General features: G+C 41.3%; 1 protein-coding gene across 1 annotated transcript; it reads right to left on the bottom strand.

The window, feature by feature from the left end:
- Window positions 1–16954: 16954 nt before the first annotated feature.
- Window positions 16955–109149, bottom strand: TAF1B (TATA-box binding protein associated factor, RNA polymerase I subunit B). Its single transcript, XM_003272721.4, has 15 exons — window positions 109084–109149; window positions 107324–107422; window positions 103161–103248; window positions 100992–101089; window positions 98239–98334; window positions 84190–84343; window positions 76626–76779; window positions 69806–69905; window positions 47277–47424; window positions 41376–41553; window positions 40732–40778; window positions 38609–38699; window positions 33054–33124; window positions 32344–32566; window positions 16955–17559 (listed from the first exon to the last, which is right to left on the bottom strand). The coding sequence occupies exons 1-15, from the start codon at window positions 109099–109101 to the stop codon at window positions 17358–17360; spliced, it is 1767 nt and encodes a 588-aa protein (XP_003272769.1). The 5' UTR covers window positions 109102–109149; the 3' UTR covers window positions 16955–17357.
- Between the last annotated feature and the right edge of the window lie 24775 nt (window positions 109150–133924).

The following is a 133924-nucleotide window of genomic DNA, read 5'->3' as shown; positions in this document are numbered from 1 at the left end:
GGCTGCGCGCCCGGCTCGCGGCCATACGCGCCTGCCCTGACTGGAGAGGGAGCGCTGCGGCTGCGGCGCGCACCCGCCAACCTCCGCGCGCACCGAGAGCGCCCCCGCTCGCGCCCCGCCGCCGCCTCCGCCGCCCCCGGCCATCCCCTCCGCGACAAGCCCTGGCCGTGGAGCCGCCTCCTTCTTCGCTCACTCAGGCCTCCGCGCCCCGTGCCCACATTGCCTGCTGTTCCGGCCCCAGCGCCCCGCGCTTCCACTGCGCTCGCCCAGCGGGGGCGCCTCTGCCGGTCCCCGCGCACCCCGGTCGCGCGTCTCACCTCTCGGTTCTCGCAGGCTGTCACACCCGAGTCCCTTGGCTTCCCCCGAGAGCCGTCTCCGGAATGTCCCTTCTCCTGGCCCACCGCGGCCGCGTGCTTTTAGGATTTCTTGCCATCGCGGCTCCCGCGGTCCCCTCGGCGGCAGTCCCTGGGGCTCGGCGATGTCTGTGCCCCGCAGCCTCCCGGGCGCCACTTCCCCGCGCGGCCGCCCCACGCTGCCCGTGCAGTCGCGCGTCCCGGGCCGACCCCGGGCACCACTCCACCGCGACGGCCCCCACTTGTCCTTCCCGGGCTGCCGTCTTTCCCAGGGTCTGCTCACTGAGTCCCCACATGCCCAGCGTCGGACCTGACCCTAGGACAGGCGCGGCCCCAGACGTCGGGGACAGGGCAGTCAACAGAACAGACACAACTCCTCGCCTTCCTAGTTGGGGTAACGGGCAATACAAAAAAAAGTAAATGGTGTGGCTGGTTGGAAGGCAAGGTAAAGCAGGCAGGCCCTGGGAAGGCGGGGAGGAGCCAGGCTTTCAGGCTTGAAAGAGATGAGGGGCCACGAAGGTGGGACTGTGCCTGAGGCAGGGACCCTGGTGTGTTCTGTGACCCTTGAGGGGACCCGGGTGGCTGGAGGGGCACAGGGAGCCAGGAGCTGCGGTCAGAGATAGTGGGCGCAGGGGAGCGGATTGAGCAGGGCCTTGCCGGCTTCCGTAAGGACTGTGGCTTTTCCTCTGGGCTAGGTGGGGATGCATTGGAGGGGCTTGGAGCAGGGTAGTGACAGGATCTCACATTTTAAAATAGTTCTCTACTGCTGCGTGATGGGGACCAGGTAGGAGGAGGCCATTGCCATGATGCAGGCCGAGGGCAATAGGGTGAGGTGATGGGAAGTGGCCGAATTCTGGATATGCTTTGAAGGTGGGACCAACAGGATTGTCTGAAAATTGGATATGGGGTGTGAGAGAAAGAGAGAATCAAGGATAACCACAGCGTTTCCAGCTGGGCAACTGGGGGAATGATTCGCCATCCCCTGGGATACGGAAGACCTGGGGCATAGAAGATTTGGGGGAGAACAAGAGTCCGTTTTGGACGTGCTAAGCTCAAGATGTATGGGAGATCCAAATCCATGAATCAGGTGGGCTTCTGGGTGCGAGGCTGGAGTGCAGGGGAGAAGTCTGGGCTGAAGCTCACATCTGGGCGCCGCCCACGCCTAGAGGCCATTTAAAGCCATGAGAAGACAGGAAGGAAAGAGGATGGGACCCATGCTGGATCCAGGAGCCTCCGACACAGAAAGGCTGGGAAGAAAAGCCAGTGGAGGAGACAGAAGACGGGGACACCGAGGTCGGAAGCAATGGAAGCGTGGAAGCCAAGGGAAGGAGGTGAAGTGAGGAGCAGGATGAGGTCACAGGGCCCTCCTGCAGCCAGCAGCCTCCTCTGTGCCCTGGTCCAAGGCCTTCAGGGACCCGAATCGGCAGCCTCACTTGAGACCGCCCTTCGCAGTTTCTGTCCTCTGACCCCGGGCCCAGCACTGGATCCATGCAGCCTGTTGTTTGTTCTTATCACTAGTTTCCTGTTTAAATCAATTATTATTTTTTTCTTTTTCTTTTTTTTTTTTTTTTTTTTTTTTGAGGCGGAATCTCCCTCTGTTGCCTAGGCTGGAGTGCAGTGCCGTGATCTCAGCTCACTGCAACCTCTGCCTCCTGGGTTCAAGCTATTCTGCCTCAGCCTCCCAAGTAGCTGGGATCACAGGCGCCCACCACCACGCTCGGCTAATTTTTGTATTTTTAGTAGAGATGGGGTTTCACTAAGTTGGCCAGGCAGGTCTCAAACTCCTGACCTCAGGCGATCTGCCCACCTCGGCCTCTGCAAGTGCTGGGATTACAGGCATGAGCCACCTCGCCCTGCCAAATCAATTATATTTTCTAAGCAAGCTAATTTAAGAAAAATACTAGTCAGTAACAGCACAGGTGGTCCCAAATAGAGTACAAGTCATCAGGGTGGTGCCAAAGTGAATGACTTGGGAACAGTGTCCCTCTACCTGCCTTTCTTCATTTTCCTCTGATCCGGCTCCACACTGCCACTGGAGTGACCTTTATAAAACACAGGTTTCTTGTCACTCAGTTATACTCACCATAAAGTCCACACTCCTGAGCTCAGCCTCCCCTTGGCAGTCCAGGACTTCCCTTGCTGCTCACTCCCAAGCACCCTCCCCCCATTCCCTGCTCCTCCCCTCCATGCGTAGCCCACTCCACTCAACTTCCAGACTGGCTCATTTCCTCCGGGTGGCCTTCCCAACCCTCTAGGCTGCACAAGGGGTCCTGTGGGATCCACAGCGTCTTCTGCATTGCCCATCACCATGTTTGTCATATGGGCTTTCCTGTTTGTGTCTGTCTCCACCAAGTGTGAGCTTTTCCAGAGAGGGCAGGGATTGTACCACCTTCATTTTTATGTTCCTGGTGCCTGGTGTATACATAGAAAATATCCACCAAATGTCTACTGAATGGATCCAGTCCTCTGCAGGCATGCATTCTGCCCTCAGTCCCCTCCCTTCTGTAGTGTAGCTGGGGCTCTTTTAAATGACGCCCCCCTGTTGCAGAAGATGAAAGCCCTTGAGCCTAATACATGGTAGGCACAAAATAAATAGGGGATGAATGAAGAAATATCAAATCATAAAGCCAAAAACAAGAACAGGAAGAGCCTGAGGTTATTAGACCATAGCTGTAGTAATTAAAAACATTGGGTCTATTTTGTCAATTTGAATATGGGATTGTTTAGTTTGTCTCTAATAGCTCTCTGAAACAGAAATGAAAATCTCTATCTATGACCTGTTGCCATGAACCCTGTTTATTTCATTTTATTTTATCTGAGACAGGGTCTCGCTGTGTTACTTAGGCTGGAGTGCAGTGGCACCATCACAGCTCACTGCAGCCTTGACTTCCCAGGCTCAAGTCATTCTCCCACCTAAGCCTCCTGAGTAGCTGGGGCTACATGTGCACACCCCCACACCTGGCTAGTGTGTGTGTGTGTGTTTGTGTGTGTTTTGTAGAGACAGGATCTCACCATGTTGCCCAGGCTGGTCTCGAACTCCTGGGCTCAAAGATCCTCCCACCTCAGCCTCCCAAAGCGCTGGGATTACAGGTGTGAGCCACCACGCCTGGCCTACCCTCTTCATTTTTAAGTTCTTTACTATTTGTTTAAATTATAAAAGTAATACATGCACATAGTTTTTTAAGGAAAAAAAAAAAAAAAAAGCCGGGCGTGGTGGCTCACACCAGTAATCCCAGTGCTTTGGGAGGCCGATGTGGGTGGATCACCTGAGGTCAGGGGTTTGAGACCAGCCTGGCCAACATGGTGAAACCCCATCTCTAACAAAAATACAAAAATTAGCTGGGCATGGTGGTGGCCACCTGTATTCCCAGCTACTCGGGAGGCTGAGGCAGGAGAATCGCTTGACCCCAGGAGGCGGAGGTTGCAGTGAGCCAAGATCGTGCCACTGCACTCCAGCCTGGGCAACAGAACAAGACTCCATCTCAAAAAGAAAAAAAGATAGAAAGGGATTAGGAACGGGACAAAGAAAGGGAGAAAGGAAGAAACTGAAGCTCTGCAGAAGGATGCAGAATGCAGTCCCTGGCCTCCTCCATCCCCAGCCCCTCGTCCTCGAGATAACCACTATGAACAATTTGTGTTTATCTTTCCAGATATCTTCTGTCTGTACAAGCACTCACATGGTTTATTTTCTTAGACAAATGGGGTTCAGACTGCACAATCTTCCACAGCTTGCTTGTTTTTCCTTTCCATGTTTAAACATTTTCCACATCAGCACATAGAAATCTAGTTCACTTTAAAAAATGGCTGTATAGTGTTTCTTTGAATGGCTATATGATAACTTGAATGTATTGGTGAGCAATTAGGGTTTTTTCCCCTAGCTTTTCTTAATTATAAACATTCACAACAACACATTCCTCTAACTACATTTTTGCACACTTGATCAGGTATTGCCATAGGATAAATTCCTAGAATCGGAGTTACTGAGAAAAGGGAATGCACAGCTGCCATTTGGTTTTTTGTTTGTTTTCTGAGGTGGAGTTTGGCTCTTGTTGCCCAGGCTGGAATGCAGTGGTGCAATCTCTGCTCACTGCAACCTCCACATCCCGGGTTCAAGTGATTCTCAGGCCTCAGCCTCCAGAGTAGCTGGGATTACAGGTACCTGCCACCACACCCGGCTAATTTTTGTATTATTAGTAGAGATGGGGTTTTGCCGTGTTAGCCAGGCTGGTCTCGCACTCCTGACCTCAGGTGATCCACCCATCTCGGCCTCCCAAAGCGCTGGGATTACAGGCGTGAGCCGCCGCCACCGTACCTGGCCTGCAGCTGCCGTTTTCCTGGCTCTTGCCGGATTGTTTTCCAAAAGGCTGCTCTTGTTTAGATTCCTACCACGAATATCAGACTGCCTGCCGTGCCGCACATACACAACCATGGGCACCATCTAAGTTTGCTTGGCCAGACTATTAGATGAAAAATGGGATCTCATTGTTTTGATTTGCTTTTTTTTTAAGTTATGAGTGAGGTTTTTCATCTTTTTATTTGTTTGGCAATAATCTTTTTAAGCTCAAAGGTAGTGTTTTTTCAAAGAAAGAGGATCTTTGAAGGTATCTTCCCAAGAGTAGAGAACTAATTTGGGACCCCCACTCCCACTGGAGGCCATATGGTACGATACTAATAGGCTCATGGGTGCGTTGAGTGGGGTTGGGAGGTGGATAGTAGATTTAGAGTTACAAGACTGGGGTTCTAGTCCAGGTTCTTCTATTGACCAGCAGGGTGATCTCAGTAGAGTCACTGCACCCCTGTCACAGAGTTCTCTGAGCACGTCCTGAATCTCAGGCGCCTGGCATTGCCTGTGCTTTTCCTCTCTCCCTTGCCACCCAAGTTACATCTTTAGTGGCCAACCTCAAATGCCAGCTCTTCTAGGAACCCTTCCCATCCCAGTAGGAGGACTCCCCAAGCACCTCCGCTGTCCTTCGTGAAGCCACTCATCACAAGTGGCTCTGCCTTTACTTGACTCAGTTCTGCACAATTCCGAGGGAGAAACTGAAGCAGATACAGATTCACATGCCAGGGCTGCCTCTGATTTTTATTTTTAGTCTACTTCGCTGCCAGCCCTTGCTTTTCTTATCCGTAAAACATGGAAAATACATCAAGAGACGTGGAGTTAACTATGAATAAAGTACTTAAAGACTCACACAACGGCTGGCAGACAGACGCTGGCAGATGGCGTTCATCTTCTTTAAAGACTAGGCAGCAGGAACCCTGTCCAATTCCTCCACATCCTTGTTGGTTGGCATGTTACCTAATCCATCTGTGTGATTCCCCACATTCAGGGACTTCAACCCTGATGAAACAGCCCATATTGAAGGGACATCTCAGGGGGCTGAAAGATGATGGCAGAGCCTTCACCCTGACATCCAAGCACCTGTACCCCCAGTTCACCAGAACCTGGGGTCTCAAGGTCGTGCCAGTGCGAGATGAAAGTCTTTCCACTCTGGAGAAACTGGTGTGGGAGGCAGGGAGTGTAAAATCTCCACCCTCACCACTAGCTCTGTGACAAAGTTTTTTACCCTCTGAGCCGCACTTTCCTCAGCTGTGGGATATGGGATATTCCTATCACCAAAGGTTGTGTTTGTTTTGGTTTAAGAAAAGTATCTCAGACAATGCCAGGCACATTTCAGGAACTCGATCGATATTAAACTTTCCACCTCCCCATTTTCCCTCACTGTAGCATCAGCTGCTTAAGAGACAAAAACTATATCTCATATTTTTAAAATGTCCTCATCATCTGGCATAGAGACGAGCATATGGTAGATGATCAACAATTACTGTTGTTATTCAGGATGATAATGACATGTACCTTCTTTCGGCAGAATTCAGTGCTCAATGTGGTCACATACCTGAGCTCCTTTGATTCTTAAAACAACCCTTTGAAGTAGGCAGGGTTCTACCCATCTTGTAGATGGAGAAACAAAGTCCAGAGAGATCAAATAATGTATTTAAGTCTCATAGTCAATAAGTTTGGGACTAGAACCCAGATATCTTGTTTCCAAATCCCATATTTTCCTTCTAGTGGTGGTACTGCCAATGGGTGGGTGTTTCTGCATGAGATTTTGGGTTCAGCCCGCAGCACTCATTACAGAGCACCTGGACACATGTGGCAGCCATGGCAGGTGCTAGTGACAGTGTCTGGCTCGGAAGATGGCATTTGATTACTCCCTAAGTTAATTCTCAAACTTAGAGAACACACTGACTCTGTGGATTAGCTCTTGGTTGTTTGGCATCCACAGGCTCCGTTTTCCTGAGTCTTCTGTGACACTGTCTCGAGCGTGCTTGCTTATGAAGGTTTGACACCCGTCCCCACCATACCTGCCTGCCACTGCCAGGATGACTAGAGTCTCAGGTGAGTCTTGTCAAATACTTGGGACTTGACCCAGACCCAGTCACCAAGAAGCCAGCAGCCAGCTCTCCCTGTTTCAGAATGTAGGCAGAAGAAGCTATGTCATGTTGGGTGTCACCCACTTGTTGGCAGCTAGAAGAACCTAGGTCTCTCACATTCTTTTCCTGTGGCTCAATGTAGATTGATCATTCCAAGGAAGGCTCAATAGTTGCAACACAGTTACCAAAAAGCCCTGGGCTCAAGCGCCCTGGCCTTAACCTCCAGTGAACCTCTCTTGCCTCTGACTGACACCGAGCGGGGCAGAGCCGTTAGGCTCAATGCCATTTCAAGCAAACACCCCAGACAGGGGAGCTGAGAGGCCGCGGTGAGGCTTGCTGGCTCACAGGTGCATATTTCACTCTTTGACGAAAGGGTTATTAATGATCAAACATCTCTATTTTAAAATAATGTCCATTTAAAATTGTTGGAGCTGCTGGGCGTGGTGGCTCACGCCTGTAATCCCAGCACTTAGGGAGGCCAAGGCAGGTGGTTCACCCGAGGTCAGGAGTTCAAGACCATCCAGCCTGATCAACATGGTGAAACCCCGTCTCTACTAAAAATACAAAAATTAGCCGGGCATGGTGGTGCATGCCTGTAATCCCAGCTACTTGGGAGGCTGAGGCAGGAGAATCACTTGAACCTGAGAAGCGGAGGTTGCAGTGAGCCGAGATTGCGCCATTGCACTCCAGCCTGGGCGACAAGAGTGAAACTCCATCTTAAAAAAAAAAAAAAATTGTTGGAGCATCTCACCACATTTTAGTACAAGAGAGATTTATCTTTGCTTTACAGGTAGGGAAAAAGCAAAGAGGGATTAAATCATCCAGCCAAAATTGACATTTTATTAACTGTGTTTTTACAGTAATCCCTCCCTAGCTGCCAGCTCCCTTACTTGAAGTCTGAGCCTTTTGCAACCCACGTTGATATGTCTTTTCTAAACCATGATACTACTGATTTCAATATCTGTACTTTTGAGTTGATTCTCATAGTATTAATATAGTCACTGGTTTTAACATTAATTTTAACTTAAAGGTTTTGTTTTAATCTGCTGTGACCAAATCTGGAATCACTATAGCTGTAAATAAGTAGATTTATCTAGTATGTTAAATGAACAAATGTAAAATGTTCAATACAGCACAGGAGCTTTCAAATAAGTGGGCATCACTGTTGGTGATGATTAGAAAAAGGAAGAGCTAGAGGTTGAAAAAAGGTAAAGGGAAAAATCAGGAGAATTTTTTTTTTCCCAAGACAGAGTCTAGCTCTGTCGCCCAGGCTGGAGTACAGTGGCACGATCTTGGCTCACTGCAACCTCGCCTCCTGGGTTCAAGCAATTCTCCTGCCTCAGCCTCCCAAGTAGCTGGGATTACAGGCGCCTGCCACCACCCCCAGCTGATTTTTGTATTTTTAGTAGAGACGGGGTTTCACTGTGTTGGCCAGGCTTGTCTTGAACCCCTGACCTCAGGTGATCTGCCGGCCTTGACCTCCCAAAGTTGCTGGGATTACAAGCGTGAACCACCGTGCCTGGCCAAATTAGAAGAATTTTGTGATAAGCATCAGAGGGACAAGAAGGGAAGCAGGTCTTGGAGTTTTGGGATTGCTCTTCAGGAGTGGCAGAGACTTGTGTGTGTTTGGCCTGAAATTATCATGGGCACAACCGTGCTCTCCTGGTTTAGAACTGGGGAGCTCCTTGAGCATTATTTACTTAGGTATTGTGGTCCTTTTAATAAATGTTCCTCAAGGCATCATAAAACCTCAAGTTACTCTGCTCTGGGGCCATTATGGGGATCAGCAGATGGCAGGCACTAACTCTGATATGAAATTAGAGAGCTGTTCGTGTAGATGGAGGACCAGGCAAAATGCAAAAGCCAAATCTTAATATGCATAGGATTCTTAATAAAGCTAAATAAATGTAGTCATTGCATTGAAAATGCAGAGAAGAGCAAACCTGAAAAGTTTCTGATGAGCTGGTAAGTGGAAATCAATTGTATAAAACTCGTAATTACAAACTAGATGTGGAACATTTCCTAGATATGCTTCTTTGGCATGTGGCCTCTATTATCGTTGTGATATTTTTCCCGTAAGATCTCAAGTTTCTTAATCTTAAAATCTACCAAGCCATCAGGTTGGGGAGGGAGCGCTAACCAGAGTGCCTACCTGCCCTGTGGGTGCTGGCGTCTGTGTGCACAGCAAGCTCGTGGGCCAGCACAAGACTCCATCTAGAGACCCGGGCACGTGGCACAGACGGTGCATGCCCTTACGGAGGTCTGAGCTCTGTGCTCGGAAACCATGAACTCTGCTTGGGGTGCTGAGGTGGGGAGGGTTGAAGGGAGATGGCATTGAGCAAGAGTCCTAAAGGAAGAAGAGAGAGAAGGACATTTCTGATAGAGCATAGAGCACAGGCAAAGGCCTCAGGGTGTGAGAGGCCATGGCTTGCCTGAGATCGAGGGCGCAAGGCAGGCGGGGGATGGGAAAACTGTTGGGGCCAAGCTCTGATGGCTCAACCAGAACACACTGTCTTGCCTCTAGGCAACAGGAGCCGCAGGAAGATGCTGCATCTCACTGGCAGAGGGGCAATGTGTGTTGGAGTGGAGAGAGCTTTGCAGCCCCTGGGAGAACACGGGGAGTGCCAGAGCTGGCCAGTGACCTTCGAAGGAGGGCGGAGTCCAGAGGTGCTTGGTGGTAGAAAGTCAGCGAAGTGAGGATGAGATTTGGAGGTGACAGGGAGGGAGGGGCTGGAGATTTATGACTTGGCGCAATTAGGTGGACGGGGCTGTCACTGAGTCAGGGAAGGCAGAGGAAGAACAGCTTTGGGGTGGAGGCATGGAGGAGGGGTGGTGAGGATATATGCTAGTTGTAAATGCTCTAGTTTTCTTCCGAGCAGCTTTTGGGCTCCTTAGATTCCAAACTGACATCACCAGGGGTTGAGTCTTGGTGAGGCAGCACAGTAGGCTGGCCAAGCCCACAGACTTCAGCCAACAGCCTGGAATCAGAGCCCGGCTCCATGCTTGCCAACACGGCCCTGAGCATGTAACTGAACCTCTCTGTGTCTCCACGTCCTCCTTTGTACAATATTACAGGACCATAGGGCTGCTAAAAGTATGGATAAAAGAGTCCATACATGTGAAGTGCCTGGCCCACTCTAAGCACTATATAAATATTTGATATGGCCACAGGAATGCCAGGGGCGAAACTTAGGCCCATTTCCTCCTTCTGTCTTCAAATAACTTCAGTTTGACTCAAAACCAACATTTGTAGGCAGACAAGTGAGCCCATTCACAGAATGGTGAAATCACTGAATAGTGAAAACAGTACAGCAGTAGCTGATCAGAAAGTGGGAAGCTTTTTGTAATTTTCCCCTTTCTCCTCACTACTTTCATCAAAGCATTTACTGAATATCTGTTGGATTTAGGGTTCTGTAGGAGCCGTGTCTCATGAAAGCCTGTCTAGTTAGTAAACCAGGACACACATAAGCAGGCTATGATAATGTCAAAAATAGGCTGTGCTGTAGGTGCGGAGGAACTGAAGAAAGTGAGAATGATCTGAGGGGTGCAGGAGCCTGGGTCCCTACCCTTCCTGGGCAGCAGCGGGAGATGGGAGGGCGTGATAGAGCTGGGTTCTAAGAGGCCATTCCACAGCTCTGACCCTCGGGCTGTGGTGAGGAGGGGCAGGAGAAACCAACATTCCTGACTTTACTACCTGATTCCCATTCCACATGAGGGCCGTGGGCTGCACTTAGCACAGGGGCAATTGCAACAAAACAAAACCACAGCAAAAAACAAAACCAGTTTTAGAGCGGAAGAGCTGACCCTGCAAACTGCTGTGGCAGGATGGACAGTGGAGGGGGAAGAGGCACAGAGCCCACCTCCCTACCCCCGGGGGCTCTGAGGCCCGAGCAGGTGACCGCTTGGGACCAGAGGAACCTTTCCAGGGAGATTTTTATTCTGGTGTCAATTGCTAAGGAGAGAAAGGTAAAAATATTCATGTTTTACAACATTTTCTTATCCTCGAACATGGCAAAGAATACATTTTTTTCCTACTTTAAACCTTGGGGGGGGGGGGTTTCAAAATTCAGAGACCACCGTTTTCATTGTAGGTAATGTTTAACTTACTTACTTAATTTAAATTAATGTGGACAACAATGGTGACAAAAGGCAACTGCGTTTAAGTGGTATTCTAACTAAAAATTCCTTTGGGAGTGTCTGCAAGTCACCCAGTTCAACGCAAATATCCATAAAACATGTACTAATTGTCCCAGAAGGGAATGATTGTTTCAGAAGGGCAGAAGGCCAACTGAGCTGAAATACCAGGTTCTTAATTTATAAAGTCAATAAAAGCACTCTTTTGTAAGCTCTCTGAAGTCATAGCATATTATCAGGTAAGTCTGGCACTAAAGCCCTTTATGCTTAAATACTTCACAAGGGCACAAAACAAGGGAACATACACTTAGAGCTGCTTGAATTCGTTTTGTGAGAGACTTAATACTGTGTGAATTTACTCAGCTTTCAGGAACATAGAGGCATTTTAATTTTTTTTAAAAGTCACCAGCTACATACTCAAGATAAAAACACACACTCTTAACTATCTGCAGTTTACAATAATCCACAGAACTTTTACGGCAGGCATACTTTGGAAACTCTATTCAAGGTCTTGCTGAAGATTCAGGAAATCATGCTTCTTTCTTATTTAAACAATATGTCTTCTCGTGTGAATAGAGGGATGAATTAATACTCCTTTTTTTTTTCTAGGTGGCTTTGCGCCAATGGAGGGAAAAAGAAAGATAACAAAGAACTAGACACTGTGGGTGAACTCCCGGCCTCCTGCTGCGAGGCGCCTGAGGACCCTGGGCTCTCCCTCCTCGGTTTGGGCTTCAGACGGTGGCTCCACTTCTGGGTGGCAGTGACAGGCAGACCTGGTGAGAGCCCAGAGAGAAATGCTACCCTGCAGGGAGATAAGGTCATCAACCTGCCACCATTGGTATATTCCCATAATAATGTCCACTGGTCCCAGTCGAGAGGCACCCACTCCTTTTCCTCTTAAGTCTAACACAGGAGTCTCAAGCTGCCTAAGGAAACCCATTTTTGGGAAGAAGATTAAAAACAAACAAACAAACAAACAACAAAACTGTGCTCCAAATGTATATAACCCTGTAGATTAATGAATATTTGGGCCAAAGTTCTGTATTCTCATAGGCAAAGACTCTCATAGTATTAATATATTCACTGATTTTAACATTATTTTTAACTTAAAGGTTTTGTTTTAATCTGCTATGACCAAATCTTGGATCACTATAGCTGTAAATGAGTAGATTTATCTAGACATGTTAAATGAACAAACGTAAAATGTTCAATACAGCACAGGTGCTTAATAAGTGGGCTTCAGAGCCATATTTTTCCGACATGTTCTGATGATCCAAGTTTGATACTTAAGACAGTTAAAAACAAGAAATTTAACTTAGTTTCAGCACATGTATGGTATATATATTTGTATGGCTATGAGCTTAGGCTGGTCACAGACACAAGACAATTGAAGCACTTTTTTCCACAGGTATCGACCGCATTCTGTTTCACTCCCTTATAAGCATTTGATTTGGCACTTACAGGTATTACAGTAGTTACTAAATCTGAGACCATGTGGAATCTTAGTTTTATTTCCCTTTAGGGTAGTTGCCTAAATCATAAAATTATGCTTCACTGTAGTGGTAAGAAATCTAATTTATTTATTTATTTATAAGATGGAGTCTCATTCTGTTGCCCAGGCTAGAGTGCAGTGGCACGATCTCGGCTGTCTGCAACCTCTGCCTCCCGGGTTCAAGCGATTCTCCTGCCTCAGCCTCCCAAGTAGCTGGGATTACAGACACCTGCCACAACACTCAGCAAATTTTTGTATTTTTAGTAGAGATGGGGTTTCACCATGTTGGCCAGGCTGATCTTGAATTCCTGACCTCAAGTGATGCACCCATCTTGGCCTCCCAAATTGCTGAGATAACAGGCGTGAGCCACCCTGTGCCCACACCTGGCCAAGGAATAATATAATTTTTTTTTTAAAAACATAGAATGTGTTCATGAAAGAGATTCCACCCAAATCAACACATAAATCACTCTAGTGGCAAAGTAGTTTATTATGTTTCCTTAAAAGAGATTAAGACTCGACTCCTCTCCCAGCCGGGGCAGCCTGGGAACTGAGTGCCTCCCTCCAGTGGCCCCCAGAGCCTCCCAGCGCCATGTCCATCTCTCTTCCTCTTGGCATCCATTGTGGCACTCAGCCCACCTCTGCCTCATTTCATGATTGTGTGCTTTTGTAGTTTAGAAACAGCTGAGGCAAGCATTTAGGTAGAGGCCTCAAGCAGACAACCTACAGGGTGCTCTGTGTCAGTGCAGGTGCCTGGGCAGAGGAGCTGCGGCGCGGCTGCAGAGGTGGCCCTGGGGGTGGCGGGGACCTCTGCTATCAGGAGGATGTGGAAGGCCACTGTGGGGCAGCCCTGCAGGGGACGGAGGGCTTTTGGGACCATGGGAACTGAGAGGAGCCGTTAGGAGGGGGTCACGGGCTGCAAGTTCCACAGTGGGGCCCTGTTGTCCCAGTCGGCAGAAGCACCAGTGACTGTCCCACCCTGGAGCCTGGAGCAAACCAGAGGACTTGTTAAAACAGATTGTTGGACCCACACTGCGTTTCTGGATTGGGAGTCAGGAGTAGGCCTGAGAATGTGCATTTCTAACAAGTGCCCAGGTAATGCTGATGTCACTGGTCCAGGGACCACACTTTGAGAACCAATGTGATAAATAATCAAGAAATGTCTTTTGAATCAAATTTACTAAAATATTCATAAACCTTTCTCCACCCGAAGGATGCGAATGAAAGGGAGACATAGAGACTGTCAAAGCTATAGGCAGTCTGCAGGTGATTTTTTTTTTTTTAAACGTGGTTTGGAATCTGGAGTCTGAGACCTGGATCCAAATCTCACCACAGCTTTGTGCTGGCTGAGCACCCTGGGAAGGAAGGTTACTTCACAGAGGAACCCCTAGCTCCACACCTATTATCTAAGGACGATTGCATGGCCCCCAGAGCAGTGGGGACTGAATTTCGTATGGCAGGACCTCATCTGAATATACAGTAGGTGCTCAATACGTGCTATTACCCTCTTCCCTTTTTGGCAGTAGACAGATAAGCTTTTTCTATGACTGATATTATTTTTAGATGTGAAAACACTGACTCCTAGAGAGTAATATTTCATCACTAGCCTTCAATGGTAATTCATACAATTTGAAATGCATGGAAAGTCGTATTTTTCACTTCCTTCTCCTCTCTTGTTAATCTTATCTCATATTCATGGGTGGCCCAAAACTTTTCATAGCTTTGAGTGCTCTGTCGCAATATTTTTAAGTACATGGAACTTGTTAGCAACTTCGATTTTTTTATTCAAATGAAGTGTCATAACACTTCAAATCATGTCAATTCCATGACACTCATCTTCAAAAAAGATCTTTCAGTTCAAATCTTAGAAAGCAAGTTTTTAAATTATAGAAGATACGCTTCTTAGATCCTCCTCCAAATCCTGCTCCTCGGTAGGGTTATTGTTTTCAACAGTTTGTTCCTTTTTCACAGCTAAATAGTGTTTCATTGTATGGATATACCATCATGTTTTTATCCATTCACCTGCTGATGGCTGTTTGGGTTGTTTTCCCTTTCTTTTGCTATTCCAAATAAAGTTGCTATGAATATTTCTATACAAGTCTTTGTGTGGAAACGTGCTTTTATTTTTCTTGGGTGGATACCTAGTAGTGGAATGGCTGGATCACATGGTAGGTCTAATTTTCACTTTTAAAAAACTACCAGACCAGGCTGGGCACAGTGGCTCACATCTGTAATTCCAGCACTTTGGGAGACAGAGGTGGGAGGATCACTTGAGGTCAGGAGTTCAAGACCAGCCTGAGCAGCACAGCAAGACCCTATCATCTTTACAAAAAAATGTCTATTGAATCAAATTTACTAAATATTCACAAACTTTTCTCCACCATAAGGATGTGAATGAAGGGGACACAGAGACTGTTAAAGCTATAGGCAGTCTGCAGGTGATTTTTTTTTTTAAATGTGGTTTGGAATCTGGAGTTGGAGACCTGGCCCCAAATCTCACCACAGCTTTGTGCTGGCTGAGTACCCTGTATATAATTTAAATCATTGTATAAGTCTCATTATAAAAAGTTACAAAAATTAGGCCAGGCACGGTGGCTTATGCCTGTAATCCCAGCACTTTGGGAGGCCGAGGTGGGTGGATCATGAGGTCAGGAGATAAGAGACCATCCTGGCTAACATGGTGAAACCCCGTCTCTACTAAAAATTCAAAAATTAGCCGGTGTGGTGGTGGGCTCCTGTAGTCCCAGCTACTCGGGAGGCTGAGGCAGGAGAATGGCGTGAAGCCGGGAGGCAGAGCTTGCAGTGAGCCGAGATCGCACCACTGCACTCCAGCCTGAGCGAAAGAGCAAGACTCTGTCTCAAAAAAAAAAAAAAAAAGTTACAAAAATTAAAAAATATTAAAAGTTGTAGTCAGCCAGGCGTGGTGGCTCATACCTATAATCCCAGCACTTTGGGAGGCTGAGGCGGGAGGATCACTTGAGCCGAGAATTTCAAGACTAGCCTAGGCAACACAGTGAGACCTCTGTCTCTACGAAAAATAAAAAATTTAGCTGGATATGATGGCACATGCCTGTGGCCTCAGCTACTTAGCCTCAGGAGGAGCATTTGAGCCGGGGAGTCAAAGCTGCAGTGAGCCAAGGTCACACCACTGCACTCCAGCCTGGGCGACACAGTGAGACCCTGTCTCAAAAAAAAAAAAAAAAAAAAGAAAAGAAAAAAGAAAACCTTACAATAAGTGAAACAAGTAGAGTAACAAAATATATTCAATTCAAAATGAGCTCTCTAACCACTGCCCACATCCCCACTACAGTGTACTCATCAGAGTAGTCAGTGATACTTTTATGATATACATTGGATCACATCCTTCTTTTGTTTAAAAATTTCCAGTGGCTTCCTGTGACATTTGAGATAAAAGTCAACCATGGTAAGGTCATCCTTACCATGACCTCAGAGCAACCTCTACCATCCCATCTGCCCATCTGCTCTCCCTCTCTCCTTTAACCACAGTGCTCCAGCCACTCTGGACACCTTGCCAGTCCTTGACTGCATCCAGCATGCCCCTGCTCAGAGCCTCTGCACGTCTTTCCTCTGCCTGGGCTGACCTCCCCCTGGATGGCCGCATGGCTGCTCATGCTACCGTGTTCCAGGCAAGTTGGTCTCTGCTCGAACGCCACTACCCCAGAGGATCCTCCCTCAGCCACCCTTTATAAAATGGCCTACCTTGCCATTTATCTTTTCCTGCTTTTTCTTCATTGTACTTAATTCCCCCCAAAATTATATCTATTTTTACTATCAGCTTCCACCCAGTTGGAACCTACGATCTTTAAAGGTGGGGGTCTTGTTCAGTGCTGTATCCCCAGTGCTCAGAATATGCCTGAGTTGCTATCTGTTGCATGCATAAATGAACTCAGAACAAGGATGCCTGATTTTCCAATGTCCATACCAGGTTTTATACATCTTTATAATCTTTGCCAATCCAATATGTGGGCAACAGTATTCCTTTCAATTTGTATTTCTTGAGTATAAGTGAGGTCGAGTATCCTATCATGTTTTTTGGCTTGGCCTTCAGAAAACTAATTTTTCTCTTTTTGTTTTTTTTTTTTTTGAGACGGAGCCTCGCTCTGTCACCCAGGCTGGAGTGCAGTGGCGCAATCTCGGCTCATTGCAAGCTCCACCTCCCGGGTTCACGCCATTCTCCTGCCTCAGCCGCCCGAGTAGCTGGGACTACAGGCACCCGCCACCGTGCCCGGCTAATTTTTTGTATTTTTTTTTTTTAGTAGAGACAGGGTTTCACCATGTTAGCCAGGATGGCCTCGATCTCCTGACCTCATGATCTGCCCGTCTCGGCCTCCCAAAGTGCTGGGATTACAAGCGTGAGCCACCGCGCCCGGACAGAAAACTAATTTTTCATATTCCTTACTCAGTTTGCTTTTTTCCTTTGCTTTGCAAGAGCTATTGATACATTAAAGAAATTATTCCTTTGTCCACCATATGCTGCAAAAATTGACTTTGCCATTCCAAGATCATCAAAGCATTCATATTTGTTTTCTACTAATACTTTTATATTTTTACATATGAAAGATTATGTTTAGATCTTTGATCCATCTGGGATTTACTCTGGGGTATAAAGAATAAGGAAGGGATCTAGTTTCAAAAATAAATTTAGCTTTAAAATACAATGAGTATACATTTCTGCATACAATTATACAATTTACTATTGTTTTAACTTTCTCTTAGAATATTCATACTCTGAAAAATAAAATGAAAGCTCACTTGCTTTACAATATACATTTTTCTAAGCGCACTTGATATATATGTAAATATGTGTCAGAGTCTATACATATATATGCAGTATTTTCCACAATTCTCTGGAATGTTACATTAAAATCTGACGTTACTATCACTATTAAAATATTTTTCCGGAAAGTTTCTATTTCATTTTCTCAATGTCGTCTCACTTTCTTGGATTTTGATTTCTTTTTTGTTACACTGTATTTTTTCTCAAAAAGTTTCTTCTCAACCAAGCTCACTTCTTCATGGAGAAGGGAAGTCTTTATTCTGAGCAGGAAGGAGAAGAGACTTAGTATAAACTGATAACTCAGAGAATAATTTGATTCTTCGTAAGTTGTCACGTGTGTACAATAGCTAGAAGGGAAAAAGAAAAAAGAATTTCTCTTTAGATGGTAACCAAGAAATGCACACACTAACCCCTGAACATCCCCCCAAATAACTTAGCAAATATATATGGTTAGGCTTAAAACAGGACCCTGAGCTGGAAGGAGACTTAGAAGAATTTGTTAACTCCTTAACTGCACAAAGGAAAACATGTTCACACTGTCCATGGCCACCACACAAGGGCCACATGTGGTGCTAGGAGCTGGTCCTTCAACTCTCTGCTCAAAGTTTCTTCACTCCAGACGGGCCACCACTCCACCTTCTTACCATGGTCAAGGCAAACAAAAGCACACAGGGAGAGATTCTGAACATATTTCTAAAACAAACTAAACAAATAATCCCCGACTTCCACCCAAAATAAGACACTAGACTTTATAATGTAGCTTGCAATACTATATGTATTGTGAAAGAAGAGTTTACCAAGCCATTTCCATTATTTTAAAATAGTAAAGGCTTCCGTTACAAGATGGCTGAACAGGAACAGTTCTGGTCTGCAGCTCCCAGCATGATCGATGCAGAAGATGGGCAATTTCTGCATTTCCAACTGAGGTACCTGGTTCATCTCATTGGGACTGGTTGGACAGTGGGTGCAGCACATGGAGGGCAAGCCAAAGCAGGGCGGGGCATCGCCTCACCTGGGAAGGGATTTCCCTTTCCTAGCCAAGGGAAGCCGTGACAGACTGTACCTGGAAAATTGGGACGCTCTCGCCCAAATACTGTGCTTTTTCAACGGTCTTAGCAAACGGCACACCAGGAGATTATATCCCAAGCCTGGCTCAGCTGGTCCCTCGCCCACAGAGCCTTGCTCACTGCTAGTGCAGCAGTCTGAGATCAACCTGGGAGGCAGCAGCCTGGCAGGGGGAGGGGCATCCGCCATTGCTGAGGCTTAAGTAGGTAAACAAAGTGGCCAGGAAGCTTGAACTGGGCAGAGCCCACTGCAGCTCAGCAAGGCCTGCTGCCTCTGTAAACTCCACCTCTGGGGGCAGTGCATAGCTGAACAAAAGGCAGCAGAAACTTCTGCAGACTTAAATGTCCCTGTCTGACAGCTCTGAAGAAAGCAGTGGTTCTCCCAGCATGGTGTTTGAGCTCTGAGAACAGACAGACTGCCTCCTCAGGTGGGTCCTTGACCCCTGTGTAGCCTAACTGGGAGACACCTCCCAGTAGGGGCCGACTGACACCTCATACAGGTAGGTGCCCCCTGGGACAAAGCTTCCAGAGGAAGGATCAGGCAGCCATATTTGCTGCTCTGGCAATATTTGCTGCTCTGCAATATTTGCTGTTCTGCAGCCTCCACTGGTGATACCCAGGCAAACAGGGTCTGGAGTGGACCTCCAGCAAACTCCAACAGACCTGCAGCTCAGGGACCTGACTGTTAGAAGGAAAACTAACAAACAGAAAGGAGTAGCATCAACATCAACAAAAAGGACATCCACACCAAAACCTCATCTGTAGGTCACCAACATCAAAGACCAAAGGTAAATAAAACCACAAAGGTGGGGAGAAACCAGAGCAGAAAAGCTGAAAATTCTAAAAACTGGAGCACTTCTTCTCCTCCAAAGGATTACAGCTCCTCGCCAGCAACGGAACAAAGCTGGATGGAGAATGACTTTGATGAGCTGACAGAAGTAGGCTTCAGAAGGTCGGTAATAAACTTTTCTGAGCTAAAGGAAGATGTTCGAACCCATCGCAGGGAAGCTAAAAACCTTGAAAAAAGATTAGATGAATGGCTAACTAGCATAAACAGTGTAGAGAAGACCTTAAATGACCAGATGGAGCTGAAAATCATGGCACGAGAACTACGTGACGCATGCACAAGCTTCAAAAGCCAATTCGATCAAGTGCAAGAAAGGGTATCAGTGATGAAGATCAAATTAATGAAATAAAGTGAGAAGAGAAGTTTAGAGAAAAAAAGAGTAAAAAGAAACAAAGCCTCCAAGAAATATGGGACTATGTGAAAAGACCAAATCTACATTTGATTAGTGTACCTGAAAGTGACAGGGAGAATGGAACGAAGTTGGAAAACACTCTGCAGGATATTATCCAGGAGAACTTCCCCAACCTAGCAAGGCAGGCCAACATTCAACTTCAGGAAATACAGAGAACACCACAAAGATACTCCTCGAGAAGAGCAACCCCAAGACACAAAATTGTCAGATTCACCAAAGTTGAAATGAAGGAAAAAATGTTAAGGGCAGTCAGAGAGAAAGGTTGGGTTACCCACAAAGGGAAGCCCATCACACTAATAGTAGATCTCTCAGCAGAAACTCTACAAGCCAGAAGACAGTGGGGGCCAATATTCAACATTCTTAAAGAATTTTCAACCCAGAATTTCATATCCAGCCAAACTAAGCTTCGTAAGTGAAGGAGAAATAAAATCCTTTACAGACAAGCAAATGCTGAGAGATTTTGTCACCACCAGGCCTGCCCTACAAGAGCTCCTGAAGGAAGCACTAAACATGGAAAGGAACAACTGGTACCAGCCACTGCAAAAACATGCCAAATTGTAAAGACCATCAATGCTAGGAAGAAACTGCATCAACTAATAGGCAAAATAACCAGCTAACATCATAATGGCAGGATCAAATTCACACATAACAATATTAACCTTAAATGTAAATGGGCTAAATGCCCCAATTAAAAGATAAAGACTGGCAAATTGGTTAAAGAGTCAAGACCCATCAGTGTGCTGTGTTCAGGAGACCCATCTCACGTGCAGAGACACACATGGGCTCAAAAAAAAGGGATGGAGGAAGATCTATCAAGCAAATGGAAGGCAAAAATAGCATGGGTTGCAATCCTAGTCTCTGATAAAACAGACTTTAAACCAACAAAGATCAAAAGAGACAAAGAAGGCCATTACATAATGGTAAAGGGATCAATTCAACAAGAAGAGCTAACTATCCTAAATATATATACCCAATACAGGAGCACCCAGATTCATAAAGCAAGTCCTTAGTGACCTACAAAGACTTAGACAATAATAATGGGAGACTTTAACACCCCACTGTCAATATTAGATTAACAAGACAGAAGGTTAACAAGGATAGATATCCAGGACTTGTACTCAGCTCTGCACCAAGTGGACCCAATAGACATCTACAGAACTCTCCACCCCAAATCAACAGAATATACATTCTTCTCAGCACCACATCGCACTTACTCCAAAATTGACCACATAGTTGGAAGTAAAGCACTCCTCAGCAAATGTAAAAGAACAGAAATGAAAACAAACTGTCTCTCAGACCACAGTGCAATCAAATTAGAACTCAGGATTAAGAAACTCACTCAAAACCGCACAACTACTTGGAAATTGAACAACCTGCTCCTGAATGACTACTGGGTAAATAACGAAATGAAGGCAGAAATAAAGATGTTCTTTGAAACCAATGAGAACAAAGACACAACATACCTGAATCTCTGGGACACATTTAAAGCAGTGTGTAGAGGTAAGTTTACAGTACTAAATGCCCACAAGAGAAAGCAGGAAAGACCTAAAATCGACATCTTAACATCACAATTAAAAGAATTAGAGAAGCAAGAGCAAACAAATTCAAAAGCTAGCAGAAGGCAAGACATAACTAAGATCAGAGCAGAACTGAAGGAGATAAAGACACAAAAAAACCCTTAAAAAAATCAATGAATCCGGGAGCTGGTTTTTTGAAAAGATGAGCAAAATTGATAGACCACTAACAAGACTAATAAAGAAGAAAAGAGAAGAATCAAATAGATGCAGTGATAAAGGGGATATCACCACCGATCCCACAGAAATACAAACTACCATCAGAGAATACTATAAACAACTCTATGCAAATAAACTAGAAAATCTAGAAGAAATGGATAAATTCCTAGACACATACACCCTTCCAAGACTAAACCAGGAAGAAGTTGAATCTCTGAATAGACCAATTAACAGGCTCTGAAATTGAGGCAATAATTAATAGCTTACCAACCAAAAAAAGTCCAGGACCAGACAGATTCACAGCTGAATTCTACCACAGGTACAAAGAGGAGCTGGTACCATTCCTTCTGAAACTATTCCAATCAATAGAAAAAGAGGGAATCCTCTCTAACTCATTTTTATGAGGCCAGCATCATCCTGATACCAAAGCCTGGCAGAGACACAACGAAAAAAGAGAATTTTAGATCAATATCCTTGTGGAACATCGATGCAAAAATCCTCAATTAAAATACTGGCAAACCGAATCCAGCAGCACATCAAAAAGCTTATCCACCACGATCAAGTTGGCTTCATCCCTGGGATGCAAGGCTGGTTCAACATACGCAAATCAATAAACGTAATCCATCACATAAACAGAACCAAAGGCCAGGCATGGTGGCTCATGCCTGTAAACCCAGCACTTTGGGAGGCTGACGTGGGTGGATCATGAGGTCAGGAGATCGAGATCATCCTGGCTAACATGGTGAAACTCCGTCTCTACTAAAAATACAAAAAATTAGCAGGGTGTGGTGGTGGGCGCCTGTAGTCCCAGCTACTCAGGAGGCTGAGGCCGGAGAATGGCGTGAACCCGGGAGGTGGAGGCTGCAGTCAGCCGAGATCATGCCACTGCACTACAGCCTGGGCGACAGAGCGAGACTCCATCTCAAAAAAAACAAAAAACAAACAAAAACAAAAACAACAACAACAACGTCAAAAAACAGAACCAATGACAAAACCATATGATTATCTCAACAGATGCAGAAAAGGCCTTCGACAAAATTCAACAGCCCTTCATGCTAAAAACTCCGAATAAACTAGGTACTGATGGAACATATCTCAAAACAATAAGAGATATTTATGAGAAACCCACAGCCAATATCATACCGAATGGGCAAAAACTGGAAGCATTCCCTTTGAAAACTGGCACAAGACAGGGATGCCCTCTCTCATCACTCTTATTCAACATAGTGTTGGAAGTTCTGGCCAGGGCAATCAGGCAGGAGAAAGAAATAAAAGGTATTCAATTAGGAAAAGAGGAAGTCAAATTGTCCCTGTTTGCAGATGACATGATTACATATTCAGAAAACCCCATCATCTCAGCCCAAAATCTCCTTAAGCTGATAAGCAACTTCAGCAAAGTCTCAGGATACAAAATCAATGTGCAAAAATCACAAGCACTCCTTTACACCAATAGCAGACAAACAGAGAGCTAAATCATGAGTGAACTTCCATTCACAATTGCTACAAAAAGAATAAAACACCTAGGAATCCAACTTACAAGAGATGTGAAGGACCTCTTCAAGGAGAACTACAAACCACTGCTCAACGAAATAAAAGAGGACACAAACAAATGGAAGAACATTCCATGGTCATGTATAGGAACAATCAATATCGTGAAAATGGCCATGCTGCTTAAGGTAATTTATAGATTCAATGCCATCCCCATCAAGCCGCCAATGACTTTCTTCACAGAATTGGAAAAAATTAAAGTTCATATGGAACCAAAAAAGAGCCCGCATTGCCAAAACAATCCTAAGCAAAAAGAACAAAGCTGGAGGCATTACACTACCTGACTTCAAATTATACTACAAGGCTACAGGAACCAAAACAGCATGGTACTGGTACCAAAACAGACATACAGACCAATGGAACAAAACAGAGCCCTCAGAAATAACACCACACATCTACAACCATCTGATCTTTGACAAACCTGACAAAAACAAGAAATGGGGAAAGGATTCCCTATTTAATAAACGGTGCTGGAAAAACTGGCTATCCATATGTAGAAAGCTGAAACTGGATTCCTTCCTTACACCTTATACAAAAATTAATTCAAGATGGGTTAAAGACTTAAATGTTAGACCTAAAACCATAAAAACCCTAGAAGAAAGCCTAGGCAATACCATTCAGGACATAGAGGCATGGGCAAGGACTTCATGTCTAAAACACGAAAAGCAATAGCAATGAAAGCCAAAATAGACAAATGAGATCTAATTAAACTAATGAGCTGCACAGCAAAAGAAACTACCATCAGAGTGAACAACCTACAGAATGGGAGAAAATTTTTTCAATCTACCTATCTGACAAAGGGCTAATATCCAGAATCTACAAAGAACTTAAACAAATTTACAAGAAAAAAAACAACCCCATCAAAAAGTGAGCAAAGGATATGAACAGACACTTCTCAAAAGAAGGCATTTATGCAGCCAAGAGACACATGAAAAAATGCTCATCATCACTGGTCATCAGAGAAATGCAAATCAAAACCACAATGAGATACCACCTCACACCAGTTAGAATGGCAATCATTAAAAAGTCAGGAAACAACAGGTGCTGGAGAGGATGTGAAAAAACAGGAACGCTTTTACACTGTTGGTGGGAGTGTAAACTAGTTCAACCATTGTGAAAGTCAGTGTGGCAATTCCTCAAGGATCTAGAACTAGAAATACCGTTTGACCCAGTGACCCCCTTACTGAGTGTATACCCATAGGATTATAAATCATGCTATTATAGAGACATACACACACGTATGTTTGCTGCGGCACTATTCACAATAGCAAAGACTTGGAACCAACCCAAATGTCCATCAATGATAGACTGGATTAAGAAAATGTGGCACATATACACCATGGAATACTATGCAGCTATAAAAAAGGATGAGTTCATGTCCTTTGCAGGGACATGGATGAGGCTAGAAACCATCATTCTGAGCAAACTATCACAAGGACAGAAAACCAAACACCATATGTTCTCACTCATAAGTGGGAATTGAACAACGAGAACACTTGGACACAGGGCAGGGAACATCACACACTGGGGCCTGTCGTGGGGTGGGGGGCAGGGGGAGCAACGACATTAGGAGAAATACCTAAATGACCAGTTGATGGGTACAGCAAACCAACATGGCACATGTATCTATGTAACAAACCTGTACGTTATGCACATGTACCCTAGAACTTAAAGTATATAAAAAAATAAGTTAAACCTGAATCTGATCAAATCTCTAATGCTAACTGCCAATCTCTTTTTTTTTTTTTGAGACAGAATCTCACCCTGCTGACTGCAACCTCCGCCTCCCAGGTTCAAGCGATTCTCCTGCTCAGCCTCCCAAGTAGCTGGGACTACAGTCATGCACCACCATGCCCAGCTAATTTTTGTATTTTTAGTAGAGATGGGGTTTCACCATGTTGGCCAGTCTGGTCTCAAACTCCTGACCCCAGGTGATCCACCCACCTCGGCCTCCCACAGTGTTCAGATTACAGGCATGAGCCATTGTGCCCGGCCATAACTGCCAATCTCAAACTAACTACGTCAACATATAGGCTATCCAGGGATAGAAGAAGAGGTTAGATGGCATCATATGGCACTGTCTATATGCAAAATCTGGACTACAAGAAATTGTATGGGACACATGACCAGGATTACTCAATAAGTACATTGTAAGAAGAAAAAAGAGAGAGAGATAAAGAGGGGGGGCCTTAAGAACTGAAACACTTACGAGCCATGTCAACCACTTGCAATATATGGGCCTGATTTGGATTCTGAGTTAAACTCGTTTAAAAAATTACATGACAATTGGGAAAATCTAATCACTGACTGCATATTGGATAATATTAAGAAATTACTATTCATTTTTTATATCTGATTAATGGTATTACAGTTTTACTTTAAAAAATATGATGTTTCAGATCTGCTTCCAAATAATGGGGGGCAGAGGGGTAGAGTAAGCTGGAGCCTGGGTGAAGCAAGTCTTGCCATGTCACAGTTGCTGAGGTTGAGTGACAGAGGCGGGGGGGTTCTTTATACTACTCTACTTCTGAGTATACCAGAAATTTCCCATTATAAACTTTAAAAAGCAAGTAAATAAATAACATATAGAAGCTATAAACATTGAGATATTATGACTTACATAACATATATGGCCCTAAATTCCTGAATGTCTATGTTTGCACCATAAAACTCTGCCACTTGGTTGGGCACAGTGGTTCATGCCTATAATCCCAGCACTTTAGAAGGCCGAGGCGGGCGGATCATGAGGTCAGGAGTTCGAGACCAGCCTGACTAACATGATGAAACCCCGTCTCTACTAAAAATACAAAAATTAGCCAGGGGTGGTAGCGCATGTCTGTAGCAGGAGCCACTTGGGAGGCTGAGGCACAAGAATCGCTTGAACCCGGGGAGATCGGAGTGAGCCAAGATTGTGTCACTGCACTCCAGCCTGTGCGACAGAACGAGCTTCTGTCTCAAAAAACAAACAAACAAACACCCCAAAACAAAAAAACCCAAAACCAATCAACCAACCAAACAAAACCCTCTGCCACCCATCAGCTGTGACTATGGATAACTACTCTTGGTTCTCTCATCTGTAAAATGGAAAAAAATAACAGTACTTACACTTTTTTTTTTTTTTTTTTTGAGATGGAGTCTCACTCTGTCACCCAGGCTGGAGTGCAGTGATGCGATCTCAGCTCACTGCAACTTCCGTCTCCCAGGTTCAAGCGATTCTTGTGCCTTAGTCTCCCAAGTAGCTGGGTCCCAGGTTCAAGCAATTCTTGTGCCTTAGTCTCCCAAGTAGCTGGGAGGTGTGCCCCTCCACACCAGGCTAATTTTTGTATTTTTAGTAGAGATGGTGATTCGCCATGTTGGCCAGGCTGGTCATGAATTCCTGACCTCAACTGATCTGCCCACCTCAGCCTCCCAAAGTGCTGGGATTACAGGCGTGAGCCACTGTGCCCGGCTTAGAGATATGTATTTTTAAGAGACAGGGTCTCACTATGCCCAGGCTGGAGTGCTGTGGCTATACACAGTCACAGTCATTGCACATCACAGACTCAAACTCCTGGCCTCAAGTGATTCTCCCACCTCAGACTTTCAAGTCGCCGGGACTACAGACATGTGCCACCACACCTGCCTAAGCTAAGCATATGACATATTTGAGTACTTTTTATTTATTTATTTTTGAGACTGAGTCTCGCTCTGTCACCAGGCTGGAGTGCAGTGCTGCAATCTCGGCTGACGGCAACCTCCAACTCCCGAGTTCAAGTGATTGCCCTGCCTCAGCCTCCTGAGTAGCTGGGACTACAGGCATGCACCACCACGCCCAGCTAATTTTTTGTATTTTAGTAGAGACGGGGTTTCACCATGTTGGCCAGGATGGTCTCGATCTCCTGACCTCGTAATCCACCCACCTCGGCCTCCCAAAGTGCTGGGATTACAGGTGTGAGCCACCCTGCCCGGCCTGAGTACTGTTTTTTCACTAAAGTTTAAAAAAATAGTCAAAAATAATTTTTTAAAAATTAAAATCACATTTTTGTGGGGCAGCCAAAGCACCTCCATTTCCTGTGGAATACAACTAAAGACCACTGCTCTGCCTCATCTGTGGGACTCCCAGGGAGGTCACGGCCACCACCTACAAGAAGTCAGGTCTTCTGACCTAGCCAACTGTTACAACAATTGGAGGAATAGTAAGGGCATTTCAATTCATTGAAATTGTTAACTCTGCCTCAGCTAGGAAGAATAAACAGCCTCCCATACCTGAAGTACTCTTGTGGCCTTTCTCTGCTTAGTTCCCAAGCTCTGAGTGTTCTCACAATTTTACAGCAAATGTTTTGTTTCTTCTGAACCCTCAGAAATGGGTCCTTCTGCCTAACAAAATTCTCTACATAGCTAAATATTTGCTCTCATAAGCATCACTTTTCATTGTAACCATTTTCAATGGTTGTCTTAGAGCATATTCAGCATATTTTAGCCTTTACAATGATATTATTACAGTTGCCTGTTTTTATTGTAGAAACATTAGAAAACATGCTAATAAAACCCACCACGAAGGCACACAGCCTTCGTGTCTTGGGATACGTGCTGTGCTGAAGCAGGGATGTGGTCCCCTTATTTAGTGGCATGGAGCCATGAACTTCAGGCTCTGCGACTGGAGCTGTCTGCTTTGGATTCTGATGCTGGCTCCCCTATTGTTGTCAAAGGGTGTCATTTATGTTTGCCGTCAAGATGCCTATCAGCAGAGAGCTTCTCGGACCTCTCCTTTTGTTTCTTTGATGATGAGGAGTTTGGAAATCAGACAACTCAGCCTAAGGGCAGAATCAGGGGCTCTGAGCGAGGGGTTAAGGGGCTCTCTGAGAAAAAAGGCTGAGTTTTAGTCACGGTCTCTGTGGCATTTTTACTGCCCAGCTGAAGCCTTTTTTGCTTCCTCTGCAGTTCTGGGCTCTGGTCTTGAACAGGTAAGGTTGACAGATAAGTTTGGTGCCTAAAGTCATGGTATCACTGAAACTTCATACAGTTAGAATTCAGTTTTATACTTCATGCAGAGAAAAAAATCTCAGCAGTTGCATTGCTGACTATACTAAACTCAATGTAAAACTCACTGCATTATACTGCAGTATTAAATCTGAGATAATCCACAATCCACCCTCATGCCCTGTGAAAAAGCACAAAGGTAGGGATCACGACATAAGCTGCTCAGGACCAACTCTGCAGCTGGAGGAGGCAGGGCGTGGCACACCATGTCTTCACTTGGAGTTGTGGGCAAGCATTCTTCACTGGGGACTACAACTCTTTCTTCTCTTCAGGATAAAATCTGAAAATCATTGACATGACCAATGCAAAGTAATCGATTACCTCAGACATGCAGCTGACCCTGGGTTGGGGTTCTGGCCTTTCCCTGTGGCTGCTATTAAGCAGTGCCACTCTTAAATCAATTTTTTTTTTTTTTTTTTTTTGAGACAGAGTTTCGCTCTTGTTGCCCAGGCTGGAGTGCAATGGCGTGATCTTGGCTCACTGCAACCTCCACCTCCTGGGTTCAAGTGATTGTCCTGCCTCAGCCTGCCAAGTAGCTGGGATTATAGGCATGTGCCACCACATCCGGCTAATTTTGTATTTTTAGTAGAGACGGGGGTTTCTCCATGTTGGTCAGGCTGGTCTCGAACTCCAGACCTCAGGTGATCTGCCCGCCTTGGCCTCCCAAAGTGCTGGGATTACAGGTGTGAGCCACCATGCCCGGCCAACATTGCCACTCCTTAATCATTGTAGATGCAGCTCAACTTTTTTTTAAAGCAGCAAATCTTAATATAGACAACTTCATTTTATCATCTCCCACTGTATTTTCTACAGTTCAATGATCTTTGATTGATACCAACTTAAGAAATAATTTTTTTTTTTTTTTGAGATGGAGTCTCGCTCTGTCGCCCAGGCTAGAGTGCAGTGGTGTGCGCTCAGCTCACTGCAACCAATGCCTCCCGGCTTCAAGTGATTCTCATGCCTCAGCCTCCTGAGTAGATTATAGATGTGCACCACCACACCCGGCTAATTTTGTATTTTTTTTTTTTTTTTTTTTTTTTTTTTGAGACGGAGTCTTGCTCTGTCCCCCAGGCTGGAGTGCAGTGGCGCGATCTCGGCTCACTGCAAGCTCCGCCTCCCGGGGTTCACGCCATTCTCCTGCCTCAGCCTCCCGAGTAGCTGGGACTACAGGCGCCCGCCAACACGCCCGGCTAATTTTTTGTATTTTTAGTAGAGACGGGGTTTCACCCTGTTAGCTAATTTTGTATTTTTAGTAGAGGCAGGGTTTTGCCATGTTGGCTAGGTTCGTCTCGAACTCCTGGCCTCAAGTGATCCGCCTGCCTTAGCCTCCGTAAGTGCTAGGATTACAGGTGGAGCCACCAAGCCCAGACCAGGAAACAACATTCGTTAACAGAAAATTAACTCTGTTTAAAATAATAATGGTCATACTTATGTTTGATTGAGTACTTATTGTGTGACACACATCAAATACCTCATTCAATTCTCACAAGAACTTGGGGCAGGCCCTATTTTCCATTCATTCATTCAATAAATACTTGGTGGGCACCTAGTCTGTGCTAGGCCCTGGTCTAGCCGCTGGGATTTTTCATTAAATAAAACAGAGTCCTTACATTCTAGTAGTCCTTACATTCTCAAGGCCCTTACATTCTAGTGTGGGGAGATGGATGAATAAGCAAAATAAATATATAATAATATATTCCATTAAATAGTGATGAAAACTACAAAGAAAAATGAAATAGGCCAGGGGACACAGAATAATGAGGGGTGTTGGGGGAATGACTGGAGCTATTTTAGGCAGGATGGCTAAGAAAAACCTCTCCAAGGAAGTGAAATTTGAGCAAAACCCTGAAAGAAGTGAGCCCATGTGGACACATGGGGGAAAAAGCATTCTAGGCAGGAGGCACAGCAGGTACAAAGGCCCATGTGGGGAGTGTCTGGTAAGTTCAAGGAGCAGCTGGGAGGTCACTCTGAACACAGGGTGACAGCAGGGAGGTCAGGGGACAGCAAAGGGAAGGTCAAGAGGGCTGTGGTGGCTCCACAATGTTTTTTGGGTCTTCCTTTCAATGAGATGGGAGCCACTGAAGGTTTTGAGAAGAGGAAAAGATCAGTATTATCCCCACATTTACAACTGGGTCAGCACAGTTGTAGAGAAGTGAGTAACTTTCCTACAATTAGCAAGTGGCAGACTTAGGATAGAAACAGCCCGATTCTATGATTCTATAGCAAGGCCTCTTAGCTACTAGAAAATTTCCTCTTGGGCAATTTCTATGTCAATATGGGGATGAGATTACTTTAAATATAGTCACAATGAGAAAAGCCTTTATGCTTTTATTTTTCACACGTTAATTACTGAAAACTTTAGTGAGGGAATATTAGTCTAGTCTTTTTATTTTTAACAGGAAGACATTGAAAGATAAAGTAACTTAAGAGTCACAGAACTATTTTATTGAATGGCCTTTTTGCTATTATTATATAAAACAGAAGTAAAAGTTAAAATAGGCAAGGAGGAAAAAAATTTATGGCATAGCCTGAATCTCTTTAGTTTTTCTCTTCAACTTTATTAGAAAAAATTTCAATCATGCAGCAAAGTTGAAAGAATTTTATAGTAAACAACCTGTATACCCCACTGATTATCTCTGTAATTTTTAATCCATATACTCCTCTCTACAGCTATTAAGACACTACAGAAGGAAAGTGGGGAAAACATACTCTTATTAAAAAAGTCTTCTCTTCAAGTGGACTTGGAAAACAAACTTCCTGAGTTACCTTTCTATCTATCTAGGACTTAGGATAATGACTTATTTTTTTCAAGTACTCAAAAAATACTTTTGGAGTTGATTTTCAGTACAATTAAAGAAAAACGAATGTGCTCTGGGGAGTAATATGTTCTTCACTATCTGAGGAAAATTGCCTGAGGAAATTTTCTGAGTCATATGAAAATAGATGGCTGGGCACAGTGGCTCACACCTGTAATCCCAGCACTTTGGGAGGCTGGGGCAGGAGGACTGCTTGAGCTCAGGCATTTGAGACCAACCTGGGCAGCACAGGGAGACCCTCGTCTCTGCAAAAAATAAAAAATTAGCTGGGTGTGGTGGTGCACACCTGTAGTTCCAGCTACTTGGAAGGCTGAGGTGGGAGGATTGCTCAAGCCCAGGAAGTTGAGGCTGCGGTGAGCCATTATCGTGCCACTGCACTCCAGCCTGGGTGACACAGCAAGACCTCATAAATTACTTAAACAAGAATTTACACTGTATTATTCCAATATCTACCTTTCATAGGGAATATATAACTCTTCTGAAAAAATAAAGCAAAAATAAGAAGGCAGCCTATTACTAAGCCGGAAGTCTAAGAGCCAGTATGCCAGAGAGCCGATCATTAATTAAACCTGATGAAGTCAAAAGCCTGTGTCTTACTATTTAGACACACAAGTTTTCCACTATGTCCTACACCAATTCCTCTCCTTAATGCAGCTTCCCATCTTTAGTCCTACTTTATCCAGACCCAATAACGATAAAAGCGCGTGTTGTTTTCTAGACTTCACATGCCCACACTCGACAGATATGAGGACAGAACATAAAACATGAAATCAAGGGGACAATGTTGAATGAAGATCAGAGTATTTCACTGGCCCAGTATCTCCCTGCAGATTTTTTATTAGTTGTAAGGGGAAACATAGCAACTACACTGTGGAAGAACCACACAGCACCTTGACTGGGTGATCACTATTAACACCTGAGGGGCAAATGGATCCCCCCAGTCTCCAGACGCCATACCCTGAGAAATGATACCCTGAGGAGGACACAGCACTTGTTTTGGCCAGAGATGCAGAACCTGAATCTAAACATGAGGAACCATCACAACCATACTCAGAAACATTGTGTAACATCACTGACATTTCTAAAAAATACAGGCCAATGTCATGAAAGACAAAGAAAGGCTGAGGGACAATCAGATTAAAGGAGACCAAAGAGAGAAAATCAATCAATGCCATACCTATTCCTGAACTTGATCCTGCTATAAAAGGACACTGGGGATCTAATGAGAAAATTGGAATATGGACTGTGGGTGAGATAAAGGTATCGTATCAATATTGTTTCCTGAGTTTGATAACTGTACTGTGGTCACTTAAGAGAATATCCTTATTTTTAGGAAATACTTAAGGAAGTATTAAGAGGTAGAAAGACATGATAAAGGTAACTGACTCAGAGAAGTGACATGTACTAAAAAATACAGCACATTCTCCTGATCAGCATTTACAGCCACTTCTATTGCCTGCCTGCCACACTGCAGGTTAATTTAGCTAGAGGGGATAGTTTGTGCTAATTGCCCTGTATCCTCTTTCTTGATTTTTACCAGCTTTCCTAGAACTCTTACACAAGACTCAATGTATAATTCTGATTTTCGTGACTTTAAGCTCACCAGCTTCTAATTCCAACAAAAAACCTATCTGGCTCTTATACAGTCAACTACTTCAATTATATGTGACTTTTTCTAAAAGCATTGATTACCATCTGCAGAATTTCTGTGTACTAAGCCAATATAATGAATTCTTAGTTAGCAGTGATTGGCCTTTCTCTTTCAGGACTCCCTGAAGGCTGTGTCCATGGAAACACGTTCTATCAGTGTCTTCTTCAGTCCAGTTGAACTGAAAACTTGAAGGGCTTTTTTTTCCAGCAGTTGCTGTTGAATCAACCAGTGTGCTAAATTGTTTCTGTAGATTCACCACCATTTCTGGAAATGGAGAAAAAAAAGGAAACAAAATAACAAGTAATGTTAAATCACAAATAAAGCCTGGAATTTACTTGATAGGAATGTACCAATATTGGTTCCTTAGTTTTGGCAGATGTACCACGGTAATGTAACAGGATAACGTTAAGGGAAAATGAAACTGGATGAGATGCATGGGGGAAACCCTACTTCAAAAAGAATGTACAGTCTAAAAGGAATTCTATAAGCAAAGAATTCCCAAAATCGTAACAATTTAGGATTTTAGATTTTGGCAGGAACTGAGGCTCTGTTTTGAAGAATGGCAAGTTCCTGAAGTAGATTCCTGCAGAGATTTCTTGCAGAGCATGATGCTCCTTTGGATGTACACGTGCCCTGGAACATTTGTTTAAAAAAAGTAAAAAACTTAAGCATTCAACATTTCAAGTCCAGATATTTAATTTTTCTACAACTGTGTTGCTACTTCATATTAACAAGACAAAATTTGACTTACCTCTTTTTTTATATGCTACTGGTTTGTCGACAAATGAGTAGTAGAGTGGCTTTTCACTTTTCCACAGGTACCTGTACAAGGTAAAGAAACAGCTGGAGCAGGATGGAGATGAAACGGACATAAACACATTGCCTGAAGCACTATCTGAGATTTCTGATATTTCGTGATAGTTCTGGCTTAGAATGGCCTATTGGCACATGTCTATATTGTCTATTGAACTGAGGCCCTAGAAGGAACCACTGACCAAGAGCCCAGGCCAAGAGAATGGTGTGCTCCTCTCAAAAGCCACCCAGATGCTGTGACATCTTGAAGATGCTATTAATTATACAAGAAACATAGAAACGGTTTCCTTCACCATAAATTTCCCCTGCTGCTCATTCTCATAAAGTGAAGCCACCTCAGAAATGACTGTTCCTCATTGCCTTTGTCCCAATGCCTTTTTACTGAGAGTTGTTAGTAGTACTTCTGATTCTGATAACTTACACAGAGTGAACAGTAAATGCGTCTCTCTGGCACCTAATGCCAGGAAATCTGTTCTATTCCTGGTGTAAAGGAGAGGAAAAGACTGGATTCCAGGATGACACAGTCCCAGTAGTCCCTGTCCCGACTCAGCCTATTCTTGCCAAGGGAAGGGCGGCCAGGGAGTTTCCACTGTAAAATGGGGATCCTGGATTGCTCTGGCTCTTGGGGTTTCCTCCAGGACAAACACTAAGAGCCATCTAAGGTTCCTACAGATTAGGGTGATCAGTTCCAGAATCCAAAAGGAAGTGACATGTTCTATTTCTGGTTCTAGTGGCTGTTGCTAAACTTTGCCAAGCAGACACTGCTGCTCTGGAACAAAGACAACAATATTTATTCTTAGTCTCATTTTCATTATTTCTGTGTTCCCTAGAGCAGAGGACTTTCACAACTTATAATAATTTTAAAAATCCACCTTCTTCTTGATCCCAGGCCGTTTTCTTATTTTGAAAGACACTGTGGCAACAAGAAAGAGTATTGAATCAGAAGACCTGGCTCCACCACTTTCTGGTGGTATGACCTTGAATGACAAATTATGGAGGTTCTCAAAGGCAGAGACTGTCTCAGCCATCCTTAGGCCCCTAGTGTTGTTAGGGAGTGGTAGATAGTAGGAACTCACTTAAACATTTGTTGAAGAATAATTGGATGAATAAATGAACAAAGAAATGAATTTAGCATCTCTAAACTTATCCTCTACTTTCACAGGGTTATTCTGAGAATCAGATAACGTATGTACTGGTTCTTTAAATCCTATACAATAATTAGAATTATTATTTAGTACTTGACAAAGTGCCTCGCTAGTACATACTCAAGAAATATCTGTGAACTTTCCAGAAAAACAGATTAAAAATAGGAAGCCAGAAATACAAATATTTTTAAAATCTGTAGTACCTATAATAATTTCTCACCATTTATTTTTAATACTAGGAAGTAATACGTATATAAAAGCACACATTTTTAACAATATTTTAGTAATATCATTTAGCAAATAATCATTTTAACCGATTTAAGAACTGAGTTTTTCAAGAATTTTAAAAAATACTTGATCAAGTCAGTAAAATCATGACTATACATAAAACAGACGTTGACTTTTTATTTTGAATTTCTGCAATGATATTAAATGTTAAGAACAGAAAGGAGTCGGGTGCAGTGACTCATGCCTGTAATCCCAGCAGTTTGGGAGGCCGAAGCGGGAGGATCACCTGAGGTTGGGAGTTTGAGACCAGCCTGACCAACATGGAGAAACCCCGTCTCTTTAGTAAATACAAAATTAGTCGGGCATGGTGGCACATGCCTGTAATCTCAGCTACCTGGGAGGCTGAGGCAGAACTGCTTGAACCCGGGAGGCGGAAGTTGCGGTGAGCCAAGATCGTGTCATTGCACTCCAGCACTCCAGCCTGGGCAACAAGAGCAAAAATCCATCTCAAAAAAAAAAAAAAAAAAAAAAAGAAAAAAAGGACATTTTTCTAATCATTAGGTAGCAGTAGAGATGTAATTAATGTTATACAGGAGACGGTTTCCTGAAAATCATGTGAAACTAAACTTTAGTGAACCATACATACCACATTTAAAATATATCAGAGAGTTTGTCATTTAATGTTATGGTAAATGAGTTAGTGATTCTTTAAAATATATTTTTTTGCTATTAATTTTCTTAAATAATAAAATCTCAAAGGATAAAGAAGTTCCCTAAACAGTCTAATCCCAATCCCTGGGCACACTCACTGCTAAACATTCCTTGTGAATACCTAATCTAAATAGAAGTTTCTTATGCGTTTACAGTAAATGCCTATACAAGTGGCAATCATGCCACAGATCAAGAAAGCACTATGATGTCCTTGGGGTGATACACCCCAAGAATGGGAAAGGTGATCCAAAATAAAAATACTCTGTTTAGATACCTGAAATGAAAGCTTCTTCCAAAATTGACTTTACCTTGCCTGCCTTTTCTCATTACATAAAACTACAAAAAGAGACACATCACAAACCATGTTTTCCAGCTAGATGTTATCCATATACTTCTCTCTTGTCTGTCTGCATGTTTCCTCGTTTTTAAAAATTAAGCTATAATTTACATTCAGTAAAATTTACTCTTTTCAGTGTAGTTCTGCTAGCACTGACAAACACATACAGTGTTGCATGTGTGTACTCATCACAATTACTATGCAGGACAGTTCCATTACTCCAAAATATCTCCCACATCCCTTGACAGTCAACCCTTGATCTCAGGCAACTACTGGTCTGTTTTTCTGTCCTTATAGTTTAGCTTTTTCCAGAATGTCATATAAATGGAATCATAGCATAAGTAACCTTTTGAGTCTTTCACGTAGCATAATGCATTTAAGATTCACTCATATTGCTGGATGCATCAGAAGTCTGTACTGCTAAATGGTATTCCACTGTACGGATATAACAGTTTAGCCAGTCACCAGTTGAAGAACATGTGGTTTGTTGCTAGTTTTTGGCAATTATGAATGAAACCATTAGAAACATTCCTATGCAGATTTTTGTGTGAGCTTGTTTCCATTTCACTAGGGTAAATATCTAGGAGTGAAAAACACTGGATAACATAATAAATGTATGTTTAACTTTGAGAAACTGCCAACTTTTCAAACTAGCTGCACCATTTTGAATTCCCACACTTGGAATGATCAGTTTTTGTTTTTGTTTTGTTTTGAACCATTCTAATTGGTATATAATGATATGTCATTGTCGTTTTAATTTGCATTTCCCTATTAATGATGTTAAACATCTTTTCGCATGTCATCTTGATATCATCTTTGATAAAACGTCTTTTCAAATATTTTGCCCATTTAAAAAAATGGAGTTTTTTTCTTATTGCCTAAGAATTCTTTATATACTCTAGATACAAATCTTTTAATGGATATGTGATTTGCATTTAATTTCTCCTAGTCTGTAGCTTCTTATTCTTTTAAGTTCTTTTGTGGAGCAGAGGTTCTTACTTCTGATGAAATCCAATTTACCCATTTTTTTTCCTCTTATAGATCATGCTTTTGGTGTCACATGTAAGAAATTTCTGCCTAACCCAAAAGGGAAGGCAAAAATTAGCAGTGAACTCAAATTAAAACCACAATGAGATATCACTATACACCAATTAGGGCATAGGGATTTTCTGCACAGGCTTAAATTTTTCTCCATGTTCTTCTTAACATCTTCTATAACAGCTAGAAGTCATCAAAGTAGCCTCTTATGCTGTTTCAGGTTTTCAACTATTGTTTATTAGTGGTTTTCATAATCTCATGCATAGGAACCCCTGCTTAGATACAGAAAATGTTTTCATAATTTTCATCTGACAACATGGATGATAATATTCAGAGAAACAAAGAGAAAAATTAGAAATTTATGTCAACATGGGGGTAGGGAAGGGTGAAACCGACAGGTGACCATCACACACCGGAGCTCTGTGCCTGAGCAGCAGTTGGTAGTGCTTCGCATATTACTCAGCAGTGACTCACATTGCACGTGTGTGTCAGCCCTCAGCACATACTCTAGGAAGAAGGACCTTGGAAAGGGGTCCCCTCGACAGCCTCCACCTTTGGGCCCGGTACCTCCCTGGAAAGTGCCATTTTATAACCAGACTTACTTTCTTTGGCTGATAAATTATTCCCTAAAGTAGCTAAAAGCCGGTAAGTCTTAAATGTGCAACTGATACAACACTGCAATAATGAACTGGGCCTCCAAGAGCTATGTTTAAAGTGTAGGCTGGTGTCTGGCTTGGGGTAAGGAAAGCCCTGTCACCACTGAGACACCAGGGTGGAATGGCCCCTAGGCACCCAGTCCTCAGGATCCATCAGGACTAACCCCAGCTAGCACCACAGAAAGGAAGGCTGATTCTCCAAGATGACCTAAGACACATAACAAACTCTTATTGCTGCTGCTATTCTTGTGCCCACTGAGAGCCACTGACTGAAGAGCCACTCCTTCTCTGATGAGGAGGAGGGGGGCCTGGTTTCCTGGGAATCCATGGGCTGTTGGGATAAATTGACCTCCACCCCTCTTTTTCATTGTGCATCAATCCTGCCTACTGAGAGGGAACCTGTCACACTTCCCTGCTTTGGAAAGGATCATCTCCACAGTGCCTTTTCCACCCCAAGAGTCTGTTTTTCTATTTAAAAGCCGTCTGAAATTTAGAGGAAAAATAATCTAGTTCTACTTTCATACTGGAAAATTGGGTCTTAATTACAGTATATAAGTGGGCATTATTATGTCTATTTTACTGATGAAGAAATAGGGGCTGAACAAATTCTCATTTCAACTAATTTGGGGAACCCTGACTTTTCTCAAAGGATATAAAATTACTGAGTTGAATTAGTATTACTGTAAATTTACATTAAATACAGAGATGTCACCCTTTTCTTCAAAGCCTCAAAGAGACTCAGACTCAACAAAAGGTTAAGTAACTGGCCCATGGGCACACAGCTAGCTTGTAATGCAGACAGGATTCAAACTTAGCACTGCTTATGCTCTCTCTACTCTACCACAATGAGCCCACATCAGAATGACAGTTCAAAGAAAGGCAGTGACACTGGCTGAATCAAATGGACGTGCTTTTTGCTTTCCTGTGTTTTAATTTTCACAGGGATCTTTGTTTTGGGGGAACATTCCAATTACATATGTTGCAAGGTAACATTTGTAATCTTTCTAATATTGGGAAGCACAGATGAGAAATGACTAAATTTGAGAAAGGGAAAGAGGGAGGAGTATTAGAAATACAGGCAAGTCTCATGCAAATTATAAAAAGTTAAATTATAAAAAGTATACTGTGGTATCCTGCATTGGATCATGGAACAGAAAGAGGACATTAATAAAAACACTGGTGAAATCCACATAAAATCTAAACTTTGATTAATAGTAATGTAAAAAAGAGAAAAGTTAATTAGAGTGTAGGGCTAATATTTCCAGAAAAAAAAGTCCCAATGCAGATCGGTGTATACTGATGAAGCTTCAGCTTTCAAATGTAAAGTAACAGACACAGAAGTAAAGCAGGTGCATCTAAATCAGAAAAGAGAACATACTTGGCCCTTGCTTCTTCCCATTTTTGTTTTTTCTCATCAAAAGCTTTCTTCATAATTTGGTACCACTTTCTGAAATCAAACCATGGCTTATCTGAAAGAAATAAAATCCAAGATTATTAACCAAATAAACCACACTATAATAATACACATTGCTCATTTGAGTTTCATTAATTGACATAGCTAAACATTTATATACTAGCTCTTGGAATCTATGGATGGAGTCATTGTCTCTCTACTCTAACAGGACTCTCCTGAGGAATCTGTCAATCCCTCCTCCAAGATCCTACCTATATTGTAGCCCCAACTAAATTATACTGAAATCATCTTTTTACATGTCTGCTTTTCCTAGACTTGACTATTACCTCCTTGAGAACAGAACACATATTTTGTTTGCCACTACAAAGAAGGCCTGCTCCTCCTCTCAAACCCAACACCCAGCACAGTGCCTGGCACACGGTGGTGTTCCAATATGATGAATAAATGTATAAAGGAACAAATGATGGATAAATGTGTAAAATGGTACTATAGTAGCTGAACCCAGACTTCCAGTTTCACCAGCTCCTATTCCCATTCTTCATAATCTGAATTCAAAGAATCTAGAGACAAGTAAGAAAGTGGACTGCATTGGACAGTTGGTGTGAGTGTGTGATCAAGATGTAAACGTCAGAGAGACAACAGAACTGAATGCAGTAAAGTATAAAAACTCACTCCTCACTCTTTCATTCCATATAGGGATTATTCTCCATCATTTGCTGGCCAAGGCAGTCTTTCCATGCCTAACTAAAAATCTTTTCAACTGATCAATATAATAATTGTTTAATCCAATATGACCTTGTAGACCATACAGCCACAGAGGAGAGGAAACTACCGAAAGAATTATAAGAATAGAGGAAAACTATAGTAATCAATAGAACTCATGGTTCTTTGACCTGGAGTAAATCACAACTTTTCTAAACCTCAATCTCCCCATCAACAATGCTGGGGGCAGGGGACGGTGATTAGCACACAGAGCAGAGAGAAATGACAGTGATCTTTGCCCTGCCGACAGCATGGATTTATTTTGAGGCTTACAGGGAGACAGGTCAAAGTGCTCTGTTTATTGTACATGTCTACATAGTAAATTATCACCTTTTAGCATTAGAGGGGATATTAGAAGACAGCTAGTTCAACCTTTCACTCTACATAGAAGCCAAAATCAGCAATGTACAGAAAGTAGTATTTTATTTTGCACATATTCTGGAAAGAACACCCAAACTGATTGCTTCCAATAAATTCAAGCCTCTAAAACCAATGAACATAAATCCTAATGAGAACATTAAGAAACTGGAATTGAATTTAATAATTCACATATTCACCACACTTCACTGAGTTGCTCTTAGGCTAGTCACTATGTTAGGCACTAAAGATACAGTAAAAGAAAAAAAAAAGATATGATCCCTCCCTCCAGAAGCTCACACTTCACTTGTCTGTATATCACTTATAAAATACTTATTAGATGCCAGATACTCTTCTAAGCACTTTACAAATATTGGCAATCTAATAGTGACAGATGTACTTAGGCCATTAGTTACACCTCAATGCACTAAACATCTAGAAGAAGTCTGAACAAGAGTGACTGTGGCAGGAGTTATTAGTTCTGATTTGGGAAGAGGTGAAGCATTGTGAAGTGGGTAGGTGTGAAGACCAGACAGAAGAGTGGTGTTTATGCTGCATCTTCAAGAATAAAGAGGCATTTGCCAGGGACTGAACAGGAGTTGGGATAAGAAGGAAAGAGCATTTGAAATAGAGGGACCAGCAAAAGCAAAGGCTGAAAGCATCAGAATAGACAGGATGGTCACAAAGCTTCCTATATATTCATGATCTAGCATGGCTGGTGAGTAGAAGTTGGGAATACAAAGCAGGCTGGTCTTACATATAATACGGACTCACTGATATTTTTTAGTATCCTAGAGATACAAGTAGGTAATTATGAAAAAACAATACTGGTACAATATACAATTTGTATACATGTGTTTGTTTATGTGTATATGTATATTTTTCAAAGTTGTTTGCCTACGTTTATTCCATCTTTTAATCTATCATCTATAACCACTTTGAATTTGAATGATAAAAAATTAAAATACCTTTTTTGTTCTTTTCATTATGTTTTTCAGCAAGATTAGACAAAGACCTGGAGATAACAATAAACAAATCAATTTATTTAGAAGTCATGTATTTGGAAAGATAAATTCTGAATTCTTCTGAGAGAAAAGTATAGAACAGTATTTGAAATTGATACCAAGTTTTAATGGAGAAGCCAACACTGAAACAGAGGAGGAGACACTATAAATACTGTCACTCTTTGTTGGCATCTGGGAGGGGTGACATATTAAGATTCCTTTACTTTCTAAAATAATCTTTGAGAACACATATTGCCAGGAGCCTAAAGGGATATAGATAGAGATTTATGAAGATACTTTAAAACTAGGAAATCAGTGGAGCAATGAGGAACATTGCTACCTAAAGAATAACAGGTATAAAACATGATCAAACAACTGACAACCAGCTGAGTCAAAGTACTGTGTAAGAAATAATTGTGACTACTAGTCAAGGTTCTGTAACAATTGAGAGTCTCCATTTTTTGAGATAACATAGAATTAGGTAAATACAGTACAAATTTTTTCTTTAGCTCTTTTTTTAAAGTGTCTTCATGACATTTAAAGCTTCCTTAAAAAACTAAGATCAGCACCATAAAATGTTACTTGTCATAAAATTGATGTACACTTACCACTCTAAATTGTCATCCAATAGAAAGAGCAGTTTCAATACCACCACAATGATAGCTACAGCTTGTACATCGTACTTAACAGTTTTTGCCATTTTAGCTATAGGATCAAATGTCAGAAAATCCACTTCTCCCATTCCAGTCATTTTTACCACGTGGCAAGTTAAGCTATGCATTTCATCTGAAGAACAAAACAGTAAAATGTAAAGTAAATTATTTGGCAACTAGACCATCCCCAATGTATATATCCATAAAATAACCTTTATCTTAAAACATGACACTATGCAAGAACTCAGAGACACACATTTTGTGAATAAAACATCAAAACATGGCATCCGTACAGAAAAATGAATGGTAGAATCTTAAAACGGCGTATCATTCCCTATTCCGACTTCCTAAAACATCTACAATTTCTAGGACACATCCTGGCATCTGGCAGCCACATACCAGTTGTTTCATCCACGTCTCTTGTCTGTGTTTCTACAGCAGTGTTTGCTCACCTAAAACTAACTCCCTTTAAGACCAAAAGCTTCTCTAGCAATGGATGTGCACTGGCTGGCATCCTGGCTAGCACAATGGAAGCCCTCAACAACTGTTTAACTAGATATATTGCTTTCCTAAAGAAATTACATGTTCAGCATAGACTACACCTATTACTCAAGACTGAATAATGTGGGACTTGGAACCAGAAGACCTAGGACCTATATTTAAGCTTTCCAATCATTAGTTTTGTGACTCTTGGATCAGAGTCACTTAGCCTCAGTTTCTTCACTTGTAAAATGGGTTATAATGAGAATAAATTGAGGTTATGCTCAAGTGAATAGACTTTGAAAACTAAACAAAAAATTTCTGTACTTCCCAATCTAAGTATGTAAGCTGTGACCACACCCTACTCTAATCAGTTTCAAGTATGATAGCCATTTTTTATAAGAGATAATGAGCTTGCATGGAACTGAACTGAATCTCCTACATGCATTCAGTTACCATGTCCTGTTAATTCCATTCTCTCAATGTGGCATACGGTACCATGGTTGAGAAGAGACTACGGAACCAAACTGCTGGGACTACAGTCCCTGCTCCATCACTTACTAGCTCTGTGACCGTGGACATGTTATACAACCTTTATATGCCTCAGTTTTTAAACAGTCTATCTAAAATAGGAATAAGAATAGTAACTGCTTCATAGCTATTGTGAAGACTGAATTAATGAATACACCTAAGGCACTTGGATCAGTGCTGACTGCTTTCCAATCCATCCCCTTTCTTCCCTTCACTGTTGCTCCTTAGGCCACCCTTATAACTGCTCTCCCTTTCTATAGTCTTACTCTCCTGTGGCCCAATCATCGTATTCCCCTGCTCTCATGAACTCACTAAAGCTTTCAGCTCCCAGACTAATCTCCATAGTTCCCCCAAACAAGCCATATTCTCACTTGCCTCTCTGCTTTGCACAGCTACTTTTGCCCCTTTGCCTAGAAAGCCAGTTTCTTTCCCCCATTCCTCATCTTAGGCTCTGCCTGGCTGACGCTCACTCATCTTAGAGAACTTAGTTACACCAGTGACTTCCTCTAGGAACAGACATGGTACCACAGCCTCCTGTGACTGGCCCTCTTCTGAGTGCTAAAGCAGATGTCCTGACATGTACCCTTCTACTGCACACAGTTAAGGGTTTATCTTTCTGTTTCCCTCTTAAACTTGAGGGTGACTCAATCTTGTTTTATTTGTCTTCCTAACTGCTACAACCCACACATAATTCATACTAATTACATGTTTATGATAAAGAATAAATAAAACACAAAATTAATTTCTTTCTTGAAACATTTAAGTAAAAAAATTTGGTTGATTAAAAAATGCTTTGTTAACATAGAAACAGAACACATATAACAATGATAATTCAAAATATCGCATCAAAGTATTTTTATGTCTCCAGATTCTGACAGCTTGGCTCAAGTTTTCACTTGGCTTTTATTCTTCCAACAAACATTTATTGAGCAACTAGTGTGCTCTGGGTACTTAAGACACAGACACAGTCCTTTTCCTCAAGTCCTTTTCCTAATGATAATACAGTATGGTACAGGCTATGACAAAGATGGGATGGTGCTTTCAGGAAATGCAAATAGTCCAACAAGGCTTTAGTGTTGAATGTGAAGAGGCTGGCACGGCCAGACAGTGCAGGTCTTTGTGAGGCAGAGAATTTGGACTATTATACTATTAAGATAATTTCAATTTACAGGTTTCACCTGAATTTACTCCTGGGTTCATTCAGATGCAAAAAGATTAGGAGACAGAAAATTAAGCTCAATTCAACAGGCATTTACTGAGTGTCCACTAGGTACAAGACACTGTGCATTACTATAATGGAGGAAATTAGAGAAATGAATGATAGGACTCTTGCACTCAAACATGTACACTTCAAACACAGAAAAAATTAATTTTAAAATACATTCACTAAAATTTTAACCATTATCTATATTGGGTTGTAGAAGCTATAGTCTCTTCTCAGATAATTTAAAAATCAAAACCATATTAGTATTATTATTCTAAAAAATGACATTTCTTGAAATATTTCTCTTCTTTTAAAATTAATATCTTGGCCAGGCGTGGTGGCTCATGCCTGTAATCCCAGCACTTTGGGAGGCCAAGGTGGGCAGATCACCTGAGGTCAGGAGATCCAGACCATCCTGGCTAACACAGTGAAACCCTGTCTCTACTAAAGATACAAAAAATTGGCCTGGCGTGGTGGTGGGCGCCTGTAGTCCCAGCTACACTGGAGGCTGAGGCAGGAGAATGGCGTGAACCCAGGAAGTGGAGCTTGCAGTGAGTGGAGATCACGCCACTGCACTCTAGCCTGGGTGACAGAGTGAGACTTCGTCTCAAAAAAAAAAAAAAAAATTAAGATCTTGAACTGCTCCCCTTATGCCAAAAGTACAGACTAATAAAAACAGCAACTGGAAGAAATAATGAGAATGGTAGCAAGGGCAGTATAGGTCTTGGAAGGGAGCAGAGGGTGGGAAGACCACAGGCTTTGGAAGGGGAAGACTGGGTTGTAGGAATCTACTCTGCCATCTACCAGCTGGGTGTCCCTGAACCGCCCTAAGTCTCATCTGTCAAGGGGAAGCCTGCTTGCCCTCCCTTTCCACCTTCACAAAGGAGATAATTTATATATGGGCACTTTGGAAACTTCAGAAATTACATATATGAAACAGAAATTACATAAATGATCACGAACGCCGTCAGAAACTCTATCCAGCAGGCTTGTGGGTGACAATGGGAGGAACCGCAGTAGAGGGTGGAGAGTGCATCTGAGCTCATTCATGGCCATCAAAGGGGCAGTGCTTACTCAGGCAGCGTGTGTGTGACATACTTGCCCAAACCTTTCCCTGAGCCCCAGAGGCTACCTGGTCACCTTTAAAGGCGTTGAGGAGGGGCAGCTATTGTCCCAGCAAGTTTAAAACCACTTTTAGCTTTCTGGGAACCCTAAACCCTCTCTTTGTAAAAGTACCACATACATATATCTCTTCTTTTTGATCAATGGCACCACACAACTGATGGCATTACCAGGAGCAATATTTGTAATTACAAATGGCATATTCTGGAAATACTCTTATAATCTTATGTATGGGTGGTTTGCAAACCAACTGTAAACATTTTAGAATCTACATCCTAAGGTATAGGGACTATCATAACTTAATTTGTAGATCTATTTTTTGTTTAAAAAAAAAATAGGCCAGGCTTGGTGGCTTATGCCTGTAATCCCAGCACTTTGGGAGGTCAAGGCAGGAAGATGGCTTGAGCCTGGAGGTTCAAGACCAGCCTGGGGAACATGGCAAGACCTCGTCTCTATTAAAAATAATAACAATAAAAAAAACTAGCCAGGTATGGTGGTGTGTGCCTGTAGTCTCAGCTACTCGGGAGGCTGAGGTGGGAGGATCACTTAAGCCCAGGAGTTCAAGGTTGTAATAAGCTACGATCACGCCACTGCACTTCAGCCTGGTCAACAGAGCAAGATCTTGTCTTCAAGAAAAAAGAAAAAGCTTATTGCACTCCCCGTGCCCACTAATAAGTAATACAACTCAATATAGGATATTTGTAAGATACATAAAGGTAGGAGAAGAAAAAAATAACATGTGTTACCCTAACGTAGAAATAGCCACTTTAACATTTTGGTATATTTACTTCTAATCTTTCCACGAATGTCTTCATTTTCTACAGCTGTGGTTATGTTATACATAATTTTGTAATTTGGCTTGTTTGACTTTTTATTATAACAAACATTTTCCATGCTTTTATGAACTCTTCATAAACATTATTTTAAAAGCTACATACCTAATGTTCCACTGAATGTACACAACACTGTTTACATAACCCTTCCCTTTCTTTTGGATATTTAAGTTGTTTCTGATTTTTCAATATTATAAATAAAGAGACTAATGACATTTATGTGTAATTTTTTTCTATATTTCACATTATTTCTATTGAACAGACTGTGAGAAGTGAAATTTTTCTACCTCCATTTTTTATAATACTGCCTCCAAAAAGTCACTTAATAAATATCAAATGACAATAATGTCTCTCTGCATATTATAACGGATTTATTTCTACTCCTTACAGGAAATGTTAGGCAAGAAATACAGTTAAACTATTATATCAGCCAGAAAACCTATCATCCCCTCTCTGTCCAATAATAAACACGTGAGATAGATGATTGCTTGCTATTAACCAGGCTGCATCAGTTATATTTTGATAATCCCTGGTATTCCTTCCATAACCCAGTATTCTCTCTATAAACTCAGGATTTAGAACATAAGACAGCATACAGGAACTTTCCGCACTTGAGAGACCCATCAAAGAAGCAGAAAGAAAAAAAAATCCAAAATAGTAATTCTGATCTATACAACATATCCAAATGCAGAAATAAGATCTTCCAAATTCTGGAATCTTAAATAATTACTGATTTCTGGAATCTCAATAAGAGCCATGTTCCTTAGCTTTAAAAATGTTACATTTGAAAAATTTAAATTATTTTTGTTCCTGTTTTAAAAAAGATTTTTAAATTATGACAATACTTACATTTATATACATGTTACTACATATTTCTACTCATATTTATAGTTACTGTACATACAATTTTGTATATTGCTTTTTTCACATAACACATGTATTTTACTCTCCTATTAACAATACATTCAATCACATTTTTTACATTGCTTCAGCAATGGTATGGTCACACCATGTTTGTATTTTCTCTTAAGAATATAAGTCCAAAATTTCTCACATTTCTAGTCTAACAAGAAATTCAGGACTGGATTCCACCAGCAGATTCCATTGAGGTTGCCTGTGTGTTGGTATACTATGAACCAGGTATAGTGAGGCTCTTTTTACATTCTATGTTTCACTGCCTTAAAGAGTTCAATATGATCTGACCAGATTTTGATCTCCATTTGTTTTATGCACTGGATATATTATCAAACAACAAAAATGTTACCATAGATTAGCTTCTAGGATTTTTTTAAAAATTAGAATTCATTATGTAATAATAATGCCTCATGCAAATTAAAAAGTGCCATTTTGGGATGGGGGACAGGTCATTAAAAACATATACTGAAACATTTGGTACTTTACTTGCACTTAGCAAACTTACCATAAAAATCAAACATATTCTCTCAAGCATAAATCCCTCACACCAAAACAGAACTCTCATTTCTGAAAACTCTATTTCTGAATATTGACCCTTTAATGATTTTAAAAGGTCTGAATTATTTTAAGAAAGGATTCTGACATTAAGTTTCATGTTACCATGGACCTTTTCAGGTGGTTCTAATAGTCTGTGATTTGAAAAGATTCTATACTCTGCTTATTATAACTTTACTAGTTAAAGTGTCCCCACAATATATGCCACACACTTACCAGGGAGGTTGACTTCCATCAAGTATTTCATACACAGTATGTTGGGATGAAGATAGCAGTCTTCAGTTATGTCTGGAAAACGAGGCAAATCTAAAAATGTGCCAACTTCTATTGTTTTTTTATAGATATCCTCGTAGTCAGGCCAAGACTGAAATAAAAGAGAGACCATCGTAGTTGCGATTTCTGCAACAAAAATTATTTTTAAAAGTATGTTCTGATTTAGAATGGCTATTATTAAAAAGTAAAAAAATAACAGATGCTAGCTAGTGAAGTTGTGCAGAAAAAGGAACACTTATGCACTGCTGGCAGGAATGTAAATTAGTTCAGCCACTGTAGAAAGCAGTTTGGAGATTTCTCAAATAACTTAAAACAGAGCTGCCATTCAAGCCAGCAAACCTATTACTGGATATACACCCAAAGGAATATAAGTCATTGACACATGCATGTGTGTGTTCATCACAGCACTATTTACAATAGCGAAGACATGGAATCAACCTAAATGCCTACCAACAGTGGACCAGATGAAGAAATTGTCGTCTATATACACCATGGAATATTACACAGCCCTAAGAACAAGATCATGTCCTTTGCAGTGACATGGATGGAGCTGGAGGCCATTATCCTAAGCAAATTAATGCAGTAACAAAAATCCAAATACTGCATTTCTCACTTATAAGTGGGAGCTAAACACTGAGTACACATGGACACAAAGAAGGGAACAACAGACACAAGGGCCTACTTCAGGGTGGAGGGTGAGGATCAAAAAACTACCTTTACCGTGCTTATTACCTGGGTGACAAAATAATCTGTACACCAAACCCCCACGACACGCAATTTACCCATGTAACAAACCTGCATGTGTGCCCCTTGAACCTAAAATCAAAGTTGGAAAGAAAAAAAAAAATTTCTGATTTAGCAAGTAATATGTTCCAAGACAGAGTATTTGGAATGCTCAAGAAAGAAAAACAAACAGGTAAAACTAATATGCACTCACTGAATAAAATTTGGAATTTGGAGAAAAGCATGAAGGGAGAAAACCCCCATAAATCCTTAATATTTTAACTCAGCAATTTTAAATCATAAATACTAAATGTTAAAAGCCACTAAAATTCTATTTGGCTCTTAAAACTCTTACTGGGTTTTCCCATGATATGGTAAAATCACTGCTTCTTGCCTTAGAAGAATCTGGAGAAAGGATGAAAGCTACAACCCAGAGTTATAATGTTGTCATGACTGCTCTGATACACAACTTCCCTCTCACCTTTCCCACCTGCACTCTCTCATTACTCTTCAAATTCATAGCTAACAAATGCGGCTCACTGTTACATAATATTCAGGTGTTTCCATATGGGAGTAACGCCAGGCTTTAAGTCTAGTAGTTAAAAATCCACAATTCAACTTTATACTAAACTCGCACATATAAAAGTATGTAAGATTCTCTTACAAAGTTCAGAAAAGCTATGAACAAACATGAACATATTAATTCTGTCTAGCACTTACTTTAAGAACTCAAAGTTTTTGCATATACCATTTGCATTTTTGCAATTTATAAACATTCCTAATATTAATACTGCATGTAATTTTTCACTTACTCATCTATTCACATAAAAAATTTAGTTTAGAGTGGCCAGGTATGGTGGCCCACGCCTGTAATCCTAGCACTTTGGGAGGCCAAGCTGGGCGGATCATGAGGTCAGGAGATTGAGACCATCCTGGCTAACACGGTGAAACCCCATCTGTACTAAAAATACAAAAAATGAACTGGGCATGGTGGCGGGCGCCTGTAGTCCCAGCTACTTGGGAGGCTGAGGCAGGAGAATGGTGTGAACCCAGGAGGCGGAGCTTACAGTGAGCCGAGATCGCACCACTGCACTCCAGCCTGGGTGACAGAGCCAGACTCCGTCTCAAAAAAAAAAAAAATAAATAAAATTTAGTTCAGAGCCTGTTCTATGCAAGGAATTGTGCAAAGTACTTTGGGAAATAAAACATGAATAAGATAATCTCAAAAATAAAAAGATGAGTAAGACAATCTCCTTAAGGAGTTGACAATCGAGAAAGGAGATAAGGCTTGGATACATAACTATAGTACAACACACATGCGCATGTGGGATTTCAGAAAACTAACATTTCTGATATGGTAGAACACTATTAAAATTGAGCCTAATACAAAAATTCTGAAAATCCATTTTGCAGTATCTATTAAAGTTGAGCATATGTACCTCCTAGGTCAAGGGAATTCTACTCCTAGCTATGTATATCCAGCAGAAATGTGTACACATGCCCATAAAAGACATGTACTAGGATGTTCATAACAACACTATTTGTGAAAACTCTAAGCTGGAAATTACTCAAATGTCCATAAATTACTTATCCAGAATAGATAAGTGAATTGTGATATAATCTCACAATGGAACAGTATTCAGTAAGTGAATGTGCTACATGCAACAATGAATCAATCTTCAAAACATAATGTTCAAAGAAAAAAGCCAGATGCAAAAGAGAATGATTCCATTTACATAAAATATAAAACTCAGTAACTCTGTCCCCAGCTTCTGTACTGTCAGAAGTCAGGATTTGATTACTCTAAGGGTGGGCAGGACATGACTGGAAGGGAGCACCCAGCAGAGCTCCTGGGGCGCTAGTAACGCTTCTCCATGAAGCTGGGTGCTGTGACTGTGTTCAGGTTGTGAAAATTCATCACACTGTATATACATTTATGATGTGTAGAATTTCCTATGTGTCTATTTTACCTCAATAAAAAGTAAAAAAGAAATGCTTCATACATCACCTTTGTGAGAGAAATCATTGCTCAAATACAAAGGTGGAAAGACCTTAATGGTACAGGGGTATATGCTTATACAGAGACAATTATACTGTTAATTTTTAGAATTTATAACTATGCTTAATTTTACTTTGCCTGAAGCTAAAATCTTCTCTGTATTATATTTATTTTGGTACAACTATTTCAATAGCTAAACTCTTACATTTCCTTAGGAAAAATGCCTTCAGTTTATGTTATATTATCAACATATGATTGATCTGTAGCTCAAGAATACAAAGTAATTTTCTGTTAATCCAAAGTAGCAATGTGGCATTTTAAGGTTTTTTTTTTTAATGTTGATAGTTATTCTACTTGTACACTAAAATACTATTAATTGTATTTTAATCTGTGAATTTTAAAGAGAGAGAAGAAAAACCTAAGTTCTCAGCGACCTTTGAAAAGAAAGTATCTTCCTTTTTATTTATAAAATTCATTAATTCAGACCTCTGGTTCATTCTGCACAGAATTTGAAGCATCTTTTCAAGCTGAGACAATTTAACATTACTAATAAGAGTTATGGCAATCTTAATCCTTTTAAATAATGCAGGTAAGAGATGCAATTAAGTACTTTTATCTGCAAACAAAACACTAGAGCAGTAAATGTTCCCCTTAGAAAAAAAATCATCTACAAAATGATTTAATGGATGATAAATTCATGACAAGTATGTGTAAGGTCATTAATGAAAAGCAATTTGGTAGGCTAAAAGGATTTAGCATATTTTCAAAACTTCCACACTAAAAGCTGATACATGAAACTCAACATCTGGTGACAAAGAGGCCACTATTCTTTCAAATATGAATTGAGGAGAAAATAATTATTAAGTGTGCATATCTGCCTATTTATCCTATAGATTAGATTCCAGATTCTGCTAGTCTCAATTCAGTATTATAGATTCTTAAAATTTCTTTTATTTTTAAACAGAACTAACTTTTCCTTTTTGAGTAACGCTCAAAATATTTTTTTAAAGGTGGCTAACGGGTTTTCAATCCTATCCCATTTTCTTTTAACCATTGTCTCATTGTTATGCATTTAGGTCACTTCCCATTTTTAAACTAGTATAAATAATGCCATGATGAATATGTTAGCAACATTTCAATTTGATTATAAAAATAACACATCAACATTATAGAAAATTAAGGAAATATAAAATTCTATATTAAAAGATAATAAAAATCTCCGACAACTTAGGGAAACCCTCTGTTAGGATCTGGGTGGACTTTTCTCTCAGCTCATTTGGGCACATCCATATTTATAACACTGGGATTTAAATTCAACAGCCTATTTGACATCTCTACTTGGATTATCTCTCTAGTATGTCAAACTTATATATCCCAACATCTTCCACATCCCTAAATTTTAACCCCTCCAGCAGTGTTCCTTACCCAGTCGCAAAAAGCAACATTTAGGAACATCCTTGACACCTCCCTTTCCTCACACACCACGTTCATTCCATTGCACAGACTGTTTACTCCATCTCCAAGCCTGGTCTTCAGTGACAGTCTTTCTCATCACTTTAACAACTCTACCCCAGACCCAACCTATCAAAAACCTCCTGACAGCCCTATATCTGCTTCTAGCTCTTTGCAACTGGGAGCCAGGGTAAGATTTTATTTTATTTTATTATTTTATTTTTTTTGAGACAGGGGCTCACTCTATTGCCCAGGCTGGAGTGCTGTGGCATGATCACAGCTCACTACAGCCTTGACCTCCTGGCCTCAGCCTTCTGGGTAGGCTGGGACTACAGGCATGCGCCACCACACCCAGCTAATTTTTTGTATTTTTTGTAGAGATGGAGTTTTGTCATATTGCCCAGGCTGGTCTTGAACTCCTAGGGTCAAGCAATCTGCCTGCCTTGGCCTCCCAAAGTGTTGGGATTACAGGCATGAGCCACTGCACCCAGCCCAGGGTAAGATTATAAAATGAAAATCTGGTATGTCATTCCCCTACTAAAATCCCTCCAATAGTTTACACTGCTCTTAGGCTAAGCTCCTGCCTGTCTGAGAGCTTTTGTACAAACTGGATTAGGAATATAGTTTCGTCTCCTGAATTTTGACCTAACATTATGTTTTGTGAGAATTTTCTAATGCCACAAGACAGCCTGTGAGAACATCATTTTGAGTGACTGGAAAACATTCTTCTTTATGAATCCATCATTTCCTTATTACTGGATATTTATGTTAGATATACATATCATGCATCATATTAAGCAGCTAAGAAAACGTGCTTTGATAGGCTGTTTTATGATTTAGGAAAATTCCCATAGTACAATACTCAATTTTTAATATGCAGGAGACAAATTTGTATACATGCTTCAATCCTAATTTTGCAAATATGTTTATGTACGTTAAACAAGACAATCAAAAATAGCAAATGTTAATGGCATTCATGAGAAATCAGACTGTGATTTTCATCTCCTTCTTCATCCTTCTCATTATTTTCTACATTCCTTCTAATTCTGAATACATTACTTTTGTAATAAGAAAAAAATAACATTCAAAAATATATTATGGTTGTCTAAAAAATTAAATATAGACTTATTATATGATCCACTAATTGCACTTCTGGAACTGAAAGCAGGGACGCGAACAAATATTTGTATACCAATGTTCCTACTGGCACTGCTCACAATAGCCAAAAGGTAGAAACGACCCAAATGTACACCAATGAGTGGATGAACAAAATGTGGTATGTATGTACGTAAACGTATATATATTTTATATAAGACAAAGCTGGATATTAGCAAGTAGTACAGATTTTGAATGTTTTATATATATCATAGAATATTATCCAGCCTGAAAAGGAATGAAATTCTGACACGAACTACGATATAGGTGATCCTTAAAGATATTATGCTAAGTGAAATAAGCCAGACACCAGACACAAAAGGTCAAATGTTGTATGATTCCACACGTTATGAGATACCTAGAGAAGTCAAATTCCTAGAGACAGAAAGTAGAATGGTGGTTACCAGAGGCTGGAACAAGTGGGGAATGGGAAGTTGGTGTTTAATGGGTATGAGTTTCAACGTGGGAAGATGAAAAAATTCTAGAGATGGATGGTGGTGATGGATGCACAAAAATGTAAATACACTTAATACCACTGAGCTGCACACTTACAAATGGCTAAAATAGTAACTTTTATGTACATTTTGCCACCAAAAAAAGTATTAAATGGAACCTAAGTTCTCAGACAAGGTGGCAGGTGAAAAAAAAAAAGAAAAAAGGAATGTAAGTAATGTCTGTCTAAAGGAAAAAAAAAACACAACATGTTAAAGAGGTCATAATTAGAAGTGTAATAAAGCTGAAAATTTAAAAAATTCAGCATTTCAGATATGAAATCTACAGACATTCAAAATCTATACCACTTGCTAATATCTACTTTTATCTTACACAAAACCTCTTATAAACAGAAATATACTTTTGGGGGAAATATGGAGTTATTAAACTATAATTATTAAAAATGTAACACCAAGATACGTGTCCACATTTCCCAGAATAAGAAGCCTGCCTGAATCTTCTCCATTAGATACAATGTACTCTGTCAATGACTTACAGAGAGAGTAGGGGGCATACTTCTATCTTTTCAGCCTTGATTTTCACTATTTTCATATATGTTAAACTCATAGACCAGTTTCTCAATAGATACAGTTCCCAAACAGTTTTAAACAGAATCCTGTTTAAAACAACACATACTTAATAAGGTATAACAGCATTTTGTTTTATACTGACCCTTTGGTTATCTGCTAATTCTACCTCAAATCTTCTGTGGAACAAGGTGGAATAACAAAAGACAGACATAGAGATAAGGCTTATATAATGCACTGCTCAAAGCACAATCTCCATCAGAATCACTTGCAAGATGCTTACAAAAAACATCTTCTTAGAGCCCACACTATACTTACTGAATCAATTTCTGACACTGGGTCTAAGAATCTGCAGTTTAAACAAGCTCTCCAGGATATTCTTATGCATACTAAAGCCTGAGAGCCTCTAGAGATTAATGAAATTGCTATGGATCCCCAGAAAACAGAATATGCCGGTTGTAGGAAACAAAAAATAAAACATGCAGAGGCTATTTTTCTTGTAGACAGGAGGAAGTGCTCAGATAGTTTTACTCTCCAAGTTTGGAAAGAGAAGCACACATACACATTCCAGTGAGGCTGAGATGATGGTAGCCGGGGGCGGGGCGGAGGGTGGGGGGAAGTGGGCCAGGAACACAAGAAAACACCAGCTGGCTTCTCTCCCTCATGCTGTCTGGGAGGGAAGAGTAGAAATGAGGGAACCTGATCATTATGCTCACCTCAACTTCCCTCAAGTAGATTTGAAACCTGTCAGGTTATTATTCTAACAAAGATTGTACAAAAAATCCCAAGCATTACATGTGGCCTACAGAGTAAGAAGGTGAACAAATCTAGAGTCAGGTTTGAAGACTCTGGGCAGATCAAAACAATCCAATAAGGCCTTCATTTGAAGGTGCTTAAGAAGTGACTGACAGCTCTGGAGGAGTCTTTTTCTTCCTTCAACCAAAAGAAACCCAGTTTCACAAAGGGTGTAAGATTGCTCCAAGGCAAAATGAATCATTCTGGCTAAGTGCCACGCAGTGGGTTTGGCTGACCCAGTATTACATCTTTTCTTTTTACTCATTCAGGGAGAAGATCAGAATGCTGTTGATCAACATTCAAAATATTGGAGATGTACTTCAGAATAAATTTCCAGTTTCCTCTTTATCCCTTCTTGCTGAGTCTAGTGAGGGATGATGAAATGACTAATTATTGAGAGGATTGAGAAACACTGCCAAGGACTGTGGTAGAATAGCATCTATGTTACATATTATCTATTTTTAAACTGATCTGTAGGTTTAAAATATATAAAGAAAATCAAGGCTGAAAAGATAGAAGTAGCCCTATTTTAAGTCACTGACAGAATAAATTGTATCTAATATAGACAAGTATATCTAGACCCAGTACTTTGGTTCAATCAATGATCTGATTATTTGGTATGCTGTGAAGAGATGGTGCCCCTGAAAGATACTAGATTTTCAGTTTATTCTACCAGGTAAACTGAAAGATTTTTGCTAGAAGTAAATAGGGCTTCAAGTCAGCACCATACTCCAGAAAGTTGAGTCACAAATGAAGCAGCAGAAGAGGCAGAGGCAGAAAAAGGAGAAGAGGGTTAACTCCAAATTAATTTAAGTAAATGAAATGAACTAGCTATCTACCTGGGCTCAGGAATCACAACTCAGAAAAAGGAGATGGCTGGAAAGACTAAAATTTAATTTGCACACCTATCTCCTCTCCTGAGCTCTGCTCTTAAGTCAGGGTAATGGCAGGAAGACTCAGACTCTCACCGCCTGCTTAGAACAAGAAAACAAACCACATCAACACTCTGCATTCCATGTCCCTCTGCTTTAAGTGAGTTTTGCCAGATTTGTTGTTACTAAGACAGAGGGGCCACTGAAATACTAACAGAACAACTTAATGGAAAGAAACAGCTCAGCTGGGATAAAGGTTTGAAAAGGGTTTTTAAAGGTTTTTTTTTTTTTGTTGTTTTTGTTTTTTTTTGTTTTTAGATGTGCTCTCAACTTTCTGGAATAACAAAAATAAAACAAAACCAAACACAGAAGGAAAACAGTCCCCAGCAGCCCACACACAAAACTCCACTGGCATATCTTCATCGCCATCTCCTAGCACAATTGCACCTTTTGTCATTTCTGGTGGAGGTACAGCTGCTGAAGAAGCCAAGACTTAGTGGAGAAAGCTAAGGCATGGAAGGGGGGAAGAAAATGCTTCCTTTGTTAATGAAAAGCCGTTTCCATTTAAAAGTTTCAACATACTATAGAATTGTGAATGCACTTTTGTGAGCAAAAGCAAAAAGCACACAATGAAGAAAAGCTGCCTGTCAATTAAATCAACAGTCATCTGAAGGCAACACAAACCTCCTCTTCTTGAAAAAAGAGGGAAGGAAGGGAGGGAAGTAGGGAGGGAGTGTGGACATTTACTACACTACACTTGGCTGAGGATGTGTCTAAAAGGTATAATAAATGTGACATACAGGGCTTCTAGAGTGATACAGGTCCATTTCATTACAATAGTAAGAAATCACAAGTTTAACATGTTTTTTAAAAGACCACAAAGCTACAATAAATTGTTCCAGCATGCATTAAAAACGAAGTGCTTGGGAAAGCATTTTATTGAATTTCACAAATATTACAGCGAGTTTATTTTCCTTCGTGAAGCAATACTTTAAGACAGGTAAGGACAGGCTAGAGTTTCTGTTACACAACAGCAGGCTCCTGTGATAAACCTGATTACAATACCCTGTCAGAGGCAAACTTCCTGCTCAGCTATTTAAAAAAAAAAAAAGAGTGCAGTGCCTCACCCTTACTTATTCTTATTGTTGTTTTGAGGCAGATTCAGCTGAGAAAAAGCTAATGCTAAGTGCACCTGTTAATCCAAACTGATATCAAGACTCTCCATAACAAAGGAAAATTAACAAGGAATAAAACTATCAGAAGCAATGACAAAGCACTGTATTTATGGAAAAAGAATAAAATGAATTCCACATGTATCATGATGCATAAATAGTTCACCTTGCATTTTTAATCTGCTAGACTTTTCTTAATGACAGTAAACCTACCATGTAGTAGAAAAAAATACTTTTTTATTTTGAGAGAGGATCTCACTCTTGTCGCCCAGGCTGTAGTGCAGTGGCACAATCACAGCTCACTGCGGCTTCCACTTTCTGGGCTCAGGTGATCCTCCCACCTCAGCCTCCTGAGTAGCTGGGACCACAGGCAGGTGCTGCCACACCCAGCTAATTTTTGTATTTTTTGTAGAGCCAGGGTTTCACCATGTTGCCCAGGCTGGTCTCAAACTCCGGGGCTTAAGGGATACTCCCGCCTCAGCTTCCCAAAGTGCTGGGATTACAGGCGTAAGCCACCATGCCTAACCACAAAAAATATTTTTTTGTGTACAAAATCTAGTCTTCTGGGAGTTTGTGGTGAACATATTGCTTTATGTGAAATATAGTCTTGGCCCTGAGGATGAGGCCTTTTTAGAAACGTGTTGTCAACTCGTACAGACAAACACAAACCTTATGAACAAACACAAAATTATGAACTGCTGACCAATGAGGATTTGCCAACTGAACAGGAGATAATAATTTGTTTTGGCCCCAGGATCACAGCTGGTAAAAACCTATTGGAGTCCTCCTTAATATGTGTCTGTTCTCCAAACACTCTGCTGATTGTTGCATAGCCATGTTCCAATTTCACATATCTGTAGTAATGAAGTTTAAAAGATGGTATCGAGAAGAGCAGATAATCTCAAAATAATTTCTATTTGATTTTGGAAGGGTTATGTGATTACTGTTGCAGCAGATTTACCTTTGCCGTTACTCGGTTTAGTTTAGGCTAGTGTAAAACCAGGTTCCCATTCTCTCCTCCTGGGAGGGAAGCCCCAGGTATACTGGGTACTGGGGCATACTGGCCCAGGATGAAACAAAATCACAGGTAATCCACACAAAATTATCAGCTTCACTTAGCAAACATGAGGTATGATTCTAAAAGAAATATAAATGTAGCCTCAGATACATTTTCTAGCCTGAGTAATTCACTGTTGGTTTCAGCATACTGGTAAGAATATGAACTGGTAACTTTTTCATATGAATGATACTGACACATCCATAACTCTTATTTTTAAATGTCCTTGCTAACAAGCAGAAGTTATATCCCTTATATATTTACCACTAAAATTTAATACAATGTTTTTTTCTTTAAATTTCTCTTAACCAAATGCCACTATTTAGTGGCCTTCTGATATATCGTGTAATAAATATATCAGAAGCAGTCTGGAAATTTCCTACCTATGTGAGAAAAACTCCCCAACAGATCAATTTGAATTTTTCTGAAAATAAAGTGTTTAAACTTACTGTTTTATAGCTATTTCAAATCATGTAATCAATAAACACAGACTGAATCCTTATTTTGTAGACAGAATTATAGTAGGTTTTATAGAATCTATAATATAGATAATAAAATAGAAGCATTAAATACAGTCTTTATGCTCAATTAATTTACACTTTTAGTTAGGGATGTAAGACATATACAAACAAATCATGCATGACATACTATCTTTTACTCCTCTCTTTTATAAATTCTATTTAGACAATATCCTTTAGCCGCCTTTAAAATTTTGAAAAATGCAAAAGAATACATATACTGTATCTGTAAGCTATGAAGCCTGGTAATAATAAATGCCTATGAATCCACTACCCAACTTAAGAACTAAAACATTATCAATATTGTTGTATCTACTAGTATACTTCTTCCCTATCCCATCCCTCTGTCTCCACCTCCAGAGGTAACTAGTTTACTGAATTTTGCTCATTGTTAACTTGCCTTTTAAAAAGACAGTATTATACCATAGTATGTCGTTTTCTGAGCTTTGCCTTTTTTTTTAAAGTTATGATTATTATTTGAGACAGGGTCTTGCTCTGTCGTCCAGGCTGGAGTGCAGTGGCATGATCATAGCTCACTGCAGCCTCGACCTCCCAAGGCTCAAGCAATCTTCCCACTTAAGCCTCTCTAGTAGCTGACACTACAGGTCGAGCCACCACGTCTAGCCTAAGCTTTGCCTTTCACACTCTATATAATGTTTCTTAGGTTCATTCACGTTGCTTGTAGCTGCAGTTCATGAATTTTCATAGTGGTTTAATGTACCATTATATGACCGTATCACATTTTTTCCATTTTCCTGTTGATAGACATTTAGATTGTTTCTGGTTTTGTTTGGCTTATGTTTTCATTACTTAGCTACCTTGTTTTAGTCTTTAAAAGTACTTAGGAGTAATGGGTCAGGATGGATATAACTTATAATCAATGATTCAGAAATAAAATTACACAGATACACAAGTAGGTAGGTAGACAGGGAAAATGGCACAAATGATCAAACAATGGCATAAAATGCTAACAACAGTTAAATCTGGATACAGGATATATGGGCATTCTTTGTACTATTCTTAGTTTTGCAACTTTTCTATAAATCTAAAATTATTCCAAAATAATTTTTTAAGTGCTCTCCAAGATGTAAGTGAAAAAAAGCAAAGTGCAATGGTTGCTACCAAGATGTAATTTCATATTATTTTCTATGCTTATATCTTCCACCAAAATCTCTAAGAAGTCTCTCTGCTTTTTTACCCTGTCCCTTTACTCAAAATTAATTTAAAAAGATGAAAGGTAAGTGTTGGCAAGGATGCAAAGAAAAGGGAACTCCTGTACATTGTTGGTGGGAATGTAAATTACTACAGCCATCATGGAAATGAAATGGAGGTTACTCAAAAAACTTAAAACAGAACTACCATATGACCCAGCAATCCTACAGCTGCATATATATCCAAAAAAATCAAAATCAATATGCTGACGGGGTTCACTGCAGCATAATTCACAAAAGCCAAGATATGGACTCAACCTAAGTGTCCATCAATGGATGAATGTAAGAAAACGTAGTACTGATATAGAATGGGAAACTATTCAGCCTTAAATTCAGAGGGAAATTCTGTCATTTGCGACAACATGGGTGAACCTGGAGGGCCCATAAGTAAAATAAGCCAGGCACAGAAAGACAAATACTGCATGATCTCACTTACATGAAGAATCTAAGGCTGGGTGACGCTGAGGAGGGAGGGAATGGGGAGTTGTTGGTCAAAGGGTACAAAGTTTCAGAAGACAGAAGGAACAAGTTTTGAGATCTACTGCACAGCAGAGTGACTATAGTCAATAATAATGTATAGTCATGCGTAGCTTGATGACAGAGATACTTTCTGAGAAATGCATCATTGGGTAATTTCATTGTGTGAAGAGTGTACTTACACAAACCTAGATGGTACAGCCCACTACACACCTAGGCTATACAAGATAGCCTATTACTCCCAGGCTACAAACATGTATTGCATGTTATATACTGCTGAATGCTGTAGGCAACTGTAACACAACGGTAAGTATTTATGTATCTACACATAGAAAAGGTACAGTAAAAATACAGTATAAACAAACTGTACACCTCTATAGGGCACTTACCATGAATGAAGCCTTCAAGACTGAAAGTTGCTCTGGGTGAGCCAGTGAGTGAGTGGTGAGTGAATGTGAAGGCTTACAATATTACTGCACACTACATAAATGCTGTACACTTAGGCTACACAAAATTTATAAAAAAGATGCTTCTTTCTTCAGTAATAAATTAACCTTAGCTTACTGTGTCTTTTCTACATAAACTTAAAAATAATTTTAACTTTTTGACTCTTGTAATAAAACTTAGTTTAAAACATACTGTACAGCTATACAAAAATGTTTTCTTTATATCCTTATTTCGTAATAAGCTTTTTTCTATTCTTAAAATTTTTATTTTTTGTTTTTTTACTCTTTAAACTTTTTTGTTAAAAACTAAAACACAAACATACACATTAGCCCAGGCCTATATGGGGTTGGGGGCAATAACATGCATGGAGCTGTCATCTCCTGTTGTAACAATGCCTTCTTCTGGAATATCTCCTGAGGAACCTGCCTGAGGCTGTTAACTTTTTTTTAATAAGTAGAAGAAATACACTTTAAAGTAATGATTACAAGTATAGTAAATACATAAACCAGTAACAGTTATTATCAAGTATTATGTACTCCAAATTATATAAATGTATTATCACATGTACCCCAGAAACAGGTACATATATCAGGCATCAGTTAAAAAAATTAAACATACCAAAAAAATTCTTACACCTTATAGGGAAATAAAGTTGGGGAATAAAAGAAACAGGACAGTAATTTTAAAAAAGTATTCTGTATCATACATAATTATATATGCTATACTTTTCTACCACTGGCAGTACAGGTCTGTTTATAGCAGCATCACCACAAACACACAAGTAATGTGTTGTGCTAAGAGGTTATGAAGTCTACAACTTCACTAGGTGACAGGAATTTTTCAGCTCCATTACAATCTTATTAGACCACCGTTGTATATGTGATCCATTGTTGACTGAAACAGTTACACAGCACATGACTGTATTGTATAATTTAAAGTAAGAGAGTAGGCCAGGTGCAGTAGCTCACACCTGTAATCCCAGCACTTGGGGAGGCCGAGGCGGGCGGATCACCTGAGGTCGGGAGTTCGAGACCAGCCTGACCAACATGGAGAAACCCCGTCTCTACTAAAAATACAAAAAATTGGCCAGGCATGGTGGCGCATGCCTGTAATCCCAGCTACTCGGGAGGCTGAGGCAGGAGAATCACTTGAACCCGGGAGGTGGAGGTTGTGGTGAGCATAGATTGCGCAATTGCACTCCAGCCTGGGCAACAAGAGGGAAACTCCGTCCCCAAAAAAAATAAAATAAGAGAGTAAATTTCAAATATCTCACCATAAAAATGATAGGTGAGGTGACAGATATGTTAATTAGCTTGATGTAATCATTTCATATGGTAAACATATCTCAAAATATCACTGTACCCCATACATGTATATAATTATAATTTGTCAATTAAAAACAATATTACTTCAAAAAAGAAAAAAAACAGATCAACAAAAGGGATTATTACTAGGGCAGGTATTTAGGGGAAAAGATTTAAGTAAAGATCAGATTAGTGACAATATTCATGAACAGAGACTACAATTTTTTTTTAAGAAAATCCAAGAATGAGTGAGCAACAAGATGCTTTTAGGCATCTGAGAAAGAACTGTTTAGGTAATACCTAAAAAGCATCTGAATACTGACCCTATTTCTAAATGTCTAAAAATTAGTATTTGGAACACTTCTGTTTCTGCTCACGAAGGATTACCAACCATGGGAACTGAGCTTCCACCATATCCAACGGAGAACTGGAAAAAAATATATGAAAGAACAGGTTCAAGCATTGGACAACAGACAGCATGGGACACTAATCCCTTAGAGAAGAGAAACAAATGTCCCAGCTTACTGCCTGGAGGCAGTTTCCAAACTGCAGTGCAGTGCAGTGCAAGGGTGGGAAGTGAAACAGAGCTCAGTGGTCTTGATGAGCTGAGGAGACAGAGACTGGAGTTTCTGGAAGCCGAGGTGGCTAAAATTTGCAAGCTTAGTACCACAAAGGACAAAACTGCATAGACAGAGAGATCCAGAGACCTGCAAAGGGGCCCTCTCATGTGTTTTGCTGAGTATCAATATGTGCATGTATGAGAAAATATCTGAGGCCACAGAAAAAAATAACAGAAAAGCAGTAGAGCAAACAATTTCCAAAGCTCATGGAAGGCAAACAGCCAAAGTGTAGAGACTTCGTAATACCAGGGGCATTGGGTAGAGTCTTTAGTAGGGATATGCCTTAGTAGTGAGGCTAAAATAGTCCCAGAAAAAAGGGACTATTAATAACAAACCACACACAACAAAACTTAAAAACAAGCTTCTAAAGGATTAAACTGTTCAAGTTACTTAATTATACGCTAGAACAAAAAATCTAGCACCCAACAACATAAAAACTACAATGATTGCATCTAATAAAAAATTACCAGTCATGCAAAGAGGCAGGAAAATATGATACATAACCAATCAATAAAACAGACAATAAAACAGACCGAGAAATAACAAAGACAATGGAATTGGTAGACGAGGGTTTTAAAACATCTATTACAAATATTGTCAATATAGTTAAGAATATAAAAGAAAACAAGAACAAAATGAGAAGAGAAAGAGAAGAAATAAGACTAAAATGAAGTTCCAGAAATGAAAAATGTAGTGTCTGAAATGAAAAACACATTGAATGGGTTTAATGACACATGAGAAGATACTCAAGTAAAGATCACTGAATTTGAAGACATAACAATAGAAATTATCAAAAAAAAAAAAACCATAGTAAGCAGAAAGGCCAGAAAAATAAAAAGGAAAAGCCTCAGGGAGCTACGGTACCATATCAAGTGGTCTAGCATGTAATTAGTATCCCAGAAAAATGCAAGGGGAGGCCAAAAAAATTTAAACAAATAATGGATGAAAATGTCCAAGTTTGATGAGAACTGCACACCCATAAATCGAAGGTAAATAAAACCCAAGCAGAAGGCTGGGTGCAGTGGCTCCCCACCTGTAATCCCAGCACTCTGGGAGGCCGAGGCGGGTGGATCACCTGAGGTCAGGAGTTCGAGACCAGCCTGGCCCACATGGTGAAACCCCATCTCTACTAACAATACCAAATTAGCTGGGTGTGGTGGCGCATGTCTGTAATCCCAGGTACTCAGGAGGCTGAGGCAAGAGAATTGCTTGAACCCAGGAAGCGAAGGTTGCACTGAGCCGAGATCGTGCCACTGCACTCCAGCCTGGGCGACAAAAGCAAAACTTTGTCTAAAAAAAAAAAAAAAAAAAAAAAAACCCAAGCAGAAGAAACATAAAGAAAACTGTGACAAGGCACATAATAATCTAATTGGTGAGATCCAGTGATAAAGAGAAAATCTTAAACAGCAGCTAAAGGAAAAAAGGCACATTATATAAAGAACAGTAAGATAAGAATTATGGTAGACTGACATCAGAAATTAGGCAGGCCTGAAGACAATGGAATGACATCTTTAAAGTACTGAAAAAAAGGTATGAAACCAGAATTCTATACCTACTGAAAATATCTTTCAAAAATTAAGGTAAAGTTAGGACTTTTTTTTAGAACAAGAAAAGCAACAATAATTCACTGCCAGCAGATCTGTACTAAAAGAAATGTTAAAGGATGTTTTTTAGGCAGAAATTGGGATCTAAATAAAAAGATTACCAGAAATGGCAAATACATAGGTAAATATAAAATGATTTTTCTCATTTTAAATCTCTTGAAAAGATAAATGATTGCTTACAGAAAAAAAAAAAAAAATCCCAGTGCAGGACATTAAGGTAGAAGTGAAATGTTTGACACTAAAGGATGGGAGGAGGGAAGTGGAAATACTCTGTTGTAAGGGTCTTACTCTGTACAAGTAATGGTATATTATTAGTTGAGGTAGACTGAGAAAAGGTAAAGATGAATACTGTAAACCCTAGAGCAACCACAAAAAAAAAGAAAACAAAGAGGTATAGTTAATAAACCAACAGTGGAGATAAAATGAAATTATTAAAAAATTCTTAATTAAGCCTGGGCATCACTGCAAGACCATGTCTCTAAAAAAAATTTTTTTTAATTAGTTGGCTGTGATGGTATGTGCTTGTAGTCCTAGCTACTAGGGAGGCTGAGGCAAAAGGATTGCTTAAGCCCAGGAGTTTGAGGTTACAGTGAGCTATAATCATGCCACTGTACTCCAGTCTGGGTGACAGAATAAGACCCTATGCCTTAAAAAAAAAAAAAAAAAAAAAAGGAAACATAAAAGAAACAACAACAACAACAAAAAATTCTTAATCCAAAAGAAGGCAGGAAAAGAAGAAAAAAAAAAAAGAGAGATAAGACAAGTAATAGCAAGATGGTAGATTCAAACTCAACTATATTGATAATTATGTCAAATATAAATGGCTTAAACACACGAATTAAAAGGCAGAGATTATCAATTAGATGTTTAAAAATCAACACCCAATGACATACTAACTACCAGAAAACACTTTAATTATAAAGACACAGACAGGCCAGAAATAAAAAATTGGAAAAAGATATGCTGTGCAAACATCAATGAAAAAAACTTGGAGTGGCTATATTAATATCAGACAAGTAGAAACAGCACCAGGAGAAAAAAGTAACATTAGATAATGATAAAGGAGTCAATTTGTCAAGAAGACAAAATACCGTAAATGTTACACACCTAGTAATAGAGCTCCAGTAACAGAAGCAAAAACTGATAGGATGTGAAACAAAAGTTGCAATCATAGTTGGAGATTTCAAAACTCTTCTCTCAGTAATTGATAGGATGAGTAAAAATTAGTATTTGAATGGTTTCAGATCAAAGAACAAGTAAACATAACTCGTTTCACCTCTTAATTTACAAAACTTGTCTCAAATTGTTAAAACTTAAAAGAGGAAAGAAACAGTTTAGATGTGATATGATATTGAGAAAATAATATTTCCGGTTGAAACCATGAATTGCTGTCAGAAATAAATGCGACTATTATAGTTGTAGGTACTTCTTACCACACTGCCCATAGGTGGGCAATGTAAACCTTTTTTTTGAGATGGAGTCTCGCTCTGTTGCCTGGCTGGAGTGCAGTGGCACGATCTCGGCTCACTGCAACCTCCACTTCCCGGGTTCAAGTGATTCTCTTGCCTCAGCCTCCCAAGTAGCTGGGACTAAAGGTGTGCGCCACCACGCTCTGCTAGTTTTTGTATTTTTAGTAGAGACAGGGTTTCACCATGTTGGCAAGGATGGTCTCCACCTCCTGACCTCGTGATCCGCCTGCCTCGGCCTCCCAAAGTGCTGGGATTACAGGCGTGAGCCACCACGCCTGGCCGGCAACGTAAATCTTAACTGAAGGAATGAGCTAGGCTTCTGGGAAATGTAAGCCACAATGGCTATTACAGAAACAGTCTCTTAATTTGGTGTATTATATCTCTCTCTTGCAGTCCCCTAAACATTTAGTAATAATGGGATCTATTACTATTTGAAAGAACACGTAGAATAAATTTTTGAAAATAATTACTTTTAAATAGTGAAATTTGAGTGTCTATGTGAGTATATTTAAAATGAGACTAAACCTCTTAAAAAGGAAATTACTGGTTAGATACCATTTCCAAGCATATAAACTCAGCGCAGGAAGCAATATCCTTTACAAAATGTTGAATACATGGTAACTGAAATTAGAAAATACCATCATGAGAAACAAGATACATTATCCTTTCCCATAGCCATGGGCTTCCTGGAACCTAACTTGAGAAAACCTAGACATGAAGGAGGGGGTATAGCTCAGAAGTAGAGCACTGGACTGCAGATCAAGAGAAAAATCTAGAAATGAACACATTCAAAAGTTAACAGAATCTTAAAATGGAAACTTTATTTTCCAAAATGGTACCTTTTTTTTTTTTTGATCCAAACAGCTTGATTACCCTCTTAATCCCTATCTTGGGCGAAAAGTTTTTCCAGTCTGGAAGGGAGCCTATTGCCATTTGAATATCTGCGATAAGTCTGCATTTTGAATATACTGTCTCAAATAATCCTCATGAAAAATCCTAATGAAGAATAGGATTACTTATTCCCAAGTCATATTTCTTCTTAGGTTTGTTTCCTTATTGGAAAAATAAGAAAAGTGGACTAAATGATTTCCAAATTTCCCTCCAGCTTTAATAATCCATGATTCTACATAAAGTATTCTGATGTCTGTTCCTGAGGAGCTTATAATTTGGTTTGTGAGTTAAAGATAACAACATGATGATTTCAGGCACTAGCAAAATATACAAATAACTAAGCAAAAATTGTCAATATAACTTGAGTAGTGAATAGCTCTGAGAATTGTTGGAGGTTAAGGGAGAGAAGGAGAAAGTGGACGGGGGGGGTGGGGAGAACGAAGGGAGACATACAGAAGAAAGACATTTTTATTAACTAAGACAAAGCTCCTAGCTAATGCAAAAGTAATAACTTAGTTCCACTAGTCGCTCTAGGAAAACTGAATAACTATGAAGACATAAAGATACACACCTAGAATGAGGGAACCAAATGTCCAAGCTTGCTCTCTGCTCTCCAAATCTATCGGAATTGCTCCCACTCAAGTTGTTCTAAGGGTGAAATCAGTTTTGCTTTAAAAATCTAATGTTTCTACAAATCACTTATAATGACCCACATTCAAAATACACCATGAATTAATTACATTTATGCAATATCCTTTACAGTTTTTCATGTGGAGGATCAATTATTCTTTCTGTACCAGTGTCACCTTCTATTTGTGTCATGTATAGTTACAAAGTTCTTTGACATCTGTAATCTCATGTGATCCCTGCTAAACCTCTGCATGATAATCAGTTCAGCTGATATCCCAATTTTACATATAAAGCAGATACCTCAGATAGACAGAATGCCTCGCCAAGGTCACACAGATGGTAGTCTGACTCAGAACTACAGTATTTAGGCTTTTTACTCATTGTATCACCTTTTAGCCTATTTGCCTACTTTTCTGCCCTTCTCACTATCCTAGTTCTCCAAAACACTTAAATAGGTTCTACGAAGATACACTAAGAATTTGTTACACTATACTTCTATAAAGTACTAATTTTGGAGCATTGAGCCAGAAGGAAATGGATGACTAGAAATATAGCTGAACATGCATGGAACATACCATAACATTTTATATCTCAGATTATTAAATATTGGCAGAATTTGCACTGAGTTAGAATGTAGGTCACTATGAGTGATTTAGAGTGGGAAGCTCCTCTCTGCGGGCAGGTCGTCCTGAGAGCACAAGGATGCCCACGTCCATAGCTGTGGCTTGCGTGGCTGCAGCAGCACCCGGGGAGCTCCCACCCCAACTCAGAAGGGATGACCAGCTTTAGAGAGAAGCAACCCACTCCAGGGCCTCCTCTCTGCTGAGAGCTGGGAAGACCATGGGATGCAGAGAGGAACAACCTACTCCAGGGCCTCCTCTCTGCTGAGAGAGCTGCAAAGACAATAGGACGACTTGTCTGCAGAGAGGAGCTTCCCATTCCAGAGTGTCCTTTCTGCTAGGAGCTGAACACTCATCAGGACACCCCGGCTGCGGAAAGGAGCTGCCCGCTGTGGGAGACTGAGCTGTTCTATCGCTCAATAAAGTTCTTCTTCATCTCGCTCACCCTCCACTTATCTGTGTACCTCATTCTTCCTGGTTGCAGGACACGAACTCAGGACCCACAGAATGGCAAGGCTAAAACAGCTGTAACACAAACAGGTCTGAGACATGCCCCTTGCTCGCCATGTTGTGGGCAAAGAGAAGGAAAGAAGAGCTGCGGTCCTTCAGGGAGTCCAGACCTGGGAGCTCCCTGAGCCAGGGCTGTGACTCCCTCTTTGAGGCCCTGTGGTTCCTGGCATCTCCAAGCTCCCAGACACCACTGTGTTCCCCAATGCCAGCTGTGGAAACTGCTTACAGTGCGACTGGTCCCGTCGCAGCCTCGCGGAGAGCTGGCAATCATGCTGGCACCTGGAGCTGCCTGCCCCGCTGCAGCAGGTGGCATATCTGACTGTGTGCAGTGGCCAGACCCCATGCTTGCTCACACATCCATCACCACTCCACGCCTGACTTGCCCTTGGCAGGCATGAGACCCAGGCCGGTAGCGTGAGCCAAGCACAGTCTGCCAGACGGAGTGGGCGAAATGAGCCTAGTGCAAAACTCAGGCAAAGATGCCACTGGCCACAAAGGTTTTCCAGCCAGAAAAACGGCACCCCAAAGATCCTGCAACAGTATGACATCCTTCCTATTGCCTTTGATATTATAGCATAACTACAAAGAGAATTGTTTTACAAAATATTCAGGGGCTCTATCAGCTTTGCCAGGGAGTACTCTTAATCCTTTGACATTCAAATTTTCCCTTTGGAAGCACCTACTGTGCCATCCTCATTATTGGTTTTCTCTTCTTCAACTTTAAATTCTCTATCAGCTCTGTGTTTGTCAATGGATTTGCAAGCAGTTCTCCTACATTAATTTCAAAGATAACATGAAATGCTGAAACTTCCATAAAATTTGCAAATTCACTTTATGTCTGCATTTATTAACACCGACAGGCTGGAAAGGGATAAACCTCAACATTAAGTTGAACATCAAAGGGTATGTGAATAGACGTTACCCTTCATCAAAGTCAGGCCACTATTAAACAGCATTTAACAAATGACTCTTACACCGCCAACAATGTCAGGGTCATGAAGTTCTATGAAAATGATTCCTTAAGTAGGTGAATGTTGGAAAATATTTAACATTTAGTATATCAAAAAAACTTCTGATGAGAACCAAGGGGAAATAACCTTTGAGTACCACCAATAGCGACACAAACTCATAATCAAAGGACAGAAACCCTTCCATTGGAGACATCTGAAAACAGATCTAGAAAAAGACAAACTAACATAAGTCAAGAACTTAAAATAGTACCTTTAGAAACACGGTAATAACTTTCTTCTCTTTCTTCCATAGCAATATAGTGTGCAAATAACAACAACAAAACACATATTTTATTTAAAAAAAAATTGAAATTACCTAAAGGTCTCTAGATAAAAGTTCTCAAGTTTAGTCTCAACAATATACCTGGCCGGGCGCGGTGGCTCACGCCTGTAATCCCAGCACTTTGGGAGGCCGAGGCGGGCGGATCACGAGGTCAGGAGATCGAGACCATCCTGGCTAACACGGTGAAACCCCGTCTCCATTAAAAAATACAAAAAAATTAGCCGGGCGAGGTGGCGGGCGCCTGTAGTCCCAGCTACGCAGGAGGCTGAGGCAGGAAAATGGCGTGAACCCCGGGGGACAGAGCCTGCAGTGAGCCGAGATCGCGCCACTGCACTCCAGCCTGGGTGAAAGAGCGAGACTCCTTCTCAAAAAAAAAAAAAAAACAATATACCTATCTGCAATGCACACACATCACAGTACAGCTATATTTTGAGGATAACCTAAAGGATTAGAGGAATCCACATAAGGAAAGTAAAAAATAATAATTCTACTATTCACTAAAGTATGACTGATGTTCCATACATACTGGGATAAAACACAAAACACCAAATAATAAGTCAAGCAAGAAATAGAAATTATCATACCACTCTTGTGTCTTATCAGAGACTAGAAAGTAAAAAAGAAAGTAACTTACCTCTATAGCAAAGATCCCTCTGTCACGTCCATATAATTTCATCTGTTCTGGAAAATGCTGAAAAGCATTTATGTAAGGAATATGGTCCTCTTCAACAAATCTGTATTTTTAAAAAGAAACAGGTTTAATGAGAGCTATATACTGATATAGCAGAGTAAATGCTTTAAGAAAAATCTCTTAATTCAAAGACAAGGTAAGAATTAGTGAAGCATATTCTATTTCCCACATTTTTAAGGATAATAAATCTAATCATATCTATTATTCTCTTTACCCATATGTTGGCCTATTTAGCCAATTACTGAATGATTCTCTTAAGTTCTTGTCTAAATAAATATGTCTAAGAAGGACTGGACACAGTGGCACATGCTTGTACCCCTAGCTATTTGGGAGGCAGCGGCAGTAAGACTGCTTGAGCCCTAGAGTTTGAGCACTGTAATCCCAGCACTTTGGGAGGCTGAGGCGGACAGATCACGAGGTCAGGAGTTTGAGACCAGCCTGGCCAATACAGTGAAACCCCGTCTCTATTAAAAATACAAAAATTAGCTAGGCATGGTGGCGTGTGCCTGTAGTCCCAGCTACTCAGGAGGCTGAGGCAGAAGAATCGCTTGAACCTGGGAGGCAGAGGTTGCAGTGAGCTAACGCCACTGCACTCCAGCCTTGGCGACAGAGCAAGACTCAGTCTCAAAAAAAAAAAAAAAAAAAAAAAAGGGTCCAAGAAGTGTGTATCCTACTTGTTAGTTCACCACTAGGCTTTGCAACATGGCATTCCCTGTATCCCTAGCTCCCCTCACGTGATAGGCTCCTACTCATAAGTCACTCCTTCAAGGAGGTCTACCTTGATCCCCATTTTCTGTGACAGCCTACCTCCCTTGTCCACCCTTCTGTCTCCAATACCTATAATAGTACATGTTAGATGTTTGTTGCTGAAAGAACCATTAGGGAGTGGGACCTTGCCTGTTTGCTCACCACTCCACCTCAATGCCTGGTACACAGTGGATCAAATATTTTGAGTCAATATTGAGTTTGAAGAAAATAATACATATACATAAATAGACAAATACATTTATTTACGATTCATTAATTTAACAACAATTTATTGGATACTATGTACCTAGTCCTATTCTAGGCTGCAGGGAAAGAGCAGTGAACAAAACAGAAAAACATTCTTGTTCCTATGGAGTTTACATTCTAGTGAGAAAAGAAAGATACAAAACAGATAAGTAAAATCTATAGTATGTTAGGTAGAGTGAAATGTTAAGGAGGAAAATAAAGGAGAACTGAGAATGAGAAATGGGGGTCTTGCAACCATGTCAGATATATACATATACCTATATATATTTAAAATAAGAAAATTAAGGAAAGTGAGCTAAAGACAGGAATAAGTATACAAAATGCATTGCCTTGAAGACTTTGCTGTTGCTAGAGCTGGGCTGACATTTGGCTTTCAGCTTTGTAGCACTTGAAGGACAAAACTGATTCAACTTTTTTTTTTTTTAAAACAGAGTCTCACTATCGCCCAGGCTGGAGTGCAGTGGCATGATCTCAGCTCACTACAGCCTCCACCTTGCGGGTTCAAGTGATTTTCCTGCCTCATCCTCCCAAGTAGCTGGAATTACTTACAGGCACCCACCACCATGCCTGGCTAATTTTTGTATTTCTAGTAGAGACAGGGCTTTACCATGTTGGCCAGGCTGTTCTTCAACTCCTGACCTCAAGTGATCTGCCTGCCTTAGCCTCCCACAGTGCTGGAATTACAGAAGTAAGCCACCAGGCCCAGCCTCAACTTTAATTTCAAATTAAAAATGTGCTTTCTTTAATTTTTACTCTACTGAAAGCTGAGAAATATTTATATAAAAATGGTGTTAAAGCTTCCCCAGCTAAGTTTTTATTAGTATATTTAGTTTATATGAAAGCATTTATGTGCAGTAATCAGCATTATTTTGAAATTATATTTTTGGTTTAATATTATTTTATATACATGATGTAATGCATATCTGTCACTTTTTAAACTACCTAGTATTCCAGTATGCTAATGTGCTCATTATTTATGCAGTCTTCACACCTATGTGATAATACATGCCAGCACTGTGTGCAGTGTTAGGAGTCTGCAGATATAAGCAAGAGATGAAGGGTCCTCCGCACTCCCACCCTAATAGGTCAGACAAACAGCCTGCACAAGAGTCAGTAGAGACACTGTCTCAAGCAGCACAATAGAGGCACAGTCAGTTCTGGAGGAGCAGAGGAAGAAATGAGAGACCTGCCTAGGGGAAGCAGAAATGTCTGCAAAGAGCAGGTCTTCGGCATCTGGAGTTCTAACAGTTTTTCACCATTTATAAATAGTTCTGCTCTTAGCCTCATTCAAAGTTTTTTTTCTTTTCAACTTTGAATTTCCTTTTAGAAAAGTATTTGTTTTTCCAAAAAAAAAAAAAAAAAAAGCTGCTTACTCAAAGTTCTGAACAATCTATTTTCCTTCCTAGGTATTATCAGCTGGTTCAATCCAGGAAGTTGACAGAAAAACTGGTATAGACTAAAAGCATCTCATATGCCTCTCCTGACCAACAGACTTTAGCCATGTCCCCTGGAAACAGTGTCTCTACTTATAATTATGCAATTTTCCAAAGTTTCAATCTATGATGGGTTAGAAATTTAATAAACTCATCCTTTGTCTCAGATCACTGAAAAAAAGCACTGCATTAGAATTAAGTCGTGTCTACCTGTAAAACAGATCCTGAACCCAGTCACCACTAACACTGCCATAATCCAAGCCACCATCTCTTGCCTGGAGGATAGCAAAAGACCACCTAGTCTCCGTACTTCCACCCTTCCCTTCCTAGAACTCATTTTCCACAGCTGCCTGAATGATCTTGGAAAAACATCAATCAGATCATATCTCTCCTGCTGCAACCTTCCAGGGGCTTACTCTCACACTGAAAACCCACAGTCCCCCTGGGTATGAGGTTTCCTTCCAGAGTGATGTGTCCTGAAAATACAGACCGCACAGCTTTGTAAATTTGAAAACATATTGAAAACCACTGAATTGTATATTTTTAAAGGGTGAATTTTATTATATATAAATTATACCTCAATTTTTAAAAATCCAAATTCCTAATTTGGTTTACAACGACAGATATCTGCCTCTGATGATCTGTTCACCCTCATCCTCCTACCCCGCCCTAGAATTCTCTGACTCCAGTCACACTAACTCTCCTCTGCTCCATCACACAGCTCTTGCTTTAGGGCTTGGCACTAGCAACCTCCTTCTACCTGGAATGCCAGTACAGCAGTCCCTACTCATCTGCTTTTTTTGTGTTGCATGGTTTCAGCTACCTGTGGTCTGAAAATATACAATGGACAATTCCAGAAATAAACAAGTCATAAGTGTTAAATTGTATGCCATTCTAAAGAACATGATGAAATATCATGCCATCTCTCTCTGACCCATGTGAGATGCGAATCCTCTCTTTGTCCAGCACCGCCAGGCTGTAGCGCCACCCAGCCATGAGTTACTTGTAATTCACTGGCTCATTCTCAGATCTACTGTCAGAGTGTTGCAGTGCTTGCATTCAAGTACCCCTTATATTTTACTTAATAACAGCCTCAAAGCTCAATAGTAGTAGTACCAGTACACTGTAGTAATTATTCTATTTTATTATTAGGTGCTGTTGTTAATCTCTTACTATGCCTAACTTATAAATTAAACTTTATCATAGGAATGTACACATAGGAAAAAACACAGTGTATGTAGGGTTCCATGCTATCTAATTCTCAGGCATCCAATGTCTTGGAACATATCCTCTGTGGTAAGTGAGGTCTATTGTACTCTTGATATTCACACTGGCTCTATTTTCCTTTAAGGTGCAGAGTAAATGCCACCTTCTTGGTGAGGCCTTCCCGAATAACCAATCTAGAGTAGCCATCTAGTCATTTTCTATCACACCATCCTATTTCAATCTTCTGAATAGCCTTTCCCTGTCTGATCCTTTTCTTATTTATCAGGTTAGTGCAAAAGCAATTGTGGTTTTTGCCATTAACTGCAATGACCTTTGCACCAACCATACTTATGTGTTTGTTTTTTCCTCCTCTGGTCTTGAAATTCGTGAGAGCAAGGACTTGACCTATATGATTCACAACTGCATCGCAAGGGTCTAGATGCCAGAACAACACCTGCATATAGTAGATATTCAATACAAATTTACAGAATGAATAAATGCTGGCTATTTTTATTCATTAATGCCATTATTGCTAGGTAGGCAGGATCCCTTACAGGCTATTTGCAGGGTAATGAATTTATCCTAAGGACTATGGATGCTGCTAGAGGACCTAAAAAAGGAGTGACATGCACAGTGTTAAGGTATGTGGGTACTTTGGCCATGCTAATAACGTACTCCCTTAAAACTGTGTTCTTTAAATATTTTTTCAAAGTTTGGCAGTGGTTCTCAAACTTTACCATCCATAAGAATCCTCTGGGCCAGGCATGGTGGCTCATGCCATAATCCCAACATTTTGGGAGGCCAAGGCAGGAGGCCAAGGTAGGAGGCTTGCTTGAGGCCAGAAGTTTGAGACCAACTTGGGCAACATCACAAGACCCCATCTCTACAAAAAAATAAAAATAAACAATTAAAAAAAAAAGAATAATCCCCTGAAGGGCTTATTTTAAAGCAGAGATTATCAGGTCCTACCCCAGGGTTTCTGATTCAGGTGTAGGATAGGTCTAAGAATTCACATTTCTAACCAGTTCCCAGGTGATACTGAAACTGTAAGTCAGGAGGCCACATTTTGAGAACTTATGACTTAGAGCTCTTTCTGGGAGAAAAGCAAAGGAAGAATATCAATGGTGACAGTCTCTTCTCCTATAGCCCCAAGCAACTAAGCTCTGTTCCCAAACTTGTATATTCCACAGGGCAAAACAAAAGCCCCCCAGCTAAGTAGATTTAATCTCCTTGAAGGCATTTTAGAATTCCCTTTGGTGGGGGAGGAGAAGGAAAGAGAGAGAGAGGAGAAAAGAGGGAGGGAGAGAAGAGGGGTGGGTAGTATCTTACCCCTATTCTTCCGACCACATATAATATTCTCCCTGAGAAGAATTCCAGGTAAATACGACTTTCTCCGCCTTGTTAGATTTCTAGGAGAGTTCTGTTAGCCCCTTATAGATTGTCCTGGGTAGGATGGCTAGCCCCTTTATCCAGCTCTAATGACATGATTAGATTTATGTTTTTGTAAGATCCTTCTGGTTATCAGGAGGAAAATGGATAGAAATGACACAAGATTACAGACACAGAGCTCATCTGGGAGACTGTTAAGCAATCCGAATGAGGGTAGAGAGGACAGAGAGAGAGAGGGAATACAGAGAAGAATGGTTCTGTGAGTTTTTGGACATATAACTGAGTGGACACAATGACCAACAGTGTACGTAGAGGGGAAAGAGCCAAGGATGATTCCTAGGCTTCTGGATAGGGTGCAACAGGGTGGATGGCATTTACTAAGAAAGAGAACACTGGAGAAGGAGCTGGATCAAGGAGACAGGTGATGAACCTCTAGTCATGCTGATTCTGAGATACCATAAAGACATCTAAGTAGCCGTGTCCAGCAGACAGCTGTATATACGAATCTACGGGTCTGGCCCTCAGTAGACAAGTCTGGGCTAGAGATATAAATTTGAGAGTCATCAGTATAGTGGTAATTAAAGCGTTGGGAAAAGATGAGATCACCCAATGGGGGCATACAAAGCAAGATCAGGTTTTTAAATTAATAGTAAAATTCACTGAATCATGGGCTATCTGCTTGTAGAGTTAATCAGACCTGAGGAAAGCGTTTTTATTTGGTTGATGTGGCCAAATTCAAAGGCACTATCATCATTTACTGGAGGCGTTACATTTAATCAAAGGGGCTGTGCCAATAATGATGATGATGGTGGTGATGATGAAAACAAAAACAATAATGAGTAGCACTGAGGTCTTATTATGTGCCAGACACTGCTCTAAGTGCTTTCCATGTAGCACTAATTATTCAAAGTAGTTACAACCCTGTGAGGTAGTTATTATTATTAGCCCCATTTTACCAATGAGGAAACAAAAGCAGAGAGAAATTAAATGACTTACTCAAGGTCATATAATAAATAAGTGGCAAAGCCAGGATTCAAACCCAGCAGTTTGGTTCCTAATTTGTGCTGTTAAAAGCACCCTACACATTGATAAACCCAAATACTACTATTCAGAACACATACAAAGCAAGGAGAAAAAAATTAGCACATAAGAATTTTGGCATATCTATTAAGTGAGAAATTCTTACACATAAAACTGTAATTTATTCATTAACCAAAACACTCTGTAGATTATCCTGAAAAATATAAATGCTTACTATCTGGATAACACATCCTTTCAACAGTTTTGTCTTCAACTTTTCCTTATAGACAACCTATATTTTAGCTCTTAACACCAATATATGCTTTTGTATAACTACGAATAACCATTCTGCTAATGTAAAGATCACCTGTTTATCTTTTCTTAGAAATGAAAAATATTTACTAATATTACTCAGATACTTAAATGTCACTTTCCTCTTCAAAAGATTACATTAGATAATTAATTTTCCAGTAGCCCATGTGTGGTAAGTACTATAATTTCTACTACATAAATAAGAAAATCAAGAAGATGAATTACTAGCCCAGGGGGATTACATTTCAGAATTAGAATTCAGGCTACTCAACCTTTCCAGTTCCTTCCTCAAGTTAAGCCTTCTTATAAAAATCAAAATATCCAAAGTTTGTCTACTTAGTTCATGTAGTAACCAGCAAAAATATTATCATACAAGAGGTCTAGCTAACCTCAAAAGATCTGAAAGTGTTATTGCTTCTCTCTGCCAAAGTAAGGACAGATAACAGAAGGCAAGTGTCTGTGGCACGGTCATCTTCACGATTCCCTTCTCCTTTCGTTGTGAGTATTCGACTCCATCCAGAGATCCAGAGCAGACAGACGTTTCTTAGGAGATAAATGGAGATTTTTAAAAATCCAGGTAACTATTTGGATAACAAAAGAAAAACAACAAAAAATCTAAACAGGCATTTTAAATATTGACATGGTTTGGCTGTGTCCCCACCCAAATCTCATCTTGAACTGTAGTTCTCATAATTCCCACGTGTCATGGGAGGGACCTGGTGGGAAGTAATTGAATCATGGGGGCGGGTTTTTTCCGTGCTGTTCTCATGAGAGTGAATAAATCTCATGAGATCTGATAGTTTTATAAAGGGTAGTTTCCCTGCACACGCTCATCTTGCCTGCTGCCATGTAAGATGTGCCTTTGCTCCTCCTTCACCTTCTACCACGATTGTGAGGCATTCCCAGCCATGTGGAACTGTGAGTCTGTTAAACCTCTTTTTCCACATAAATGACCCAGTCTTAGGTATTTCTTCATAGCAGTAAGAAAATGGACTAATACAAATATCTTAAAACTAGTTATAAAACCTTTACAAAGAGCATTTGGCAATAAAGAGTAATGAAGGACTAGAATAAAATCAGCCAAAAACGTAATCATGGGATATCTGTGGGAGTGAGATGGGACAGGATCCTAAAGAGGGATTTGAGCCAGGCACAGTGGCTCCCACCTGTAATCCTAGCACTTTGGGAGGACAAGGTGGGTGGATCACTTGAGGTCAGGAGTTCGAAACCAGCCTGGTCAACATGGTGAAACCTCATCTCTATTAAAAAATACAAAAAATTAGCCAGATGTGGTGGTGGATGCCTGTAATCCCAGCTACTTGGGAGGCTGGGACAGGAGAACTGCTTGAACCTGGGAGGTGGAGGCTGCAGGGAGCCGAGATCGTGCCATTGCACTCCAACCTGAGTAACAGAGCAAGACTCTGTCTCCAAAAAAAAAGGATTTGAACTGTTTGAATTTTTTAATAGTAACATAAACAATTTTTTAAATAAAGGAAAGGATACACAATTACAATGCACAACAAAAGATGTGTAACTGCTTTGACTCTGACCTCAACTCCCATGTCACCTTCTCTACAAGGCCTCTCCAAAACTCCGAAACTTAGTTAAAGCAGCACCTCCTCCTATCCCCATCCTCCAGGTATCCCCTACCATATGACATTATGGTATCTTCATTCATTCACCAGATGCTTATTCATCTCATTCTTTGTGCCACTCTTCTATGACTCAGGAAATGACAAGTGAACAATGACTCATCTCTCTTAGAACTTATATTCTAGTAATGGGAGACAGACCAATAAACAAACAAACAAGAAATACAATTGGCAGAGCCAGGTGCCATGGTGTGCACCTGTAATCCCAGCTACTATGGAGGATGAGACAGGAGGATCACTTGAGCCCAAGAATGTGAGACTAGCCCAGGCAACACAGAGAGACTCTATCTAAAAAAAGAAAAAAAAAATACCATTGACAGATAGTGATGCTACATAGAAAAATAGCAATGTAGAGTCATACCAAGTGATGGGAAGGGAAGACAGATGCGCTATTTTACATGGATGTCAGAGAAACCTCATTGAGAAGGTGATATTTGAGCAGAGACCTGTATTAATTCAGAAAGTAAGTCTTAAGGATGTTGGGAAGAATACCAAGTATATTAGGAGGAGTGAACTGCAGGAACAGCAAAAAGGCCAGTGTAGTGAAAGCACCATGGGATGCAACATAATATAGTTTCTACACAAATCTGCCATGATTGTGAGGCCTCCCCAGCCATGTGGAACTATGAGTCCATTAAACCTCTTTCTCTTTATAAGAACAGAAATTTCTGAGGGAAAGTGGTGGGAATAATACTGAAGAGAGATTAAGAACTATATTATGTAGAATTTTGTAGGTCATTATTTGTACTTTGGATTTTATTCCAAGTATAAGAAGTTTCTGGAGAGTTTTAAAACATGGAAGCAACAGGACCTCATTTATGTATTTAAAAAGGTCACTCCAGCTGCTGTGGGAAGAATGGAGTTACGGGAGGGCAGGAGTGGAAACAGAAGACCACTCTTTCAGGAAAGCCATGACTGGTACTTGGACTGGAGTGGTAGCATTGCAGCTGGTGAGAAATGGTTGGATTCTAGATAGATTTTAAAGGCAGAGTCAAAGGATTTGCTGATAGATTGGATGTAAAGCATGAGAGAAAAGGAGAAAACAAGTATGATTCTAAGGTTGTTGGCCTGAGCAACAAGTAGAATGCATTGCCATTTACCAAGACAAGGAAGATGGCAAAAAAAAAAAAAAAAAAAATCAGCTTTGATGAGCGAAATCACAATGTTAGAATTATATGCATTAAGTGTGAATCTTATTAAATACACCAATAGAAATGTTTAGTCAGCAGCTGAATATAAGAATCTATACTTTGAAGGAGAGGTGGGACTAGAGATAGGAATTTTAGTTTCAGCATATAGTTGGTGGTTGGTTAAAGCTATGGTATTAGGTGAAGTCACATAAGGAGTAAGGGTAGATAAAGCAGCAGGACTAGGAATGACCCTGAGAAGCTACACTTTCTTAAACAAAAACTCTCAAAATAACTCCTCAAAATCCCTTTCTCCAAATTCTATAAGTCCTTTCTTCATAGCACTTATCAGTGACTAAAATGTTCTTTATTTGGTCATTTATTGCCTATCCCCTCCTACTACAATATAAACACCTTGAAGGCGGACAGTCTTGCCACCATTATGTCCCAGTGCCCTGAACAGTCTCTAGCACAGAGTAGAAGCCTGGTGTGCAAATAGGCCCAACAGTTCTACTTTGAAGATTTCATCCCAGTGAAATGATTTGAAAGCCATGCAAAGGTTTCGGGTCAAGGAATGTTGTGGCTGTTTATAATATAAAAAAAATTTAGAACAACCTAAATGCCAGGAATAGAAGTTTAATTAAGTAATTCCATGCAATGGTATACTACAAAACAATGTCCATAATACTTTTAGATCAGTGGTTCTCAAAGTATACTCCTGGACCAGCAGTATTAGTATCACCTGAGAACGTAATGGAAATGCAAATTACTGAGGTTTAACATGCTCTTCAGGTGATTCTGATGGATGCTAAAGTTTAAGGACCATCGGTTTTAAATGAATATATAAAGTCACGGATTTCCATAAAACAAATGTGTGTTGTGTACACACACACAATTTTTCGTATATTCCTTATAATATGTAAGGACTTCCAGTTAAGGTGGCAAATTGAAAACACATGTTAGCCTCTGCTCTCTCCTGCTACAACAATTATAAAGAGAATTTTTTAAACATGTAAACCTGAGGACAAGTAACATGAAAAAGGTGACAAGAACAAAAAAATTTTAGAAGTTGGAAAGCATACAGATAGGTGATTATTGGCTTGGCAGTCCTGAGAAAGCTAGATCCAAAGCCAGCAGTGGGGAATATGCCAAAAAGCAGTTTTCACTGAGGATCCCTAAAGAAGGCTCAGGAATTGGAGAAACTTATACCACTAGAAACTGGATGAAGGCAGGCCTAACACCAGGATGACTGCTTAAAATCCAGATTAAGAAGCAGTTAGACATCCAGATTCTTTTTTTTTTTTTTTTTTTTAGATGGAGTCTCGCCATCTGTTGCCCAGACTGGAGTGCAGTGGTGTGATCTCAGCTCACCACAACCTCCAACTCCCGGGTTCGAGCCACTCTCCTGCCTCAGCCTCCTGAGTAGCTGGGACTACAGGCGTGCACCACCACACCCATCTAATTTTTTGTATTTTAGGAGAGACGGAGTTTCACTACATTGGCCAGGATGGTCTCAATCTCCTGCCCTCGTGACCTGCCTGCCTCAGCCTCCCAAAGTGCTGGGATTACAGGCGTGAGCCACCACACCCGGCCAGACATCCAGATTCTTATCCCAAATCCATGCAGCCAAGTGATGCCCCTCCCTAGTCTTGGCCAAAAACTGGAAATTTCTTCTCCAGAGAGAAGGGTCCCTAGAATAAGGCATGCAACTCACATGCACTGTTGAGAAGTGAAAACAGGAGGCTTAAGTGAAAGTTTACATACTGAATACTAAAACAATCCCCCATTCCCCTCCGGTCTTCTTCTTCCTACCCAGTTCCCAGAACAGTGACAGCCAAGATTACAAACCTGCCAAACAGAAGACTCAAAGAGATTTCTCTGAGGAATCTGATCAGCTCGGGGGGAAAAGATTTAAAGATGATAACGCTGGGGTTCACTGAGAAAATAACCTTGCATACAGAGCAGAGCTGACAAGACTACCTGCGGAAAGAAAGCCTTCTATCAACTTTTTAGTCTCCATGTTTAAGTAAGAATAGCTATCTTAGGCTCACGAAACATTTGAAGGCTTTCATGTAGAAAGCAGAGGCCAAAACAATCAAGTCAGGGGTGAAATATCATTAATATTCTCTGTGAAATAGAAGATGCTCCACAAAAATGAGAGGGTAATCCAGGAAAGAAGAAATGGGAGGCAGAAAATAAAAAATTCCAACAAAAGAAAAATGACAGAATCTCAGGATGGTGGTAAAGAGAGATCCTGGCTGGGCACAGTGGCTCACGTCTATAATCCCAGCACTTTGAGAGGCCGAGGCGGGCAGATCACAAGGTCAGGAGATCGAGACCATCCTGGCTAACACGATGAAACCCCATCTCTACTAAAAATACAAAAAAAAAATTAGCTGGGAGTGGTGGTGGGCGCCCGTAGTCCCAGCTACTCGGGAGGATGAGGCAGGAGAATGGCATGAACCCAGGAGGCAGAGCTTGCAGTGAGCCAAGATCGCGCCACTGCACTCCAGCCTGGGTGACAGAGCAAGACTCTACCTCAAAAAAAAAAAAAAAAAAAAAAAAAAAGGAGAGATCCTGAAGTCAGCTAGGCCACAGGCCTACAGATAACATTCTAGACCAGAGCAGATCAGAGGCTCCAGGGAGACTTCTTCCAGAAGATGAAATTGATAGAATACATAAGGTATTAAGAGATTGTAAGAACTGGGAGGAGGTGTGGAGATACATTAGTAATAAATTTTACAGATTAGTAATAAACAGAAAACTAAATAAATAACAATTATCAACTCCAAGAAAACCACAGGATATACAGAAAAAGTAATCATAGTAAGCTATACTGCTCAGTCTAAATAATGTGTATACATTTATAATAATTTAAGCAGTAAATACTGATCTAGTAAAAAATTACAGCAATTATATTGAGAAGAGAGAGAATAAGAAATGCACATGCATGTACTGGTGACCATGTGTTAAGGGACAGTGAGGAATGTGTGAAAGAACTAAAACGGAATTCAATAGCTAATGTCCCAAACCAGAAATCAAGATGTAATACTAGAAGCATGTGATACAGAAATACAGAAGTTACAAAAGAGTTGAAAATGAATGCCTCTTGGGAATAGGATATTAGCTGAAGGTAGACTACAAATTTTATTTTTTTTAAGACAGGGTTTTGCTCCATCGACCAGGCTAGAGTGCAGTGGCATGATCACGACACACTACAGCCTTGACCTCCTGGTTCAAGCACTCCTGCAACCTCAGCTACCTGAGTAGCTGGGACTATAGGCATGCACCACTCTGCCTAGCTAATTTTTATTTTTTGAGAGATAGAGGTCTCACTATGTTGCCCAGGCTGGTTTTGAACTCCTGGGTTCAACTGATCCTCCCTCCTTGGCCTCCCAAAATGCTGGGATTACAATAGGTACAGTCCACCACCGTGACTGGTGGACTACAACTTTAAACAATTTTTTATGTTTGCGATTTTTTTATAACAAGACTTATAGAATGATTTGTAGAATTTTGATTTAAAAATTTAAAGAATGAAGCAATAATTCAAATTTTTACAAAAACAAATTCTTTCCCTATACATACATGAAGAAAAACTTTCTGGAATGATCTACAATAGCAGTAGCAGTAATTTCTAGTTGGTACAATAACTGGTGATTTTTTCTTTGTGACTATCTGCATTTTATAGTTTTATATTAAGTTTCACTAATAATTACTTCTTTTTTTTTTCTGAGATGGAGTCTTGCTCTGTCACCTACACTGGAGTGCAGTGGTGTGATCTTGGCTCACTGAAACCTCTGCCTCCTGGTTCAAGCAATTCTGCCTCAGCCTCCCAAGAAGCTGGGACTACAGGTGCGTACCACCACGCCTAGCTAATTTTTGTATTTTTAGTAGAGATGGGGTTTCACCATGTTGGCCAGGCTGGTCTTGAACTCCTGACCTCAAGTGATCTGCTCCTCTCAGCCTCCCATAGTCCTGGGATTACAGGTGTGTGCCACTGTGCCTGGCCATTGATTACTTTTAATGTAAAAACTAAAAGAAAGCTCTAGGGAATCATCATTTACTAAAAAACAAGCAGGCCGAGCACGGTGGCTCACACCTGTAATCCCGGTACTTTGGGAGGCTGAGGCAGGCCGATCACAAGGTCAGGAGTTTAAGACCAGCCTGACCAACATGGTGAAACCCCGTCTTTACTAAAAATACAAAAATTAGCCGGGCATGGTGGCACATGCTTGTAATCCCAGCTACTCAGGAGGCTGAGGCAGGAGAATCACGTGAACCTGGGAGGCAGAGGTTGCAGTGAGCTGAGATTGTGAAACTGCACTCCAGCCTGGGTGACAGAACTAGATTCCATCTCAAAAACAAACAAACAAACAAACAAAAACAAATAAGCAAACAAAAGTGTTACACACAGGTAAACAAAACAATCATGATGCTTTAAAAGGAGCTAATATCTTTTTTTAAAAAGGTTCGATGGTTTTACAGTCACGGCCTTCTGGGACTATTTGAGCTCACGCTTGTCTGAAAAGGTGGAGAAGAAAACTCCAGAAATTCTTTGTTGCCCAATTAGTCAATGATCCTAACACTTTACACCAAAAGTAACTTATTTGATATCCGTGTCACTGTGCAGTCCAGCAAGAGATGTGGATACACTAATAAAGGAATGAAGGCCTATATTTTAATCTTAAATATATTCCTTATTTATTTCAAGTTATGGAATTATATCAGAAAGTAAAACACACATGTAACAAGGTAAATTTTACTCAGCTTGCTTTCGTCTATGCTTAGAAACTGGACATATCATCTTTGTCTATTTTACTATATGGCCACATGATAACATTTTTCTGCTACAACTTTTCTTTGAAGATGCTGAGCCCACACATATAGATCTTTTTGAAGTAACCTCCTTCTTTCTGGATCCACTTGAACTTTATGTCCCTTTAAAGTCACACACAAAAAACTCACATGGAGACAATGTGCCTTTTAAAAAATTGCGCTAAAATTTCACTTAGTTTGTCTTAGCCATATGATTGAGCAAGTCATTGTTCCTTGCTAGATTCTTCCTTGCTAAACCAAGTTCCCTTTCCTTGGATTATCAGAAGATTAGACTAAATTATTTTTAAGGGGCATAACAGCTTTAAAATTCTAAATGGTTTGGTTCTCATTTTTACCTGATTGTGATGCTTTGCTGATGGGGAAAGGTTTTCGAGTGTGGACGTCAGACTGAGACTCCGCTCCACTTTCAAGAAAAGGAGGACAGCTGACATCACTTAGCAGCTCAGGCTCACTAGCCCAGTCTGAATGACTTAGATTATCTTCTAATACCTGTTTGCAAAACGATATAAATAAAATTATTGCGTAACAGTTTTAAACAGTTAATTTCTGGGAACTTAAACAACTCCTATCACAAACACCCTGAAAGAAACCACTCTAGAAAACTGCAACTGTCTGCCAAGTCCCTTTACTTCTGAAACATGCTCCTGACAGCTCCCAGCAGTGCTTCTTGGAGAGGAGTCACAGACAAGGATGGGTGAGGAAACCGGCTGCCAGCCCTGCCATCAGGTCTCCTTCTTCCATGAACATCTCTCTTACAGCGCTAATATCTTCACCACTGAAAACAACATGCATCAATGACTCCACATATGCTGGCTGGCTTCTTTTTACCAAACCTACCTGGGGAATTTTTGCTTTGTATCTTTGTTAATTCTGGTTCTCCTGCCTGCACTATGCCTTTTCCTCCCTCTCTCTAACTCATTACCTACTCATCATGCCATTTTTCCAACCCACTCTTCAGAGACTTCTCCTTTCCTTGAAATCCTATAGCACATATGATTTGTAACATGTAATCAACAAGGATATACTATCACATACTACTGTTTAACTGTTCACACATGTACTGTTGAAATGACAGTGTCCCTAAAAAGGTCAGCTGGTTGGCTACCTAAAGACCTCATTAGCTGGCATTACCTAGGCAAACCAATCACAGTCAAAAAGCCATGGTTTCAACCCTGCAGGCCAAGAAACTTGATCTTATTACAGGAAGATAAGACTTAAGACTCCTGATAAAGAGGCTCACAAGACAATGAAGAAAAAAAAAAAAAAAAAAAAAAAAAAAAAAAAAAAAAAAAACAACTCAGAGAATGAAATAAGATGCTTGTGTCCTCTGTCAAGCATATCCCCTCCCTATAGGGAAGCCCCGTGAGAAGGCGGCTAACCAGAAAGCTGGCTGATGAGCATGAACACACTGAGAAAACTTCCACAGGTTCCCACAGGTTACCACTGCCAGCAACTCTACCACATACTCTGCCTCTGCCTGATTCTTCTGGACGATTCAAACTCCTGTTTAAAGCCAGGTTCTCTATTTGTGCACTTGATCCTACCTCTCTGTATATTCAAAGATATCTGTTCAAAGATTCACATCTACTCTTTCTCTCCATTGCAAATTGTTCTTCTCTCCTGCATCATTCGTATCACTACACAGATATGCTACCATTTATCCCATTTTTAAAAAAAATTTTTTATTATTATACTTCAAGTTTTCGGGTACATGTGCACAACGTGCAGTTTTGTTGCATATGTATACATGTGCCATGTTGGTGTGCTGCACCCATTACCTCGTCATTTAGCATTAGGTATCTCTCCTAATGCTGTCCCTCCCCCCTCCCCCAACCCCACAACAGTCCACAGTGTGTGATGTTCCCCTTCCTGTGTCCATGTGTTCTCATTGTTCAAGTCCCACCTATGAGTGAGAACATGCAGTGTTTAGTTTTTTGTCCTTGCGACAGTTTGCTGAGAATGATGGTTTCCAGCTTCATCCATGTCCCTACAAAGGACATGAATTCATCATTTTTTATGGCTGCATAGTGTTCCATGGTGTATATGTGCCACATTTTCTTAACCCAGTCTATCATTGTTGGACATTTGGGTTTGTTCCAAGTCTTTGCTATTGTGAATAGTGCCGCAATACACATACGTGTGCATGTGTCTTTATAGCAGCATGATTTATAATCCTTTGGGTATATACCCAGTAATGGGATGGCTGGGTCAAATGGTATTTCTAGTTCTAGATCCCTGAGGAATCGCCACACTGACTTCCACAATGGCTAAACTAGTTTACACTCCCACCAACAGTGTAAAAGTGTTCCTATTTCTCCACATCCTCTCCAGCACCTGCTGTTTCCTGACTTTAATGATCGCCATTCTAACTGGTGTGAGATGGTATCTCATTGTGGTTTTGATTTGCATTTCTCTGATGACCAGTGATGATGAGCATTTTTTCATGTGTTTTTTGGCTGCATAAATGTCTTCTTTTGAGAAGTGTCTGTTCATATCCTTCGACCACATTTGATGGGGTTGTTTTTTTTCTTGTAAATTTGTTTGAGTTCATTGTAGATTCTGGATATTTGCCCTCTGCCAGATGAGTAGGTTGCAAAAATTTTCTCCCATTCTGTAGGTTGCCTGTTCACTCTGATGGTAGTTTCTTTTGCTGTGCAGAAGCTCTTTAGTTTAATTAGATCCCATTTGTCAATTTTGGCTTTTGTTGCCATTGCTTTTGGTGTTTAAGACATGAAGTCCTCGCCCATGCCTATGTCCTGAATGGTATTGCCTAGGTTTTCTTCTAGGGTTTTTATGGTTTTAAGTCTAACATGTAAGTCTTTAATCCATCTTGAATTAATTTTTGTATAAGGTGTAATGAAGGGATCCAGTTTCAGCTTTCATATGGCTAGCCAGTTTTCCCAGCACCATTTATTAAATAGGGAATCCTTTTCCCATTTCTTATTTTTGTCAGGTTTGTCAAAGATCAGATAGTTGTAGACATGCGGCATTATTTCTAAGGGCTCTGTTCTGTTCCATTGGTCTATATCTCTGTTTTGGTACCAGTACCATGCTGTTTTGGTTACTGTAGCCTTGTAGTATAGTTTGAAGTCAGGTAGCGTGATGCCTCCAGCTTTGTTCTTTTGGCTTACGATTGACTTGGCAATGTGGGCTCTTTTTTGGTTCCATATGAACTTTAAAGTAGTTTTTTCCAGTTCTGTGAAGACAGTCATTGGTAGCTTGATGGGGATGGCACTGAATCTATAAATTACCTTGGGCAGTGTGGCCATTTTCATGATATTGATTCTTCCTACCTATGAGCATGGAATGTTCTTCCATTTGTTTGATTCCTCTTTATTTCATTGAGCAGTGGTTTGTAGTTCTCCTTGAAGAGGTCCTTCACATCCCTTTTAAGTTGGATTCCTAGGTATTTTATTCTCCTTGAAGCAATTGTGAATGGGAGTTCACTCATCATTTGGCTCTCTGTTTGTCTGTTATTGGTGTATAAGAATGCTTGTGATTTTTGTACATTGATTTTGTATTGTGAGACTTTGCTGAAGTTGCTTATCAGCTTAAGGAGATTTTGGGCTGAGACGATGGGGTTTTCTAGATATACAATCATGTCATCTGCAAACAGGCACAATTTGACTTCCTCTTTTCCTAATTGAATGCCCTTTATTTCCTTCTCCTGCCTAATTGCCCTGGCCAGAACTTCCAACACTATGTTGAATAGGAGTGGTGAGAGAGGGCATCCCTGTCTTGTGCCAGTTTTCAAAGGGAATGCTTCCAGTTTTTGTTCATTCAGTATGATATTGGCTGTGGGTTTGTCATAAATAGCTCTTATTATTTTGAGATATGTCCCATCAATACCTAATTTATTGAGAGTTTTTAGCATGAAGCGTTGTTGAATTTTGTCAAAGGCCTTTTCTGCATCTATTGAGATAATCACGTGGTTTCTGTCTTTGGTTCTGTTAATATGCTGGATTACGTTTATTGATTTGCATATATTGAACCAGCCTTGCATCCCAGGGATGAAGCCCACTTGATCATGGTGGATAAGCTTTTTGATGGGCTGCTGGATTCGGTTTGCCAGTATTTTATTGAGGATTTTTGCATCGATGTTCATCAGGGATATTGGTCTAAAATTCTCTTTTTTTGTTGTGTCTCTGCCAGGCTTTGGTATCAGGATGATGCTGGCCTCATCAAATGAGTTATGGAGGATTCCCTCTTTTTGTATTGACTGGAATAGTTTCAGAAGGAATGGTACCAGCTCCTGCTTGTACCTCTGGTAGAATTCGGCTGTGAATCCGTCTGGTCCTGGACTTTTTTTGGTTGGTAAGCTATTAATTATTGCCTCAATTTCAGAGCCTGTTATTGGTCTATTCAGAGATTCAACTTCTTCCTGGTTTAGTCTTGGGAGGGTGTATGTGTCGAGGAACTTATCCATTTCTTCTAGAATTTCTAGTTTATTTGCGTAGAGGTGTTTATAGTATTCTCTGATGGTAGTTTGTATTTCTGTGGGATCGGTGGTGATATCCCCTTTATCATTTTTTATTGTGTCTATTTGATTCTTTTCTCTTTTCTTCTTTATTTAGCCTTGCTAGCAGTCTATCAATTTTGTTGATCTTTTCAAAAAACCAGCTCCTGGATTGATTTTTTGAAGGGTTTTTTGTGTCTCTATTTCCTTCAGTTCTGCTCTGATCTTAGTTATTTCTTGTCTTCTGCTAGCTTTTGAATGTGTTTGCTCTTGCTTCTCTAGTTCTTTTAATTGTGATGTTAGGGTGTCAATTTTGGATCTTTCCTGCTTTCTCTTGTGGGCATTTAGTGCTGTAAATTTCCCTCTACACACTGCTTTGAACGTGTCCCAGAGATTCTGGTATGTTGTGTCTTTGTTCTTGTTGGTTTCAAAGAACATCTTTATTTCTGCCTTCATTTCATTATGTACCCAGTAGTCATTCAGGAGCAAGTTGCTCAGTTTCCATGTAGTTGAGCGGTTTTGAGTGAGTTTCTTAATCTTGAGTTCTAGTTTGATTGCACTGTGGTCTGAGAGACAGTTTGTTATAATTTCTGTTCTTTTACATTTGCTGAGGAGTGCTTTACTTCCAACTATGTGGTCAATTTTGGAATAGGTGTGGTGTGGTGCTGAAAAGAATGTATATTCTGTTGATTTGGGGTGGAGAGTTCTGTAGATGTCTATTAGATCTGCTTGGTGCAGAGCTGAGTTCAATTCCTGGATATCCTTGTTAACTTTCTGTCTTGTTGATCTGTCTAATGTTGACAGTGGGGTGTTAAAGTCTCCCATTATTATTGTGTGGGAGTCTAAGTCTCTTTGTAGGTCACTAAGGACTTGCTTTATAAACCTGGGTGCTCTTTTATTGGGTGCATATATATTTAGGATAGTTAGCTCTTCTTGTTGAAGTGATCCCTTTACCATTATGTAATGGCCTTCTTTGTCTCTTTTGATCTTTGTTGGTTTAAAGTCTGTTTTATCCGAGACTAGGATTGCAACCCCTGCCTTTTTTTGTTTTCCATTTGCTTGGTAGATCTTCCTCCATCCCTTTATTTTGAGCCTATGTGTGTCTCTGCACATGAGATGGATTTCCTGAATACAGCACACTGATGGGTCTTGATTCTTTATCCAATTTGCCAGTCTATGTCTTTTAATTGGAACATTTAGCCCATTTACATTTAAGGTTAATGTTGTTATGTGTGAATTTGATCCTGTCATTATGATGTTAGCTGGTTATTTTGCCCGTTAGTTGATGCAGTTTCTTCCTAGCCTTGATGGTCTTTACAATTTGGCATGTTTTTGCAGTGGCTGGTACCAGTTGTTCCTTTCCATGTTTAGTGCTTCCTTCAGGAGCTCTCGTAGGGCAGGCTTGATGGTGACAAAATCTCTCAGCATTTGCTTGTCTGTAAAGGATTTTATTTCTCCTTCACTTATGAAGCTTAGTTGGCTGGATATGAAATTATGGTTTGAAAATTCTTTTCTTTAAGAATGTTGAATATTGGCCCCCACTCTCTTCTGGCTTGTAGAGTTTCTGCCGAGAGATCCGCTGTTAGTCTGATGGGCTTCCCTTTGTGGGTAACCCGACCTTTCTCTCTGGCTGCCCTTAACATTTTTTCCTTCATTTCAACTTTGGTAAATCTGACAATTATCTGTCTTGGAGTTGCTCTTCTCGAGGAGTATATTTGTGGCATTCTCTGTATTTCCTGAATTTGAATGTTGGCCTGCCTTGCTAGACTGGGGAAGTTCTCCTGGATAATATCCTGCAGAGTGTTTTCCAACTTGGTTCCATTCTCCCCGTCACTTTCGGGTACACCAATCAGACATAGATTTGGTCTTTTCACATTGTCCCATATTTCTTGGAGGCCTGTTAGTTTCTTTTTATTCTTTTTTCTCTAAACTTCTCTTCTTGCTTCATTTCATTCATTTCGTCTTCCATCATTGATACCCTTTCTTCCAGTTGATTGCATCGGCTACTGAGGCTTGTGCATTCGTCACGTAGTTCTTGTGCCGTGGTTTTCAGCTCCATCAGGTCCTTTAAAGACTTCTCTGCATTGGTTATTCTAGTTAGCCATTCATCAAATTTTCTTTCAAGGTTTTTAACCTCTTTGCCATTGGTTTGAACTTCCTCCTTTAGCTCGGAGTAGTTTGATCTTCTGAAGCCTTCTTCTCTCGGCTCGTCAAAGTCATCCTCTGTCCAGCTTTGTTCCACTGCTGGTGAGGAGCTGCGTTCCTTTGGAGGAGGAGAGGCGCTCTGATTTTTAGAGTTTCCAGTTTTTCTGCTCTGTTTTTTCCCCATCTTTGTGGTTTTACCTACCTTTGGACTTTGATGATGGTGATGTACAGATGGGTTTTTGGTGTGGATGTCCTTTCTGTTTGTTAGTTTTCCTTCTAACAGTCAGGACCCTCAGTTGCAGGTCTGTTGGTCTGTTGGAGTTTGCTGGAGGTCTTCTCCAGACCCTGTCTGCCTGGGTATCAGCAGCGATGGCTGCAGAACAGCGGATATTGGTGAACCCGAATGCTGCTGCCTGATCGTTTCTCTGGAAGTTTTTCTCAGAGGAGTACCCGGCCGTGTGAGGTGTCAGACCACCCCTACTGGGGGGTGCCTCCCAGTTAGGCTACTCGGGGGTCAGGGACCCACTTGAGAAGGCAGTCTGCCCATTCTCAGATCTCAAGCTGCATGCTAGGAGAACCACTACTCTCTTCAAAGCTGTCAGACAGGGACATTTAAGTCTGCAGAGGTTACTGCTGCCTTTTGTTTGTCTGTGCCCTGCCCCCAGAGGTGGATCCTACAGAGGCAGGCAGGCCTCCTTGAGCTGTGGTGGGCTCCACCCAGTTCGAGCTTCCTGGCTGCTTTGTTTACCTACTCAAGCCTAGGCAATGGCGGGCACCCCTCCCACAGCCTCGCTGCCGCCTTGCAGTTTGATCTCAGACTGCTGTGCTAGCAATGAGCGAGGCTCTGTGGGCATAGGACCCTCTGAGCCAGGTGCAGGATATAATCTCCTGGTGTGCCATTTGTTAAGCCTGTTGGAAAAGCACAGTATTAGGGTGGGAGTGACCTGATTTTCCAGGTGCCGTCTGTCACCCCTTTCTTTGACTAGGAAAGGGAATTCCCTGACCCCTTGCACTTCCCGGGTGAGGCGATACCTCGCCCTGCTTCAGCTCATGCACAGTGCGCTGCACCCACTGTCCTGCACCCACTGTCTGGCACTCCCCAGTGAGATGAACCCGGTACCTCAGTTGGAAATGCAGAAATCACCTGTCTTCTGCATCGCTCACGCTGGGACCTGTAGACTGAAGCTGTTCCTATTCAGCCATCTTGGCTCCACCCTTCTATCCCACTTTTTAAAAGCTCGTCCTTCACCCCAGCAACCATGCAATTTCTTTGTACTTGTTGCAGCAAAATGCCTTGAAAAAGTCCAGATTTGTTGTCTCCAAATTCTCTCCTCTCAGTCTACCTTATATTCCATTCCAATCAAGGTTTTGATCCCACTGCTCCACTAACCACTTTGCAGCCCTCTTCCTTCTTGACCTAGTGACAGCATTTATCACAGCTGATCACTGCCCTCTTCTTGAAACACTTTGTTTCCTTGGTTTCCAGAGTGCTCATTCTCTCAGATGTCCTCTTACTTCACATTGTTCCCAATAATTTTTTTGCCAGTTCCTCTTTTATCCCAAACATCTTAACCCTAGAACGACCCAGAGCTAAGTTATTGGTCCTCTCTCTGTCTTCACACTTTGGTGATGTCATCTGGTCTTACGGTTTTAAATACTAGCTACTATCTTCAAATTGTAAAATGTCCCCCCCGTTACCACATTTTAACATCCTAGAAATCGAGATTTATCTTACAATCACTGGCATGTCGAAATTGAATTTGCAGCACTCTTTTCTTTCTTAGCGGTACTTAAAATAATGGTGTATCTTACAAACAACAGCATGTTAGATTTCGTGATTATAATATAAACTAACAGCTTCGAAATTTATGTCTCCAGCCCAGACCCCTCTCTTGAACTGCAGACTTTTATATCTAACTGCAAACTTGAAATTTCCTCTTAGATGCTGATATGGTTTGGCTCTGTGTCCCCACCCAAATTTCATCTTGAATTGTAATCCCCATGTCTGGAGGGAGGGACCTGGAGGGAGGGACCTAGTTGGAGGTGACTGGATCATGGGGGCAGTTTCCCCCATGCTGTTCTTGTGATAGTGAGGGAGTTCTCATGAGATCTGACTGTTTTAAAAGTGGCAGTTCCCCCTGCACACTCTCTCTCTCCTGCTGCCATGGAAGACATGCCTTGCTTCACCTTTGCTTTCCACCATGATTTAAGTTTCCTGAGGCCTTGCAGCCATGCAGAACTCTGAGCCCATTAAACCTCTTTTGTTTATAAATTACCCAGTCTCAGGTAGTGTCTTTATAGGAGTGTGGAAACAAACTAATACAGGAAATTGGTACCAGGAGTGGAATAGCACCATAAAGATACTGGAAAATGTGGAAGCAACTTTGGAACTGGGTAACAGGCAGGGGTTGGAACAGTTTGGAGGGCTCAGAAGAAGACAGGAAGATGAAAGAAAGTTTGGAAATTCCTAGAAACTTGTTGAATGATTGTGATCAAAATGCTGTTAGTGGCCAGGTGCGATGGCTCACGCCTATAATCTCAGCACTTTGAGAGGTGGAGGTGGGCCTGACCTGAGGTCAGGAGTTCAAGACCAGCCTGACCAACACAGTGAAACCCCATCTCTACTAAAAATACAAAAAAGTAGTTGGGCATGGTGGCGTGCATCTGTAGTCCCAGCTACTCGGGAGGCTAAGCCACAAAAATCGCTTGAATCCAGGAGGCAGAGGTTGCAATGAGCCAAGATGGTGCCACTGCACTCCAGCCTGGGCAACAAAGCAACACTCTATCTCAAAAAAAAAAAAAAAATGCTGATAGTGATATGGACAATGAAGTCCAGGCTGAGGTGGTTTCAGATGGAGATGAGGAACTTATTGGGAACTGAAGTAAAGGTTACTCTTGGTTTTAGCAAAGAGACTGGTGGCATTTTGCCCCTGCCCTAGAGATCTGTAGAACTTTGAAGTTGAGAAAGATGATTCAGGGTATCTGGAAGAAGAAATTTCTAAGCAGCAAAGCATTCAAGAGGTAACCTGGCTGATCCTGAAAGCACTCAGTCATGTGCATTCACAAAGAGATTATCTGAAACTGGAACTTTTATTTAAAAGGGAAGCAGAGCATAAAAGTTTGGAATATTTCCAGCTGGACGACGAGGTAGAAAAGAAAAACCCATTTTCTGGGAGAAAATTCAAGCCGGCTACAGAAATTTGCATTAGTAATGAGGAGTGAACGTTAATAGTCAAGACAATGGGGAAAATGTCTCCAGGGCATGTCAGAGATCTTCGAGACAGCCCCTCCCATCACAGGCCCAGAGGCCTTGGAGGGAAAAATGGTTTTACGGGCCAGGTCCAGGGCTCCGTTACTTTGTGCAGCCTCAGGATATGGTGCCCTGCATCTCAGCCACTCCAGCTCCAGCCGTGGCTAAAAGGCACCAAAGTATAGCTCAGGCCATGGCTTCAGAGGGTGTAAGCCCCAAGCTTTGGCAGCTTCCATGTGGTGATGGGCCTGTGGGTGCATAGAAGACAAGAGGTGAGGTTTGGGAACCTCTGCCTAGATTACAGAGGATGTATGGAAATGCCTGGATGTCCAGGCAGAAGTCTGCTGCAGGGGCAGAGCCCTCATGGAGAACCTCCTCTAGGGCAATGCAGAGGAGAAATGAGGGGTTGGAGCCCCAACACAGATTCCCCACTGGAGCACTGCCTGGTGGAGCTGTGAGAAGAGGGCCATCGTCTTGCAGATCCCTGAATGGTAGATCCACTGACAACTTGCACCATGTGCTTGGAAAGCCAGACACTCAACTCTGTCCCATGAAAGCAGCCTTGGGGGCTGTACCCTGCAGAGCCACAGGAGCAGAGCTGCCCAAGACCTTGTGAAACCACCCGTTGCATCAGCATGCCTGGATGTGAGACATGGAGTCAAAGCTTATTTTGAAGCTTTAAGATTTAGTGAATGCCCTGCTGGGTTTCGGACTTGTATTGGCCCTTTGTTTTGGAGAATTTATCCCATGTGGATTGGGAATATTTACCCAATGCCTATAACCTCATTTCATCTTGGAAGTAACTAACTTGTTTTTGATTTTACAGGTTCATAGGCAGAAAGGACTTGCCTTGTCTCAGATGAGACTTTGGACTTGGACTTTTGAGTTAATAAGTTAACGCTGGAATGAGTTAAGACTTTGGTAGACTGTTGGGAAGGCATGGCTGATTTTGCAACGCGAGAAGGATATGAGATTTGGCAGGGGCCAGGGGTGGGATGATATGGTTTGGCTCTGTCCCCATCCAAATCTCTCATCTTGAATTGTAATCCCCACATGTCACGAGAGGGACCTGGTGAGAGGTGACTGGATCATGGGGGTGGTTTCCCCCATGCCGTTCTCATGATAGTGAGGGAGTTCTCATGCAATCTGATGGTTTTAAAAGTGGCAGTTTCCCCCTGCATGTGCTTGCTCACACACACGCATTCTCTGTCTCTCTCTCTCTCCTGCTGCCATGTAAGACATGCCTTACTTCCCCTCTCCTTTGGCCATGATTACACGTTTTCTAGGGCCTCACCAACCACGTGGAACTGTGAGTCAATTAAACTTCTTTTGTTTAGAAATTGCCCTGTCCCAGGTAGTATTTTTATAGCAGTGTGAAAATGGACCAATAGATGCTAACAGCTGTCTCAAACTTAACATGTCCAAAATGGAATCCCTGACTTTCCTGGCTCACTTACCCTTCAGTTGATGGCAACTCCTTCCTTCCAGCTGCTTAGGTCAAAAACCTTAGAGTCATCATTGACTCCTATTCCTCTCTTTCTCTCAAATCCAATCCACCAGGAAATTCTGTTGGCTCTATCTTCAGACTTTATATAGAATCCTATCACTTATCACCTCCAGTTCTACCACCTGGTACCAGCCACCATCACTTCTCATCTACACCAGTGCTTCTCAAACTTTAGTGTACTGTGTATAGGAAGCATCTACAGACTTCTTAAAATGCATATCTGCATTCAACTGGTCTTGGTAAGACCTGAAATTCTGCATTTCTTACCCTAGATATCCCATGGTTTACTCTCTCACTTTCTTCATCACTTCAGCTCCCACATCAGCAAGGGCCTCCATGACCACCTTTTATTAAACAGCACCCTTCCCCACTGTCCCCCTCTCTATATTTGCTTGTTAATTTGCTTCTGCACATTTTCAGTAATTTACCTCACCCAGGATAATACAGCTCAAAAGTAGGGACCAGGATTCAGATGCAGGCCTCTTACTGTTCTCAAAACAGTTATATCCAAAGCACTAAGGAAATATTTAATGGATATACTTGAGAAAACTATGCTTCTAATTAAAAGTAATTGTTTCCATTTCCTTTCAAAATAGAGTATAGCTATACTCTTGAAGTAGAAATTACCTTACCAATTCACATATCAGCTTAATATTTTACTTATTGCTTATTTATTCACCAAGATTTTAGCGTGATGCTAATATTGCTTTACACGAGAATTTACTCAACTCTAGCAAAACCTTTTTTTTTAAAAAAATCTTAAGTTAACCCAAAAATATTTAAATGTCAGAGAATCCCAGGTTCTGATGCATATTTTCTATGTGCTAGGCAAAGTCCCAGGGCATAAATACAATCAACAAATACCTTAGATATGAAATTTTAAAGATCAAGTTCTTAGTAGTTTAGGCAATTCTTTCCTTTCTTTTTCAAAGTGTTACCTTAGAACCATATAGCATCTTTCGATTTTCTTGGGAAGTATCTCTCTCACGTATCAAGACAGTATAATGTTTCATAGTTCTATGATTATAAAATATTATCTTTTCTAGTAAATTCAAGTTATTTCTCGAGTTTATTTAAATTCATTATCTCATATTTTAAAACATTCCCCAAACGAACTCCTCAGGTTACTCCCCCGCCTTTTTTTTTTCAGTTAGCTTTCTCAGGTTGGCCCCCACAACTGCCCCCCAGGATAACATTTAACCATCACTATCCTGTATGACTTGACTACTCTAAACTTCTCATTCTTAGGATTGGTATCACATGAGGATACTGAAGGAGCTCAGAGGTTATCTCTTTTGCTCATCTCTGTAACCTACTCTTCACCCTGACCTGGGTTTCTCAGTACTGGGTCTCTCAACTCTGGATGTGAAACCTATGAGAACCCAAGCAAACATGGAAACACTGGGCCAAATTCCCAAGGCCTTAACAAATGTGTATCAAACAGATTCAGAATCTCTTCTAGCCATATGAAGAGTAACTATAGATGGTCCCTTACTTGTGATGTTTTGACTTTACTATGGTGCAAGCAATATGTACAAAGTCAAAACTATACTTCAAGCACCCATACAACCATACTGTTTTTTACTTTCAATAAAGTATTCAATAAACTACATGAGATATTCAACCCTTTATTATAAAACAGGTTTTGTATTTGATGACTTTTGCCCAACTGTAGTCTAATGTAAGTGTCCTGAGCATGTTCAAAGCGGGCCAGACTAAGGTATCATGTTCGGTAGGCTGGGTATATTAAATGCATTTTCTTTTTTTCTGAGACAAGTCTCACTCTGTTGCCCAGGCTGGAGTGCAGTGGTGTGATCACAGCTCACTGCAGCCTCAACCTCCTAAGCTCAAGCAATCCACCCACCTCAGCCTCCCAAGTAGCTGGGACTATATAGGGCATGTGTCACCATGCCCGGTATGTATTTTTTAATTTTTTGTAGAGTTGGGATCTTGTTATGTTACCCAGGCGGGTCTCAAACTTCTGGGCTCAAGCAATCCTCTTGCCCTAGCCTCTCAAAGTGTTGGGATTACAGGTATGAGTCATAACAGCCTGCATTTTCAACTTAATGATAGTTTCAGCTTACAATGGGTTTATCGGGATGTGACCCCATGGCAAGGGGCATCTGTACCACACATCAAAAATTATCCAACTGGCTGGGCGCAGTGGCTCACGCCTGTAATCCCAGCACTTTGGGAGGCCGAGAAGGGTGGATCACCCGTGGTCAGGAGCTCGAGATCAGCCTGGCCAACACGGTGAAACCACGTCTCTGCTAAAAATACAAAAATGAACCAGGTGTGGTGGCGGATGCCAGTAATCCCAGCTACTCAGGAGGCTGAGGCAGAAGAATTGCTTGAACCAGGAAGGCAGAGGTTGCAGTGAGCCAAGATGGCGCCATTGCACTCCAGCCTGGGCAACAAGAGCGAAACTCCGTCTCAAAAAAAACCAAACAAATGAACAAAAAAAATTATCAAACTTCCTTTTCTTAGAAGTAGAACCATCCTCGACCCTAAATAAAATGTTACATGGCACATTTATAAAGCAGTTAGAAAGAAACTGCTAAAAACAGCTGATGGATGTGGGAGAATACCCAGATTTTATTTTTCTTCACATAAAGGCTTCTGAGAAGATATGATAACTGAACTGAATCTTGAAATGTAACATAAAGTAAGTAGGTATTCCAAGCAAACAGAATAAATACATTATTAAATTAAAAATTATTTTAATAGTACAATGATAGAAACTCTATCTTCTATCTAGAAAATCAACCACAAATTCCTTTATGTTTCAACCAGTCTGATAAGATGTCAAAATTAATTCCATACTGCAGGAAAAAAGTGAAGAAAAAACTTTATTCCAATGTTTAAATCAGTGACCCTGTCCTTGGGACTATAACAGAAGCCTCTTAACTGAAAATCCACTGACAAGCATCATAATCTCAGATACTCAAACTGGTCATGAACCCATCTTCATCTCTACATCTCAACAGACATGTTTTTTAATCCAACTTTTCAGACTTGTGACTTACCGTAGGTTTCCTTCCAGTGGTATAAACTGGGTTCTGACAATATGCCTGCTTGCTCTTCTGAAGGTAGCGCTTCCAAAAATTATGTAAAACGTCATTCTAAGGTGGAAGGGAAATGAGTGGTGGGTGACTCAGGTTATGATGACAAATGTACAGGCACATCTATACCACACCTCTCTTGTACTTTAAATATTAACTTACATATAAATTTCCAGTAAATGTTTTATGCGGTATTCACAAGTTGAGGACAAAATCTTTGGGGTCTGTATGTAGCATCTATCAGAACATGAGTTCCACAAAATGCACACTGGGGATTAATATGTTGAACCAGTAGTTCTCAAGCTTAAGTGTGCATCAGAATCACCTGTAGGGCTGGTTAAGTCTTCCATCTAAATGTATTCTTGCCTGCCTTTCCTTAAAAAGAATTATAATATCATCATAGTATTAGGTACATGAGAAATGCTGAAAAAATCTTTCATAATTTTAGATAAAGACATTAAAATCACCGAGTTGAGTCCTTTTCTTTTGCATATTAAGTAAATTAAGGATCAGAGTAACAAAGCAACTGATACATGACTACACTTTTAGTTAGGGGCGAAGCTGTTACCAGGTTTACTAACCAGTCCCAAGTGAGTAAAACTAAACAAAAAACTTTTCCGGCTGGGCACAGTCGCTCACTACTGCAATCCCCAAGACTTCAAGGCAGGAAGAACTGCTTGAGCCCAGGAGTTCGAAACCAGCCTAGGCAACATGGTGAGACCTCATCTCTACAAAAAATCAAAAAGTTAGCCAGGTATGGTGGCACACGCCTGTAGTCCCAGCTACTTGGGAGGCTGAGGTGGGAGGATCACTCGAGTCTAGGAGGTTGGGGCTGCAGTGAGCCATGATCAGGTCACTGTACTCCAGTCTGGGCGACAGAGCAAGACTCTGTCTCAAAAAGAAAAAAAAAAAAAAAAAAAAAAAAAAAGACTTTTCCATTTATTCGTCATCTACTAGGTACCAGGCATCCCTTAGCTCCAACACAATATTGTACGACAGCTATTAGCTTCATTTTATCACTGAAGAAACTGAGTAACTTGTCCAAGATTACCCAGCCAGTAAGTAGAAAAGCTATCAATAGGATTTGGAGTCAGTTCTGATTCTGGAGCCTGTGTACATGGCATAATGCCACTCAACTGATCAGGTCTAAACAGTTATGCTCATTGGCTAATTTCAGAAAAATTGTTTTCAGAATTAACCCCTAATGAGGTGAGCATAAAGCTACATAGGAATAAACCCTGCTACAGCTATATAGTGTAACTATATAAAACTGTTGCTAAACATTTATACATAGAATGACTATGTAAGCAGAAATCAGATGACAACCCCCCCACTATCAGCTATCATACCTAATGCAATGACTATTATGGGTTAGCCTCTGTTGCTTCATGCTTTGTAGGCCCAGCATCCATTTAGGCCATGCATTGGAATCGCGGTTGTTCTGTTTGGGCTTGCCCCAACCACCAGTTTGAACAGCAAAGGCTCCTCTACAAATCGTTCCTTGGTAACTGCAGTCCATGTTGATCTTTGTTCTTTTTTTGCCTTTAATATCACTTATGAGGGCCAGGTGCAGTGGTTCATGCCTGTAATCCTAGCACTTTGAGAGACCGAGGTGGGCAGATTGCCTGAGGTCAGGAGTTTGAGCCCAGCCTGGGCAACATGGTGAAACCCCGTCTATAATAAAATATAAAAAATTAGCCGGGTATAGCAGCGTGCGCCTGTAGTCCCAGCTACTTGGGAGGCTGAGACAGGAGAATTGCTTGAACACGGGAGGCAGAGGTTGCAGTGAGCCAAGATTGCACCACTGCACTCCAGCCTGGGCAACAGAGCGAGACTCCATCTCTTAAAAAAAAAATCACTTATGAGTATATCACCATATAAATTCATGTCTATTCATTTCACATATGCATAAATCCCTCTCCCCAACTAGGCTGGACCTCTCAACACTTGGTTTCCAATGAGGCATATGAAGCAAGTGAACAACTTGTTGCTAAATAACTGGTTTTTTAAAGCATTCCTTAAATGACTTTTACTAGATGAAGGAATATGAAATTCAAATAACTGCAGAAATACTATGTTGCTCCAGGAAGGCAGCAAAGTCAAAGACTGGGTCCCCAGATCAGAAGCATGGGTGTCCCATAAGAACTTGTTAGAAATGCACATCCTTGGGCCCTACTGCAGACATACTAACTCAGAAATTCAGGGATTAAGTCCAGTGATTGGTGTTTTTTCAAGCACTTCAGGTGATTCTGATGCACACTCAGGTGAACGACTGGTTTAGCATATCAATGTCCAAAGTGCATTCTGTGGAACTCAAGTCCTGATGGACGTTATGTACGTACACCAAACGATTTTGTTCTCAAATTTTGAATAACACACAGGACATTCCCTGGAAATTAAACAAGCACATTAACACACAAAAGGTACTAATAAACCCCAAAGTTATTGGAGTTTCACTTTGTTTAACCTGTTGCTTCCTAAGTATCTGAAGACTAAAACCTTTAAATTTTTCTTTTGGATGTATTGCTTATTTACATCCTGTAGAACACACTTCCAGAACTGCTAACCTACTAAAAGGATTAAAGCAAAAACATCAGAAAAATTATTCTTCCAGTAGCCCTAGTGTTATTACTGATTTCTCCTTAGTTCCACTCTAAGTCTTACTGTTCTTTAAACAACAATATGTAAAGCTAACATCTAGTCACAAATGTACTTACCTTTAACTCTGGGCCTACTCCAAGGTTCTTTAAGGCTTCTGCTTGTTGATAAAGAATGTACTGGAAACCTTCACACACATACCAATCCCAGCCTTTTTCTAAATGACAAATAGCATGTTTTAGCATATACACTCCTAATTTACTAACCTTAATGCTACTACAGTTACAATTTGTGTTTTACACATTGCAACTTGAATTTTTCCTTTTTTTTTTAATTAACCCAGAACTTAGCAGCTTAGCAACTTGAATTTTTTTGTACCATTCAAGAGGGCTTCCATTCTTATATTCTCTTGTTTCCAACCTGGCAAACGTGTACACAAATGCTGAAACTAAATATTTTGTATAATTTCCAATTTCAAATGTTTTCCATTAACTGTATTTTTCTGAAATATTAACCTAAGAGGCAGAAAAATGAATAGTCATCATGTTAAAAAAAAAGTGAAACAAGTTTTAAAAATGTCTGTTTTCCCGAACGATGCCTGGCAGAATCCTAAATGATGAACGATGCCCAGCGGAATCCTAAATGAAAGTACTAAGTCAGTGCTTCCACCACTTTTCTGTTCCAACTCACAAGGGAACAGTGAACTTTTAGTGAATGAGTGAACGAATGTCAAGATCTCATGATACAGGAATGTAGAAAAGGGCAGTAAGAACATTCAAAGAAAATAAACTGCTCAATGGCATTCTGCTTTTCCTGAAATGGTTCTAGGTTACAGGGAGAAAATGAAAGCAAGGTACTAATACTGATCTCAGCCTAGGTGCCAAGTGTGTGCCAGGTATTTTAAGTGGGTTATTTTCTAGAATACTCAAAACTACCCTATGAGATTGTGAAGAAACCTGCCACCACAATAGACAGAGTTACATGTTTAATGACAACTATGAGTTGAAGGAAAAGTCTGTGAAGACCCTTATGTTTTGCCTCTCACCACTGGACAAATACTGTAACTCTTCCAAAAGCTTGTTATTAGTACTTTTTACACAGAGCTTCTGAGGTGTGTTACTGACTTCAAGATCTCTTCTCTGCAGAATGCCAGAGGACTTCAACTCTTCTCCCTTACCTGAATGTCACAAAGTCTCCCCACCTCTGCTGACCCAATTCCTTCCCAGAAAGGGTCTCAAATTGTAAGAGTAAAACAGAAAAGCCAATAATTTTGATGGGTCCATAAGTCGAGGAAGTTTAAACTCTTCAAGCTATATGCATATACTCCCTCTTCCTGCATACTGTTCTTAGAAACTGATAAAGTTGTATTTTAAATTTTGAGTCTGTGTTCCTATTTTCCATAATGGATGGCATTTTATTCTCATTTTACAAATGAAGAAATTAAGGGTGATGAGGTTGACTATAAGATACTTAACACCTAATATAAAGCACCTGAAGTTCCTTAAGAAATGCATGTTTAAACTACACATTTTAAGTATTTAAGTAGGTCAAGGCAAAATTAATCAGGTTTTACTCCAATAAAATTTAAAAGTTAATCAGGTTTTAGCCTAATAAAAAGTCACTACTAAAGGCTAAACAGAAACATGAGATAGCATTTAGGCATTCACTGTTATGCATCTAAGAATGTCAATGTATTTCATATATTTCATAAACACACACACACAAATATATATTTTTTAGTGTGTGTGTATCCTTAAAGCTATCTCATGTAGAAGAGTCCCCATTATCATCACCCTGGTTTCAAACTTGGGGATTTGGTCCTAGCTACCTAGCCACAAAAATAAAAACCATCAGTTAGACTTTACCTAAGATCCTTCTCAACAATGGTTAATTATATGTACTTACTGGATTAATGAAATACTTTGCCTTGCAAAGCACACTCATGCTGAGGCCATTTTAAGGGAAAATAATTTTCCCAATTTTAAAAGGGTGTGTTCAAAATTCAATACGAGAAATGGATTTCTAGAAGTTGAATATCGTATTTAACTCACCTAACCTAACAATTCCACGGTTGAATTATTTCAAAAAATAAGCATTTTTTTTATAAAAGCACACGAAATAATATTCACCCACAATGAATAACAGACATAGCATAGAAGAACGTATGCCAGTAGATAAAATCTGGCATTTTCTCCAGAATCTACTTAAAATTCCATTCCATGTCCTCACATCATGAAGGTGAAAGACGTGAATAAAGAATGTTAAGCACATGTGAAGAAAGAACTTACCAGTGTTGTTTTTTTTTTTAAGCCCCCGGTTGAGGGCTTTTATTTGGGTATTAGGAATAAGATCGGTGTTTGTAACTTCCTGATATCTCTGCAGGAAACAGAAAAAGACCATTAAAAAAGATCGTTTTACATCCCCCAAGCATATTTCCAGGTATTTTCTGGAAAGTATAATGAACCAAATTGTGAGTGCCGGAACCAAGGATGGTAAAATCTTGGGAAAATTATAAGCATTTAACATTCTAGTTAATGTTGATGTTGTTTTTTCATTCAAAATTTCTCGGTAACTAAAACAGTGCCTGGAATACAGTAACCATAAAGTGTTTGTTAAATGAATAACTTTTATTTTAAATCACTTTTTAACTTTTACAAACCAAGCCAAACCAAAAGTTAAATGTACTCACTTTTTTCTCCATGCAAAATACACTTTGCTATTAAAACAGTTATATGTATTTTTTGTAACTGGTAATGCTTAAACTACAGACAGATTAGTTTTGGCCTACTTTTCCATGTCTTTAAATAATACTCTAAAACTGCTTTCATTTCTGAAATTATAAAAGTATGTATTACATTTTATTTTTAATCAAACTTAGAGAATTTTAGAATGACTAAAATGGTTAGTATAATTGCATATCATAGTCTTCAATTCTAACTGCTCTCAAGGGCAAGTATCAAAGATTCTGGCTCTCCCACAACTAAAAATAAAGTGTTGAGTCTTTTTTTTTAAATGGGGCCACACTTTATTCCATAAAGGAGAATAAATGTTCCCATTATTGAGTCTTTTTTTTTTTTTTTGAGAGGGAGTTTCGCTCTTGTCACCCAGGCTGGAGTGCAATGGCGCGATCTCTGCTCACTGCAACCTTCGCCTCCTGGGTTCAAGCAATTCTCCAGCCTCAGCCTCCTGAGCAGCTGGGATTACAGGCATGCGCCACCACGCCCGTCTAATTTTGTATTTTTAGTAGAGACGGGGTTTCTCCATGTTGGTCAGGCTGGTCTCAAACTCCCAACCTCAGGTGATCCGCCTACCTCGGTCTCCCAAAGTGCTGGGATTACAGGTATGAGCCACCGCGCCCAGCCCCCATTATTGAGTCTTAATGCCACAAGAAAGGTGAGGATTTTTAACCAACAGAGGACATTACTGTTTTTCTAAATTTAGAGATTTGGAATGAAATTTATCTTTAACCCTCCATAAGAATAAAAGAAATGTCTCTACCAACAGGATTTTTGGAACGCAGTCTCTCTAAATCACAGAAACCATATTCAAAGCAATTTTGGTATACTGGGTTGGCCACAATGAAAACATAAAACATGTCAAAATAAATACAAAAGCCATTATCTAGCAAAGACAGTAAAACTTACAAAGGGTAGCCAGGAAAAAAAAGACTTAAAATCTGTACTAGACAAAACGTGAAAGAGCAAAAAACCTGAAAAAGTGAAACATCCAAAACTAGAGCTATAATTAATTAAATTACCGAATGGCCATTATGGAATATTTACAGTCCATAAAAAATGTTTGCAAATGTTTAGATAAAGTATTTTTCCAAATTGTTACGGCAAAAGATTGAACAGTACTCAAACATCCCTTTCTCCATTTCATACACAGGAAAAAAGAGACAAATGTAGAGATTACTGGTGATTTTAGCTTTCATCTTCACAATTTCCAAATTTTCTATAGTAAACATGCATTGCTTTTATGATCATAAAAATCTATTACATTCACACAAGTCTAGCCTACACCTTTTTAAATATCCGTGAAACTCTTGCAAAAATATAAACTCTTGCAAAAATATCTATTGTCTAAATTGAACAGATTTATGACCTTCCATTTTTTTTTTTCCTGGATAAAACTTACTAGGATAACATTTTGGTTCCTTTATCAATTCGGAAGGCCTTTTCCAGATTGCAGAAGGTGTCTGGAGCTTGAGAGTTACATGCTGGAGAAGGGGGGGCAATAAAAGGGGCAGAAAAATAGGGCAAGTTGCACCATGACTTCCATTCTTCACAGCTGTAACTGTCTCACCTGCCATTCCCCACCCACTGTATTTCAACATCACCATCACCACACTGCTCAGCTCCAGGGAGCCCCAAACACATCATATTCTCACAGTCCATGTGAAGAACATGCCTGGATCGCCATAAAGCCAAGAATAACTACTGAAGTTGTGCAACACATAACTTTTTTTTTTCCTTTAAGCCTGTCGTCTGAAAGGAAGGCACTGAGCTAGGTTCTTGGTCTTTATAAAGATGTTGTCCACCTTCATGAACTCTACATTCCTGACAAATTACTCCACAGGAGTTGACAGTCTTTCAAATGTGGAGCTAGGTAGAGGTATTAGGATCTTTCAAACTAAAAAATGACTGCAGCAGATTTGATCAAACAGAATCAAACGGAAACGGGATCAAAATCAAAAATAGAAAAGCAATTAGTTAATGTAGTTCAATTCCTATAAAAATAGTATGCCGACTTCATCTACTAATGGCAAATACTCCATTAGACATAATCTTTCTTCACTGTGTTTACACCTGCACTATAGTACAAAAGCAACAGTGAGTAAAACTGCTAGCCCTTACTACACAATGAGGGTGAGGACCAAACTGCACATCTGTCAGGTGCACAATCTGACATACACAGACACACACACAAAATATATCTCCATGAAACCATCACTATAATCAAGATAATAAATATCTCCATCACCCCAACAATTTCATCAAGTGAACACATATCTTTTTAATATTCTGTGTGACTAAACAGGAAGCAGAGATAAGCATTCCAGCTGCAGACTCAAGAACACTGTCTCAAGGAAAAGCACTTGTGTGACACACCTGCAAGCTCAATTCACCAGTTTTGTCAAGGTAAAATTTTTTTCCTTTTACTCGTTTAATATATTTTGTCCAGGTTTTTCATTGTTTAGGGGACAAAGGTTAAGTCTGGTCTCTGTTAGTCCATCTTAGCCAGAAGCAGAAGTCTACACAGTTACTTTTAATGTCCCAAATTTGCCTTTCTTAAGCCTGTATGGTGAAGGTAACATTTGTTCCTTCCTGGCTCTGTAGACTTTGAGGAAATCCTTTTCCACTGAGGAGAGTCCTGGCACATTTAGCCTGTCCAGCAGCAGACTCTCTACACCCTTGATCATTTTGATGACGCTGGCCCGCAGGTGTGTTCACCACAATAGGACCTAGCACTCACAGTGTGAAGGTAGCCTCGTTTACCAAGGTTACACAGGACAGTATGACAATCTCTACTTTAAGAGGCAGGTATGATGGGTAAAATGAACACTGAAGTCAGAAGACTCACATTCAAGTCCTGGTACTTGGGTAACTTTTGGCAAACGCACTCAACTTGTGAGCCCTATCAATAGGCTCTCACAGTTTGTGTTGAGGAGGAAATGAGATAATGGATCCAAAAACACTTTGTAATCTGTAAGGTACTATACAAAGATAAAAGGATAACGAAGAGTAATTCCAATATTCCCAACAGTCCTCAAGCTTTCTTTCTTTTTTTTAGACAGAGTCTTGCTCTGTTGCCCAGGCTGGAGTACAGTGGCGTGATCTCGTCTCACTGCAATCTCCACCTCCTGGGTCCAAGCGATTCTCCTGCCTACTCCCGAGTAGCTGGGACTACATGCGCATGCTACCACGCCTGGCTAACTGTTGTATTTTTAGTAGAGACGGAGTTTCCCATTGTTGGCCAGGCTGGTCTCGAACTCCTGACCTCAGGTGATCCACCTGCCTCAGCCTCCCAAAGTGCTGGGATTACACGTGTGAGCCACCGCGCCCGGCCCAGCCCTCAAGTTTTCTAACATTCCATCTTCCAAACCTCTAAGCCACCATGACACATTTTAAAAAATGTAAATAAGTTCGAACTAATAAAAAGAAATGCATCATCTTCTAAGTACAATTTTAATTATTTCCCTCAACCATATACTCTAAATAAGAAATCATTTATAAATGTGGCCCAACATAATTTCAAAAACTTATCCTCAATCTAATTCACAAATCCCTTAACTTACGTGTAAGTACCTAAGACCACATGCATCCTTGGAACGTTGGCATTACAGGAGTGACAAAAATCAACCCAATTCTTTGGGACTTAGACTACATATCAGGCTGAAATGGCAATTTTTAAAACATAAGCAAATTCATAAATGATATTTGTTACTTACCTCTGTAACATTGTGGCAAGAAGTGCAATAATATTTGCCTTCGTCAGTAAGACCCCATGAGACAGCAGCACACTGAGTACAGCGTTCTTTAAACTCTTCCTATGGGAGAAGAGGACAGAAAAGGTGTTCCCATAAAGCCACATTCAATACGTTGTACCTAAACCATGCAGTTCTACTTAGTGGGTTCCTAGCAACTTTATAAATAAAAAATCATAGCCAATAGAAAATATATCAGAGAGATTATCCACAAACAAGGAGAGCAGCGGTATGAAACCGAATTAAACTACTGGAGAAAATTCATTGAAATATGCAGTGTGAGAGGAAAAAAAAAAGAAAAGGAGGTAGTAGGGGTAAACTGGAACCAAAGATGAGTAAACAAAGCTCCTTGAAAATGCTGTGAGAAAGAAGATGACAAACAAGTATACAGAAGACTTTTAAAAAATGCAAATACCATTTGGAACTCCTCCAGGACACTAAAAGCGCATACCACAGTGGAACTACATTTGTATTGGTTTCAAGTTTCGATTTATTCACTCGGCAGCATAAGGGGTATCAACGATGTGTGTACCAGGCTTTTTACTAGGTGCTGGGGATTCAATGTTGAGCAAAACAGACCAGACATGGTCCCTAGTCTGGGTATACGCTAGCTAATGGTGAGTTACAATTACTAATTTCATCAGCCTAGCATTTACAGAAGTTAGCCAACCATCATTCAATAAACATTTTTTAAGCCTCTACTATAAGACCGTACTGCTTCTGTATATACAGGCCTAATTGTCTGATCCCCAACTCTTTGGAGTTTGACTTGTTAGCGTTGATCTAATTATCGAGTATCACTTAATACCATCAAAGTGTGTGCCATTTGACCGGATGCGGGGACTCACCCCTATAATCCCAGCACTTTTCGAGGCTGAGGCAGGAAGATCGCCTGAGCCCAGGAGTTCAATACCAGTCTGGACAACATAGCGAGACCCCTGCCCCTACAAAAATTAAAACAAACAAAAAAATTAGCCGGGCGTGGTAGTGCACATCTGTAGTACTAGCTCATTGGAAGGCTGAGGCGGGAGAATCTCTCAAGCCCAGGAGGTCGAGGCTGCAGTGAGCCGTGATCGTGCCACTGCACTCCAGCCTGGGGGACAAAATGAGATCTTGTCTCAAAAAGAAAAAACAAAAATGTGCCATTTTACGTAGTACCTAAAACAAAATAAAATGCATGCCAAATTAATTTTGGCAACTTGGTAAAGTGTTCAGTGACCCTGTACTAACACTACGATGAATGATAGCTGGACAATTTAGGGAGTTCCCAAAGCCGAATTTAGAATCCCTGCAGGAGACAGTGGCGAGGATTCCCGGAGAAACAGACAGGGGTTACTCAGAGACATCTCAGGTTCCAACCCCTGCCCCTCCCTCACCCACCCCAGCATTAAAGGGAACTTGTGGGTGGTCCAGTCTCGAGGATGAGCCCTGTGGGTGGCCACCCCACAAAACCCACAACTTCATCCTTAAACACACCCATAACGACAAACACCACACCCTCCCTCACCCACAACCTCGCCGAGCCAGAAACTCCAGCCTCTTTACCAAAGCCGCGCGCGCATGCGGCCGGCCAGCCCCAGTCCTCACCCCGCCCTGCAGCCCTCCGCCCCGCCTTCCTCCAGCCGGTGGCCGCCCCAACCCGCGGCGTCTTCCGCCGCTCCTCCTCAGCTTCTCTGCCCTCCGGCCCCGGCGGTCGGGGCCCGCCAGGCGCACCGCCTCCTTACCGCCTCCTCGAGGTCCATCGCGGCGCCGCGGGAGCTTCCACAGCCGGGACCCGTTACCCGGGTAGCGAGCGCAGCTTCCGGGAGAGACAGGAGAAGCCCTCCGGCCGGAAACGCGAGATCCGAGCCTAGGATTCCGTGCGCCTGCGCGGCAGTGAAACCGCGCGCTCGGGAACGAGGCTCCGCAAAGCCCGCAGCCCTCTCGCGGACTACCTAACTTTCCTACTCTTGAGAACCAAAACCAACCAATAAGAAAGTGGGCGACGCCTACTGCTAGGTGGTTCGATCAAGCTCCGTTCCGACAGTCATTCATTCCAAGACCAACTTGCTCGTCCGGCGTTAGGGGGCCGCACCAAGGCCGTGCTCGCGAGCGCCGGCTCTGTCCTCCGTGGGTTCCGCCCTCCGTGGGTTCTGCCCTCCGAGTCTCGCCCTCGCTGGCTTTTTTAAGGGGAAGCTTCGGGGCTTGGAGGAAAGCTCACGGGCTGTGAGTTAGACCTAGATTTCTAATCACAGCTCTCCTGCTTACTTGTGCCTCAGTTTCCTCCTCTGTAAGAATTAGATGTTATCTGTGAGCCCCTTATAATTGAGTCTCCCCCGGGCGTGGTGGTTGACGCCTGTAATCCTGGGGAGGCTGAGCCGGGAGGATTGTTTGAGGCCAGGAGTTGTAGACCAGCCAGGGCAACAAAGCGAGACCCCTTCTCTACATAAGTAAATAACTGAATAAATAAATGCATGAGTGAATATAATTGAGTCTCAGATAGTAAGTGCTCAATAAATTTAGCTCTTATTGTTTCTTCATTTAACACATTCATTCCTTGTTTTATTTATTAAACAGGAGCTGGTTTGTGTCCTGGGGATTCAGCAGTGAACAAAGTAAACAAAAGTCCTTTCCTTCGTGGAGATTCTATTCTGATGGGGAGAGACAAAAATAAATAAGGAAAATATGTGGTATGTTAAATGGTGGTGAGTTCCAAGGAGAAAAAGAGGAGAGGAGAATGGGAACAACAAGGTGGTTTCAGTCTGAAATGGGATGTTCAAGAAAGATCTCATTGAGAAGAGGATTTTTGATATAATCATATATCTCAAGAAGTTAGAAAAAAGGTTAAACAAAAATAATGGGATGAAGGAAATGTTTAAAAAAGAGAAATTAATAAAAGAGAAAGCAAGCTTCGATAGAGAGCCTTCACGAAGGCTTGCTGTTGTGGCTGGTGCCTGTAATCCCATCACTTTGGGAGGCGAAGGTAGGCGGATTGCTGGAGGGGAGGAGTTGGAGACCAGCCTGGCCAACATACTGAGTCCTCATCTCTATAGGCTGGAGTGCAGTGGTGCAGTCTCAGCTCACTGCAACCTCCACCTCCCAGGTTCAAGCAATTCTCCTGCCTCAGCCTCCCAAGTAGCTGGGATTATAGGCATATGCCACGATGCCCGGCTAATTTTTGTATCTTTAGTAGAGACGGGGTTTCACTATGTTGGCCAGGCTGATCTCGAACTCCTGACCTCAAGTGATCTGCCCACCTCGGCCTTCCAAAGTGCTAGGATTACAGGCGTGAGCCACCACGCCCAGCCTAAAAGATATTTTTTAAGAAGAGAGTCTCAACAAACTAACATTAGCTCTTTGAAAATACTAATACACTCGATAAACTCTGGAAAGATTGATCAAAAAGAAAAGAGCCCAGCTTGGTGATGCACACTTGCAGTCCTAGCTACTTGGGAGGATGAGACGGGAGGTTTGCTTGAGCTCAAGGCTGCAGTGAGCTATAATCGGGCCACTGTGCTCCAGTCTGAGCAACAGAGCAAAGAAAATAAAAATAAACTGATATCAGTGGCATCACTAACCAATATGTACAGGCACCACTACAAATACCACAGACATTAAAAAGATCATAAGGGGATATTCTGAACAACTCTAGGCCAATAAATGTGAAAATTCTACCAATTTTTTTTTTTTTAAGACAGAGTCTCACTCTTTCGCCCAGGCTGGTGTGCAGGGGCGCCATCTCAGCCCACTGCAACCTCCGCTTCCCGGGTTCAAGTAATCCTCCTGCCTCAGCCTCCTAAATAGCTGGGACTACAGGCGCCTGCCACCACGCTGGGTAGGTTTTGTATTTTTAGTAGAGATGGAGTTTCGCCATATTGGCCAGGCTGATCTCAAACTGATCTGCCCACCTCGGCCTCCCAAAGTACTGGGATTACAGGCGTGAGCCACCACGCCTGGCCAAATTCTACCAAATTTTTAAGAAAGAAATAGGCCAGTCATGGTGGCTTGCGCCTATAATCCCAGCACTTTAGGAGGCTGAGGCAGGAGAATATTTGAGGCCAGGAGTTCGAGACCAGCCTGACCAACATGACAAAACCTCGTCTCTACTAAAAATACAAAAATTAGCTGGGCGTGGCGTTGCACGCCTGTAATCCCAGCTACGTGAGAGGCTGAGGCACAAGAATTGCTTGAACCTGGGAGGCGGAAGTTGCAGTGGGCCAAGATCGTGCCATTGCACTCCAGCCTGGTTGACACAGCGAGACTCTGTGTCAATAATAATTTTAAAAAGAAAGAAATAACACCCATCTTATACAGATGCTTCCAAATAAAGAAAAAAGAAGAGCATTTACCAACACATTTTAGGAGACAAGCATGACCTTGACACCAAAACTTGACAAGGATATTTCAAGAAAAGTCAAAATTAAAGACCAATTCCTCTCAAAAACATACATGCAAAAGTTCCAAACAAAACATCAGTAAATTGAGTGTACATCCTGTTGTATTCAGCAATAAATAAATAGGACAATAAATCACAGCCAAGTTAGGTTTATTCTAGAAATGCAAGTTTAGTTTAACATCAAGCCTGTAATCTCAGCATTTTGGGATGCCAAGGTGGACAGAACACTTAAGCCCAGGAGTTTGAGATCAGCCTGGGCAATATAATAAGACCTCATTTCTGCAAAAAATTAAAAAATTAGCTGGGTGTGGTGGCGCAGTCCTATAGTCCCAGGTACTCAGGAGACTGAGGTGGGAGGATCGGTTGAGGCTGCAGTGAGCTGTGGTCACGCCACTGCATTCCAGCCTAGGTGACAAAGCAAGACCTTTTCTCAAAATTAAAAAATATTAAAAGGAAAATTAGAGAAAAAAGAATAAAGATTTAAAAAATAAAAGAGAAAAAATAAATCATACAGTAATCTAGTGTGATGCAAGGATAGACCAAAAAATCAACAGAACTGAATAGAAAGTCCAGAAACAGACTCATAAGTACATATAAAATAATCTGATTTACAACAAAACCGCTACTAAAATTCAGTGAGGAAAGAATAGCTTTTCTCCTTTTTCTTTGTTTCTTTTTTGAGATAGAGTCTCGCTCTGTTGCCCAGGCTGGAGTGCAATGGCACAATCTCGGCTCACTGCAACCTCTGCCACTCAGGTTCAAGCAATTCTTGGGCCTTAGCTTCCCAAGTAGAGGTAGCTGGGACTACAGGCATGTGCCACCACACCTGGCTAATTTTTGTATTTTTTAGTAGAGACAGAATTTCACCATGTTGGCCAGGCTGGTCTCGAACTCATAGCCTCTAGTGATCCACCCACCTTGGCCTCCCAAAGTGCTGGGATTATAGGTGTAAGCTGAAAGAATAGTTTTTCAATAAATGGTTCTGAATCAATCAGACATGCATATGAGAAAATTATTGACCCCTTTCTCATGCGGTACACAAAAATTAATTCAAATGGATCCTACATGTGATAGGTAAAACCATAAAGCTTCTAGAAAAACAAAAATTGGTAAATATCTTTATGATTTGGGGTGGAATAGACTTCATCAACAGGGCCCAAAAAGCACTACCCCTAAGAGAAAAGATCATTACACTGGACTTCATTAAATTAAGAACTTTGATTCATCAAAAGACATTGTTAGGCTGGGTGCAGTGGCTCATGCCTGGAACCTAGCACTTTCAGAGGCCGAGGTGGGAGGGTTGCTTCAGCCCAGGAGTTCAAGATCAGCCTGGGCAACATAGAAAGAGCCTATCTCTACAAAATTTTTTTAAAACTTCAGTTTCGTGTGGTGGTGCATGCCTGTAGTCCCAGCTACTCAGGAGGCTGGGGCAGGGGGATTGCTTCAGCCCGGGAAGTTGAGCCTGCAGTGAGCTGTGATCATGACACTACACTCCAGCCTGGGTGACAGAGACCCTGTCTTTAAAAAAAAAAAAAAAAAGACATAATTAAAGCAAACTAAAAACTGAGAGAAGAAATTCATAATACACATTCGACAAGACATGAAACAAAGGTTTCCTACCAATCAATTAAGAAATAATATACAATCCAGTTAAAAATAGGCAAAAAGATTTGAACAGGTATTTCATAAAAGATAACATCTAAATGTTCAATAAATATATGAAAATGTACTCAACATCATTACTTATCAGACAAGTACAAATTAGATCAGGCTTGCTGGCTCATGCCTGTAATCCCAGGATTTTAGGAGGTCGAGGCCTTGCCTTCTGCCATGATTGTGAGGCTTCCCCAGCCACATGAGTAAGTCCATTTGAACTGAGTAAGTCCATTTGAACCTCTTCCTTTTGTAAATTGCCCAGTCTCAGGTATGTCTTTATCAGCAGCGTGAAAACAGACTAATACAGTGTGTGAGAGGGGACAGGATCTGCAGCACCACGAAGGGATCAGCCATAACATAGAGGGTTCATCTGCTGCAGAACCACAAAAGAAGGGAGAGTACGTGGCACAGCGCAGGTGCACAAGGTGGAAGGTCTGTTCTCTGAGCTTCATTGAAATGAAAGCAAGTCATCACTTGAGAGTGGGGGTGGGGAGGGCTGTGGGAAGTCTGAGAGGAGACCAGAGGTGTAATAACTCTTGGAAATGGAAGAATGGAATCAGGAATCTAGCAAAAATTTCCAGCAGCATGAGGGCCTACTTGACATTTACAATCATAAATATAAAGATAAGGCAGTCAAGACACCCAGCCATTCTGATGCTCACTTTGTTAAAACATTCCCTTTACCCTGAAGGGACAAATTAAGTGTATTCCCCATTTCAAAAATATCTGCCAATACTACTGACAACTACTTGTCATCCCAGAATACTTACTTTCCTGTTTTTTAAAAAAGAAGATAACTAGCTCATCTGTAGGTCCGGCAGGTCTTTGAAATGTTTTGCCATGAGGTATCCAAAAGCCTTCTGTGGGGACACAAGACTTTTGTGGATATTCACGCTCAGTCCAGATGACGGTGATGCCGCACTATATCTGCACAGTCTTGTCTTCATAAAATTGACTACATCCTGACACCCTCCAGCAATGTGCACCTTCTGCCTTTAACTTCTGCTGCCACTTGCTGCTGGTGGATGAGGCAGTGGGTGAATTGCCCCCGTGGTGCTGTCAATGTCTTCTCTCAGGGCTCTTCTAGTATTCTAGGTTCTTTCATGGTTACACAGAGACAATTTTACCTCGAAGTGTTGTTTATAAAAAGAAATAGTTTATTGTCTAGAATAGGTGTTTCCTGGTGCATCTTCCCATTACAAGTGGTTTTTTTTTTCTATGTTCCATTGTGGAAATAGAATCTAGCAACTCTCGTGCAGAGACATGTTTGAAACATCTGCATCTCATCCAGCAGCATTGCAAAGCTTCGAATGGCAGACCAGTGTAATTTGTTCTAAGATTTGTCTCTTCTAAATTCTCTGCACTGTTTTCTACATCTTCCAGTGGTATTTGTGACAGTATTTGTCATCTTGTCTTTTGGCCATAGTTACCATGGCAGGAAGATAGAAAACAGATACAAATAAAAAATAATTTTAGAGAGGACCAAAAACATTGTAAGAAAAAACACCACACAGCGAGGTATATACATATATAGGGTGACTGGGGTGGAAGATAGTGAAGAGAATTTTTACAGGGTCATCAGAGAGACCTCTCTGAAGAAGGGCCAGTTGAGCAGAAACGGGAATGGAGAGCTGGGTGCGCTGGCTCACGCCTGTAATCCCAGCACTTTGGGAGGCTGAGGCGGGTGGGTCACTTGAGGTCAGGAGTTCATGACCAGCCTGGCCAACATTGTGAAACCCCATCTCTACTAAAAATACAAAAATTAGCTGGGCATGGTGGCACATGCCTGTAATCCCAGCTACTCGGGAAGCTGAGGCCGGAGAATTGCTGGAACCCAGGAGGCAGAGGTTGCAGTGAGCCGAGATCGCACCACTGCATTCCAGCCTGGGTGACAGAGGGAGACTCTGTCTCAAAAAAAAGAAATGGGAATGGAGTGAGAGACTTGCAAGAACATGAGGGAATGAGTCTTAGGGAGACGAAAATGCCAGCTAGAAGAGGACCCAATGGCCAAAGGTCTCCTGGGCCTACAGGGCTGATGCTCAGCCAATGCATCCACAGTGCCTGTTCCATTTGTTAAAATATTTACACCAGGTGTCCCCTGAAAGTCTCACCTCCTGGCCACCATCATTGGCTCCCACCAGGGAAGAGAGGACAGACTCCTGGTGAGCCAACTAGTGGCCAGCCAGCCAGCAATGACTGCCTTGGACTGCCCACTTACCTCATATCTGGGTGTGGAGATTACAGCCTTCATGGGATCGGGCTTAGAGAGAGCCAGGGAGAGAATTTCCTCAGTAGGGGCCCTACCCAGGCCCCAGCCAGGCATTGAGGGCTTCATTGGAATAGTGGATGCTCCATGACAGCAGGGAGGCTATGGGGGAAGGAAGGGACCAAGGGGATGATTTGGGGCCTGAGGACACCAGGCTGCACGGGACTCCCTCTTTTCACTGTTCTTATTTAACCTCACCTCCGTTTAAGGGGACATGGTCGTTAAAACCCACCACACACCTTTGAGTCAAGGGTATTGACATTAATTTAATTAATAAAGTGAGAGCTAATGCATGTTTAGCATTTTGTGAGCCAAGCACCAATCTAAGTGTATTTTGCTCATTCGAAGTTATCATCATCATCATCATCATCACCCCATTTTACAGATGAGAAAACCAAAACAAAGAGAAGTCATTTAAAATTTATGTAAGCAGCTGAGCCAGTGAACAAAAGAAAACAGTCTGGTGGGGACACACACCCAATTTGAGCCACCATACTATGACCCTCTCAGGAAGGATTAGGCTCAACCTAACTAAATATAACATTTCACAAAAGACTTTTGTGACTTAGCCAATAAAAAGATGTTGAATAACAAGCTCAGATGAAATTGGATAAGGATCCAAAAAAAAATTTTAATACAATTGCTCTTAGTCCACCAGAAGTTCAGGAACAATTCATTATCATAAAAATCTTGTTATTTAGAGAAATTCTCTATTTTGAGACTCTTAGTTACCTAGAAACCACTGATTTGAAGGGAAGTTACTGGAGGATTTTGGAGCATTTCCCTCTGTCAAATCGTAACTCTGATTAAGTCATCATCTCATTAGTGAGAATGTATCAAACAAAAGATCATACTCGTTTTTCTTGTTTTAACTTTTAAAAACTTTTTCGATTTTTAATTTTTGTGGGTACATAGTAAGTGTACATAGTTATGGGGCCCCTGAGTTGTTTTGTACAGGCACACAATGCATAATCCATCATGGAAAATGAAGTATCCATCCTCCCAAGCGTTTATCCTTTCTTACAATCCTATCTTCCAATTACACTCTCTTAGTTATTTTAAAATGCACAAGTAAATTATTATTGACTATAGTCACCCCGTTGTGCTAGCAAATACTAGGTCTTATTCATTCTTTCTATTACTTTTGTATTCATTAACCATCCCCACCGCCCTCTTCACCATTCCTTGCCCCGACCGACTACCCTGCCCAGCCTCTGATAACCAATCTTCTACTTTCTGTCTCCATAAAGTGAATTGTTTTGATTTTTAGATCCCACAAGTAAGTGAGAGCATGTGATGTTTGTCTTTCTGCGCCTGGCTTACTTCACTTAACATAATGACTTCCAGTTCCATTCATGTTATTACAAATGACAGGATTTCATTTTTTTGCATGGCTAAATAGTACTCCATCGTGAATATGTACAACACTTTCTTTATCCATTCATCTGGTGACTGACACTTAGGTGGCTTCTAAATCTTGGCTATTGTAAACAGTGCTGCAATAAACATGGGAGTGCAGGTATCTCTTCAATATATTGATTTCCTTTCTTTTGAGTATATACCCAGCAGTGGGATTGTTGGATCATATGATAACTCTATTTTTAGTTTTTTGAGCAACCTCCAAACTGTAATTTGCATCCCTACCGACAGTGTTTGAGGGTTCTCTTTTCTCTGCATCCTCACCAGTGTTTGTTATTGCCTGTCATTTGGATATAAACCATTTTAACTGGGATGAGATTGTAGATTTTTGTTGTTGCTGTTGTTGTTGTTTGTTTGTTTGTTTGTTTCAAAACAGAGTCTTGCTCTGTTGCCCAGGCTGGAGTGCAGTGGCACGATCTCAGCTCACTGCAATCTCCGCCTCCCAGGTTCAAGGGATTCTCCTGCCTCAGCCTCCCGAGTAGCTGGGACTACAGGCACGTGCCACCACACCCAGCTAATTTTTGTATTTTTTTAGTAGAGATGGGGTTTCACCATGTTGGCCAGGATGGTCTCAATCTCTCGACCTCACGATCTGCCTGCCTCGGCCTACAAAGTGCTGAGATTACAGGCGTGAGCCACAGCGCCCAGCCGAGATAGTAGTTTTGATTTTCATTTCTCTGATGATCGATGATATTGCACACCTTTTCATATACCTGTTTGCCATTTGTATGTTTTCTTTTGAGAAATGTCTATTAAAATATTTTGCCAATTTCTTTATTGGATTATTAGAGTTTTTTTCCTATAGAGTTGTTTGAGCTCCTTATATATTCTGGCTAATAATCACTTGTCAGATGGATAGTTTGCAAATATTTTCTCCCATTCTGTGGGTTGTCTCTTCACTTTGTTGATTGTTTCCTTTGCTGTGCAGAAGCTTTTTAACTTGATATGATCCAATGTGTCCATTTTTGCTTTGGTTGCCTGTGCTCGTAGGGTATTAATCAAGAAATTTTTGCCCAGACCAATGTCCTGGAGAGTTTCCCCAAAGTTTTCTTTTAGTAGTTTCATAGTATGAGGTCTTAGATTTAAGTCTTTAATCGATTTCAATTTGATTTTTGTATGTGGTGAGAGATAGGGGTCTAGTTTTGTTCTTTATTGAAGAGACTGTCTTTTCCTCAGTTTATGCTCTTGGCCCCTTTGTCAAAAATTAGTTTGCTGTAGGTGTGTGGATTTGTTTCTGGATTCTCTATTCTGTTCTGTTGGGCTATGTGTTTTTATGCTAATAGCATGCTATTTTGATTACTATAGCTCTGTAGTATAATTTGAAGTCAGTTAATGTGATTCCTCCAGCTTTGTTCTTTTTACTTAGGATAGCTTTGGCATTCTGGGTCTTTTGTGGTTCCATATAAATTTTAGGACAGTTATTTCTATTTCTGCGAAGAATGCCATTGGTATTTTGATAGGGATTGCATTGAATCTGTAGATTGCTTTGGGTAGTATGGACATTTTAACAATATTAATTCTTCCAATCCATGAACATAGTGTATGTCTCCATTTTTTGGTGTCCTCTTCAATTCCTTTCATCAGTGTTTTATAGTTTACATTATAGAGATCTTTTACTTATTTGGTTAATTCCTAGGTATTTAATTTTGTTTGGCTATTGTAAATAGGATTAGTTTTTTATTTTCTTTTTCAGATTGTTCCCTGTTCACACCAATTATTTCTGAAAACCAATAAATGACTTAGAGTATTAGGCTGATTTGATGCATGCTCTGTGTTATATTAATATCATTTTATAAGCAGATTTTTTTTTTTTTTTTGAGATGGAATCTTGCTCTGTCACCCAGGCTGGAGTGCAATGGCACAATCTCGACTTACCACAACCTCTGCCTCCTGAGTTCCAGCGATACTCCTGCCTCAGCCTTCCGAGTAGCTGGGATTACAGGCTTGTGCCACCACGCCCAGCTAATTTTTGTATTTTTAGTAGAGATGGGGTTTCCCTATGTTGGCCAGGCTGGCCTTGAACTCCTGACCTCAAGTGATCCTCCTGCTTCGACCTCCCAAGGTGCTGGGATTACAGGTGTGAGCCACCACACCCGGCCAGCAGTTTTATTATATAGATAAATATAGTTTGGTTCATTTGGAAAATAGAAGATAATATATTTAAAATTTTTGATTTATGTAGAAACTTATATATGACTATGCATTCCTCTACCAGTTGTTAAATATGGGTATTTTGAGTATTCTGTCTGGGACCATGGTTAGGTATTTTGATCTAATTCTAAGTCAGTGGAAAAGTCATTGAAGGATTTTGAGCAGTGGAATGATGCAGCCTGATTTGCGCCTTGAAGTCTTACTCAGGCTGACTATAAAGGATAAGGGCACAATGGAGATGACTAGTTGGGAGGCTGCACCAGGAATCCAGCCTAAAGATGTATGTGGTGCCTGTTAGGACACTAGAGAAGGGCAATGAGAAACAGATGTGTTTTGAAGGTAGAGCCAACAATGGACTGGATGTAGTTGTGAGCAAAAGAGAGGAATCAAGGATGCCATACTGTAGTGAGTGGAGGAGACTACGAGATGATTGTGAGCAGATATTGGGGTGAAAACTCAAGATTTGGGACAAAATTTGACATGTCTATTGGAAATACAAAAGAAAATATTGAGGAGGAAGTCAATACATGAGTTTGGAATTCCAAGGAGGTGTTCTGGCTGGAGATATGAATTTAGAAGTCATCAGTGTCTATGGGGGATATAAAGCCATGGACAAAGTGAGGACACCTAGGAAGTGAGGGTAGATGGCAGGTGGGAGAAGAGAGCCCAGGGCTAAGTCGCAGGACACAGTAGCATTAGAAGTCAGGGACAGCAGAAGCATCCAGCAAAGATGATGGAGAAGGAAGAGAACCAGAGGAGTGTGGTGACCGGAAGCCACATGAAGCAAGTTTCAAGAAGAAAGAAATGTCAAATGCTATTAAGAGTTTGAGTGAGTTCAGCATAGGACTTAGCAAGATACACAGCATTGACACGGTGATTTCAGGAAAGTGATAAGGATAAAAGTTTAATTGGAGCAGGTTTAAGGCAGAATGGGAGGAGGGAAAGGGGACACAAATGGTGACAACTCCCTGAAAGGGGGAGCAGAAACGTGGGCAAGAGCCAAAGGGAGCTGAAGGGAATATGAACGACTGTAGCATTTTGTATGCTAACGGAAATCAATTGTGGGTTGCGTAGGAGAGAGGCAGAATTATAGGAGTGAGCCCTTGAGTGGTGAGACGGACAGATCTGGCTCTGATGAGACCACCCCAGGGGCTGCATTATTCTTCTGTGACCAGGTCATGGGAATTCAAGGAATGTGGCCACAACTCAGCTAGGCTGCGGCCCGGATATTCAGGGTGTGGCCACATTGGAGCTGGTCCCACTGCCTCCTCCTCACTCCCTGATATTGCCAACATCCCAGGACTTAGAACTCAGGACAAGTCAGCTAAAAGTTTAGCTAAAGAGGTGTGGCAATAGCTAAATACTACCTTGAGGCAGCAGAGTAGGGTCTCTGGACTCAAGAGAGTAGATTTAAGTCCTGGCCCTCCTACTTCCCTGCTAGCTATGTGGCCTGGACAAATCGCTTCAGTGAGTCTCAGTTTTCTCATCTGCAGTATGGGGGTGATAACTTTATCAAATCACCTTATGGGGCTTGAAGGCACGAATGGGATGATGGATATACAAGGGCTTTGTCAAAACTTTGTACACAGAAAAGTGAGGTACAAAGACCATAAATTGTCATTAGGCTTATTTTACCATATCATCCCCTGTTCATTCCCACAAAACAGCTTTGTGGAGGAGGCATTTCTGAAGACAAATTCCTATGCCACTCCATTGTGGGCTTAATTTTCACTAGACTAAGTTTTTGAAAGCTAAAGAGCAACTCTTGGCTCACGGCAAGAGCCTCCCAATTTCCTCACTGACATAAGTGTATATCACGTCAAGATCATCAGTCAAAGGGGAGGGTTAGACATACGATTATCTTCAAAGCTTTCTGGGAGCCTATTAAATGTTAATCACAAGGCACAGGGATGATCCAGAAAGCAAATATCCTTGCTGCTTCTCATCCATCCTCCATGTTCCTGCTGGAGAGAAGACAGTATCCAGCACTTGCCCTCTGAGTGGATCCTCCAGGCGCTCCAAGGCCTGCTGGTAGCCTGGTCTGCCCATAACTGAAACTGAAACCACTTGCAGTTTGCATAGCCCTGGGGAAGGATAAGGAGTGGGTATTTGCTAGGCACAGACTCTGTCAGGCACTGTACCAGGCCCATTACCCAAATGATCTGTTAACTGTTGTCATTAAAGGAAACTGAGGCCCAGGAGGACTAATCAGGTCACCCAACCAGCAAGAGGCCAAGAGGGAACTTAACTCAGTTCTGCCTGTTCCAAAGAGCCTACTTTTTCTGCTAACAGACCAAGTGCTTAATAAAGGTTTCTTTAGTGAATGAATGGATGAATGAAGTACTCTGGATGCAAAATCACTTTGTCAAAGGAACTCAACAGCCATAAGGCACAGCCCCAATTAAACAGAAGCAAAACAACCTTCTAAGAGTGTGGCTTAAATAACTCAAGAGTTTCCCAAACTCACGAGTGATAAGATCTCAGGCAAGTTGCAGAACCTGTTGGGGACTGGTTTATCCATTTATAGGCTTGGGGCAAACCGGTCTTGCTCCTCCCTCCCTTCCAGGAAGGAGAGTAACAGAGCCACAGAAGTTATGTCTCTGGCCATGAACGTTAAGATCTTTGAAAGGTGACTTCTGGCTTGTGACTATCCCATGGCCAGGACTGGCTACCTAATCTGTGGGAACCAACACAAAATGAAAATGTATAGCCCGTTGCTCAAAAATTAGTAAGAATTTCAAGACAGTGATAGCGGAAGATTAAACCAAGCATGAGGCCCTCCTGAATACGAGGTCTTGGGACTCTGTAGGCTATACACCCATGGAGCCAGCCCTGCTCAGTGATCCAATGATTCTGGAGAAAGGTAGAAGAGATCCAGAAAAGGAGGCTGGCGGCACATTTTGGGAGCACCAAAAATATGACAAACAAATAAAATAGCCATGGAGACCAGGTCTGGTTTCTTGAAACATGCAATTTCAGAATAGGAAGAGTTCCTGAAATTTGGCTGGGTGCAGTGGCTCTCGCCTATAATCCCAACACTTTGGGAGGCTGAGGTGGGAAGATTGCTTGAGCCAGGAGTTCAAGACCAGCCTGGGAAGCATAGTGAGACCCCCCCATCTCTAAAAAATTAAATTAAATAAAATTTATCGGCCAGGCCTGGTGGCTCACACCTGTAATCCCAGCACTTTGGGAGGCCGAGGCAGGCGGATAACTTGAGGCTAGGAGTTGGAGACCAGCCTGGCCAACATGGTGAAACCCCATCTCTGCTAAAAACACAAAAATTAGCCGGGCGTTGTGGCATGCGCCTATAGTCCCAGCTACTCGGGAGGCTGAGGCAGAAGAATTGCTTGAACCCGGGGGGTGGAGGTTGCAGTGAGATGAGATCATGCCATTGCACTCCAGCCTGGGCGACAGAGTGAGACTCCGTGTCAAAAAATGACAATAATAAAACAAAATAAAATAAAATTTATCTATAGACATACCTCATTGTATTGTGCTTCACTTTATTGAGCTTCAGAGATATTACATTAAAAAAAAACAAAAAAACTTGAAGGTTTGTGACGACCCTGTTGAGCAGGTTTACCTGTGCCGTTTTCCTAATAGCACGTGCTCACTCCAGGTCTGTGTCACATATGAGTAATTCTCACAATATTTCAAACTTTTCCATTATTATTATATCTGTTATGGTGATCAGTGATCTTTGATGTCACTACTGTAACTTTTGAGGGTGCCACAAACCCCACCCATGTAAGATGGCAAACTTAATGGATAAATGTGATGTGTGTTCTGACTGTTCCACCAACCAGCCATTCCCTTGTCTCTCTCCCTCTCCTGAGGCCTCCCTGTCTCCTGAGACACACAATATTGAAATTAAGCCAATTATTAACCCTGCAATGGCCTCTAAGTGTTCAAATGAAAGGAAGAGTTGCAGGTCTCTCATTTTAAATAAAAATTCTAGGGCTGGGCACGGTGACTCACGCCTGTAATCCCAGCATTTTGGGAGACCGAGGTGGGTGGATCACAAGGTCAGGAGTTCAAGACCAGCCTGGTCAACATGGTGAAACCCCATCTCTAATAAAAATACAAAAATTAGCTGGGCATGGTGGCATGTGCCTGTAGTCCCAGCTACTCAGGAGGCTAAGGCAGGAGAATCGCTTGAACCCAGGAGGCAGAGGTTGCAGTGAGCTGAGATTGTGCCTCTGTACTCTAGTCTGGTGACAGAGTGAGACTCCATCTCAAACAAACAAACAAAACAAAAAACAAACAAACAAAAAACAAGGGAGTAACCAAGAAAAGAACACATGGAACAAGATATCAGGAAGCAAGAGATCCAAAATATACAAGGCAACGTGAACCCCTAGGATGACAGGGACTAGAAACCAGGATGACATCCACCCAGCATCTGGTCTCAACAGAATGCATGGAAGGAAGGCTGGCTCTGAGAAAGAGGTCTCCAGGAATTAGAGGAATATACGATGTTTGAGATTATGGAAAACATTACTGACGGGGTTGAGGCTGACTTGTTGGGGCATTAGGAAAAATGAATGGTGGGTGTGTAGAAAATCGGACAAATGAAAAAAAGGTGGCGGATGAACAACTCTAGTAAAAATGAAGAACTGAGTAGGAAAGGTGTTATGGGCATTAAGTTATTGGTTTTCTAGTGAATGACATTTGCACAATCATAATAAAGTATATCCTAACTACTGATATAACTAACACTGTTTTATAACTATATTGAGGGGATGGTGCAGAGGAAGTGGAGAGATATGGGAGATCAGAGACCTTATTCATCATTGTGGGAACTCATTCGTAGTCTCAAAATGTACATGAATATGCGAAGGAATAGGGATAACTCCAGCCCCACGACTTTGACTAACATCTATAGGACTTCCAAATTTAAGATGATGAGGGAAAAATGTTCCCACTTATTTTTTCTCTGAAAAATTACCCCAAAATAAGAAAAGTAACTAAACAGAAACACAAACACTATCCTTGTAACAGCAGACATGGCAGTCCTGAAACTTTAAATGTGAAGCGACTAAGTGGCTAGAGGAATGACAAAAAAGTAAACAAAGAGGAATTCAAATGTCAGTAGAAGTAGAATTTATATACAACAACATTGACCGATTTTAAATGTACAGTGATGAGTTCTGACATCTGTATACAGCAGTGCAACCAGTACCAAAAATGTAATTTTAAATTCTATCCCCAAATCCCCTAACTGCTAGCAACTACTGATCTGCTATCACTATAGGTTTGCCTTTTCTAGAACTTCATGTGGATGCATACAGGGAGTTGTCTTTTTTGCCTTAGTAATGCTTTGTAATTCATCTATTTTGCTGCATGTATCAGCTCATACCTACGAATTGCTGAGTAGTATTCCACTCAGTAATTTTTCTTTATCTGTTTACCAACTGATGGACATTTGGATCACTTCCAGTGGCTACTCTGAACAAAGCTGCTGTGAAAACTCAGGCACAAATCTCTGTGCAGACATGTTTTCACTACACTTGAGAAAATATTTAAGAATAGAATTTCTAAGTCATATGGTAAGTGAATAGTTACCTTTATAAGTGAATGCTAAGCTTCTCTCCTTTCCTTTCCTGTCCTGTCCTGTCCTGTCCTGTCCTGTCCTGTCCCGTCCCGTCCCGTCCTGTCCCCTCCCCTCCCCTCCCCTCCTCTCCTTTCCTTTCTTTTCTTTTTTTTTCCTTTTTTTTTTTTTTTTTTTTTTTGAGACAGGGTCTCACTCTGTCCACCCAGGCTGGAGTGCAGTGGTGCAATCATGGCTCATTGCAGCTTAGACTTCCTGGCCTCAAGCGATCCTCCTACCTCAGCCTCCTGAGTAGCTAAGACTTCAGGCATGTGCCACCATGCCCAGCTAATTTTTTATTTTACTTTTTTTTTTTTTGTAGAGACAGGGTCTTTCTATGTTGCCTATGCTGGTCTTGAACTCCTGGGCTCAAGCGATCCTCCTGCCTCAGCTTCCCAAATGCTGAGATTACAGGCATGAGCCCTTGTGCCAGCCTAGGCTAAGCTGTTTTCTAAAATGATTGTACAATTTTGTATTCAGCAGTGTATCAGAGTTCAAGTTGTTCCATTCTAATGCTTGGCATTATCAATCTTTTAAATTTTATCCATTTCAGTGTGTATGTAGTGGTTATCTCCTTTTGGTTTAAATTTACATTTCCCTAATGACTAATGATGTTCAGCATTTTTTTCATGTGCTTGTTTGACATCTGTGGTTTTTTTGATAACATGTCTGCTGAAATCTCCTACATAATTTTAATTGTCTTTTGTCATGACTGAGTTGTGAGAATTCTTTTTTTTTTTTTCTTTTTTGAGACAGTCTCACTTTGTTGCCTAGGCTGGAGTGCAGTGGTGTGATCTTGGCTCACTGCAATCTCTGCCTCCTGGGTTCAAGTGATTCTCCCGCCTCAGCCTCTCAAGTAGCTGGGATTACATGCAAGCACCACCACACCCAGCTAATTTTTGTATTTTTAGTAGAGACGGGGTTTCACCATGTTGGCCAGGCTGGTCTCAAACTCCTGACCTCAGGTGATCCACCCACCTCAGCCTCCCAAAGTGCTGGGATTATGGGCATGAGCCACCATGTTCGGCCATGAGAATTCTTTATATATTCTGGTACAAGTCATTTATATAGTCTGGTACAAGCCAATGAGGCTTGCCTTTTCATTTTCCTAATGGTGGTTTCAAAGAGCAGACATTTAATTTCTGATGAAGTCCAAATTTGATGTAGTTTTGTATTTTCTTTTGTAGTTTTTGCTTTTTGTGCCCTATTTTTAAAATATTTGCCTTGCCCAGGATCACTAACATTTTCTTCTGTTTTTTTTTAAAGGTTTATAATTTTAGCTCTTACATATAGTTTATGATCCGCTTCAAGTTAATTTTTGAATTGGTGTGAGGTAAGGTTAAGATTCATTTTTGTACATAGAGTCAACCAATGATTTCATTACCTTTTATTGAAAAGATTGTCTTTCCCCCCATTTAATTGTCTTGACACCTTTGCTGAAAATCAATTGACCATATGTGTGGGTGGGTGTATTTCTGAATTTTCTGTTCTGTTTTATTGATCTGTATGTCAAAATTTACCTGAATACCAAACTATCTTGATTACTACTAGCTTCATAGTAAGTTTTGAAACCGGAGAGCATAACTCTTCCAATTTTTTTCCTCTTCACAATTGTTTTGGCTATTCTATGTATAAAATTTTTTAAATTTCTTATTAAATTTCTTTCTTTCTTTTATTAATATTGAGATGGGGTCTTGCTATGTTGGCCAGGCTGGTCCCAAACCTTTGGGCTCAAACAACCTTCCATCTTGGCCTCTTAAAGTGCTGGGATTACAAGTGTGAGCCACCACACCTGGTCTGCTTATTAAATCTTTTTTTTTTTTTTAAAAAAAGACCTGCTAAGATTTTGAACATTATTGTGTTGAATATAGAGAATCAATTTTAGGGAGAACTGGCATTTAAAGAATATTGAGTCTTTCAATCCATGAGTGTGGTATATCTTACTATTTATACTCACCTTCCTTCATTTCTCTCAGTAGTGTTTTATAGTTTTCAGAGTATACCTATTGCACATATTTATTAAATTTATTCCTATTTCATAACTCTGTGTGTGTGTGTGAGAGAAAGAGAGAAAGAGAGACAGAGAGGTTCCTTTATGTTCCGAAAGTTGAGCAAAAGAAAATTTGTTAATTAAGGGTTGCGGTTAGCTGAATTCCAGTTAGGTAAGATTTTACCATATTTGGTACTCACAATAATACCTTCAAATTATATCACACCCCATGTTCAAAAAACTTTATTGGGAAATAATCAATTTACAAAGGGAATAACTGGAAACAACAGAATGGGCTGATTAAATAAGTGATGCTCTATTCTTGCGGTGCAGTCATACAAATCACATTATGCAACAATGATTTTCAGATGGAGTCAGGGTGTCTTACCAGGTCAGGCAGGTGTCACGTCTCCTGCTTCTGCTCTGATCCCAGGAGCTCTATTTTTACCCATTTTGGCTCTTGAGGTCCCTAGTAAAATTTTATTTCAAACAGAGCTCCAATGAAGAAAATTTTTAAAGATCATTATTGAAAAAGAATTTTTAATGACTGAGAAAGATGATAATAGAATTATAAGCAGATTACAAAAGAATGCCTTTTATGTCCCTTTTGGGGGAAAAAAGAAGAAATACGTGTATAGAAAACAATCAGGGCTGGGTGCGGTGGCTCATGCCTGTAATCCCAGTGCTTTGGGAGGCCAAGGGAGGTGGATCGCAAGGTCAGGAGTTCGAGAACAGCCTGGCCAATATGGTGAAACCCCATCTCTACTAAAAATACAAAAATTAGCCAGGCGTGGTGGTGGGTACCTGTAGTCCCAGCTACTCAGGAGGCTGAGGCAGGAGAATCACTTGAACCTGGGAAGCGGAGGTTGCAGTGAGCCAAGATCGCACCACTGCACTCCAGCCTGGGCGACAGAGCAAGACTCTGTCTTAAAAAAATAAAAAAGAAAAAGAAAAAGAAAAGAAAACAATCAGAAGGCTACACATATATAAAAATATTTATAACAATTATTTCTGTGCAGTTGGCTTATGAATTATTTCCAGATGTTTGTCCTCATTTGTATTTTTCTAAATATATATAATGTAGCATGTATTATTATCCTCTCATGAAAACAGAATAAACTAAAATTCCTTAGTATGTTACTCAAACTCTCCATCATCTGACATAAAATGTCTTTCTAGACTCCTTGCTAAGCCTCAATTCATCAGGGTCACGAGTTCTAGCCTCAAAGAATTATTCACTGTTTCCTGAATACACCCTGTGTTCCCTGGTCCACACCTTTTCAAGGGCTACGTTTTTAGTCAAGAATTCCCTAAACACGCACTACCACTTCCTACAGGAGTTCAACCATTCAAAATATATATAATAAAATAAGTTAAAGCAGTAAACAATATTCAAGTATACTACACAGAGAGTATAACTTTAACCAGTTAAAGAAAAAAATGCAAAGAGAAAACTGGAAGGAACACTGTAAATAATGTGTAGTGATGGCCCCTGCATACTGGGATTATAAGGTTTCTGGTTATGTGTTTGTTTGGCTTGGCAAATCACTGTACCCTCTAAATTTTTGATTCCTTGCAGCCTGTGGTAAGGATTAAATGAGAGAACGTGAATGTGCTCTGTAAACTGTAAAGGGATGTTGGAATGTGAGTGACACATTTGAAATGTGAGCTGTGTGAAGCTGTCCCCTTTGAGGCTGAGGCCCCATCACCCCACATTGTCTACCATGCCCCATTCAACAAATGGCTGCTGATTTAAATCTTACACTAATTCTGAAAATAGAGCAAAAATCCCTTTGCATCCTGAAATGTTAACAATAGACCTGAGATTTCACAAAGGTCTGTGCTCCAGAGGGCCTAGGATTTTCATCAAGATTGGATTTTCCTCTGCTGTTCCCAGGACTTGTGGCCTTCATAAGCCATCCAGTCCCCAGGCCAGTAATCCATGGACTCTGGTACAGCCCAGGGGTGCACTTCAATCTTATTAAAAATAGAAAACTCTAGGCCAGAGAAACACTTACACTGAAGATGGCTCTGGAGCCCTGGCAGAGTCACTCACTCCCCGCCTCTCTAAGCAAGATGATGCCTAGTACGGCCTGTGTGCAAGTCCACCTGCCCGTGGCCCTTATCAACCAAACGGACTCCAGGAGCACCGAGAGGGTGGCCGGCCGCCACCTCCCATTCCTCAGAGGGTACACTGAAGTCACAAGTGGGGAAGCAACTTACCAAAAGCATATGCTAGTTAGTGCAGCTAGCTGGCACTGGAACCAGAGCCCACCCAAGTGTTGTTCATTTCAGCTGAGACTGCTTTAGGGAAGCAGGGATTCTACTCTGCTGCACACCCTCAGCACCAGCAGAGCCTGGCCACAGCCGGTCCCCGTGAATCTTTGCTGGACACAACTGTGCATATGGAGGCATCAGCATGTCACTTTCCTTGACACCCAACTACTGCCCCCAGAAGAGATTCTTTCCAGGCTAAGAAAGACCCCGCTGCCTGTCCAGGAGTGGGGCTCAGTAAGCCATGAAGTGATTTACAAACATCGGCCACCATGGTTTATTACAGGTAGAAGCGACAGCGAAAATCACGACAGTGAGACCAAGCAAAGCAGACGGACTGAAGGCCAAGGGCAACCCTGCCCAGCAGAGGGAGGGAAAGCCCAGGCTGGACTCCATGTGGCCGGAGCTTCCAGGGTTGGTTTTTATTTTATCTCTTTTTGAGACAGAGTTTCGCTCTTGTCGCCCGAGCTGGAGTGCAGTGGTGCGATCTCAGCTCACTCCAACCTCGCCTTCTTGGGTTCAAGCAATTCTCTTGCCTCAGCCTCCCGAGTAGCTGGGATTACAGGTGCCCGCTGCCACACTCGGATAATTTTTGTATTTTTAGTAGAGACGGGGTTTGACCATATAGGCCAGGTTGCTCTCGAACTCCTGACCTCAGGTGATCCGCCCGCCTTGATGGGATTACAGGCATGAGCCACCCTGCCTGGCCCAGGGTTGGCTTTTAAAGACAGAAATCCTTACTTTTAAAGACACCCTTGGACTTCTTTTTTTTTTTTTTTTTTTTGAGAAGGAGTCTTACTCTGTTGCCCAGGCTGGAGTGCAATGGTGCAATGGCACAATCTCGGCTCACTGCAACCTCTGCCTCTCAGGTTCAAGCGATTCTCCTGCGTCAGCCTCCCGAATAGCTGGGATTACAGGTGCCCACCACCACACCTGGCTAAGTTTTGTATTTTTAGTAGAGACAGGATTTCATCATACTGGCCAGGCTGTTCTTGAACTCCTGACCTCAGGTGATCCGCCTGCCTCAGCCTCCCAAGGTGCTGGGATTACAGGCGTGAGCTACTGCACCCTTCTGCCCTTGAACTTTTAAATGCTGACTCAGGATGCTTTAGAACAGTGTAAGGCCAAACAAAATAAGTCTGACCATGGTGTCCAGTAGTCTGCCACCTCCAGAATGGACATCTCTCTGACTGATGGCAACCGAGTCTAGGCTCTTGACACCCAACTACCGGGGCAAAACCTCTGGGGTGTGGGGGAAAGATCGCTGCCAACAGAGGGACCCGCTTCATCTGTGTAAGCCTCAGGCTCCTCATTTGCAAGACAGAAACCATAATATCTACCCCGTAGGGCTGTTGGGAGGGTTAAATAAGGTGACGTAGGGGAAACTGTAAAATAATGTACTGAGTGTAAATACACAAATAATAATGTCAATATGTAATATCTTTAAGCCACTAAGGTTAGATGATTCTGTGTTTAAGATCCACAACCCTAGCCAGGTGCCATGGCTTAAGCCTATAATCCCAGCGCTTTGGGAGGCTGAGATGGACAGATCACTTGAGGTCAGGAGTTCAAGACCAGCCTCGCCAACATGGTGAAACCCTGTCTCTACTAAAAGTACAAAAATTAGCCTGGTGTGGTGGCATGTGCCTGTAATCCCAGCTACTTGAGAGACTGAGGCAGGAGAATCACTTGAACCTGTGAAGTGGAGGTTGCAATGAGCCAAGATCGCGCCATTGCATTCCATCCAGCCTGGGCGACAGAGCCCAGAGACTCCATCTCAAAAAAACAAAAACAAAAACAAGACTATTTTGGGGGGATAAGCATTTGTGAGTTCAGAATGAACCACGTTCACATTGCAGTCTCCACATATCAGAATTTTCCTACAAAGGACACCATGTGGAAGAGAGAGAATGGAGTGTTGCCACCACAGGGCCATGTGTCTCAGAGTAAGTTCTTTCTTCTCTCTCTGGGTCTCAGTTTTTCATCAAGAATATGAGCGATTGAACCAGCCTCCTTCCAGCTCTGAAGTTCTTAGATGTTAGCCTCCACATCAGTCCTATTTAACAAGGGTGAAGGCAACAGACACAGATGGGCTCCTCTGGGGTCCCATTCTGGCATTTCTGGCAGGCAGGAGAGAAAGGAACCTGATGGCCTGGAATCGTCCACACCCTGACTCATGCCAGCTCAGCTTCACAGTGCCCGGCCTGTGCCCTGCCCTGGGCCCTGCCTGCACGGACGGCTGGCACAGCAGCCAGGCCCTCATGAGCTGGTGCTGTCACGTCACAGCCAAGGCCTCTGCCTTGTCCCCAAGCACAGGTGACCCAGGAAAGGGACTCTTTGAAGGAGTTGGGGTGGGGGCTCAGTACAGACACGGGCTGCCTTGGGCTAGGATTGACTTCTCAGATTAAAGTCAGACAGATGGGCTGCTGGTGAGGGACTCTTGCTGCCTCCTAACACAGCGGGGGGTATCACAGGGCAAGGGTGCACGGGAGAGCATGCTCTCCAGGTAAGCAACCCACTCCTGGGATAATCCATTAATCCATTCACCCACTCAGCAGGGCGGATCCCTCACCCAATCACCTCTTAAAGGCCCCACCTCTTAATATGGAAAGATCAGGGATTAAGTTTCAGCATGAGTTTCGGAAGGGACAAACATACAAATCACAGCCACCTGGGTCGGTACTTAGGACCAGATCACCGATAATAGTAATCACGGCAAAGTCATCCCTCACTGTTCATGGGGGATTGGTCCTAGGACCTTCTGTGGATACCAAAATCCATGGATGCTCAAGTCACCAATAGGAAATGGTGTAGTATTTGCATATAACCTACTCATGTCTTCCGTATACTTTAAATCATCTCAAGGTGACTTATAATACCTAGTACAATGTAAGTGCTACGTAAATTGTTGTTATACTGTATTCATGTCTTTTTGGGTTTTTGTTTGTTTGTTCGTTTTGAGATAGAACCTCATTCTGTCACCCAGGCAGAATTGCAGTGGCTTGATCTCAGCTCACTGCAACCTCTGCCTCCTGGGTTCAAGCAATTCTTGGTCCTCACCCCAAACAGCTGGGATTATAGGCATATGCCCCCACTTCTGGCTAATTTTTTGTATTTTAAATAGAGACGGGGTTTTGCCACGTTGGCCAGGCTGGTCTCGTGCAATCCTCCTGGCCTCAAGTGATCTGCCCACCTCAGCCTCCCAGAGAGCTGGGATTACAGGCATGAGCCACTGCGCCCAGCCATTTATATATATTTTTTTAATTGTTAAATTGTGCGGTGGCTCACACCTGTAATCCCAGCCCTTTGGGAGGCCAAGGTGGGTGGATTACCTGAGGTCAGGAGTTTAAGACCAGCATGGCCAACATGGTGAAACCCCGTCTCTACTAAAAATACAAAAAATTAGCCGGGCATGGTGGTGGGCACCCGTAATCCCAGCTACTCGGGAGTCTGAGGCAGGAGAATCCCTTGAACCTGGGAGGTGGAGGTTACAGTGAGCAGAGATCGCACCATTGCACTCCAGCCTAGGCAACAAGAGTGAAATTCCATCTCAAAAAAAAAAAAGAAAAAGAAAAATAAATAAATTTTTTTTAAAATTTTTAAACATCTTTTTCAAATGTTTTCCATCTGCAGTTCATTGAATCCATGGATAAGGAGGGCCGACTGCCCTGGGCCCCGGCCTGTGTGCAGCACTTCCCAAGGTGCTTCCACACCCATGGTCTCCTTATAGAGTGGGCTCCCTCACCCCGAGGGGACAGTGGGGGAGACGGAGGCTCAGAGAGGCTTCCAGATTCTGCCTTAGACACAGTCATCGGGCGGGGTGGCAGCAACTGCCCTGGCCTCTCCCTGAAATGCCATGAGCTGTATTTACTGTGTGCCTCCAAGGTGCCTGGCATCATGCTTAACGCTGTCTGCAGAGTCATTCTGTCTTTACGGCACATCCATGGGGCACGGGTTGTTTTACTAAGGAGAAAACCAAGAGACAGAGAAGTTGTGTAACTCGCCCACGTTCATGAAGCCACTGGGATCTGGAATCATCAATCGGATCCTTCTAAGTCCAGAGTCTGAACTCTTACCCCTTCCCCTGCACCTGCTCCCCACCCCCACCCCCGCCCCCACCCTCACCCCCAGCTTCCTGAAGGAGCAGGGGGTCTCTCCCAAAGCCAGCATTCCGATTCTGTGACTTCATCTGTGATTTCATCCTGGGAGTCGGTAGCAGCCCTCTTAGGTTTGCTGTCATGATCTCACCCTTTCCTAACCACTTGGCACCAACCGGCTCTCCTCCGCATGACCTTGGGCAAGTCCTTTAACCTGGCTGGGTTGGTTCCTGGTGTATGAAGGGAGAAGAGAGGCCCACGGTGATTGCCGACACCTGGCAGGCTGATATCCAGGGCTCCTGTGTGGGGTTGTGGGTCTCCCTGGGACCAAACCCTGTGTGAAGAGCAGGCTCCAGGTTGGCTCTGTGTCAAGCAGGACCTTGAGAACCCACAGGCCTGTGTTCTAGAAGCATATGCAACCCCAGATCCGCACATACCAGCAGAGCATTAATGTCTCCCCACCACGAATGCCAAACGCTAGAGCTGAGAACGCTGGAGGGACCCTGGGATCTTTAGTGGGCCCAGCGTTGCTGCAGAGGAGGCCTGAGGACCCATGGCCGCACCGAGTTATGGTCAGGCCTGGTTCTGACATCACTCAGTTCCCTGGCTCTGTGCCCCAGCCACCCAACGGATGACACCTTGCCAAGTGTGGCGGCTCCCAGGGTTGCTCCTGTGGAACAGGGACTCCGAGCAGAAAATTCTCTGAAGGCAGGAACCACCTAGAGGTCTTGGGTCCTGAAAGGCAAA

The sequence above is a fragment of the Nomascus leucogenys genome, chromosome 19 (genome assembly GCF_006542625.1).
Source record: "Nomascus leucogenys isolate Asia chromosome 19, Asia_NLE_v1, whole genome shotgun sequence".
Taxonomy (NCBI): domain Eukaryota; kingdom Metazoa; phylum Chordata; class Mammalia; order Primates; family Hylobatidae; genus Nomascus; species Nomascus leucogenys.
Note: the sequence above shows the minus strand (reverse complement) of the source record. Positions and strands in the feature narration are given on the sequence as shown.

Bases quoted from the DNA above. Each gene is read 5' to 3' on its own strand.
- TAF1B (XM_003272721.4), bottom strand. The intron at 69,906-76,625 runs GTTAGCTAGACC...TTAAAAATACAG, and splicing joins ACACTTTCAGATCTTTTGAG to ATTTGTTGAAGAGGACCATA. The intron at 17,560-32,343 runs GTAATCAATGCT...TTTCCCTTCTAG, and splicing joins ACACAGAAATTCTGCAGATG to CTATTGTACACACGTGACAA.